Source organism: Pristiophorus japonicus, chromosome 1 (genome assembly GCF_044704955.1).
Source record: "Pristiophorus japonicus isolate sPriJap1 chromosome 1, sPriJap1.hap1, whole genome shotgun sequence".
NCBI classification, from domain to species: Eukaryota; Metazoa; Chordata; class Chondrichthyes; family Pristiophoridae; genus Pristiophorus; species Pristiophorus japonicus.
In genome coordinates, this window is record NC_091977.1 from 513,002,984 (window position 1) to 513,147,162 (window position 144,179).

Sequence of the window (144,179 nt, forward strand, 5' to 3'; positions counted from 1 at the left end):
GGGCAGGGAAGTGGAGCTGAGCCCAAGATCAGATCAGCCATGATCTTATTAAATGGCGGAGCAGACTCGAGGGGCCAAATGGCCTACTCCTGCTCCTATTTCTTATGTTTTACCCAGCAAAATATATGCAATAATTTCTCAAAAAGAACTACTTTCCACTGATGCATGTGAAATTTGATATACTAGTTATAACTAGTTATAAACATTTGCTGGTTGTAGTTGATTTCACTTGTAGTTACTGCGATTCTTCTTTTCAATAACAAGTAGCAAATTAGGGGGTAATTTAATATTCAGATAATTTATCTTGCTGTCTTATGCAAGTGGCATTCGTCTCTTTGTTCAGGCTGGGAACTGCTGTGTTTCTCAGATGAAACCAAATCATTTGTATTGTGTTTTAGAGCGAACCAATCCAACAATGCACAAATAACCAGCAGCGCGAGTCCGGGGTCGGCGAGAGGCCTATAAAGGCCAGCGGGAGCTCGGAGCAGCGCGAGTCCGGGGTCGGTGAGAGGCGTACCGGTGCAGCTACAGGGAGAAGGCAAAAAAACAAAGGTGACGTCACAGCCTAGGGGGTAAGTGATTGGCTGGTGATTGGTGAGTAGTTTTTCTTTTTCTTCTTATATTGGTCAGTAACTTTTAACATTGTTATTACCAGTTTAAGTGTATATAAGGGTTAAGTCATGGCAGGAGAGCTCGGTCGGGTGTTATGCTCCTCCTGTACCATGTGGGAACTCAGGGACGCTTCCGGTGTCCCTGACGACTACGTGTGCGGGAAGTGTATCCGCCTCCAGCTCCTGACGGTCCGCGTTACGGAATTGGAGCTGAGGGTGGATTCACTCTGGAGCATCCACGATGCTGAGAATGACGTGAGTATCACGTGTAGTGAGTTGGTCTTACCGCAGGGAAAGGGTCCACAGCCAGATAGGGAATGGAAGACCAGCAGGAAGAGTAGAGCAAGGAAGGTAGTGCAGGGGTCCCCTGCGGTCATCCCCCTGCAAAACAGATACACCGCTTTGGGTACTGTTGAGGGGAATGACTCATCAGGGGAGGGCAGCAGCAGCCAAGTTCATGGCACCGTGGCTGGCTCTGCTGCACAGGAGGGCAAGAAAAAGAGTGGGAGAGCGATAGTGATAGGGGATTCAATTGTGAGGGGAATAGATAGGCGTTTCTGCGGCCGCAACCGAGACTCCAGGATGGTATGTTGCCTCCCTGGTGCAAGGGTCAAGGATGTCTCGGAGCGGGTGCAGGACATTCTGAAATGGGAGGGAGAACAGCCAGTTGTCGTGGTGCACATTGGTACCAACGACATAGGCAAAAAAAGGGATGAGGTCCTACGAAACGAATTTAAGGAGCTAGGAGCTAAATTAAAAAGTAGGACCTCAAAAGTAGTAATCTCGGGATTGCTACCAGTGCCACGTGATAGTCAGAGTAGGAATCGCAGGATAGCGCAGATGAATACGTGGCTTGAGCAGTGGTGCAGCAGGGAGGGATTCAAATTCCTGGGGCATTGGGACCGGTTCTGGGGGAGGTGGGACCAGTACAAACCGGACGGTCTGCACCTGGGCAGGACTGGAACCAATGTCCTCGGGGGAGTGTTTGCTAGTGCTGTTGGGGAGGATTTAAACTAATATGGCAGGGGGATGGGAACCAATGCAGGGAGACAGAGGGAAACAAAAAGGAGCCAAAAGCAAAAGACAGAAAGGAGATGAGGAAAAGTGTAGGGCAGAGAAACCCAAGGCAAAGAACAAAAAGGGCCACTGTACAGCAAAATTCTAAAAGGACAAAGGGTGTTAATAAAACAAGCCTGAAGGCTTTGTGTCTTAATGCAAGGAGTATCCGCAATAAGGTGGATGAATTAATTGTGCAAATAGATGTTAACAAATATGATGTGATTGGGATTACGGAGACGTGGCTCCAGGATGATCAGGGCTGGGAACTCAACATTCAGGGGTATTCAACATTCAGGAAGGATAGAATAAAAGGAAAAGGAGGTGGGGTAGCAATGCTGGTTAAAGAGGAGATTAATGCAATAGTTAGGAAAGACATTAGCTTGGATGATGTGGAATCTATATGGGTAGAGCTGCAGAACACCAAAGGGCAAAAAACGTTAGTAGGAGTTGTGTACAGACCTCCAAACAGTAATAGGGATGTTGGGGAGGGCATCAAACAGGAAATTAGGGGTGCATGCAATAAAGGTGTAGCAGTTATAATGGGTGACTTTAATATGCACATAGATTGGGCTAGCCAAACTGGAAGCAATACGGTGGAGGAGGATTTCCTGGAGTGCATAAGGGATGGTTTTCTAGACCAATATGTTGAGGAACCAACTAGGGGGGAGGCCATCTTAGACTGGGTGTTGTGTAATGAGAGAGGATTAATTAGCAATCTCATTGTGCGAGGCCCCTTGGGGAAGAGTGACCATAATATGGTGGAATTCTGCATTAGGATGGAGAATGAAACAGTAATTTCAGAGACCATGGTCCAGAACTTAAAGAAGGGTAACTTTGAAGGTATGAGGCGAGAATTGGCTAGGATAGATTGGCGAATGATACTTAGGGGGTTGACTGTGGATGGGCAATGGCAGACATTTAGAGACCGCATGGATGAAGTACAACAATTGTACATTCCTGTCTGGCGTAAAAATAAAAAGGGGAAGGTGGCTCAACCGTGGCTATCTAGGGAAATCAGGGATAGTATTAAAGCCAAGGAAGTGGCATACAAATTGGCCAGAAATAGCAGCGAACCTGGGGACTGGGAGAAATTTAGAACTCAGCAGAGGAGGACAAAGGGTTTGATTAGGACAGGGAAAATGGAGTACGAGAAGAAGCTTGCAGGGAACATTAAGGCGGATTGCAAAAGTTTCTATAGGTATGTAAAGAGAAAAAGGTTGGTGAAGACAAACGTAGGTCCCCTGCAGTCAGAATCAGGGGAAGTCATAACGGGGAACAAAGAAATGGCGGATCAATTGAACAAGTACTTTGGTTCGGTATTCACTAAGGAGGATACAAACAACCTTCCGGATATAAAAGGGGTCAGAGGGTCTAGTAAGGAAGAGGAACTGAGGGAAATCTTTATTAGTCGGGAAATTGTGTTGGGGAAATTGATGGGATTGAAGGCAGATAAATCCCCAGGGCCTGATGGCCTGCATCCTAGAGTACTTAAGGAGGTGGCCTTGGAAATAGCGGATGCATTGACAGTCATTTTCCAACATTCCATTGACTCTGGATCAGTTCCTATGGAGTGGAGGGTAGCCAATGTAACCCCACTTTTTAAAAAAGGAGGGAGAGAGAAAACAGGGAATTATAGACCGGTCAGCCTGACCTCAGTAGTGGGTAAAATGATGGAATCAATTATTAAGGATGTCATAGCAGTGCATCTGGAAAATGGTGACATGATAGGTCCAAGTCAGCATGGATTTGTGAAAGGGAAATCATGCTTGACAAATCTTCTGGAATTTTTTGAGGATGTTTCCAGTAAAGTGGACAAAGGAGAACCAGTTGATGTGGTATATTTGGACTTTCAGAAGGCTTTCGACAAGGTCCCACACAAGAGATTAATGTGCAAAGTTAAAGCACATGGGATTGGGGGTAGTGTGCTGACGTGGATTGAGAACTGGTTGTCAGACAGGAAGCAAAGAGTAGGAGTAAACGGGTACTTTTCAGAATGGCAGGCAGTGACTAGTGGAGTGCCGCAAGGTTCTGTGCTGGGGCCCCAGCTGTTTACATTGTACATTAATGATTTAGACGAGGGGATTAAATGCAGTATCTCCAAATTTGCGGATGATACTAAGTTGGGTGGCAGTGTGAGCTGCGAGGAGGATGCTATTAGGCTGCAGAGTGACTTGGATAGGTTAGGTGAGTGGGCAAATGCATGGCAGATGAAGTATAATGTGGATAAATGTGAGGTTATCCACTTTGGTGGTAAAAACAGAGAGACAGACTATTATCTGAATGGTGACAGATTAGGAAAAGGGAAGGTGCAACGAGACCTGGGTGTCATGGTACATCAGTCATTGAAGGTTGGCATGCAGGTAAAGCAGGCGGTTAAGAAAGCAAATGGCATGTTGGCCTTCATAGCGAGGGGATTTGAATACAGGGGCAGGGAGGTGTTGCTACAGTTGTACAGGGCCTTGGTGAGGCCACACCTGGAGTATTGTGTACAGTTTTGGTCTCCTAACTTGAGGAAGGACATTCTTGCTATTGAGGGAGTGCAGCGAAGGTTCACCAGACTGATTCCCGGGATGGCGGGACTGACCTATCAAGAAAGATTGGATCAATTGGGCTTGTATTCACTGGAGTTCAGAAGAATGAGAGGGGACCTCATAGAAACGTTTAAAATTCTGACGGGTTTAGACAGGTTAGATGCAGAAAGAATGTTCCCAATGTTGGGGAAGTCCAGAACCAGGGGTCACAGTCTGAGGATAAGGGGTAAGCCATTTAGGACCGAGATGAGGAGAAACTTCTTCACCCAGAGAGTGGTGAACCTGTGGAATTCTCTACCACAGAAAGTAGTTGAGGCCAATTCACTAAATATATTCAAAAGGGAGTTAGATGAAGTCCTTACTACTCGGGGGATCAAGGGTTATGGCGAGAAAGCAGGAAGGGGGTACTGAAGTTTCATGTTCAGCCATGAACTCATTGAATGGCGGTGCAGGCTAGAAGGGCTGAATGGCCTGCTCCTGCACCTATTTTCTATGTTTCTATGTTTGTTTGGTGGAAGTTACCATGACAGATATGAGTTATTTTCCAGTTACAGACTTTGAAAAAAATTCACGCCAATCACAAGAGATGAAGAAAAGAACACGTATTGTCGCCTCCAGGCTTGATTAAAGGAGAATTAAAAGTTTAATTCGTTTAGGACTTATATATAATAACTTAATAACTTTTATTTATATAGCGCCTTTAACATAGTAAAATGTCCTATATGGTTCTACATAAACTAAAGGGGGTTGGCTGGGGGGGGAGGGATTTTAACTGTTTCAGTTAGTTTCCTGCCTGCCTGCACAGTATGAGCCAGAGTGGTTATAACGGTCAGGGCTCATTAATATGCCAGTGGTTCATCTCCCACCCAGATCAGGCGGGATTTGGGAGGGAAGCACCACAGGCCTCCGCAAAATTGGCTGGCCATTGTCTGCCCTCCGCCACTCGGAGTGTGGGCAAGCAGTTTCTGTAGCCTCCTTCAGCCTTACAAGACTCCGAGATCTTCAATTCTGGCATCTTGTGCATCCCTGATTTTAATCGCCACACCATTAGTGGCCGTGCCTTCAGCTGCCTCGGCCCTAAGTTCGCAAGCTTGGTGACATATTTGATCCTGAGATGAGCTCCGACCACATATCCGTGCCATCAATAAGACCGCCAATTTTCACCTCCCTAACTTCGCTCATCTCCACCCCTGTCGCAGCTTACCTGCGGCTGACGCCCTCATCCATGCCTTTGCTACTGCTGGTATTGACTATTCCAGTGCACTCCTGGTCAAAGAGAAACTATGGGCCCGATATTGTTGGTCTTACCGCCCAGTGCCGCCGAGTTTTGCTGCCGGTCTCCCCTCTTTGCCATTTTCCACTTGGACTGGAGCGGGCGGGAGGGGAGCACTGCCGGGAACTGCCCGCTGACATCCTCTAGCCTCCTGCCCGCCGAGCTGCCAGATTGGTGCGGGCGGGAGTCGGCGGGAGTCGGCGACAGCAGGGGGAAGGACCACTATATGGAGGCTGTTCTAACCCCGACGGTAAGTACGAAGAACGGAAAAAAAAGGTTCGTGAACATACTAAAAAACATTTTTTACAGCGACTTACCTGGATGGGGTCCCCTGAAGGTGTTGCGGTGTTTTTTTTTTGCTATGATTTTTATTTGCAGGTCTTCCACCCTCCCTGGGTCCAACTCCATCCTCGGCGGCACTTGGGCGGCAAGTGCATTTGCCGCCGAGATTGAGAGCTGCCGCCCAGATTGACGGCGTAAGCCATTGTTCGGCTGCCGGGCGGTACTGCCACCTCTTTTAGAGGAATCTACCAGTCTCTCGGCGGCTATTGGCTGCACTTGGGCGGGCCTTGGCTTTGACCGAGTCCGGGCCCATTATTACTTCCATTAATCTATCAATTCAAATAAATCATGTGAAAAGAAAAACAGTCATGTTGGACAAAAACTCTAACGCACAAAGTCCAGGCGCTGGTTATGTGTCACAAGTTTATCAATAATTTGCTACTACTCACTGCAATATCCTGGTGAACATTTGGAAGCATGAACCCAGCATGAATCATTTCTCATTGGCCCAATGGTAGAACTGACCAGCCCTGGAAGATCATCCACTGTTTCCGTAATCTATCAAGTGATCTACGGCATGTTCTTTCGAATGAAGGGATGGTCCAATAAAAAGAAATCATAGAAATTTGAGGCTGTGTTTGAATACCCTGAACAACCCCTGCCTATCCTACTGGGCTGAAGGCCCTGCCCCAGATGGTACAGCGGAGGTAATGGAGATGCAGAATAGTCCAAACAGGAGCGAGCTGCTATGTAGGGTTGGAGGAAGTTAAAGAGGTATCGGGGAGCAAGGATTTTTAATTTGACATTAGGTTGGCAAGGGCACAGAGATAAGGGGGAAGAAATTCGGGAGCGTCCCATTTTGAAAGTTGAGAATTAGCTCCAGGTACGAATGTTTTTTAACTTTTAAGAAATTCGGCATTTGCGCTCCGGGAAAGAAGTGGAGCGCTAAATCAACGCTCCACTTCCTTCCTGGAGCGCAAGAGGCAGCAGGCGGAGCGGTAGTGGTGCAGCGCTGTAAACTGGGTCATGCAGCACTGCGGCGTTGGAAGGCTCCTTCCCTCCCTTAAAGGGAAGGTCCATCGCTGCAGGCTCTGCAAAGGAAGAACTTACCTGCACACCGACGGCAGCCGCGATCCGGCCTGATCAGCCTTGATACGTCCTTACTACACAGTATAAATGCACACGAGGCCCATGCTTGAGAGAAGGTCAGTCTGTGACCTGTCCTTTATTCCTTAGCACTCAAGTGATGAAGGTGGGTGGAGCTTCCCCTTTTATACCTGAAGGTCTAGGTTAGGAGTGTCTCCCACCTAGTGGTCAGTGTTCTCACGGTGTACAACTTAGGTCAGTTTATACATGGGTTACAATGCTGGTTGAATACATGACATCACCTCCCCCCCCAAAGTCTTATTGGGATCACAGGTTGAGATTCTCTGGTGGTTTACGCTCCCTTGTAGAGCGCCTGAGTTGGGGCTCCGGTTGGTGGGCGCTGGCCAGACTGTCTGCTGTTTGCGGTGCCTCAGGCCTGTCCGGACTGCCCACAGTGACTGGGCTCTCCTCCCTTTGGTTCCGGTGTTCGGTCACCTGTGGTGGAGTGAACTCTATATCGTGTTCTTCCTCTGCTTCTTCTATGGGGTTGCTGAATCTCCTTTTTGTTTGATCCACGTGTTTGCGGCAGATTTGTCCATTGGTAAGTTTAACTACCAGAATCCTATTTCCCTCTTTGGCAACCACAGTGCCTGCGAGCCATTTGGGCCCTGCAGCATAGTTGAGGACAAAAACAGGATCATTTACATCAATACATCGCGCCCTCGCATTCCTGTCATGGTAGTGATATTGTGACTGGTGCCTGCTCTCGACAATTTCTTTCATGGTGGGCTGTATAAGGGATAATCGGGTTTTGAGCGTCCTTTTCATTAGTAGCTCTCCGGGTGGAACCCCTGTGAGCGACTGTGGTCGGGATCTATAGGAGGCGTGATAAGCGGGTTTGTAGGGAACCCCCTTGGAATCTGAGCATCCCCTGTTTGATTATCTGCACTGCTCGTTCTGCCTGGCCGTTTGAGGCCGGCTTGAACGGTGCCGTTCTAACATGGTTAATTCCATTGCCTGCCATGAAGTCCTGGAATTCAGTGCTTGTGAAGCACGGGCCATTGTCGCTGACCAAGATGTCCGGTAGACCGTGGGCGGCGAACATTGCCCGTAGACTTTCTATCGTGGCAGAGGATGTGCTTGAATTTAAAATGTCACACTCGATCCATTTGGAGTAGGCGTCTACTACAACCAAAAACATTTTCCCCATGAAAGGACCTGCGTGGTCCACATGGATGCGTGACCAAGGCTTGGCGGGCCATGGCCAGGGGCTAAAGGGGGCTTCTCTAGGCGCATGGCCCAGATGGGCACACGTGTTGCACCTGCGAACACAAAGTTCCAGATCTGCGTCTATCCCTGGCCACCAAACGTGTGACCTGGCAATTTCCTTCATCGTGACAATGCCCGGATGCCCATTGTGGAGTTCTCTGATGAATACCTCTCTGCCCATCTGGGGCATGACTACGCGGTTTCCCCACAGCAGGCAATCGGCCTGAATCGAGAGTTCATCCTTGCGCCTGTGAAATGGTTTAAATTTCTCAGGGCATACCCTGTACGTGGCTGCCCAGTCCCCATTCAGGACACATTTCTTGACTAGAGACAATAGCGGGTCTCTATTTGACCAGACTTTAATCTGACGGGCTGTCACGGGTGAGCCTTCGCTTCCGAAAGCTTCAACAGCCATGACCATCTCAGCACCATGCTCGGTAGCCCCCTCAGTGGTGGCTAGTGGGAGCCTGCTGAGTGCATCGGCGCAGTTTTCGGTGCCCGGTCTGTGCCGAATTGTGTAGTCATAGGCAGCTAACGTGAGTGCCCACCTCTATATGTGGGCCGATGCGTTTGCATTTATGGCCTTGTTGTCGGCCAAAAGGGACGTTAGGGGTTTGTGATCTGTCTCCAGCTCAAATTTCCTGCCAAACAGGTACTGGTGCATTTTCTTTACCGCATATACACATGCGAGCACCTCCTTTTCTACCATCCCGTAGCCCCTTTCTGCCTGGGACAGACTCTTGGAGGCATAAGCTACCGGCTGTAACTGACCCTTGGCATTGACATGCTGCAACACACACCCGACACCATAGGACGACGCATCGCACATTAACACAAGTTTCTTACATGGGTCATATAGCGTTAACAGATTGTTGGAACATAACAAATTGCATGCTCTATTAAAAGCCCTTTCCTGGCTGTCCCCCCAGACCCATTCGCAACCTTTGCGTAGGAGCACGTGTAGCGGCTCTAGCAGCGTGCTCAATTTGGGAAGAAAGTTACCAAAATAGTTCAGGAGCCCCAGGAACGAACGCAGCTCCGTCGTGTTACGGGGTCTGGGTGCTCTCTGGATCGCTTCCGTCTTGGATGCAGTAGGGCTGATCCCGTCTGCTGCTACCCTCATCCCCAGGAATTCTACCTCTAGAGCTAGGAAGACGCACTTCGCCTTTTTCAGTCGCAGACCTACCCGGTCCAGTCTGCGTAGCATCTCCTCCAGGTTGTGGAGGTGTTCTTCAGTATCGTAACCCGTAATGAGGATGTCGTCCTGAAAAACCACCGTCCCTGGAATCGACTTGAGGAGGCTTTCCATATTTCGTTGGAAGATCGCGGCGGCCGAGCGAATCCCGAATGGACATCTGTTGTACTCAAACAACCCCTTGTGTGTTGTGATGGTGGTCAGCTTCTTCGACTCACTCGCCAGCTCCTGAGTCGTAAGCTGAGGTCAGGTCCAATTTTGAAAAAAGTTTGCCACCGGATAGCGTCGCAAAGAGATCCTCCGCTCTCGGTAGCGGGTACTGGTCTTGGAGTGACACCCGATTGATGGTGGCCTTGTAATCGCCACATATCCTGACCGACCCATCCGCCTTGAGCACCGGCACAATCGGGCTTGCCCAGTCACTGAGTTCGACTGGCGAGATGATGCCTTCCCTCAACAGGCGGTCCAATTCGCCTTCTATCTTTTCCCGCATCACGTACGGTACCGCTCTGGCCTTGTGGTGTACTGGTCTGGCGTCCGGGTTTATGTGAATCACTACCTTGGCCCCCATGAAAGTGCCAATGCCGGGTTGAAATAATGAGTCAAATTTGTCCAGGACCTGTGAGCATGATACTCGCTCCACAGAGGAAATTGCATTGACATCGCCCCATTTCCAGTTCATGACAGCAAGCCAACTCCTCCCCAGTAGTGCGGGACCGTCCCCTGGGACAATCCAGAGTGGCAACCTGTTTTCCGAATCTTTGTGGGTCACGACTACCGTGGCGCTGCCTAGCACCGGAATGATCTGCTTTTTGTAAGTCTGTAGCTGTGCGTCAATCGGCGATAATTTTGGCCTCCTGGCCTTGGATGCCCACAACTTTTCGAACTGTTTGATACCCATCAGGGACTGGCTGGCACCCGTGTCTAACTCCATTGATACTGGGATGCCATTGAGGAGCACTTTCATCATTATCGGTGGCGTCCTGGTGTATGAACTGTATACGTGTTCCACATGAACTCGCTGAACTTCAGCTTCCAGCGATTTCCCCCAGTGTCCATTTCTGCAATTTCTGCAGGTATTTTGCTCATCTCTGCAAATTCCGGCTGAATGTATGCCTCCACGCCACCAGCATGAGTTGCGGTTTGAAACAAAAGGTCCCTTGCCAGTCGATCGTCCCTGACTGCTCCTGTTATTGTCCTTGAGTGCACCATTAACAGGTGTTGATGGCCCCATTACTGGCCGCATTGTCCCTTGCAATGGCGTGAATCGCTGCTCAGCTTGCCATTGTCTCTATCGAACTCCCCCTCTGGGTTCGACTACATGTTGCGGCATGCCTGACTGCCCTTGTCTGCCTGGAGAACTGTGTGCTGCTTTAACAATGTTGAATCTCTGTCCCAACCATTCCTTAACACAGTACCTCTCGTCTGTTTTGCTAGTGGCCATGCTCGCGTGGTTTAAATCCCAGTTTCTTGTCGCCATTGATATGTCCTTACTACACAGTATAAATGCACACGAGGCCCATGCTTGAGAGAAGGTCAGTCTGTGACCTGTCCTTTATTCCTTAGCACTCAAGTGATGAAGGTGGGTGGAGCTTCCCCTTTTATACCTGAAGGTCCAGGTTAGGAGTGTCTCCCACCTAGTGGTCAGTGTTCTCACGGTGTACAACTTAGGTCAGTTTATACATGGGTTACAATGCTGGTTGAATACATGACAAGCCTGATACACCGCAGGTTGATCGATCGGAAGCGAAGACCAGTGGAAAAAACCAGAGAGAGCATTTCAGCATTTTTTTAACTTACCTTGGCCACCTCACCTTTAAGCATCGCCCCCGCAGTGCCCAGCCTCCCGATCAACGCCTCCTGCAGCTACCGGTGATTTTGCCCGGCAATTTTGCAGGGGGCGGAACCGAAGTTCGGGTTCGGGGCGCTACAGGGGCGATGTATACGGTGATGACATCACAATCTCCGGGCGAAGGAGATCAGAGCGCAACGCCGTATCGCCACCGCAAACCTCCCGCTGAATATGGCGGGAGTCGATCTTTTCGACACGCCCAGTCAGTAAGTGTTTAGCGCCCCATTAGCGCCCCCCCCCCCCCCCCCGCCCCGTAGGCAATAACGGGAGGTGCTAAAGAGGTCAATTTCAAGGCCAACGTGTCCTGTATAGTGTTGGTGTAGGATGGCACCTAAAAGACCACTGAGGGACTGGGAGCCAATGTAGATCAGCAAGGACAGGAACAATGGGTTAACAGTAACAGTACTTGTTGTGGAATAGGATATGGATAGCAATGTTTTGGATGAGCTGAATTTTACAGTGTGTGGAGGATGGAAGATTGGCCAGAAGAGCATTGGAATAGATGAGTCAGGCTGTGTCAAAGACATGAATGAGAGTTTTAGCAGCAGAAGGGCTGAGGCAGGGGTGGTGGTGGGCGATGTTACAGAAATGGGAGTAGGTGCCATTGTGTTGGAGGAAATGGGGTCAGAGTTGACAAGGATGCTGAGGTCATGAATAATCTGATTCAACCTGAGATAATGGCCTGTGAAGGGAATGGAATCAATGGTATGGGTATGGAGTTTGTGGAAGAGGCGAAGATAATGGCTTTGTTTTTCCAATATTTAACTGGAGAAAATCCAAAGACTAAGGGCTAGAACCTCCACTTTTGTGCTTATTTCCCAAAAATGGGCATTATTTCCGGTGTGGGCGGTAAAAAAGGGTTTTCAGATCGCCGGCTTTTCGGCCATTCTCAAAGCACCAAGTTTACTTTTTTGAAAATGGGCGTTACCGCGAGCGATATCAAATGGGTGGTAGCGTTAAATTTTTTTGACCTCCTGCCGTAAAGTGTGGCCGTCCTTAACAACTGCCTGGCAACGCACGATTCCCGCGATTCTGGAGGTCAAGGGTCACCATGACATGCACAGAAGAGGAGATAGAGAGAGAGGGAGCTCAGAGGCACTGAAGGCGTGTCTGGGTGTGGTGTGTCTGCTTTGGGAGGAAGGAGGGAGATTTTAGAGCTTCACAGCAAGTAGGCAAATAAAAATTAGCTGTTACCAGCCACATATTTAACTGAATTTGCCCTATAATGGAGGGAGAAGAGGAGGCATCACAGCACGCTGTGGAGACTGACGCTGGAGAGAGCAGTGAGGTGGAAGAGGAGCACATTGGAGGCTGCAAAAGAGCCAGGAGGTTCTCGGACGAGGCAAATGCCTCCCTCCTGCAGGAGATCGAGTTACACTGGGGTGATTTGACCCAGGGAGGGTGTGGGAAGCCCACTCCAAAGGCCTACCAGAGGATATGGACCGAGATAGCAGAGGTGGTCTCGTCGGCGACCAACAAGGTGTGTGAGGGCAACCAATGCCACAAACAATGGAACGACCTTGTAGGATCCGCAAGAGTAAGTATTACATTGATTTACATGTACTTATGTAGTTATATAATTTGATTTGTAACAGTCATGAGTGACTATCAGCAGATGTGTGGTCTTGCACTTTTACCAGGAATGTTTTACTCAAAGCCTGCAGTCACGGTGTACATCTTTAGGTAAAGAATGCTAATTATCATAATAATCATGATTTCATCTGTCGGTTATGTGTTGTATCAGTCTCTGTGACAGTACCTAGAAATAATATCAGGCAATGATCTTATGCCATGTCGTCCTGTCACCTTTTACAGAAGAAACTATCGACGATGAGGTCCGTGCAGAAGCAAACGGATGGGGGGCCACCAATCCCCAGCGACATCACAGAGATGGAGGAGCGAGTGCTCACACTTGTGGAGAAGCACCTCCGGACAGCCACAGAGGCATCTGCAGATCTGGAAGTGATGCCACATGAGTAAAGCTTACACAATTGCGTGATGCAAAGTCAATAGATGCCACACCAACTCATATCCGAACAATCATATCTGATAGATGATTTCTAAAAGTGTCATAGAAATAATGCTGGCCTAATGAAAATAATTGCAATGCACAATGTGTTGATGGTCATGAAATGTGATGTCTGCGATGATTTTGAGAGCGGTGGTGCTTTGTCGTGCATATGCTGTGTGTAGAGCTGGACTCACCTTGTCACCCTAGCACCCCCTTCTCCTCTAATAACCTCATTTGTGTTTTGCAGCTCAGCCAGCAGCGCGGCCCCAGGCAAGGCCACAGAGGCCAGAAGTCGGTGGACGATCCTACATCTGGTGCTGAGGAGCTCTGATTCTCGCCCGTCAATCCGCTGGGTCTGTTCTCCACGGATGAGAGCACGGACTTCGAGGAACCTGCATCGCCACGCTCCAGACGCCATTCCACCCTAAGGCCATCTAGTGGTCCTCCGGTCATTCCTGCCTCCACTCTGGAGGTTCCGGCCCCAAGCACCTCTCCACAGGGCACCCCATTTGTACCAGGATGGTGCCGACCCCGCGGAGGCCTCGTGGACGCGGCAGGCCTGTTCCACGAGCACCACATGACAGCGGAGAGATGGTACTGTTGTCCAGGAAGACTGTAGACATTGGTGACCAGCTCATCGAAGCATTGGGGGGCATATCCTGACACCTGGCCACCATGACCGAGTACATTCCACGCATGGCGGAGTCCCTGGATGCGATAGCCAGGAACACTGCTGCCACAGGGCTCCCAGTGGTCCCTGAGCGCGGCACTCCACCCCTAGGTTCCGCACCACCACTGCAAACGACAGATGAGAGCAAGGACCAAGATCCTGCTTCTGCATCAGAGAATGTTGCCCCCTCGGCAACCCCTGCTCCCGTACCCGTGCAACCACCGCATCTGCCTTCATGCCCCCCAATGAGGCACTGCCTGAGGAGCTCCTTGGCTAGGCACCGTGGAGTGAGGAGGGGAAGGGGTAGAGGTTGGGAGAAGAAGGAGAGGGGGGAAGGAAAGTGATGTGCATGTACGCAGGTGATGGCTGTGTTATATCTCCATCTGGGTGTATGCAATTTGTTGCAATGTATGGGGGCTGGGGACCACGCTCCTGCTTTGCCTTTGTATTCTGTGTTGGTGGACATGTTGAACATGTGAGTTATGTCAATGGTGGAAAAAGTGGGGTGTGGGCGGGGGTTGGGTGTTATTGGCTCTGATACTTATGATTTCATACCAATGATGGTATTAAACTTTTGTTATTGAACATAACCTTGTTGCACATTGTCTCAGATAGCTGGACCGTACCATGAAAGGATTAAATACAACTTAACATCAATCAACGTAAACTTTAACTGGCACCAAGATGATGGGCACCATTGATGTCTGAGCTGCACACACACAGCAGTATGTCAGCGTTGTCACTCACATCAGCGCTCTTTCAGGCAAATCTTTCTGATGTCAGTTCCTCATGTAAGAGTGGGATTTAACAAATGCAAGCCATATCGCTGGCGTTCGTTCTGGTTAGTTCCACTTTTTGTGGGCAGTTTTTTGAGCGAGCGATATTGTGGGCGATATGTGTGCGAGGTGATGAAATTGACGATGGGTGATCTCCATGGCCGCTAGTTTAGATAAATATGCTCTTTATGACAAAAAAGAGTGGGCAGGCGTTCATATTGAATCTCGGCGTTAATTCCGTGTGGAAAGTAACACTGGGCGATATTATGGGCATTGATTTTGCCCATTCTGCTGATTCCGCCCCAAAAAAGTGGGCGAGCGGTAATATTTTTTCCTGCCGTTAAGCCCATTGGGAAAATAACGCTCGGTGATAAGTCTCCCGTCAGTTTCCATTTTGTGCCAAAATGGGCGCTATATGGTCATTATACGTCATTTCAGCGGTAAAATGGGTGTTAAGTGGGCATTAAGCATGCAAAAAAAATGGAGGTTCTAGCCCTAGATGTCAGATAAGATGTCTGATGACACAGAGGCAATGGCGAGGTTGAGAGAGGTGGTAAAGAAGTACAGCAGGGCATCATCAGTGCACATATGTCCTGCGCGTGCGAGCTTGGAGGCGGGCCCACCGTCAAACTGGTCCTGATTGACAGCGGGGCAGAAGTCCGCTCTGAACCCGCCTCCTTGTGAATTTCCAAATTGCTAGCTTTGACAGTGCTTTGCAGACCCGGCACTAAGCGACGTGTCAGGCAATTGTGCCAGTCAAGGAGCTGCTTAAAGCTATTTAAGGAGCATTTTACCGGGTCCAAAGGATTTTCCCCAGTTTTTGATGTGGTACACGCTCCTCTGGTATCACGTCAGGTAAGTGTGTTGGGTTTTCAACAACTCTGGATTGGTTTGATTAGTTGACAGCTGCAGAAGTGGTATAAAAGCTGCCATTTCACAGCTGTTCTATTTTCAATCAAAGAAGTTGGAGCCTTCAGAATTTGGAATACACTTTTTCAGCTTTATGGAGGTTGGAAGTGTTTGCAGTGAATTCTCTATCCGGTGTCACCTCCTTGGAGCAACCTCTCTCACCATTGACAGATTGCTTCTGTCATCTCAACTTCAGCTGCTATCTATTCCATCAGCATCGGTGCCCTTGAAAAAATTTCACCTTGGTCTTCAGAATCCCACCATGATCAGCTCCAACACCACCAGCACTAGGTATGACATACGAACACACAAACAATGACGGACAGGTAAAGACCATCTGGTCCATCGAGCCTGTCCCACACAATTGCCATACCTTGTGTATCACAACATATGCACTTCACCTCACCTGAAACCATGTGATCTCCTGGGGGTGGCAAAAAAAACAGATTAAAAACCCAGGCCAATTTACATAAGAAACATAAGAAATAGGAGCAAGAGTAGGCCATTTGGCCCCTCGAGCCTGCACCGCCATTCAATAAGATCATGGCTGATCTGATCATGGACTCAGTTCCACTTCCCTGCCCACTCCCCATTTCCCCTTATTCCCTTATCGCTCAAAAATCTGCCTATCTCCACCTTAAATATATTCAATGACCCAGCCTCCACAGCTCTCTGGGGCAGAGATTTCCATAGATTTACAACCATGTGAGAGAAGAAATTCCTCCTCATCTCAGTTTTAAATGGGCTGCCCCTTATTCTGAGACTATGCCCCCTAGTTTTAGTTTCCCCTATGAGTGGAAATATCCTCTCTGCATCCAACTTGTCGAGCCCCCTCATTATCTTATATGTTTCAATAAGATCACCTCTCATTCTTCTGAACGCCAATGTGTATAGGCCCAACCTACTCAACCTATCTTCTTCATAAGTCAACGACCCTCAACTCCAGAATCAACCTAGTGAACCTTCTCTGAACAGCCTTCAATGGGATAAAAAATCTGGGAAATGCCTCTCCGACCCATCTATGCGATCAAAATTAGTCCAGGAGATCCATCTGGCCATTAAATTCCCTGCAGTACCTATCTTCAGTAAGAGGTGATCTCCATCGCAGCAAGAAATAAATCTAGCTTTCGCTTGAAGGAATTCAGTGTGTCTGCATCCACCACATGAAACGGCAGCTTGTTCCAGAGGTCTACTATTCTCTGGGAAAAGAACCAACTCCTGACATCTTAACCTAGATCTAGCCGTATACAACTTAATTTTGTGACCCCTGGTCCTGCCTAGCCTATTTAATTGAAATAAACTGTCAGCTGGGACACCATCTATTCCCTTCATTATCTTATAAACCTCAATCATATCCCCCCTAAGTCCATGCTTCCTTCAACGACTGTCTGTCCCACCTGTGACAGAGACTGCAATTCCTGTATTGGACTGTACTATTCACCTGAGAACTCACTTTTAGAGTGGAAGCAAGTCTTCCTCGATTTCGAGGGACTGCTTATGATGATGATGAAGTCCACGCTGCTCTAAGATATAGAGTCCAAATTCATTTAGCCTATCTTGATAACTAAGATGCTTTAGACTTGGAATTAATCCATTGGCCCTCTTCTGCACCCTTTCCAGAAGCACTCTCACCCACCATGTGAGGAGACCAAAACTGGACACAGTATTCCAAGTGTGGCCTGACTAAGGTCTTGTACAAGGACAAAACAGTACGCGTCGTTTTATAATCAATTATCCTATGGGTACACCCCAACACTCTATTTGCTCTAGCTAGCGCTGCACGGCATTGCTCATGTACCTTTAAGGATGTATGCACTAGAATGCCCAAATCTTTTTCTATCTCGACCATTTTTAATGTCTTTCCCTGGAGGGTGTATGAATGTTGAGCATTTGCCCTGCCCACATGCATAGCACTGCACTTATCTAAGTCATACATCATTTTATAGTCTTGAGCCCAATCTCCCAACACATTAGGATTCATGAAGGGGAGGTCATGTTTGACAAATTTGCTGGAATTCTTTGAGGATTGTAACGAACAGGATGGATAAAGGGGATGTGGTGTATTTGGACGTCCAGAAGGCATTTGACAAGGTGCCATATAAAAGGTTACTGCACAAGATAAAAGTTCACGGGGTTGGGAGTAATATATTAGCATGGATAGAGGATTGGCTAACGAACAGAAAACAGAGTCAGGATAAATGGTTCATTCTCGGATTGGCAATCAGTAACGAGTGGGGTGCCGCAGGGATCAGTGCTGGGACCCCAACTATTTACAATCTATATTAACGACTTGGAAGAAGGGACTGAGTGTAACGTAGCCAAGTTTGCTGATGATATAGAGATGGGAGGAAAAGCAATTTGTGAGGAGGACACAAAAATCTGTAAATGGACATAGACAAGCTAAGTGAGTGGGCAAAGATTTGGCAGATGGAGTATAATGTTCGAAAGTGTGAGGTCATGCTCTTTGGCAGAAAAAACTCAAAGAGAAAGTTATTATTTAAATGGAGAAAGATTGCAAAGTGCTGCAGTACAGCGGGACCTGGGGTACTTGTGCACGAAACACAAAAGGATAGTATGCAGGTACAGCAAGTGATCAGGAAGGCCAATGGAATCTTGGCCTTTATTGCAAAGGGGATGGAGTATAAAAGCAGGGAAATCTTGCTACAGTTATACAGGGTATTGGTGAGGTCACACCTGGAATACTGCATGCAGGTTTGGTTTCCATATTTACGAAAGGATATATTTGTTTTGGAGGCAGTTCAGAGAAGGTTCACTAGGTGGATTCCGGAGATGAGGGGGTTGACTTATGAGGAAAGGTTGAGTAGGTTGGGCCTCTACTCATTGGAATTCAGAAGATTGAGAGGTGACTTTATCGACACCTATAAGATTATGAGGGGGTTTGACAAGGTGGATGATGGGGGAGACTAGAACTAGGGGGGGCATAATCTTAGAATAAGGGGCCGCCCATTTAAAACTGAGATGAGGAGAAATTTTTTTTTCAGAGGGTTGTGGATCTGTGGAATTCGCTGCCTCAGAGAGCTGTGGAAGCTGGGACATTGAATAAATTTAAGACAGAGATAGACAATTTCTAAACCGATAAGGGAATAAGGGGTTATGGGGAGCGGGCAGGAAAGTGGACCTGAGTCCATGATCGGATCAGCCAAGATCGTATTAAATGGTGGAGCAGGCTCGAGGGGCCGTATGGCCTATTCCTGCTCCTATTTCTTATGTTCTTATGTATAAATGTAGAGAAGTCCGTCGCCTATCTCTTAGGACCGACTGACCCATGTTTAACTGTTGTTCACATGGAATCCTTCGCCACTTCGGCCTTCAAAGTTCTCGTTTGAATATTTGCTGCTACCAGTAAGATCTGCACCTGCGGCGGCTCCACCCAGGCCCGCGCCCTGGGCTTCCATGCTCACCGCCGTGGCCCTCCTACTCGTCGCGGCCTAGTCCCCGCGGGCTCTCCATTGCCAGCGACGGCCGGGTACAGGGCGTTGGTAAGACCACACCTAGGGTACTGCTTTCAGTTTTGAACACCTTATTTAAGGAAGGATATACTTGCATTGGAGGCAGTTCAGAGAAGGTTCACGAGGTTGATTCCTGAGATGAAGAGGTTGTCATATGAAGAAAAGTTGAGCAGGCTGGGTCTATACTCATTGGAGTTTGGAAGACTTAGAGGTGATCTTATTGCAACGTATAAGATTCTGAGGAGGCTTGACAGTGTAGATGCAGAGAGGATGTTTCCCCTTGTGGGGGATTCTAGAACTAGGGGGGCATAGTTTCAGAATAAGGGGTCGCCCATTTAAAACGGAAATGAGGAAGAATTTCTTCTCTCAGAGGATTGTGAATCTTTGAAATTTTCTACCTCAGAGAGTTATGAAGGCTGGATCATTGAATGTAGTTAAGGTGGAGATAGACAGATTTTTGAAAGATAAGGGAGTCAAGGGTTATAGGGAGCTGGTGGGGAAGTGGAGTTGAGGCCAGATCAGCCATGATCTTATTGAATTGCGGAGCAGGCTCGAGGGGGAAAATGCCAACTCATGCTCCTATTTCTTATGTTCTTATGTAAATTCTAATATTCGATCATCATCATCAAGGGTGAAGACTGATGCAAAGTACTCATTAATATTTCTGCCATACTTAGTGAGTCCTTTGTAACGTGCCCTTCAGTGTCCCAAAAGTCTTTGATAGTTCTCTTACTCTTCACATAACTAAAAAAAGCTCTTCCCATTACTGCCACTGTTGTCTACAATCCTTTTTTTCATTAGTCTTTTTGCTAATCTAATAGCAGCCTTTGTTTTCTTTAGTTGTTCCTTGTATTCAACCCTATTTATTTGAGTGTTAAATGTTTTTAATTTATAGAAACATTTCTGTTTACATCTTATTTATCTTTGTACATAGCTGGTCAGCCACCTTGGCATTTTCTCACCATTTCCTTCTTTTACATTCAATGCAATTCACTAAGCCACTTCCAAAGGTGCACACATATCTGTCCAAGAATGCAAAGTGTTGAAAATATAGATTTTATTTTCTGACAACACATTAGCAGAAACTTTACAGCAGCATTGGCGATAACACCCAAGTGCCTACTACTTGTGTGTTGTTAGTTGGTATGATTGGACAAGGATGAGGAAGAGTGTGAGGGGTGGCTAGTGAAATGGGGATGTGATAATATAGATAGAGAGAGAGGGATGGGTGGAGGTGCAAGGTAAGATGTGCAGGAGTAGAGTAGGGAAGGCAGTGTGATGGGGATGTGATGAGTGGCACAGCAGGATGAGATTGAGAATGGGTTTGCAGTAACGTTTTGTGATCTACTGAGATCATTGAAAGGTTTGCGCCACTGCAGCCAGGTCCTCCTGATGCCATCCGTGCTTGTGCCCTCCTGTACAACGTGCACCCAGGCTGCGTTGGTGTCCTGGGGAGGTTTCTTCCGCCCCTTAGAAGGGAAGTAAACCTCCTTGTGGCTGTGATTCCCTCCAGAAGCAACCGGAGGGAGTGATGGGAGACGCTGGGTGAAAGATTGCACTTTTGTGCAGTGCTTGTCAGTGTTTGCAGCACCTCAATGCTGTAGAACACTGACAGCACAATTGTCAAAATATATGTGGGCATAGTTCTTTTAAGGAATCTGGCTGATGACATGTCATCAGATGATGTCATCAGACCCTCTTCCTTTTAATTGGCCAGGAACCTTGCAGGGTGGGCTTAACAACCCAATCAAGGTAAAATCATGTGGGAGGCAAAAATCAACACAACTGTGGGGTCGGGTCTCGCCAAGGACGTTGTCCGTCTGGACCCGCTGAGGTTGGTAAAATCCAGCCCATGGAAACTGACCCCATGTCTTCAGATTACGTAGGATTACATAGGCTGTACAGCACAGAAACAGGCCATTCGACCAACCAGTCCATGCTGGTCTCATCTCGTCTTTCCTCATCTAAATATCAGCATAACCCTCTATTCCCTTCTCCCTCATATGCTTGTCTAGTCTCCCCTTAAGAACATCTATGCTATTCGCTTCAACCACTCCCTGTGGTAGCGAGTTCCATATTCTCACCACTCTTTGAGTAAAGGATTTTCTTCTGAATTCCCTATTGGATTTCTTGGTGACTATCTTATATTGATGGCCTCTAGTTATGCTGTTCCCCACAAGTGGAAACTTTCTCCCTGTATCTACTCTATCAAAACTTTTCAAAATTTTGACGACCTCTATTAGGTCACCCCTCAGCTTTCTTTTTTTCATCCTTTCCTCATATGTATGCCCTCACACTTCTGGTATCATCCTTCCTTCTAATCAGTGCCATTAATTTTAATGCAAAAAGTTGCATTATGCACATGTGCGCAATTGCGTGCAGCTAAACTGTGTACTGTACTGCACCCCTTTCCCAATGCCTGCCACATACTCGAGGTAACAGCACCTGCTGGCAACTTCTGCAACTGGTGAGCATTGGAGGGACTGGAGTACTTCAACACCCCTCAAAAAATAATTTTGGTTTAAGTTTATTGGTTGTGCCCCTTACATGCTTAACTTCAAATAGGCAACTGCCTGATATAAGAGATAACATGCACAAGTGTGATGTGTTAGCCAAAGTGGAGGTGGTTTACATGAGTGGGTAGCACTCTTGCCACTGAGTCAGAAATTGTGGGTTCAAGACCCACTCCAGAGACTTGAGCACAAAAAATCTAGGCTGACAAACCAGTGCAATACTGAGGGAACACTGCACTGTCAGAGGTGCTGGCTTTTGGATGAGAAGTTAAACCGAGGCCCGTCTGCGCTCTCTCTCAGGTGGACATCCCATGGTACTATTATGAAGAACAGGGGAGCTATCCCTGGCGTCCTTACCAATATTTATCCCTCAATCAATATAACAAAAACTCAGGATCTGGTTGTGTTTGTGGGAGCTTGCTGAGTGCAAAATGTCAGCTGCGTTTCCTACATTGCAACAGTGCCTACACTTTAAAAATGACTTAACTGGCTCTAAAGCGTTTTGGGACGTCCGGTGGTTGTGAAAGGCGCTATATAAATGCAATTCTTTCTTTTTTTAATTATAGGTTGTGCTCCTTCAAGAAGGGAGGGGAGGTGGGGGGTAACTTGCTTCCTACTAATCGGTGATGGCAAAATAGTTGCAACATGTCTACGTGTGCAGCGAAAGCGCGCTGCACTGTGCATCCCTTTGCCAACGCCTGCCGCATACCGTAGATACAGGTGAATGGGTTAACAGCAGCTGCCGGGCGGTACAATAGAACGCCAGCCCCGAGCACGCGCGCCCTTCCCTGTTCCCCACCCCCCGCCGCCGCCTCCTCCTCCTCCTCCGCTTTGGCGCCCTGGCCTGTTTCGAATGGCGGGCGCGCGTGCCAGAGGCGCGAGGTGCTGGCGGCGCCGGGGCGGTGACGTCAGGACGCCGGGCGCGCCCGCCAGAGGCGGCAGCCGGTGACGTCAGGACGCCGCCGATGGGGTGCCCGCCCGCCCGCCTGCTTGCTCCACCTGCGCGTGCGCGCGGAGCCATCTCCCAGCGGGCGGGCGGCCGGCCAGGCGGTTGACGTTTTCTGTGTCTCTCTTTCTCTGTCTCCCTCAGTCACTCACTCTCAACGCCCCCCTCTCTCTCTCTCTCTGTGTCCTTTCCCTATAAATCTGTCGGTCCACCGGGAATTATTGATGTTTTTCTTCTTCCCTTCCCGTTTTCTTCTCATGCGCGTTGTTTTGTTCCCGTCTGTAATATAATTTTTTTAAATATATATATATATATAAATATAAACTGCTTCCCTCCCCTTTAAACCGAACATGTATTCGGCAGCCGACCCTGGTAAGTCGTTGTTTTGTTGCGTTTGTAAAATGTGGTTTTAAAAACAAAAAGAAAATCGTATTTGTTGGTTTTCTGAGGCTGTTTCGTTGTTTCCATGTTGCTTGTGCTGGGTTGCACCCAGCCTCTCTCTCTCTCTTCCCCCCTGGCTGTTTGTGCACTAGGCCTCACGCAAGCCTGGGACTCGGGCACTGCCAGCGGCGAGGGGAGGCAGGAGGATTGTGTGCAAGGGGAAAGGAAGAGAAGTCTTGAGACATCTCTGGCAAGCCAGGCCGAACTCTTGCCGCCAGCTTTCCGTGCAGTGAATGGAAGGAGGTTTAAAAGAATTTTCTCTTGGTTTACTTTGCATCTGATGAGCGTTTCCCCCCCCCAAATTAAACATGACTAAAAAGGAGAGGCTCTTGTTGTTTTCCAACATACGGCAAAAGGGAGTGCGGCGTGGGTTTACCATCAAGTGTTGTTGTTGATGGTCTAGCTCATAATGGACGCAAACTCTGGATGGTACTTTCCAAGTATTTTAACTGTAACTTGCAAGATTTGTCGAGAAGTGGACAATTGTTCACTCTTCAGGCTTAAATTACTCGAGAAAGTAAACGTGATTGGGTGGTTTCATAAGTGAAAAGAAATTACAGGTTGCATGAAGTATGTTCCTCGTGTGTGTGAGAGAGAGCAAAGCGGGTTGCAGTGTAACTGCATTTTCACCATAACACGTTTCAACTTGACACTTGGAGAAATAACTTTGTTGTCAGATTTTCTTTTAACGGAAATCTGCAGGACCTTTTATGTAACCCATAAAGATCCACACTAAGTTGAATCCTGTATATTTTATTATGCTAGAATGGTCTGCAGTTGAGTTTGCTACTGTTTTAAGTTTTTGATTTTTAGTGCCCTCATAGAATCCTACAGAACCAAAGGAGATTTAGACCATCACATCTATGCGGGCTCACTGAAAGAATGTTCTACTTATTCCCATACCTGTTAAAATTTTGATATTTAAAGTATTTATCCATTTCCCTTTTATAAATGCAATTATGGACTCTGTTCATACCACTAGTTCTGTTGGAACATTTAATGTCTTAAAACTACTGTGTAAAATTCACAGAACCTCCCTTCATTCTTTGTGATTATCTTCAATTTATGTCCATTAATGTTTGACTTACTGACCAGTGGAAAAAAAATTATCCTTATTTACCTTTTCAAAACTATGTATAATTTTGGGCACCTATTGGATCTTCTAACTTATTATTTGTGCAAATGTTTCTGTAATGCCTCCTCAAAACTTAAATGTCTGGTATCATCTTGGTTAATCTCACCTGCAAACATTTTTTTTTAAAGTGGGCTGCCCAAAACTAGATGTACAATCTTAACTAGCTTAATTAATTTCTCTAGATTTAGCATTATCTGTTTGTATTTGACTATATCACCATTTACAAAACCTAGGATTCCAAATGCTTTTTGATAAGCTTTCTGAATATGTCCTACTTTTACAGATTTCTATATCTGAATCCCTAATTATCTCTCTCCTACCTTGAAAGTATTACCATTTTAGTTTATATTTTCTTTCCTTACACTGTGGAAGAAAGAACATCACCTCGCATTTCTCTGCATTAAGTTTCATCAGATATCCATCTGCCCAATCTGTTAACCTGCCTTTTCCCCTGAAATTGCTTATAGTTAAAGTAACACATTCCCTAGTTATTTTTGTTAGCCGCAAATTTCAATATCGTGCCTCTTACACACCCGAGTCCAAGTCATATGTCTGAGAGAGAAAAAGTTTGCATTTGTATAGTACTTTTCACACACTCGGTGCCCCAAAAGCATCAAAGTCATTGATAACCTTTGAAAGTCCTGTTCACCCATCAGCCCTGTACTCACTGACCTACATTGGCTCCTAGTCCATCAACGCTACAATTTAAAAATCTCATCCTCCTGTTCAATTCTCTCTGTAGCATTGCCCTTCCCTCCCAGAACTCTAAGTTCCTACAACGTTGGCCTCTTTTTCCATCCGCCACTTCCTTCGGCCTGCCACTGTCGGCCGTCCTTTCAGCCATCTCGGCTCCAAGGCCTAGAATTCCCTCCACAAACCTCTTTCCTCTCTCTCTGCTCCTTTTAAGATGCCGCTTAAAACCTACCCCATTGACCAAATGTTTGGTCACCTGTCGTAATTTCTTCTGCTTTGGCTCGGTGTAAATGTTATTTCTGATTACACTCCTGTGTATGTTAAAGATACTATATGAATGCAAGTTATGTAGCCAAACATAGCAGCCAACCTGTGTCCTGGGAGACATCACTACTGGCATCCCTCTCACATAAAAAGCATGTTAACCACTTTTATTTTGCTTTAGCCAACTTCATACACATACTGCCAAAATTTCCTTTACTGTGATTTTATCAACAAACTTCTGATGTCGCACCTTACTGAAGGCCTTGTGTAAATTTATATGCACAATATCCATTGAATTTCCTTCTTCATTCTATTTTGATACTACAAAGAACTCAGGAATTTATCAGGCGTGACTGGCCTTTAACAAATGTGTGTTGGCTGATCTTAATTAACCAGTCTTTCTAAGTGAGTATTGATGATGGCCTCCAGAAACTTACCTCTACCAATATTAGGCTGACTGGTCTACAGTTACCTTTTTGAACAGTGGTGTTAGATCATTAGCCCTCCAGTCCTCTGGTGCAGTTTCCATATCCAAAGTTATTTGAACATTTGTTGTAAGTGTCCCTACTCTTTCTCTTCTGCCTTCCTTCAGCATTCTAGGATGTGTGCCCTCAGCCTGCTGCCTTTCCCACTTTTGAGTTCCAATTCTTTTGGTAATATTTCCTTATTTATAGTTATACTAATTGCTCTTCCTCTTGTATCTTTTAATTTCAACTGTTTCTGTACAAAATCGAGGCAAAGTATTCATTTAGTAACCATTCCTTTGTTGTTCATGAGAAGGTTTCCTTTTGTCTCTAACAAGCCTTGCCCATTAGTTATTCTTTTACTGCTTTACTCTAATTTGACTATGAACCTTAAGCACAAGTGTTGATGCATCCAGTGTACAAAGAGAAAGTTTTCATGCTGGCAGGAAGGATTGTCTACTGTTGTCGAATTCAAAGTGTGGCAGTACTGTATAATGACTTGTTTCACAGTGCAATGTTTATGGAATACTTTTGGCAAAAATCAATTACTTTGGTACATTAACCCAAGTAAAAGGGATCACAACCATCCATAGAGATACAAAGAAATTACAACACGGTAATAGACTATTTATGTTGGCATTTACCCTCAATACAAGCATGTAGTCCAAATCATATTTACTCTTATCTTTCCCACATTCCTTCATCCATCTATCCAATCTAGTCTTGAATGCTGACAGTTTCTGCCTCAGCCACTAGCTCCAGAAATGAATTCCACAGCTTCACACTTCTCTAGACGTTTCTCTTGCTCTCTGGAAAATGAGAGAGATCTGGGAATCATGATTGATAAACAAGCTATTGCGATCATGTTTGGTAGCATTGAGTAAAGCAAATCAGAAGTTGGGTGTATCAATATTGAGCTAAAATTGTGGGATAATCCTGCCACTTCATTGTGACCACACTTAGAACACTGTATACAGTTCTGGTCACTGTAGTACAAGTAAGATATTGCTGCTACCCCGTATTGAGAGGATTTAGAAGACAACAACCAAAGTGATGGAAGGATTGGATTATGATGAGCGATTACGTAAATTGGGCAGGTTCTCACTGGCAAAGAGAAGATTGTGAGGTGATATGATTGCAATTTTTAGGATTCTAAAGGGACTAGATAATGTAGACCATGACAAGCTGTTTCATTTTTGTCCGGAGCAGTCGAATCAGAGAACGCAGCCTGTGCTGAAACCGGGTAAATTCAAAACTAATCTGCGGAAGCATTTCAGTGAGGGAGTAGTAAATCTATGGAACAGGCTCTGTGGGGAACAGCGGAAGCAGAAAATGTAAATTGATTCAAATATAAATTAGTTTTCTTTCAGAAAATGATATTTTGGGATACAGTATATGAGTAACATGGGAACTGTAAAATTCTTGAACAGATGATTGTGGGCCTACGATTCCCAAAGCACTTCACCACTAGTGGGTTATCCTCGCCTCATCTCTGCTTCTTGTTTCTTGTAGACTAATTGATAGAGATTGACTACAACGAAAAGTCAACAACTTTATTGTATTATGCGATCACCAGGATGATAGGTGAACTTGATGTCTTGGTTTTTTTTACATCCAGCAATTCCTATTTCATATTAATTGTGTATCTATGGCCCTGTTCTAGATTGAAAACAGTCTACTTTCACCTTTCATGTCCCATCCTTTAATAATTTTAAACACTTGCACTGTAATTTGTTCTGATGGAGGAAGCTTCAATTTGTTGCCTTTTTTTGATATAGTTACATTTCCTGATTACATAAGAACATAAGAAATAGGAGCAGGAGTAGACCATTTGGCACCTCGAGCCTGCTCCGCCATTTAATAAGATCATGGCTGATCTGATCTTGGTCGTAACTCCACTTTCCTGCCTGTTCCCCATAACCCTTGACTCCCCCGTAGTTCAAAAATCTGTCTATCTCCGCCTTGAATGTATTCAATAACAACCTCCACAGCTCTCGGGTAGAAAATTCCAAAGATTCACAACCCTCTGAGAGTAGAAATTCCTCCTCATCTCTATCTTAAATGGGCAGCCCCTTATTCTGAAACTATGCCTCCTAGTTCTAGATTCCCCCATGAGGGGAAACATCCTATCAGTATCTACCCTGTCAAGCCCTCATAATCTTATTGTTTCAATAAGATCACATCTCATTCTTCTAAATTCCAGTAAATATAGGCCCAACATGCTCAACCTTTCCTCATAAGATCCATTCATCTGAGGAAGGAAGTGAACCTTTTCTGAACTGCCTCCAATGCAAGTATATCCTGTATGCAGTGTGGTCTCACCAACACCCTGTACAGTTGTAGCAAGATTCCCTACTTTTATATTCCATCCCAAAAGGGTAAAAAAATACTTTTAAAGGCACTTTGTCTAAATGCACGCAGCATTTGTAACAAAATAGATGAGTTGTCGGCACAAATTGAGACAAATGGGTATGATCTGATAGCCATTACAGAGACGTGGTTGCAAGCTGACCAGGACTGGGAATTAAATGTTCAGGGGTATTTGACAATCTGGAAGGACAGATAGACAGAAAGGAAAAGGAGGTGGGGTAGCTCTATTGATAAAGGATGGGATCACTGCAATAGTGAGAAACGATATTGGCTCAAATGATCAGGATGTTGAAACCGTTTGGGTGGAGATAAGGAATAATCAAGGGAAAAAGTCACTGGTGTGTGTAGTCTAACGGTAGCAACTCTGTTGGTTGGAGCATAAACCAGGAAATAGTGGGGGCTTGTAAAAAGGGAACAGCAATAATCCTGGGTGATTTTAACCTCCATATTGATTGGACAAATCAAATTGGTCGGGGTAGCTTTGAGGAAGAGTTCATAGAGTGCATAAGGGGCAAGTTCCTTGAGCAGTATGTAACGGAACCAACCAGGGGGCAGGTTATCTTAGATCTGGTCCTGTGTAATGAGACACGATTAATAAACAGTCTTCTAGTAAAGGATCCCCTTGGAATGAGTGATCATAGCATGATTACATTTCAAATTCAGATGGAGGGTGAGAAAGTTGGATCTCTAACCAGCGTACTAAGCTTAAATAAAGGAGACTATGAAGGTATGAGGGCAGAGTTGGCTAAAGTGGACTGTGAAAATAGATTGAAGTGTAGGACAGTTGATGAACAGTGGTGTTACATTTAAGGAGATATTTTACAATTCTCAAGAAAAATATATTCCAGTGAGGAGGAAAGGGTGTAAGAGAAAAGATAGCCATCCGTGGCTAACCAAAGAAATAAAGGATGGTATCCAATTTTTAAAAAAAGGGCACACAATGTAGCCAAAACAGAAGATTGGGAAGTGTTTAAAAGCCAACAAAGAATGACTAAAAAAATGATTTAAGAAAGGGAAGATAGACTATGAAAGTAAATTAGCACGAAATATAAAAACATATAGCAAGAGTTTCTATAGGTATATAAAAAGGAAAAGAATGGCTAGAGTAAATGTTGGTCCCTTAGAGGACGAGACCGGGGAATTAGTAATGGGGAGCATTGAGATGACACAAAATATTTGTTCAGAGTTTCTATCAGTCTTTGGTATCATAGAAACATAGAAAATAGGTGCAGGAGCAGGCCCTTCGAGCACGCACCGCCATTCAATAAGATCATGGCTGATCATTCAACCTCAGTGTCCCTTTCCTACTTTCTCTCCATACCCCTTAATGCCTTTGGCCGTAGGGGCCATATCTAACTCCCTTTTGAATATATCTACCGAACTGGCCTCAACAACTTTCTGCGGTAGAGAATTCCACAGGTTAACCATTCTGTGAGTGAAGAAGTTTCTCCTCATCTCGGTTCTAAATGGCTTACCCCTTATTCTTAAACTGTGACCCCTGGTTCTGGAACTCCTCAGCAGCGGGAACATTCTTCCTGCCTCTAACCTGTCCAATCACGTCAGAATTTTATATGTTTCTATGAGATCCCCTCTCATTCTTCTAAACTCCAGTGGATGCAAGCCCAGTTGATCCAGTCTCTCCTCATATGTCAGTCCTGCCATCCCGGGAATCAGCCTGGTGAACCTTCGCTGTACTCCCTCAATAGCAAGAATGTCCTTCCTCAGATTAGGAGACCAAAACTGAACACACTATTTCAGGTGTGGCCTCAACAAGGCTCTGTACAACTGCAGTAAGACCTCCCAGTTCCTATACTCAAATCCTTTAGCTATGAAGGCCAATTGCCGCCTTCACCGCCTGCTGTACCTGCATGCCAAACTTCAATGACTGATGTACTATGACACCCAGGTCTTGTTGCACCTCCCCTTTTCCTAATCTGTCACCATTCAGATAATCTGTCTTCCTGTTTTTCCACCAAAGTGGATAACCTCACATTTATCCACATTATACTTCACCTGCCATGCATTTGCCCTCTCACCTAACCTTTCCAAGTCACCCTGCAGCCTCTTAGCATCCTCCTCACAGCTCACACCGCCACCCAGCTTAGTGTCATCTGCAAACTTGGAGATATTGCATTCAATTCCTTCATCTAAATCATTGTTGTATATTGTAAATAGCTGGGGTCCCAGCACTGAACCTTGCGGCACCCAATTGGTCACTGCCTGCCATTCTGAAAATAACCCATTTATTCCCACTCTTTGCTTTCTGTCTGCCACCAGTTCTCTATCCACGTCAGTACATTACTCCCAATCATAGAAACATAGAAAATAGGTGCAGGAGTAGGCCATTCGGCCCTTCGAGCCTGCACCGCCATTCAACAAGATCATGGCTGATCACCCACCCCAGCACCTCCACACCCCCCGACCCCCCAGCCGCAAGGACCACAAATCCCATAAGCTTTGATTTTGCACACCAATCTCTTGTGTGGAACCTTGTCAAAAGCCTTTTGAAAGTCCAAATACATCACATCCACGGGTTCTCCCATGTCCTCTCTACTAGTTACATCCTCAAACAATTCTCGAAGATTTGTCAAGCATGATTTCCCTTTCATAAATCCATGCTGACTTGGACTGATCCAGTCACTGCTTTCCAAATGCTCTGCTATTTCATCTTTAATAATTGATTCCAACATTTTCCCCACCACTGATGTCAGGCTAACTGGTCTATAATTCCCTGTTTTCTCTCTTTTAAAAAAAAACGTGCTGTTACATTAGCTACCTTCCAGTCCATAGGAACTGATCCAGAGTCAATAGAATGTTGGAAAATGATCACCAATGCATCCAGTATTTCTAGGGCCACTTCCTTAAGTACTCTGGGATGCAGACTATCAGGCCCCGGGGATTTATCGGCCTTTAATCCCATCAATTTCCCTAACACAATTTCCTGACTAATAAGATTTCTTTCAGTACCTCCTTTTCGCTAGACCCTTGAACCCCTAGTATTTCCGGAAGGTTATTGGTGTCTTCCTTAGTGAAGGCAGCTCCAAAATGTTTGTTCAATTGAACTGCCATTTCTTTGTTCCCCATTATAAATTCACCTTATTCTGACTGCAAGGGACCTATGTTGGTCTTCACTAATCTTTTTCTCTTCACATATCTTTAGAAGCTTTTGTAGTCAGTTTTTATGTTCCCTGCAAGCTTCCTCTCGTACTCTATTTTCCCCCTCCTAATTAAACCCTTTGCCCTCCTCTGCTGAATTCTAAATTTCTCCCAGTCCTCAGGATTGCTGCTTTTTCTGGCCAATTTATATGCCTCTTCCTTGGATTTAACATTATCCCTAATTTCTCTTGTTAGCCACGGTTGAGCTACCTTCCCCGTTTTATTCTTACTCCAGAAGGTGGTACTCAGTAAGATAATGGGACTAAAGACTGATAAATCCCCTGAACCTGATGGCTTGCCTCCTAGGGTCTTAAGAGAAGTAGCAGCAGGGATAGTGGATGCATTGGTTGTAATTTACCAAAATTACCTGGATTCTGGGGAGGTCCCAGCAGATTAGAAAACTGCAAATGTAACGCCCCTATTTCAAAAAAAAAAGGAGGCAGACAAAAAGCAGGAAACTATAGACCAGTTAGCCTAACATCTGTGGTTGGGAAGATGTTGGAGTCCATTATTAAAGAAGCAGTAGCAGGACATTTGGAAAAGCAAAATTCGGCCAGGCAGAGTCAGCATGGCTTTATGAAGGGGAAGGCATGTTTGACAAATTTGATAGAATTCTTTGAGGATGTAACGAACAGGGTGGATAAAGGGGAACCAGTGGATGTGGTGTATTTGGACTTCCAGAAGGCATTTGACAAGGTGCCACATAAAAGGTTACTGCACAAGATAAAAGTTCACGGGGTTGGGGGGAATATATTAGCATGGATAGAAGATTGGCAAAAGAACAGAAAACAGTAGGGATAAATGGTTCATTCTCGGGTTGGCAATCAGTAACCAGTGGGATGCCGCAGGGATCAGTGCTGGGACCCCAACTATTTACACTCTATATTAACGACTTGGAAGAAGGGACTGAGTGTAACGTAGCCAAGTTTGCTGATGATACAAAGATGGGAGGAAAAGCAATGTGTGAGGAGGACACAAAAATCTGTAAATGGACATAGACAGGCTAAGTGAGTGGGCAAAGATTTGGCAGATGGAGTATAATGTTGGAAAGTGTGAGGTCATGCACTTTGGCAGAAAAAAATCAAAGAGCAAGTTATTATTTAAATGGAGAAAGATTGCAAAGTGCTGCAGTACAGCGGGACCTGGGGGTACTTGTGCATGAAACACAAAAGGATAGTATGCAGGTACAGCAAGAGATCAGGAAGGCCAATGGAATCTTGGACTTTATTGCAAAGGGGCTGGAGTATAAAAGCAGGGAAGTCTTGCCAAAGTTGGACAGGGTATTGGTGAGCCCACACCTGGAATACTGTGTGCAGTTTTGGTTTCCATATTTACAAAAGGATATACAGTAAACTCTCGTTTACCCGGGTTGCTTTGGGGATTCGGCAACTCTGGGTAAACAAATTTTCTGATCGGGCAAATTTACTAACTGCATCAATGGAACAGAAAGTTTAATTGAACTGTTTGGGCTGTGCATTCAGTTATTATTTGTCTGTAACTCTTCCTCCATCCATTGGGTATCCGTTCCACCCCTTCAGTTTCTGGGTCTGGATGGCCAATCCCGAACTGTCTGACTGGGTTCTGTCGTCTATTTTGAGGGTATCGGACTTTCTTCATTCGCCGGTAATTATTGTACATCCCAACACAATTATCCCACTCATATCTCACCCATCAGCACACTCCTGCCCTGTGTTCACAACACACCACTTCTCACGCAGATGGGACATGACAGAGAACCATGAGCTCCTCACTCACGGATCCAAACTGATGCTGTCCGCAATGATCAGTCAACTTCACCCAGCCTCCCTCCAGTGGAATTCCCCGTGTGGCCCCTTAACCAAGCGATCAGTTGGAATTCATTTATTCTGAAAATTGTTCACTTCGTCTTCCCGAGGTCAATACATTTGGTCGCAGTTTGCTGGTGCTGAACATGTGTTTATACAGAGACACACAAATGGAAACACACACAAAACACAACTCCTCCACATTCACACTAACTGATTTTGTCCCATATCTCGCCATATTTTAAATTCCATTATGGCCGGTTTTCCGTTACATTGGATGCAGTTCAGAGAAGGTTCACAAGGTTGATTCCAGAGATGAGGGGGTTGACTTATGAGGAAAGATTGAGAAGGTTGGGCCTCTACTCATTAGAATTCAGAAGAATGAGAGGTGATCTTATTGAAATGTATAAGATTATGAGGGGGCTTGACAAGTTGGATGCAGAGAGGATGTTTCCACTGATGGGGAGACTAGAACTGGAGGGCATAATCTTAAAATAAGGGGCCACCCTTTTAAAACTGAGATGAGGAGAAATTTCTTCTGAGGGTTGTGGATCTGTGGAATCCGTTGCCTGAGAGCTGTGGAAGCTAGGACAATGAATAAATTTAAGACAGAAATAGACAGTTTCTTAAACGATAAGGGAATAAGGGGTTATGGGGAGCGGGCAGGGAAGTGGACGCGAGTCCATGATTGGATCAGCCATGATCGTATGGAATGGCGGAGCAGGCTCGAGGGGCTGTATGGCTGCCTCCTGCTCCTATTTCTTATGTTCTTATCTCCCTTTCAATAAAGGACAACGTTCCATTTGCCTTCCTAATTGTTGTACCTGCGTGTACTTTTCATGTACGAGGATACCCAGATCCCTCTGCACCGCAGCATTCTGGAGTATCTCTTCTTTTGAATAATATATTTTTTTCTTCCTACTAAAGTGATAACCTCACATTTTCCCACATTATACTCCATCTGCAAAATGTTTGCCCACTCACTTAGTTTGTCTATGTCCCTTTGCAGTCTCTTTGTGTCCTCCTCACAACTTGCTTTCCCACTATCTTTGTATCGTCAGCAAATTTGGCTACAGTACACTTGGTCCCTTCATCCAAGTCATTAATATAGATTGTAAATAGTTGAGGCCCAGCACTGATCCCTGTGGTACCCCACTAGTTAGTTTGCCAACCTGAAAATGACCCATTTATCCCGACTCCTGTTTTCTGTTAGTTAGCTAATCATCTATCAATGCTAATACCATGAGCTCTTATCTTGAGCAGTAACCTTTTAAGTGGCACCTTATCGAGTGCCTTTTGGAAATCCAAATACACTACATCTACTGGTTCCCCTTTATCCACCCTGCTCGTTACATCCTGAAAGAACTCTAGTAAATTTGTCAAACATGATTTCCCTTTCATAAAACCATGTTGACTCTGATTTTATGATTTTCTAAATGTCCTGCTACTTGGCCCCTTGAGCCTGCTCCATCATTCAATAAGATCATGGCTGATTTGATCATGGACTCGGCTCCACTTCTCTGCCTGCTCCCCATAACTCTTTACTCCCTTATCGCTCAAAAATCTGTTTGTCTCCGCCTTAAATATATTCAATGACCCAGCTTCCACAGCTCTCTGGGGCTGAGAATTCCATAGATTTACAACCCTCAGAAGAAATTTCTCCTCATCTCAGTTTTATGCCTAGTACTTTTTCTTTAATGATCGTGATTGTTTTAAGGTGGATTCACTCTGGAGCATCCACGATGCTGAGAATGACGTGAGTATCACGTGTAGCGAGTTGGTCTTACCGCAGGAGAAGGGTCCACAGCCAGCGAGGGAATGGAAGACCAGCAGGAAGAGTAGTGCAAGGAAGGTAGTGCAGGGGTCCCCTGTGGTCATCCCACTGCAAAACAGATACACTGCTTTGAGTGCTGTTGAGGGGGATGACTCATCAGGAGTGGGCAGCAGCAGCCAAGTTCATGGCACCGTGGCTGGCTCTGTTGCACAGGAGGGCAGGAAAAAGAGTGGGCGAGCGATAGTGATAGGGGATTCAATTGTAAGGGGAATAGATAGGCGTTTCTGCGGCCGCAACCGAGACTCCAGGATGGTATGTTGCCTCCCTGGTGCAAGGGTCAAGGATGTCTCGGAGCGGGTGCAGGACATTCTAAAAAGGGAGGGAGAACAGCCAGTTGTCGTGGTGCACGTTGGTACCAATGACATAGGTAAAAAAAGGGATGAGTTCCTACGAAATGAATTTAAGGAGCTAGGAGCTAAATTAAAAAGTAGGACCTCAAAAGTAGTAATCTCGGGATTGCTACCAGTGCCACGTGCTAGTCAGAGTAGGAATCGCAGGATAGCTCAGATGAATACGTGGCTTGAGCAATGGTGCAGCAGGGAGGGATTCAAATTCCTGGGGCATTGGAACCGGTTCTGGGGGAGGTGGGACCAGTACAATCCGGACGGTCTGCACCTGGGCAGAATCGGAACCAATGTCCTCGGGGGAGTGTTTGCTAGTGCTGTTGGGGAGGAGTTAAACTAATATGGCAGGGGGATGGGAACCAATGCAGGGAGATAGAGGGAAACAAAAAGGAGGCAAAAACAAAAGACAGAAAGGAGATGAGGAAAAGTGGAGGGCAGAGAAACCCAAGGCAAAGAACAAAAAGGGCCATTGTACAGCAAAATTCTAAAAGGACAGAGGGTGTTAAAAAAACAAGCCTAAAGGCTTTGTGTCTTAATGCAAGGAGTATCCGCAATAAGGTGGATGAATTAACTGTGCAAATAGATGTTAACAAATATGATGTGATTGGGATTACGGAGACGTGGCTCCAGGATGAGCAGGGCTGGGAACTCAACATCCAGGGGTATTCAACATTCAGGAAGGATAGAATAAAAGGAAAAGGAGGTGGGGTAGCATTGCTGGTTAAGGAGGAGATTAAGGCAATAGTTAGGAAGGACATTAGCTTGGATGATGTGGAATCTATATGGGTAGAGCTGCAGAACACCAAAGGGCAAAAAACGTTAGTGGGAGTTGTGTACAGACCTCCAAACAGTAGTAGTGATGTTGGGGAGGGCATCAAACAGGAAATTAGGGGTGCGTGCAATAAAGGTGCAGCAGTTATAATGGGTGACTTTAATATGCACATAGATTGGGCTAACCAAACTGGAAGCAATACGGTGGAGGAGGATTTTCTGGAGTGCATAAGGGATGGTTTTTTAGACCAATATGTCGAGGAACCAACTAGGGGGGAGGCCATCTTAGACTGGGTGTTATGTAATGAGAAAGGATTAATTAGCAATCTCGTTGTGCGAGGCCCCTTGGGGAAGAGTGACCATAATATGGTGGAATTCTGCATTAGGATGGAGAATGAAACAGTTAATTCAGAGACCATGGTCCAGAACTTAAAGAAGGCTAACTTTGAAGGTATGAGGCGTGAATTGGCTGAGATGGATTGGCGAATGATACTTAAGGGGTTGACTGTGGATGGGCAATGGCAGACATTTAGAGACCGCATGGATGAAGTACAACAATTGTACATTCCTGTCTGGCATAGAAATAAAAAAGGGAAGGTGGCTCAACCGTGGCTATCAAGGGAAATCAGGGATAGTATTAAAGCCAAGGAAGTGGCATACCAATTGGCCAGAAATAGCAGCGAACCTGGGGACTGGGAGAAATTTAGAACTCAGCAGAGGAGGACAAAGGGTTTGATTAGGGCAGGGAAAATGGAGTATGAGAAGAAGCTTGCAGGGAACATTAAGACGGATTGCAAAAGTTTCTATAGATATGTAAAAAGAAAAAGGTCAGTAAAGACAAACGTAGGTCCCCTGCAGTCAGAATCAGTGGAAGTCATAACGGGGAACAAAGAAATGGCGGACCAATTGAACAAGTACTTTGGTTCGGTATTCACTAAGGAGGACACGAACAACCTTCCGGTTATAAAAGGGGTCGGGGGGTCTAGTAAGGAGGAGGAACTGAGGGAAATCCTTATTAGCCGGGAAATTGTGTTGGGGAAATTGATGGGATTGAAGGCCGATAAATCCCCAGGGCCTGATGGACTGCATCCCAGAGTACTTAAGGAGGTGGCCTTGGAAATAGTGGATGCGTTGACAGTCATTTTCCAACATTCCATTGACTCTGGATCAGTTCCTATGGAGTGGAGGGTAGCCAATGTAACCCCACTTTTTAAAAAAGGAGGGAAAGAGAAAACAGGGAATTATAGACCGGTCAGCCTGACATCGGTAGTGGGTAAAATGATGGAATCAATTATTAAGGATGTCATAGCAGTGCATTTGGAAAGAGGTGACATGATAGGTCCAAGTCAGCATGGATTTGTGAAAGGGAAATCATGCTTGACAAATCTTCTGGAATTTTTTGAGGATGTTTCCAGTAGAGTGGATAAGGGAGAACCAGTTGATGTGGTATATTTGGACTTTCAGAAGGCGTTCGACAAGGTCCCACACAATAGATTGATGTGCAAAGTTAGAGCACATGGGATTGGGGGTAGTGTACTGACATGGATTGAGAACTGGTTGTCAGACAGGAAGCAAAGAGTAGGAGTAAATGGGTACTTTTCAGAATGGCAGGCAGTGACTAGTGGGGTACCGCAAGGTTCTGTGCTGGGGCCCCAGCTGTTTACACTGTACATTAATGATTTAGATGAGGGGATTAAATGTAGTATCTCCAAATTTGCGGATGACACTAAGTTGGGTGGCAGTGTGAGCTGCGAGGAGGATGCTGTGAGGCTGCAGAGCGACTTGGATAGGTTAGGTGAGTGGGCAAATGCATGGCAGATGAAGTATAATGTGGATAAATGTGAGGTTATCCACTTTGGTGGTAAAAACAGAGAGACAGACTATTATCTGAATGGTGACAGATTAGGAAAAGGGGAGGTGCAAAGAGACCTGGGTGTCATGGTACATCAGTCATTGAAGGTTGGCATGCAGGTGCAGCAGGCGGTTAAGAAAGCAAATGGCATGTTGGCCTTCATAGCAAGGGGATTTGAGTACAGGGGCAGGGAGGTGTTGCTACAGTTGTACAGGGCATTGGTGAGGCCACACCTGGAGTATTGTGTACAGTTTTGGTCTCCTAACCTGAGGAAGGACATTCTTGCTATTGAGGGAGTGCAGCGAAGGTTCACCAGACTGATTCCCGGGATGGCGGGACTGACCTATCAAGAAAGACTGGATCAACTGGGCTTGTATTCACTGGAGTTCAGAAGAATGAGAGGGGACCTCATAGAAACATATAAAATTCTGACGGGGTTAGACAGGTTAGATGCAGTAAGAATGTTCCCAATGTTGGGGAAGTCCAGAACCAGGGGTCACAGTCTAAGGATAAGGGGTAAGCCATTTAGGACCGAGATGCGGAGGAACTTCTTCACCCAGAGAGTGGTGAACCTGTGGAATTCTCTACCACAGAAAGTTGTTGAGGCCAATTCACTAAATATATTCAAAAAGGAGTTAGATGAGGTCCTTACTGCTAGGGGGATCAAGGGGTATGGCGAGAAAGCAGGAATGGGGTACTGAAGTTGAATGTTCAGCCATGAACTCATTGAATGGCGGTGCAGGCTAGAAGGGCCGAATGGCCTACTCCTGCACCTATTTTCTATGTTTCTATGTTTCTATGTTTCTAAGTTCCTCCCTCCCTTTTTCCCCATTGATTATCTACAATTACCAGGCATTATCCTACTGAATCAGCATTGTATCCCCTGTAAAACATAGAAACATAGAAAATAGGTGCAGGAGTAGGCCATTCGGCCCTTCTAGCCTGCACCGCCATTCAATGAGTTCATGGCTGAACATTCAACTTCAGTACCCCATTCCTGCTTTCTCGCCATACCCCTTGATCCCCCTAGCAGTAAGGACCTCATCTATATCCTTCCTATAGTGTGGAATCTAATACGGCACACACTATTCTAATTGGGTTTTAATAAGGTTTTGATAGGAAGAATGAGGAGCGGCAATATAAACTGAAGGGTACAATTCTGAAGTGGGTGCATGAATAGAGACCTTGGGGGTATATGTGCACAAATAGTTGAAGGTGCCAGGGCAGGTGGAGAAAGCAGTTTAAAAAAGCATACGGGATACCGGGATTCATAAATAGAGGCATAGAGTACAAAACCAAGGAAGCTATGATGAACCTTTATAAAACACTGGTTCAGCCTCAACTGGAGTATTGTGTCCAATTCTGGGCACTGCATTTTAGGAAGGATGTGAAGGCCTTCGAGATGGTGCAGAAAAGATTTACAAGAATGATTCCAGGGATGAGGGACATCATCTACATGGATAGACTAGAGAAGCTGGGGTTGTTCTCCTTGGACCAGAGAAGGCTGAGAGGAGATTTGATAGAGGTATTCAAAATCATGAGGGGTTTTGAATGAGGAATCATGGAGTTTTCCCAGATTCCCATTGACTTCAGTTTTACTTGGGCTCCTTGATGCCACACTCGGTCAAGTGCTGCCTTGATGTCAAAGGCAGCCACTCTCGCCTCACCTCTGGAATTCAGCTCTCTTGTCCATGTTTGGACCAAGGCTGTAATGAGGTCTTGGCTAGAAGCGTGGCTAGTTCTGGAGCACAAGTCTTCAGAACGGCAGCTGGGATGTTGTTGGGGCCCATAGCTTTTGCTGTATCCAGTGTGCTCAGCCGTTTCCTGATATCAAGTGGAGTGAATCGAATTGGCTGAAGACTGGCTTCTGTGATGGTGGGGACCTCAGGAGGACATTTTGATGTTCCTGGCGTAAGACTTGAGCCCACAACTTTCTGACTCGGGCGAGTGTGCTACCCACTGAGTCACAGCGACACCGCAATAAACAGGATAAGGATAGCTACAAGGGAACTATAAAGTATTTTTACAAACCGATCAGTTAAAAAGAGATTTGTTAAAAGCAAGGTTGTCAGTTTGTAGATGATCAAAAAACGGCACAAGTATTTAATAAGTACTTCACATCGGTCTTTACTAAAGAGAAGGATATCTAAGAGAACTTCAATGTCCATCACCAAGAGTGGCTCGGTAGCACCACTACTGACCAGGCTGGCCGAGTCCTGAAGGACATAGTTGCCAGACTGCAGCAGGTGATGAAAGAACCAACACGAGAGAAAAACCTACTTGACCTCGTTCTCACCAATCTACCTGTTGTAGATGCATCTTTCCATGACAATATTGGTGGCAGTGACCACCGCACAGTCATTGTGGAGACGAAGTCCCATCTTCACACTGAGTACACCCTCCATCGTGTTGTGTGACACTACCGCCGTGGTAAATGGGATAGATTCAGAACAGATCTAGCAGTGCAAAACTGGGTATCCATGAGACGCTGTGGGCCATCAGCAGCAGAAGAATTGTATTCCACCACAATCTGTAACCTTATTCTACCATTACCATAAAGCCAGGGGACCAACCCTGATTCAATGAGTAGTGTAGAAGAGCATTCCAGGAGCGGCACCAGGCATTCCTAAAAATGTGGTACCAACCTGGGAAGCTGCAACACAGGACTACATGCATGCTAAAAAGTGGAAGCAACTTGCCATAGGCAGGGCAAAGCGATCCCACAATCGACGGATCAGATCAAAGCTCTGCAGTCCTGCCGCATAGTCATGAATGGTGATGGACCATTAAACAACTAACGGGAGAAGGAGGCTCCATGAATATTTCCATCCTCAACGATGGCGGAGCCCAGCATGTAAGTGCAAAAGATAAGGCTGAAGCGTTTGCTACCATCTTCAGCCAGAAGTGCCGAGTGTGTGATCCATATCGGCGACCTCCTGAGGTCCCCACCATCACAGAAGCCAGTCTTCAGCCAAATTGATTCACATGATAATCAAGAAACGGCTGAGCGCACTGCATACAGCAAAGGCTATGGGCCCCGACAACATCCTGGCTGTCGTGCTGAAGACTTGCACTTCAGAACTAGCCCCATCTCTAGCCAAGCTGATCCAGTACAGCTACAACACTGGCATCTACCCGACAATGTGGAAAACTGCCCAAATATGTTCTGGCCACAAAAAGCAGGACAAATCCAATCCGGTCAATTACTGCCCCATCAGTCTACGCTCCATCATCAGCAAAGTGATGGTATGGCATCAAGGAGCCCGAGTGAAACTGAAGTCATTGGGAATCAGGGTGAAACTCTCCACTGGTTGGAGTCATGCCAAGCACAAAGGAAGATGGTTTGTGGGGGGAGGGCGGCGGCAATCATCCCAGCCCCAGGATATCTCTGCAGGAGTTCCTCAGGGCAGGTCCCAGGCTAAACCATCTTCAGCTGCTTCATCAATGATCTTCCCTCCCATCATAAGGTCAGAAGTGGGGATGTTCGCTCATGACTGCACAGTGTTCAGTGCCATTTGCAACTCAGATAATGAGCAGTCCATGCCCGCATGCAGTAAGACCTGAAAGACATTCAGGCTTGGACTGATGAGTAGCAAGTAACATTCGCGCAACACATGCCAATGACTTTCTCCAACAAGCGAGAGTCTAACCACCGCCTCGTGACATTCAATGGCATTACCATCGCCGAATCCCCCACCACCAACATTCTGGGGGTCACCGTTGACCAGAAACGTAATTGGACCAGTCACACAAATACTGTGGCAACAAAAGCAGGTCACAGGCTGGGTATTCTGCAGCGAGTGTCTCGCCTCCTGACTCCCCAAAGCCTTTCCACCATCTACAAGGCACAAGTCAGGAGTGTGATGGAATCCTCACCACTTGCCTGGATAAGTGCAGCGCCAACAACACTCAAGTAGCTCGACACCATCCAGAACAAAGCAACCTGCTTGATTGGCACCCCATCCACCACCTTAAAACCATTGGCCCTCAAAGGAAATTTGTTTGTAAATATCTTTAGGGCACAGACTTTGTCCACCACGTTTCCTGTCCCCCACCAGTCCTTGACTAATGCAATAAACCCCTCGCATACTGATCTAAATCTAGATTGACTACATCCGCTTAAGCTACTGTTCCCTTACTTTAGCGTTGTCCATAAATTTAACAAACCTGCACTTGCTTCTGAATCCAAATAACTGATGTAGTCCCTTGCACTAAGTTCAGCGCCATCTTTAAAAAAAAATCTAGCTTATCAAATGCTATTTTCTTAAACATCTCTTTCTTGGATAAACTGGTCGTTTGTTTTCGTAAGCAGACTGCATCTACTATGCATTGAAACCTGTTTTTAAAAAAAAAAATAAAAACAAATTCTGCCTCTGAGTTAGTGTAGTCTAGTTTGAATAATTAACTCCGATCTCAATAAATTACTGGAGAACAAGCAGGAATGCCCAGTGTCCACTGTGTCTCGGCATTTTGAAAGCTAGACCATATCAATGCTAGACTCCTGTGTACAGGCTAAACTAATCATGTTTTTTATAATTAAAAGTAATTCAAAAGTTTAAAAAAAAAAGACAAACTACAAAACAGTGCATTACTTGTATAAGAGAACTGGAAACAGTTCACAAAGGATTAGGCTGCCCTTTTCAGATTGTTTTCCCCCCACTTTCTTGGAATGGAACAATTTCTTTGAATCAGCTGAATCTTCACTTGTTTCTTGGTAAAATGTATACAGTCTTGAAATGTATATTTGTTTTACATGAAGTACGTGAAGCTCAAATGCCCATGAAACTCGGTGAACTTAAAAACTAGTAGCTAGACCTGGGATGCTTATTTCCTTAGAAGTCTTTTGGATAAGACGTTAAACCGTTAAACTATTTCGATGGTAGTGACCGGGGCCCAGGAGAGGCATGAGTTTGGGGCTCAAAAGAGGCGAGGGTCCAGGGGCAGCATGGGTCAGCCCACACTGTGATACGTGTGTGTGCTCGGTCCGTGCAGCAGAGCTGGTCTCCAGTCGTCTTGGTTAATCTTTGCCACTGGACCAAGACCTAGCTCTGTCAAGCCCGTGTGGTGGCTGGTTGTCAATGACCACCACACGTTTATAAAAAAAAAAATCCACGCACAGGCATCTTCCACCCTTCAATATGTCATTCGGGATCTGGAACATTGAAACACCTGTGAACTCATAGAAACATAGAAAATAGGTGCAGGAGTAGGCCATTTGGCCCTTCGAGCTTGCACCACCATTCAATAAGATCATGGCTGATCATTCAACCTCAGTACCACTTTTCTGCTTTTTTTCCATACCTTTGATCCCTTTAGCCGTAAAGGCCATATCTAGCTCCCTTTTGAATATATCTAACGAACTGGCCTCAACAACTTTCTGCGGTAGAGAATTCCACAGGTTCACAACTCTCTGAGTGAAGAAGTTTCTCTTCATCTCGGTCCTAAATGGCCTACCCCTTATCCAACATCGGGAACAATCTACCCGCATCTAACCTGTCCTGCCCCGTCAGAATCTTGTATGTTTCTATGCAATCCCCTCTCATCCTTCTAAACACCCCAGGTATAAAGGCCCAGTTGATCCAGTGTCTCCTCATATTCAGTCCAGCCATCCTGGGAATCAGTCTGGTGAACCTTCGCTGCACTCCCTCAATAGCAAGAACATCCTTCCTCAGATTAGAAGACCAAAACTGAACACAATATTCCAGGAGGCCTCACCAAGGCCCTGTAAGACCTCCCTGCTCCTATACTCAAATCCCCTAGCTATGAAGGCCAACATACTATTTGCCTTCTTTACCACCTGCTGTACCTGTATGCCAACTTTCAATGACTGATGAACCATGACACCCAGGTCTCGTTGCACCTCCCCTTTTCATAATCTGCCGCTATTCAGATAATCTATCTTTGCGTTTTTGCCCCCAAAGTGGATAACCTCACATTTATCCACATTATACTTCATCTGCCATGCATTTGCCCACTCACCTAACCTGTCCAAGTCATCCTGCAACCTCTTAGCATCCCCCTCATAGCTCACACCGTCACCCAGTTTAGTATCATCTGCAAACTTGGAGATATTACACTCAATTCATCATCCAAATCATTGATGTATATTGTAAAGAGCTGGGGTCCCAGCACTGAGCCCCGCGGCACTCCACTAGTCACTGCCTGCCATTCTGAAAAGGACCCGTTTATCCCGACTCTCTGCCAACCAGTTCTCTATCCATGTCAATGTGCTTTGTACCATGTGCTTTGATTTTGCACACCAATCTCTTGTGCGGGACTTTGTCAAAAGCCTTTTGAAAGTCCAAATACACCACATCCACTGGTTCTCCCTTGTCCACTCTACTGGTTACATCCTCAAAAAAAATTCCAGAAGATTTGTCAAGCATGATTTCCCTTTCATAAATCCATGCTGACTTGGACCAATCCTGTCACTGCTTTCCAAATGCGCTGCTATTTCATCCTTAATAATTGATTCCAACATTTTCCCCACCACTGATGTCAGGCTAACCGGTCTATAATTACCCGCTTTCTCCCTCCCTTTTTAAAAAGTGGTGTTTCATTAGCTACCCTCCAGTCCATAGGAACTGATCCCGAGTCGATAGACTGTTGGAAAATAATCACTAATGCATCCACTATTTCTAGGGCCACTTCCTTAAGTACTCTGGGATGCAGACTATCAGGCCCCGGGGATTTATCATCCTTCAATCCCATCAATTTCTATAACACAATTTCCTGCCTAATTAGGATATCCTTCAGTTCCTCCTTCTCACGAGACCCTCGGTCCCCTAGTACTTCCGGAAGGTTATTTGTGTCTTCCTTCATGAAGACAGAACCAAAGTATTTGTTCAATTGGTCTGCCATTTCTTTGTTCCCCATTATAAATTCACCTGAATCCGACTGCAAGAGACCTACGTTTGTCTTCACTAATCTTTTTCTCTTCACATATCTATAGAAGCTTTTGCAGTCAGTTTTTATGTTCCTGGCAAGCTTCTTCTCGTACTCTATTTTCCCCCTCTTAATTAAACCCTTTGTCTTCCTCTGCTGAATTCTAAATTTCTCCCAGTCCTCAGGTTTGCTGCTTTTTCTGGCCAATTTATATGCCTCTTCCTTGGATTTAACACTATCCTTAATTTCCCTTGTTAGCCACGGTTGAGCCACCTTCCCTGCTTTATTTTTACTCCAGACAGGGATGTACAATATTCCAGGTGTGGCCTCACCAAGGCCCTGTACAACTGCAGTAAGACCTCCCTGCTCCTATACTCAAATCCTTTAGCTATGAAGGCCAACATTCCATTTGCTGCCTTCACCGCCTGCTGTGTCTGCTTGCCAACTTTCAATGACTGATGTACCATGACACCCAGGTCTCGCTGCACCTCCCCTTTTCCTAATCTGTCACCATTCAGATAATAATCTGCCTTCCTGTTTTTGACAACCAAGTGGATAACCTCACATTTAACCACATTATACTCCATCTGCCATGCATTTGCCCCCTCACCTAACCTGTCCAAGTCACCCTGCAGCCTCTTAGCATCCTCCTCACAGCTCTCACCGCCACCCAGCTTAGTGTCATCCCTCTTTGCCGTGGAAGCAAGTCATCCTCGCTTTGAGGTACCGCCTATGAGAAATTATTTTGAAGAAGAGCAGGGGAGTTATCCCCAATGTCCTGGCCAATACTTATCCCTCCATCAACATAACAAAAACAAAATATCTGGTCATTATCACATTGCCGTTTGTGGGAGCTTGCTTGTCCGCAGATTTGCTGCTGTGTTTCCTACATTACAACAGTGACTACACTTCAAAAAGTACTTCATTGGCTGTAAAGCGCTTTAAGACGTCCGGTGGTTGTGAAAGGTGCTATATGTTACTTATATAAATCGAAGTCTTAAAGAAATCGAGTCAGCAAAATGTTAAGTTTTCACACATTGGCAGACAATAGGATAATGGCCTGTAACTGTTCTAAATCTATTTTTTTTAATTCAGTCTTTGTTTATATAGGTACTGCTCCAGCCTTTTACCCACTTTGATAGGCTAATAAATATGTAATTGCCATCGTCAGATTTGGCTTGTTTTTTAAAATCTAGGCAATACCTTTTCTTTCTTCAATCCTGAAGGATATTTCCCTACAACTACTTCAACTTCCTCCAGTTTGTCCTATGCTAAGCTGTATCTCTACTTTGGGCTGATAACCAATCCCTTATCTGAATTTATCTACATCTATAACTCTTGCCATTCTGTGTGGAAATGTTAATTCCAGTCTCTCTGCTGTCTTCTTTAACTAGTAAGCAATATTCACAGAGTTTTGTCTGAAGACCTGTTGCAATGGAGTATGCTATTGTAAGCCAAACCATTGGGTCCTTTTCACTGTAGGTTTATAGTAAAACTTAGTACCTTCCACTAGACTTCAGTAATAAGGGCCTAGAATTTGCTGGAGCTGGACAGCTCGCTGCGTTCCCCATTAGACTTTCTCTCTCATCCTTCTGCTTGAAAATCTTTTGCACTGCAAATTGCTAGAAGTGCGAGTTGATAACAGGAACAGGGCATCTGGGATCTTGGTGAATGACTGGATCAATGGTCTATCTACTTTAACAAATGAGATTTAGAATTGAGAAAGAAACAGGAACACTGGAGAAGGAAATATGATGAATTAGTCAAATCGGCTACAGAAAGAGAAATGAAGTGTGGGAAAGAAAGATAGGATTAAGAGAGAGAGAAAAGAAAGGGACAGAAAGGAAAAGCAAGAAGTTTAAATAAGGGATAAAGAGTAGCTATTCAGACTGGTGGGAAGCTGGGTCCCACAAGGATCAGTGCTGGTATTAATGATTTAGACCTTGGAATCAAAAGCACAAATTCTCAATTTATGGTTGATGACCATTCTCATCATCATCATAGGCAGTGCCTCGAAATTGAGGAAGACTTGCTTCCATTCTAAAAATGAGTTCTCAGGTGACTGTACAGTCCAATACAGGAATTACAATCCCTGTCACAGGTGGAACAGACAGTCGTTGAAGGAAAGGGTGGGGAGTCTGGTTTGCCGCACGCTCCTTCCGCTGTCTGCGCTTGGTTTTTGCATGCTCTTGGCGACGAGACTCGGTGCTCACAGTTCTGACGAAAGGTCGTCGACCTGAAACGTTAACTTTGTTTCTCTCTCCACAGATGCTGCCTGACCTGAGTATTTCCAGCATTTTCTGTTTTTCGTTCAGATTTCCAGAATCCACAGTATTTTGCTTTTGTATGCCATGTGTAGAGTCTGGCTCCATCTCTGTCAGCAAGCAACCAATACAGTAGGGATAATGGGCATGTACTCTAATTGGCAGCATGTGACTGATGGTGTCCCTCGAGAATCAGTGTTGGGGCCTCAACTATTCATTGAATTCATTAACGACTTATAATGGGATAGAAAGTCACATATCCAAATTTGCCGATGACACAAAAATAGACGGCATTGTAGGCAGTGTAGATGAAAGCTTAAAATTACAAAAAGATATTGATAGATTAAGTGAATGGGCAAAACTGTGGTAAATGGATTTCAATATAGGCGTATGTGAGGTCATCTATTTTGGACCTAAAAAGGATAGAACAGAGTACTTTCTAATGATTAAAAGATAAAAACTGGAAGTCCAAAGAGACTTGGAAGTCCAGATACATAGATTGTTAAAATGTCATGAACAGGTACAGAAAATAATCAAAAAGGCTAATGAAATGCTGGTCTTTATATCTAGAGGACTAAAATACAAGGGGATAGAAGTTAGGTGGCAGCGATACAAAGCCCTGGTTACACCATAACTGGAGTATTGAGAAGTTCTGGACATCACAGGAAGGATAAATTTGCTTTGGAAAGAGTGCAGCATAGGCTAACCAGAATGATATCTGGACTCCGGGGGCGATTACACAATTAGGGTTGTATTCTGTGGAATTTAGACGGTCAAGGGGTGATTTGATTGAAGTTTTCAAGAAATTAAGGGGAACAGATAGGGTAGATAGAGAGAAACTATTTCCGCTGGTTGTGAAGCCTAGGTATAGTGGGTATAGTCTTAAAAATTAGAGCCAGACCCTTCAGGAGTGAAATTAGGAAACACTTCTACCCATAAAGTGTGGTAGAAGTTTGGAATTCTTTCACAGACGGCAATTGATGCTCGATCAATTGTTAATTTTGAGTCTGAGATTGAGAGATTCTCTGAGATTGAGATTTTTGTTAACCAAAGGTATTAAGGGATATGGGCCAAAGGTGGGTATATGGAGTTAGGTTGCAGATCAGCCATGATCTCATTGAATAGTGGAACAGACTCGAGGGGCTAAATGGCCTACTCCTGTTCCTATGTTATAAAAACAGAAAATGCTGGAATGCTCCACAGATGCTACCTGACCTGGATATTTTCTGTTTTTGTTTTAGAATTCTAGCATCCACAGTATTCTGTTTTTGCAGTAGATCTGCTGGTAAACTCTCTTGAATCTAAACAAAGCAAGCTATGTAGGTATGAAGGGCGAGTTAGCTACAATAGATTGGGAAACTACATTAAAAGGTATGACATAGATGAGCAATGACTCGCATTTAAAGAATGAATATATAATTTACAACAAATATACATTATTTTAAAGTACATAAACACCACAGGATAAGTGGTCCAACTGTGGCTGACGAGAAGTTAAAGATAGTATTAGATCGAAGAAAGAAGCTTAAATGTTGCTAAAAAGAGCAGTAAGCCTGAGGATTGGGAGGATCTTAGAATTCAGCAAAGGAGGACTAAGAAATTGATAAAGAAAGGGAAGTTAGAATATGAGAGTAAACTAGCGAGAGACTTAAAAACAAACTTGAAGCTTCTATAGGTATGTAAAAAAGAAAAGATAAGCAAAAGTAAATGTGGGTCCCTTACAGGCTGAGACAGGAGAAATTATAATGGCGAATAAGGAAATGGCAAAGAAATTAAATAAATACTTTGTCGGTCTTCACGGAAGACGACGTAAAAAACCTCCTGGAAATAGTGGAGAACCAAGGGTCCAGTGTGGATGAGGAACTGAAAGAAATTAGTATTAGTTAAAAAAAAATAATACCGGAGAAATTAATGGGACTGAAAGCCCCTGGAACTGATGGCCTACATCCTAGGGTTTTGAAAGAGGTGGCTTTAAAGATAGTGGATGCATTGGTTGTCATCTTGCAAACTTCCATAGATTCTAGAAAGGTTCCCGCAGATTGGAAGGTAACAAATGTAACACCACTATTTAAGAAAGGAGGGAGAGAGAGTGAGAGACCAGTTAGCCTGACATCAATAGTAGGGAAAATGCTAGAATTTATTATTAAGAATGTGGTAACAGGGCACTTAAAGAAGAAAAAAATATGATTGGGTAGAGTCAACATGGATTTATGAAAGGGAAATCATGTTTGATAAGTGTGTTTGAATGTTTTGAGGTTGTAACTAGTAGAATAGATAAGGGGGAAGCAGTGGATGTGGTGTATTTGATTTTCACAAGGCATTCAATATGGTGCCACACAAGAGGTTATTAAACAAAATTAGGGCTCATGGGATTGGGGGTAATATACTAGCATGGATTGAGGATTCGTTAACGGACAGAAAACAGAGAGCAGGAATAAACGGGTAATTTTTGGGTAGGCAGACCGTAACTCGTGGGGTACCGCAAGGATCAGTGATTGGGCCTCAGCTATTCACAATCAATATCAATGATTTGGATGAGGGGACCAAATGCAATATATCCAAGTTTGCTTATGATACAAAGCTAGGTGGGAATGTAAGTTGTGAGGAGGATGTGAAGAGACTTCAAGGGTATGTAGACAGGGTAAGTGATTGGGCAAGAACATGGCAAATGGAATAAAAAGTGGAAAAATGTGAAGTTATCCACTTTGGTAGGGAAATTAGAATAACAGTATGGTTTAAACGGTGAGAGATTGGGAAATGTTGGTGTTCAGAGGGACCTGGGTGTCCTTGTACATGCATCACTGAAACTTAACATGTAGGTACAGCAAGCAATTAACAAAGCAAATGGTATTTTCGCCTTTGTTACAAAAGGATTTGAGAACAAGAATAAAGATATCTTACTGCAATTATATAGGGCTCTGCTGAGACCACACCTGGAGAATTGTGTACAGTTTTGGACTCTTTACCTAAGGAAGGATGTACTTACACTCCCTCTGGCAACCAAGGTTCACCAGACTGATTCCTGGGATGGGGGGAATTGTCCTATGAGGAGAGATTGAGTAGACTAGGCCTATGTTCTCTAGAGTTTAGAAGGAACCTCATAGAAACGTTTAAAATTCTGACGGGGTTAGACATGTTAGATGCAGGAAGAATGTTCCCAATGTTGGGGAAGTCCAGAACCAGGGGTCACAGTCTAAGGATAAGTGGTAAGCCATTTAGGACCGAGATGAGGAGAAACTTCTTCACCCAGAGAGTGGTGAACCTGTGGAATTCTCTACCACAGAAAGTAGTTGAGGCCAATTCACTAAATATATTCAAAAGGAGTTAGATGAAGTCCTTACTACTAGGGGGATCAAGGGGTATGGCGAGAAAGCAGGAAGGGGGTACTGAAGTGCATGTTCAGCCATGAACTCATTGAATGGCGGTGTAGGCTAGAAGGGCTGAATGGCCGACTCCTGCACCTATTTTCTATGTTTCTATATTCAAGACAGAGATCGATTTAGATTTTTGAATGTTAAGGGATATGGGGATAGTGCAGGGAAGTTGAGTTGAGGTAGATCCACCATGATCTTATTGAATGGTGGAGCAGACGCAAGGGGCCGAATGGCCTACTCCTAATTCTTATGTTTTTATGTAAGGCTTTTTCTATATTGGCACTGTTTTAATGCTAATTGCAATGCATAAAATTACCAAGATAAGAATAGGCATGTTTTTTGGAGTGATAACTGAGCTCATGTCTACTACAAAAACTTTATTAGTCATGTATGTGGTATACATGATTAACATTTTTAGCTATGCCAGATGGACAAAATGGTTTTTAATCTGTACACTTAACCGTTGTCTTTTATGACCCCAATTGACAACAGTAAAGAATTTCCTCACTGAGTCGATCAAAGATGTTTGTTTGTGGCATCGTTTGGCCATTTTAGAGCTTTATTTTTAATTTTTATTTTCTAACCAGCCTTTTACAGCCATTTATTTTTAGAGTAACAATGATAAAATTTAGTTTGAAATTTCAGAATGTTATCTTTAAAAAATAATCCTGAGTTTGAAAATATTTTGAAAAAACTTTCAATGATTAGCTGCAACATTATCACAGCTTGCAATGTTTCGAACCACTATGTCTGATATGCTAACAAAGCAAAAACTGTAGAGGCGAGAAATATCTAAAGAGTAAAGATAGATTATTGTTCGAACTTTAAATACCTCTACCTAAAATGTTAAATAATTTTTATCTTTGACGTTAATGGATCTGCAGCGTGTTTCCTGCATTCCTAGTTTTACTTTTAATGTACTGTTTTAAAATTTATTAGTAAAGCACATTTGGAATGAATGTTTCATTGCCCTATCTAAGTGTTTTTATTGGCTTCATTTTGCTGCTATGCTTAATCACTTTTATCACAATTATAATTAGAACTTGAATACAAAAACAGAATCTTGTGGTATGGAAGAACTGTTTCTTGTATGTTGGAATAGCATGTCGTGGACTGTTAATTTGGATAGTCTATTTTACCAGTCACACTCTTGCTTTCACTGCCAATTAGATGAACGATTACATTTTGTATCTCACTATTCTTGAGGATCCAAGTAGTGAAAGTGTTTTTATCAATATGGAATAACTTTAATAAACTGAAAATGGTAGGAGCTTTAAAGTCATGGTGCATTCTCAGGATTATGAAGACGTTCCTCCTCATGCATTTTATTGTGCACAGTGGGCGATTGTGATCTTTAGTCCTATGTGTAAGTACTGACTAGGTGTTTCTGCTCACAACTGTGAATTTCCCTGTGCTGCATATTTGATTCGTCTTGTGCCTGCTTTGCATTGTAGCACTTCTGGTAGCACTGTGTTGTAAAGATGGCAGCACTGGCATTGAAGGAGTGAAGTACATGAAGTGGTGATGTTTCACCTTCTGGTGGCAGAAGTGGCAAACCACTGCCAGTTGTTCTGGCTACTGGAAGGCTTAACTGCTCAGCCCGTTCTTGCAGTCCAGGGATACTGTGTTTGCATTTTCAGCCGATATGGACTTCTTCCAGCCATCACCGAAGCTTTGGGGTCAAACATAAAAGTTACAGATCACAATTTTTCAATTGTGTGTACAAAAGATTGAACTTGTACAGTTGTTTTTCTATTGCTATCTGCCCTGCAAGGTAAATGGGGCGGATATTAGTGATAGTTTATACTGATCATTTACTATAGTTTTTTTCCATGTCATCATGGGGTGGTAGTGAATAGAGGCGAAACACTTCCTTAAAAGGATGGGTAGGGAGTGAATATTGTAGATTTCTTTGTGACTATCCGAAGTGGAAGCATGGGGATAAGCTGCCCATTGATGTACCAATTGACGGACGGATGGATGAATGAATAGAGTGGATGGTATATGGCTTGGTGAGATGGAGGAAAGTAACATGAAAATAAGTTGATGGCCTGGTTAATGTAAGCAATGATGTAAACAACCATGTGATAAAACATTTATACCAACAGAAGTCCACGGTTCCTTCGGTTCCTTGATCAGACTTGATAGTTTCTTTATCATTGTGTATAAGGCATGGCACTGCTGGAGGAGCATGTCTTTTAAATTAGATAAGGACCAGTGAAGAGTGCTGTTGTAGGAGATAACTATTTATGCGTGTGGCACTCTCATTGCCTGATGCACATTTTTATACTGGTTCGTCTTTGTTTATTATCCAGCGCTGTTTCCATATATGTACATTTTTAGTAGTTGGTAGGTCTCATTATTTTTCTACAGACAGAACAATATACACTCATTTATAATGGTTTTAGCAAAGAGTAATGGAAAGTTTGAAATTTTGTTCACAAATTCTAGATTTAAAAAAAATTAGGATTTAGGTAACGTGCAATGGTTGGTTTTAAATTTTCATACTAGATTCACATGAAGTGCAGAAAATACGCAGCAACATAATCAGATTACCGATTTTATTCTCCCAACTCCTTATGTCTGAGGCGATCATTTGAAACTGGCATGAGGAAAATATTGCTTATAGATTTGATGCTGTTACTGGTGGTGGTAGCAATTTAAGGTAAATGAGTTAGAAGGATTACCCAAGTAGTGTATGAAGCCTAGTGACAGTCCTGTTGGTTGGGTTGCGAATAGTTCAAAGCTAAAATGTGATCATAATTTAGTTCATTAGAATTTTGTATTCTCAAAGATTCTGGGGGTTTATGTACACAAATCTTTGAAGGTAGCAGGACAAGTTGATAAAGCTGTTGAAGCATATGGAATCCTTGGTTTTATAAATAGAGGCATAGAATATGAAGCAAGGAGGTTATGCTAAACCTTTATAAAACAATGGTTAGGCCCCAGCTGGAATATTGTATCCAGTTCTAGGCACCATGCTTTAGGGAGGATGTCAAGGCCTTGGAGAGTGTACAGATAAGATTTACCAGAATTATACCAGGAGTGAGGGACTTCAGTTATATGGGGAGACGAGAGAAACTAGTATTGTTCTCCTTGAGCAGAGAACATTAAATGAAGAAGGGAATTGGATATATACTTGAAATGGGAAAAGTTTATGAGGCTATGGGAAAAGGGGGAGCTTGGGGGATGACTAATTGAATAATTCTGGGAAAGAGCTGGCACAGGCATAGTGGACTGAATGGCCTCATTCTGTGGTGTATTCTATGAAAACACACTGATTATTAACAGGAGTAACCTAGCTTGGTCAGAATTATTGATTCATTAAGAATTATCTTAGTCTTGTGTTTCTTTATAAATGCTAGAAATTTGTGGCTAACTGTAGATGTGATTTATATGTACAATCTCTCTTTAATTCTCTAGTTTCTCTTCCGGATCCATCTTCCCCAACGCCGCCAGTGCAGACACTGTCAACTTTCAAACCACCTGTGAGACCTGATTTTGGCACTATGGGTCGACCAATCAAGCTGCAGGCCAACTTCTTTGAGGTGGACATTCCAAAAATTGAAATCTACCATTATGATATCGACATAAAACCAGACAAATGCCCAAGAAGAGTAAACAGGTAATGTGAAATAATCAGTGTTCATTTTTTAAGTGTCAATTCTGTTTTAATGTAAGTTTCCTGAATGGGAAATTTCTGCTGCTTGAGTACTGGTTAACCATAACTATAACCGCTCTATTCAGGGTCTTGGTGCTAAATGTTTGATTAGAGGATTCTCCATAAATTCAATTGTGCAAACCAGTTGAAGTGAAACATTATTCCATCCCTCGGCATGTGTGGGACCAGAAGGAATAAAAGTGAACAGTGCAGTCTGTCTGGTGCAGGACCTGAAGCAGCGATGGCACTGAGTCCTGGATTGGATTGTAGGAGGGGGCTAACATTGAGAGAGATAGTGGCAGGAGGGAGGCTAACGGAGAGAGATAGTGGCAGGAGGGGGACTAATATCGAGCGAGATAGTAGCAGGCTTATGTGACGAATAACATGAGTTTGGATGGGAGACTTGTAAATCAGGAGAGTGGGACTTATGTGAGTGAGAAGTAGCCACATTGTGGTTAAGCCAGGAAAAAAGGAGGAAACTTGGGGCTGTTTAGGGTAGAGGTAGGGAAATCTGGTGCTATACAGTGACGCCTGGGAAATGTGGTTTGGTTGCTTGAACATAATCATAATCATCAGTCTTTAAGTGCAATAGATAAACACTTGAAAGAGCGGAAGATAAATGCCAGTGAAATTAGATATAGAGTGCTCTAGAAAAGATGAGCTGAGTAGATATCTTATGTGCAGTAACCTTCTACGTTAACTTTTTCCCAGTCATAACTTCATCCATCCACATTTAGTATGGGATTTGCCTGTGTAAACTTGTTATAATTGCACATTCTGGCTGCTCAGCAGCTTTTCTGCTCAGTCTGTGAACATCCTTATTGTCCCTCTCCGAAACAATGCGGATGTTCAGAGTGGGTACAAAATCATCTTATTTTTCTTTTGCATAATTCAGTTTTATCCTTTTCCTCATACTATTTTTTTCAGTTTAATTTTAACTAGATATTTGATTCTTTTTAGAGTCTCCGAGGCTTCTGTTTCTTCTTCACTGTTTAAAAATTAGAATAGAAACATAGAAAATAGGTGCAGGAGTAGGCTTTTCGGCCCTTCGAGCCTACACTGCCATTAAATAAGATCATGGCTGATCATTCCCTCAGTACCCCTTTCCTGCTTTCTCTCCATACCCCTTGGTCCCTTTAGCCGTAAGGGCCACATCTAACTCCCTCTTGAATATATCCAACAAACTGGCATCAACAACTCTCGGCAGTAGGGAATTCCACAGGTTAACAACTCTCTCAGTGAAGCAGTTTCTCCTCATCTCAGTCCGACATGGCTCACCCCTTATCCTTAGACTGTGTCCCCTGGTTTTGGACTTCCCCCAACATCGGGAACATTCTTCCTGCATCTAACCTGTCCAGTCGAGTCAGAATTTTATATGTTTCTGAGAGATCCCCTCTCATCCTTCTAAACTCCAGTGAATCAAGGCCCAGTCGATCCAGTCTTTCCTCATATGTCAGTCCAGCCATCCTGGGAATCAGTCTGGTGAACCTTCGCTGCACTCCCTCAATAGCAAGAACGTCCTTCCTCAGATTAGGAGACAAAAACTGAACACACTATTCCAGGTGAGGCCTCACCAAGGCCCTGTACAACTGCAGTAAGACCTCCCTGCTCCTATACTCAAAACCCCTAGCTATGAAGGCCAACATACCATTTGCCGCCTTCACCGCCTGCTGTACCTGTATGCCAACTTTCAATGACTGATGTACCATGACACCCTGGTCTCGTTGCACCTCCTTTTCCTAATCTGCCGCCATTCAAATAATATTCTGCCTTCATGTTTTTGCCCCCAAAGTGGATAACCTCACATTTATCCACATTATACTGCATCTGTCACTCGTTTGCCCACTTAGCTAACCTGTCCAAGTCACCCTACAGCCTCTTAGCGTCCTCCTCACAGCTCACACCGCCACCCAGTTTAGTGTCATCTGCAAACTTGGAGATATTACACTCAATTCCTTCATCTAAATCGTTAATGTATATTGTAAATAGCTGGGATCCCAGCACTGAGCCCTGCGGCAACCCACTAGTCACTGCCTGCCATTCTGAAAAGGACCCATTTATCCCGACTCTCTGCTTCCTGTCTGCCAACCAGTTCTCTATCCACGTCAGTACATCACCCCCAATACCATGTGCTTAAATTTTGCACGCACACCAATCTCTTGTGTGGGATCTTGTCAAAAACCTTTTGAAAGTCTAAATACACCACATCCACTGGTTCTCCCTTGTCCACTCTACTAGTTACATCCTCAAAAAACTCCAGAAGATTTGTCAAGCATGATTTCCCTTTCATAAATCCATGCTGACTTTGACCGATCCTGTCACTGCTTTCCAAATGTGCTGCTATTTCATCTTTTATAATTGATTCCAACAATTTCCCCACCACTGATGTCAGGCTAACTGGTCTATAATTACCCGTTTTCTCTCTCACTATTTTAAAAAGTGGTGTTACATTAGCTACCCTTCAGTTTATAGGAACTGATCCAGAGTCGATAGACTGTTGGAAAATGATCACCAATGCATCCACTATTTCTCGGGCCACTTCCTTAAGTTCTCTGGGATGCAGACTATCAGGCCCCAGGGATTTATTGGCCTTCAATCCCATCAATTTCCCTAACACAATTTCCTGCCTAATAAGGATTTTCTTCAGTTCCTCCTTCTCACTAGACCCTTGATCCCCTCGTACTTCCGGAAGGTTATTTGTGTCTTCCTTTGTGAAGACAGAACCAAAATATTTGTTCAACTGGTCTGCCATTTCTTTGTTCCCCATTATTGGTTCTTCCCTGCCTGTCCCTCTCCCCCATCCTAGCTCTGTCCTTTTGTTACCATACCAAATTCTTTAGACATAATTCCATGCCACATTAAATTTGAATGAAAAGTGTTAAGTGGTTTCAATCCCTAAAATTACCAGCTTCACCCTCGTCTAACCGGAAAATCTGGATTTCACAGGACACTGATTCCTAATGCATCTGCCACGTTTATATCACGTTAACTGTGGCAATCCAGAACCGCCCAAAGGGAGAAGTACTAAATATTGAATAATAAATTGATTAAAACATTGTTTTCTCAAGTTGTCAAGCTGTTAATGAATGGAACCTGCATTAAAATTCCCTGCTACTGAGGTGTATAATCTTTCATATCCGCAGATAAATAACTTGCAACACCCAGCGTAGCAAGCGTTCCTTTTCTCCCAGAATGTATGACTTTAAGATGGGGGATTGCATTAAGTCTGCGTAACCTGGTTCCTTCATCCCTACCCCCTCACTCTGAAGACTACTTGATCTTGACTTCCGAAGTGCAATGCCATGGCAGATTGACCTGTTGTAATGAAATTAGAAAATAATCAACAAAAAAGGAGAAAAATACAGACGCTGAACCATTTATAATAAAAAAATAAATTGAAATTGACGATGATTAAGCTGACAAATTCGACATACATGACAGACCAGAAATATTCCAAATATATATATTGTGACACAGCATTTATACCACAAGCTTTTAACTCTTCCGTTCAAATGCTTTTGTTAGAAGCTGTACTAGTGCTATCAGTGGAGGGAGGTGCAATATCTTGTGCAGTACAACTTAGCTGTATAGAATTGAGGATTAGAGGCTGTAGTTCAATGTAGCAACAAATCATAGCTTGAGCATCCGAATATATTGCAAAATAGTACGGTACTGCCACAATCCAAATGTTGGTAACAATTTTAAATTTCGCTATCAAGTTGGACTCACTCCTTTAAATGGAGCTGATCAGCTGTGGCTCAGTGGAAGCACATTTGCCTCTGAGTCAGAAGGTTGTGGGTTCAAGTCCCACTCCAGAGACTTGAGCACAAAAATCGAGGCTGGCACCACAGTGCAGTTGCAGAGGGAGTGCTGCACTGTCGGAGGTGCTGTCTTTTGGATGAGATACTCAACATTTTATACTTGGATTAATAATTTGTGCAATAGGAGTAAATTAAGCCAGTTTGGGACATTTTTTTTGTATGCTTGGATAATAGAAACTTATCCAGTCAGCTGCAGAAGTGAAATAATTATTTTACTTTTCAGGGAAATTGTTGAACATATGGTTCAACATTTTAAAAATCAGATTTTTGGTGACCGGAAACCGGTGTTTGATGGAAGGAAGAACCTCTACACTGCAATGCCTCTTCCGATAGGGCGAGACAGGGTGAGTAAAATTAAGTTATGAACTTCAAGTGATAAAGCACTGAGTGCTTACTCTTGCATTAGGTCAGCCCAAATGAAGAGGTTTGAAAAATAGTGCTATTTTGTCACCACAGGCTTGGAAATAATGTAATTTATATATTTTCAAAATGGGAGACAGATAGCTCATAGGCAAATTGTGAACCTTTGTGAATAAAATGTTGTAAATTGCGTCAAAGAATATAAGAACATAAGAAATAGGAGCAGGAGGAGGCCATAAGGCCCCTCAAGCCTGCTCCGCCATTCAATAAGATCATGGCTGATCTAATCATGGACTCAGCTCCACTTCCCTGCCCGCTCCCCATAACCCCTTATCCCCTTATCGTTTAAGAAACTGCCTATTTCTGTCTCAAATTTATTCAATGGCCCAGCTTCCATAGCTCTCTGAGGCAGCGAATTCCACAGATTCACAACCCTCAGAAGAAATTTCTCCTCATCTCAGTTCTAAATGGGTGGCCCCTTATTCTAAGATCATGCCCTCTAGTATTAGTCTCCCCCATCAGTGGAAACATCCTCTCTGCATCCACCTCATCAAGCCCCCTCATAATCTTACACGTTTCTATAAGATCCCCCCTCATTCTTCTGAATTCCAATGAGTAGAGGCCCAACCTACTAAACCCTTCCTCATAAGTCAACCCACTCATCCCCGGGATCAACCTAGTGAACCTTCGCTGAGCTGCCTCCACAGCAAGTAATATCCCTTTGTAAATATGGAAACCAAAACTGCACGCAGTATTCCAGGTGTGGCCCTGCCAATACCCTGTACAGCTGTAACAAGACTTCCCTGCTTTTATACTCCATCCCCTTTGCAATAAAAGCCAAGATTCCATTGGCCTTTCTGATCACTTGCTGTACCTGCATACTATCCTTTTGTGTTTCATGCACAAGTGCCCCCAGGTCCCGCTGTACTGCGGCACTTTGCAATCTTTCTCCATTTAAATAATAACTTGCTCTTTGATTTTTTTTCTGCCAAAGTGCATGACCTCACACTTTCCAACATTATACTCCATCTGCCAAGTTCTTGCCCACTCACTTAGCCTGTCTTATGTCCTCCTGCAGCCTCTTTATTTCCTCCTCATACATTGCCGTTCCTCCCATCTTTGTATCATCAGCAAACTTGGCTACGTTACACTCAGTCCCCTCTTCCAAGTCGTTAATATAGATTATAAATAGTTGGGGTCCCAGCACTGATCCCTGCGGCACCCGACTCGTTACTGATTGCAAACCAGAGAATGAACCATTTATCCTGACTCTGTTTTCTGTTTTTCAGCCAATCTTCTAAAGGAAATGCTCCTTCCCTCTTACGAGAGAAATACTTATATTTTGTACACAATTGTTGAAAAACTAAATGGTGTATGGTTTCTCTAAAAACCTATAGACCCCATATTGTACATGTAGCACGTCAGAGTTTGAATATTTATGGTACAGGTACAGCTCTTAAAATCCGGAATCTAAGGCCGTTCTGGATTTTGGACTATCTATTTGCTTTCTGACGTCACACATCCAGAGACTCCCGAGCAAAGGTTCGGGTATTTCCGGATTTCGGAATGTCAAAGGGCGTGCCCAAACCGCCCCGGGGCGGTTTGGGCGGAACTCTGGATTCTTGACGCTGCACCTCATCTCAGTCCTAAATGGCTTACCCCTTATCCTTAGGCTGTGTCCCCTGGTTCTGGACTTCCCCAACATCGGAAACATTCCTCCTGCATCTAACCTGTCCAGTCCCGTCAGAATTTAATATGTTTCTATGAGATCCCCTCTCATCCTTCTAAACTCCACTGAATAAAGGCCCAGTCGATCCAGTTTCTCCTCATATGTCAGTCCTGCCATCCCAGGAATCAATCTGGTAAACCTTCGCTGCACCCCGTCAATAGCAAGAACGTCCTTCCTCAGATTAGGAGACCAAAATTGAACACAATATTCCAGGTGAGGCCTCACTAAGACCCTGTACAACTGCAGTAAGACCTCCCAGCTCATATACTCAAAACCTCTAGCCATGAAGGCCAACATACCATTTGTCGCCTTCACCGCCTGCTGTATCTGCATGGCAACTTTCAATGACAGATGTACCATGACACCCAGGTCTCGTTGCACCTCCCGTTTTCCTAATCTGCCGCCATTCAGATCATAATCTGCCTCGTGTTTTTGTTTCCAAAGAGGATAACCTCACATTTAACCACATTGTACTGCATCTGCCACTCGTTTGCCCACTCACCTAACCTGTCCAAGTCACCCTACAGCCTTTTAGCGTCCTCCTCACAGCCCACACCGCCACCCAGCTTAGTGTCATTGCAAACATGGAAATATTACTCAATTCCCTCATCCAAATCATTAATGTATATTGTAAATAGCCGGGGTCCCAGCACTGAGTCCTGCGGCACCCCACTAGTCACTGCCTGCCATTTTGAAAAGGACCCGTTTATCCCGACTCTCTGCTTCCTGTCTGCCAACCAGTTCTCTATCCACATCAGTACATTACCTCCAATACCATGTGCCTTAATTTTGCACACGAGTGTCTTGTGTGGGATCTTGTCAAATGACTTTTGAAAGTCCAAATAGACCACATCCACCGGTTCTCCCTTGTCCACTTTACCAGTTACATCCTCAAAAAATTCTAGAAGATTTGTCGAGCAGGATTTCCCTTTCATAAATCCATGCTGACTTGGACAGATCTCCTCACTGCTTTCCAAATGTGCTGCTATTTCATCTTTAATAATTGATTGCAACATTTTCCCCACCACTGATGTCAGGCTAACCGGTCTATAATTACCCGCCTTCTCTCTCCCTCCCTTCTTAAAAAGTGGTGTTACATTAGCTCCCCTCCAGTCCATAGGAACTGATCCAGAGTCGATAGACTGTTGGAAAATGATCACTAATGCATCCACTATTTCGAGGATCACTTCCTTAAGTACTCTGGGATGCAGACTATCAGGCCCCGGGGGTTTATCGGCCTTCAATCCCATCAATTTACCAAACACAATTTCCCACCTAATAAGGATTTCTTTCAGTTCCTCCTTCTCACTAGACCCTTGGTCCCTTAGTATTTCTGGAAGGTTCTTTGTCTTCCTTCGTGAAGACAGAACCAAAGTATTTATTTAACTGGTCCGCCATTTCTTTGTTCCCCATTATAAATTCACCTGAATCTGACTACAAGGGACCTACGTTTGTCTTCACTAATCTTTTTCTCTTCACATATCTATAGAAGCTTTTGCAGTCAGTTTTTATGTTCCCAGCAAGCTTTCTCTCATAATCTATTTTTCCCCTCCTGATTAAACCCTTTGTCGTCCTCTGCTGTATTATAAAATTCTCCGTCCTCAGGTTTGCTGCTTTTTCTGGCCAATTTATATGCCTCTTCCTTGGATTTAACACTATCCTTAATTTCCCATGTTAGCCACGGCTGAGCCACCTTCCCCATTTTATTTTTACTCCAGACAGAGATGTAGAATTGTTGAAGTTCATCCATGTGATCTTTAAATGTTTGCCATTGCCTATCCACTGTCAACCCTTTAAGTATCACTCTCCAGTCTATTCTAGCCAATTCACATCTCATACCATCGAAGTTACCTTTCCTTAAGTTCAGGACCCTAGTCTTTGAATTAACTGTCACTCTCCATAATAAAGAATTCTACCATATTGTGGTCATTCTTCCCCAAGCGGCCTCACACAACAAGATTGCTAATTAGTCCTTTCTCATTACACATCACCTAGTCTAGGATGGGCAGCCCTTTAGTTGGCTCCTCGACATATTGTTCTCGAAAACCATCCCTAATACACTCCAGGAAATCCTCCTCCACTGCATTGCTACCAGTTTGGTTAACCCAATCAATATGCAGATTAAACTCGCCCATGATAACTGCTGTACTTATTGCATGCATCCCTAATTTCTTGTTTGATGCTGTCCCCAACCTCACTGCTACTGTTTGGTGGTCTGTACACAACTCCCACTAGTGTTTTCTGCCCTTTGGTATTCCGTAGCTCCACCCATACCGATTCCACATCATCCAAGCTAATGTCCTCCCTTACTATTGCATTAATTTCCTCTTTAACCAGCAACGTCACCCCACCTCCTTTTCTTTTCTCTCTATCCTTCCTAAATGTTGAATACCCCTGGATGTTGAGTTCGCAGCCCTGGTCACCCTGGAGCCATGTCTCCGTGATGCCAATTACATCATATCCGTTAACTGCTATCTGTACAGTTAATTCGTCCACATTATTGCGAATACTCCTCGCATTGAGGCACAGAGCCTTCAGGCTTGTCTTTTTAACATCCTTTGCCCTTTTAGGATTTTGCGCTAATGTGGCCCTTTTTGCTTTTTGCCTTGGGTTTCTCTGCTCTCCACTTTTATTTTTCTTCTTTCTATCTTTTGCTTCTGCCCCCATTCTACTTTCCTCTGTCTCCCTGCATAGGTTCCCATCCCTCTGCCATATTAGTTTAACCCCTCCCCAACAGCATTAGCAAACACTCCCCCTAGGACATTGGTTCCGGTCCTGCCCAGGTGCAGACCATCTGGTTTGTACTGGTCCCACCTCCCCCAGAACCGGTTCCAATGTCCCAGGAATTTGAATCCTTTCCTTCTGCACCACTCCTCAAGCCACGTATTCTTCTGAGCTATCCTGCGATATCTACTCTGACTAGCACGTGGCACTGGTAGCAATCCTGAGATTACTACTTTTGAGGTCCTACTTTTTAATTTAGCTTCTAGCTCCCTAAATTCGTCTTGTAGGATCTCATCCCATTTTTTATCTATCGTTGGTACCTATATGCATCACGACAACTGGCTGTTTACCCTCTTCCTTCAAAATGTCCTGCACCCGTTCAGAGACATCCTTGACCCTGGCACCAGGGAGGCAACGTACCATCCTGGAGTCTCGGTTGCGGCCGCAGAAACGTCTATCTATTCCCCTTACAATCGAATCCCCTATCACTAGCTCTCCCACTCTTTTTCCTGCCCTCCTGTGCAGCAGAGCCACCCACAGTGCCATGAACTTGGCTGCTGCTGCTCTCCCCTGATGAGTCATCACCCTCAACAGTACCCAAAGCGTTGTATCTGTTTTGCAAGGGGATGACCGCAGGGGACCCCTGCACTACCTTCCTTCCACTGCTCCCTGGTCCATCCCCTATCTGGCTGTGTAACCTTTACCTGCAATAAGACCAACTCACTAAACGTGCTATTCATGTCATTCACAGCATCGTGCATACTCCAGAGTGAATCCACCCGCAGCTCCAGTGCCGCAATGCGGTCTGTCAGGAGCTGCAGCCGGATACACTTCCCGCGTATGTCGTCGTCAAGGACACGAAGCGTCCCTGACTTCACACATAGTACAGGAGGAGCATAACACGTGTCCGAGCTCTCCTACCATGACTTAACCCCTAGATTAACTTAATTTGGCAACAATAATGCTAAAGATTACTTGCTGATAAAGAAAAGAAAAACTACTCACCAATCACTCTGTTACACTCTCAAAAAAAAACTTCATAGATTTGTCAAACAGGATTTCCCTTTCATAAAACTATGGTGACTCTGCCTAATATTGATTTTCTAAGTGCCCTGTTACCACGTCCCCAATAATAGCTTCTCTAGTCTCCGCATAACTCATCTCCACCAGTGGATAGCCAAGGGGCTTATTGGGGGGGAGGAGGAACTTAATCACAATCACTAAGGAGGTGGTATTCAGTAAGATAATGGGACTAAAGGCAGATAAATCCCCTGGACCTGATGGCTTGCATCCTAGGGTCTTAAGAGAAGTAGCGGCAGGGATTGTGGATGCGTTAGTTGTAATTTACCAAAATTCCCTGGATTCTGGGGAGGTCCCAGCAGATTGGAAAACTGCAAATATAATGGCCCTATTTAAAAAAAAGGGAGGCAGACAAAAAGCAGGAAACTATAGACCAGTTAGCCTAACATCTATGGTTGGGAAAATGTTGGAGTCCATTATTAAAGAAGCAGTAGCAGGACATTTGGAAAAGCAAAATTCGGTCAGGCAGAGTCAGCATGGACTTATGAAGGGGAAGTCATGTTTGACAAATTTGCTGCAGTCCTTTGCGGATGTAACGAACAGGGTGGATAAGGGGGAACCAGTGGATGTGGTATATTTGGACTTCCAGAAGGCATTTGATAAGGCCCTGCACAAGATCAAAGTTCACGGGGTTGGGGGTAATATATTAGCATGGATAGAGGATTGGCTAACTAACAGAAAAGAGTTGGGATAAATGGTTCATTCTCTGGTTGGCAATCAGTAACTAGTGGGGTGTCGCAGGGATCAGTGCTGGGACCCCAACTATTTACAATCTATATAAACGACTTGGAAGAAGGGACTGAGTGAAACGTGGCCAAGTTTGCTCACGCTACAAAGATGGGAAGAAAAGCAATGTGTGAGGACACAAAAAATCTTCAAAAGGACAAAGGCTAAGTGAGTGGGCAAAAATTTGGCAGATGGAGTATAATGTTGGAAAGTGTGACTTTGGCAGAAAAAATTAAAGAGCAAATTATTATTTAAATGGAGAAAGATTGCAAAGTGTCGCAGTACAGCGGGACCTGGGGATACTTGTGTACGAAGCGCAAAAGGATAGTATGCAGGTACAGCAAGTGATCAGGAAGGCCAATGGTATCTTGGCCTTTATTGCAAAGGGGATGGAGTATAAAAGCAGGGAAGTCTTGCTACAGCTATATAAGGTATTGGTGAGGCCACACCTGGAATACTGTGTGCAGTTTTGGTTTCCATATTTACGAAAGGATATACTTACTTTGGAAACAGTTCAGAGAAGGTTCACGTGGTTGATTCCGGGGATGAGGAGGTTGACTTATGAGGAAAGATTGTGTAGGTTGGGCCTCTACTCATTGGAATTCAGACGAATGAGGTGATATCGAAACGTATAAGATTATGAGGGGGCTTGACAAGGTGGATGCAGAGAGGATGTTTCCACTGATGGGGGAGACTAGAACTAGAGGCACGATCTTCGAATAAGGGCCGCCCATTTAAAACAGAGATGAGGAGAAATTTCTTCTCAGAGGGTTGTAAATCTGTAATTCGCTGCCTCAGAGCTGTTGAGACATTAAATAAATTTAAGATAGAAATAGACAGTTTCTTAAATAATAAGGGAATAAGGGGTTATGGGGAGCAGGCAGGGAAGTGGAGCTGAATCCATGATCAGATCAGCCATGATATTGAATAGCTGAGCAGGTTCGAGGGGCCGTTTGGCCGACTCCTGTTCCTCTTTCTTATGTTATGTTCATAACTGAATTCCTTGATCCCTGGTACCATTCTGGTAAATCTCCTCTGCATGCTGTCCAATGCCTTGACATCCGTTCTAAAGTGTGGTATGTGAATTGGACAATACTCTAGCTGAGCTCTTGCCAGTGACTTATGAAGGTGTTTGCTTTTGTACCCTATATTTCTATTTATAAAAGCCAAGGATCCTATGCTTTTTGAACAGATTTATCAATTTGTCCTGCAACCTTCAAAGGTATGTGTATGTGAATCCCCAGGTCTCTCTCTTCCTGTACCGCCTTTAAAATTGTGCCATTTAGTATATCCGACTTCTAATTTTCCTTCCAAAATGCATCACTTCACACTTTTGAGCATTAAATTTCAACTGCCATGTGTTGTGTATTTCACTAGTCTGTCTGTCATCCTGATGTCTGCTGCTATCCTTCTCAGGTTTACTACATTTCTAAGCTTCGTGTCTATCCCCCAGTGGGGTCACCACACTATACTTCCCTCCAGCCTGAAAAATAAACTGTTCCAACACTATTCTCTGATATCTGTGTCTCAACCAATTTCACATGCACGGTGCCACTGCTCCTTCAATCCCATGGGATACATTTAAAAATACAGCAGGCTGTTGTTATTGTGATCGACGTATTGAACTCTTTTATATAAATGATTAGATCATTACAGGATCCACTTTACATTTCATTAGACCGCAGAAGGATTGCAGTCGTAATCATTTCCCTGAATGAGTAAAGTGGATCCTGTAATGATATAATCATTTATGAGTTCAATACGTCTGTCACACTAACAACAGCCTGCTGTATTTTTAAATGTATCCCATGGGATTGAAGGGGCAGTGGCACCGTGCATGTGAAATTGGTTGAGACACAGATATCAGAGAATAGTGTTGGAACAACTGGGAGAGATATATATAATGACTTGGACTTTGGTATAAAGGGCATAATTTCAAAGTTTGCTAATGACACGGAGCTTAGAAATGTAATAAACCCGAGAAGGATAGCAGCAGATTCAGGGAAATGTGCTCATTCAGTGAAATGATTACTAATGCAATCCTTCTGTGGTCTAATGAAATGTAAAGTGGATCCAGGTTTGTTAATTTATTTGCATCACATGATAGAAAATTAGATTCAGTTGGAAAGCTGGACCTCCCAATCAATTCCCATTGTGACTATTGCTGAAGTTTATTAACCAGATAAATTATTGTGTATGCATTATACCCTTTCTTTGCACAAGTGCTTGTCACTTTTTGTGTTGATGGGGGGGTTGTTAACATTTATTATGTGTCGATGTTCTCTCAATATGGCTTTTAGTTGATGTGACTTATGAATAGGTATTTGTATTTCTTTATATGTGTAGTTAACGTTTGTTGTCCTGCTTTTCCCTGTTCATAATTTGCTTTTTCTTTTAAATAGGTGGAGCTAGAGGTGACTTTACCAGGGGAAGGAAAGGACAGAATCTTTAAGGTGGTGATAAAGTGGGTGGCATGTGTCAGCCTTCAAGCCTTGCATGATGCACTTTCAGGTCGACTCCCAGCAATTCCTTTTGAATCTATTCAAGCACTAGATGTAGTGATGAGACATCTACCCTCCATGAGGTGAGAAAAGCCAACTTGTGACTAAATGTGATATTTAGTAGACATCTTCCATGTAAGTTTTAGGTTGCATCATATGTTTGCAATTACTCAAAATTGACAACCTCAACAAATGGAAAGCAGATACTGGATCTGCTATAAAGGTTTGGATGAGCAAGGCCTTGCAGTCAATTTGATTTCATCCTTTCAGAATTCTCAATCCAGCTGTTTTTAAGTGAATCTATTGTCCTGACCTCTTATCTTTCCTGAGAGCCTGTTCCAGCAATTGACGCATCATCATCATCATAGGCAGTCCCTTGGAATCGAGGAAGACTTGCTTCCACTCTAAAAATGAGTCCAATACGAGAATTGCAGTCTCTGTCCCATTTGTGACAGTCGTTGAAGGAAAGGGTGTGTGGGACTGGTTTGCAGCACGCTCCTCCCGCTACCTGCGCTTGGTTTCTGCATGCCCTCAGCGCCTTCCCGGACGCACTTCCTTCACTTAGGACTGTCTTTGGCCAGGGACTCCCAGGTGTCGGTGGGAATGTTGCATTTTATCAAGGAGGCTTTGAGGGTGTCCTTGAAACGTTTCCTCTGCCCACCTTGGGCTCGTTTGCTGTGAAGGAGTTCTGAGTAGAGCGCTTGCTTTGGGAGTCTTGTGTCAGGCATGCGAACAATGTGGCCTGCCCAACAGAGCTGGTCGAGTGTGGTCAGTGCTTCAATGCTGGAGATGTTTACCTGGTCGAGGACGCTAATGTTGGTGCATCTGTCCTCCCAGGGGATTTGCAGGATCTTGCGGAGACATCGTTGGTGGTATTTCTCCAGCGATTTGAGGTGTCTATTGTACATGGTCCATGTTTCTGAGCCATACAGGTGGGTGGGTATCACACTTTGCATAAAGACATACTTCCCAACATCTGTCCTGGATTTTCTTTACACGACCCTTAATGTCTTCCTGACATTTTTGAGAGTATTATTTTGGGATTATCGCATTAAATATGTTGTATACCCCTAAAGTTCCCCTCTGATGCATGTCTCTGAGGTTGAAGGGCCCGAGTTTATCAAGCCATTCTTTGTTCTTGCACCAGGGATCAATCTCTTTACTCTCCTCTACATTGTTTGTAGGGCGTGGATGCCCTCTCTTTACCCCCCCCCCCCGTGTTTCAGTGAACAGAATAGTACTTCAGAAGTGGCTTAACCAGGGCACTATATAGCTTTAGTATTACCTTGGGGATTTGAAATCAATGGATATGGCAGTATAAATCAATGGATATGGCAGTATAAACCTATTTGCTTTGTTTATAGCCACCCCACACTGGTGAGTGACTAGTCATTTTAACGCCCTCAGCTTTTCTTCAACTTGGGGCAGCAATTCCAGGTCATTGATATGTACACCTGAAACAGGTGAATTTCGGCACAGTCCGAGAGTACACTACATGTAATATCTTTCACTGCCGCCACTGAGAGAAACCTGGGAAGTCTCTCTTTATATTCTCTTATTAACTAACCTGAACTAAATCAGTTGATTCTATTATTAATAAGAACATAAGAAATAGGAGTAGACCATTTGGCCCCTCGAGCCTGCTCCCCCATTCAATAAGATCATGGCTGATCTGATCTTGGCCTCAATTCCACTTTCCTGCCCGCTCTCCATAACCCTTGACTCCTCTATCGTTCAAAAATCTGTATCTCCACCATAAATATATTCAATGACTCAACCGCCATAACTCTGAGGTAGAGAATTCCAAAGATTCACAACCCTCAGAAGAAATTCCTCCTCTGGGATGGAGTATAAAAGTAGGGCAGTCCTGCTGCAACTGTACAAGGCATTGGTGAGACCACACCTAGTGTATTGCATACAGTTTTGGTCTCCATTTTAAGGAGGGATATACTTGCATTGGAGGCAGTTCAGAAAAGGTTAACTAGGTTGATTCTGGAGATGAAGGGGTGTCTTATGAAGAAAGGTTGGGCCTATACTCATTGGAGTTTAGAAGAACGAGAGGTGATCTTATTGAAACTTACTGAAAGATTCTGAGGGGGCTAGACAGGGTAGATGCAGAGAGTATGTTTTCCCTCGTGGTGGAGTCAAGAACTAGAGGGCATAGTTTCAGAATAAGGAGGTGCATATTTCTGTTGGAATGTTATCTGCAGGCAATTATAAATATAGGCCAACAGCGAGGATCCATATCTCTGCAATGGAGACATGTTCCTTTTGTGTTGCCAGCACTACCCTAGGTCGGTGTCTTGAAGGTCAAAAACAGATGATGTCAGGGTGTCATGATTTGACATGGACAGGCCAGGATCATTCGGTACGTGGCATCTCTAATTGGACAGGGGGGTGGTTTCAGGTGTAAGTCAGTGATTGGGTTAACTGGTCCCCATAGGTTTGCTGGTTTAAAAAGTAGTACAAGAAGGGGGTTCCTCAGACACTTGGGTTGTAGAGGTATTTAGCAAAGTGCTTGGGAACAGTCACCCGATGAGCCGAGGAGGGATTTGTGTTGGCGGAGGAATTTGTGTTGGCGGAGGATCGACACGCGTCACACCAAGAGGCCAGGGCTGACCTGTGGAGATCGTGTCTTCCCAGGGCATAACGGGTAATATAAATCTTGATTGCGCCTTGTTTAACTACCACTCCGATACTGTAATGTATCAAGTCACACTTGCACTGAGTAAAACATAATTACTGTCACCAATACGGGTCAAGTCAAATCTTTTGGAACTGGGGAAGGGTTAATTGGCAAAGACCCAGAAACTCTACAACTGTCACACATAAAAATATCCTCAGTGCCCCTTCCTGTAGCAAATTCTGTGCCCCTGATTCCCCACTGACTAGCTAATAAAGGAGATTCCCGGGATACTTACCAAAGGTCTTCTGAAAGTTTGTCACTTTAGAAAATCATCTTTTTTAAAAAAAAGTCTGGTTGGTCATGCGTGATCCTACAAATCCCTTGGGAGGACAGACGCACCAACGTTGGGGTCCTCGATGAGGCCAACATTCCCAGCATTGAAGCACTGACCACACTTGATCAGCTCTGCTGGGCAGGCCACATTGTTCGCATGCCAGATATGAGACTCCCAAAGCAAGCGTTATACTGCTTCGTGGCAAACGAGCCAAAGGTGGGCAGAGGAAATGTTACAAGGATGCCCTCAAAGCCTCCCTGATAAAGTGCAACATCCCCACTGATACCCTGGGAGTCCTTGGCCAAAGACTGCCCTAAGTGGAGGAAGTGCATCCGGGAGGGCGCTGAGCACTTAGAGTCTCATCGCCGAGAGCACGCAAAAATCAAGCGCAGGCAGCGGAAAGAGCGTGCGGCAAACCTGTCCCACCCATCCCTTCCCTCAACGACTATCTGTCCCACCTGTGATAGGGACGGTGGTTCTTGGATTGGACTGTTCAACCACCTAAGGACTCCTTTTTAGAGTGGAAGCAAGTCTTCCTCGATTCCGAGGGACTGCCTATGGTGATGACTTCTAAAGCTCTACCTGAATATTTAGATCGGTGAGTGATGAGTAAACTGGTACCCCTAGGTGTCTCTTAACTTTCTCCTGGACATGTTCTGTCCCATTCATACAGTAAAAGTGTTGATTATTTTTACTTTCAACATGCAGTATCTTGCATTTGTCCTTATCAGCCCGAGTGCAATCTACATTGACCTCTCTAAGAGTTGGCTGCGTTCTCAGAATCCGCAGTCCTCTGCCAATTAAATTGCCTTGCGTTGATAATGTGATTCTGGGTCATTTATATATCTCTGGTGAACCTCATTCAATACTTCTCTCTTCCTTATTTTTAATCTAAAGAGCTGATTATCTACTTGGTTCAATGTTCCAGTTTATTAAAGGCTTGCATTTGGGTAATTCAAATAATTAAAAACTTCTTGGGTATAATTATTAAAGTTCATATGTCTTTGCATCTACAATGCATGTGTATAATACAAGAAATGTAGGTTATGTGAATCAATTTGTGGGTGGGGGGAGGCATTGCTGCCCAGGAATCATTGTGTATGGTAATATAGCTTACTCTGGAGAGTGCAATCGGTCCTGCTGTCCTGTCCTTTTGTCTCTCCATCACTACTCTCTTGCTCTGCTCACCCTGAATTTGTTCGCCTACACTCATTGATTAGTTCCTGCTTGTTCCTCTTCAGCTTCCAGTCTCCAATAATGCTGATGTGCAGAAGCAGTAGCACTTGAACAGATTTATAGTGTGCATTAAAACTGAATCTGGGGGGCGAGGGGTGGGGGTGGAAAGAGATCTAGAAGGCGACTTCACAGAACAGGAAGTTTGACTTTAATGCGTGTGCAGTAATTTCCATCCCCAGCACACCAACACACTTGGGGAACGGAAACAGAGCTGTAGAGAGATGAATGGGAAATCAGGAGTCAGCGAGGCAATGTGCTGTGAGCTTCTGCGGAATTGTAATTAAAATTTAAATCTGATACTGAAAAGTTTTTTTCTGGAAAGTAGGAGACTTCCTATTAGGCATGTTTATATATGAAAAATCCTCTACCTGACTAAGTTTCATATGGTTAGCATAAAAAAACGGGGTCAGAAAAATTATTCATGTTACCAAACTCATTCCTTATACAGCATGGGTAAAACCTGCTCCCTCAGGAATTTTACCCCATTTAATGAAATTTAAATTAAAATGTTAATATAAGAACATAAGAAATAGGAGCAGAAGTAGGCCATTTGGCCCCTCGATCATGCTCCTCCCTTCAATAAGATAATGGCTGATCTGATCATGGACTCAGCTCCACTTCCCTGCCCATTCCCCATGTTCTTTTTTTACATCCCTTTATTAGTAAAATTAATTGATCAAAATATAGAACAGCTGCTCGGTTTGACTGGGCATCCATTTTTTGGCAATGTTGGTAAACCTTGGGTTCAGACCCAAATGGATCTTTATTTTTCCAACTGCAGTGATTTGTTAACGAAAGGTTGGTACAGTATCACTGGATATAGCTGTCATCACATCCCAAACGTGCCCACTTCTGTGCAGACTTGGTAAAATAATATACACGTTGCTTTAATAGTACAGTGATATCCCTTCAGTCCAGAACCACTGAACGGAGGGGATTTCTGTGCTGGTGAAACATGTAACACGTGGACCATCAGCTATTTGAGCAGGTGGGTACAGAACATCTATCTCCACCATGCAGACATAAAGCAGCGTACAAAAAAATGAAACTCTTCTGGCTATACCTACAGTGGATCTGAACTGGAAGCTACAATAGGCATACTCGCGTTTTTTCAATGCTGTGAGGATTTTTTTTGAAGAGTTCATGATTGGCAGTGAATGTCACAATATGATTCATTCTTAATTACCATTTTAATGCCTTTTGTTTTTTGGTCTGCCTTGTCCCACAGGCAGCTGACAAGGGATGGGCAATAGTGGTGTGAATGATTCTCGATGTTTTTTTTTTTCCCTCTTTTTCCCTTCCACAGTATTGTAGCTTTAACATTCTCCGAGTATTGTACAGCACTACGATTTTATAGCCTTGTTTGAAGCCAGACGGAGATGTAGTTCCTACATCCACTTTTCAGTCAATATTGTATTTTTAAGAGTGAATATACTTTACACTGCTTAATTTGCAAGAGGTGCTGTAAAAATTGTTTCAATAAAGTATCACAGTTACATAGATAGTAGTTACATTCTCTCCCCAGTTAAAATATATTTTTTTCCCTTTCAGGTACACTCCAGTAGGCCGTTCATTCTTCACACCATCTGAGGGGTGCTCTAATCCCTTGGGAGGGGGTAGGGAAGTCTGGTTTGGATTTCACCAGTCAGTCAGGCCTTCATTGTGGAAAATGATGCTTAATATTGATGGTAGGTTTCAGAGTATAGCATATTGTACTAATTTCTTGTTTTTTTAGAAATGAGATAATATTCACCTCACTCTCAACTGATCTAATTTTGAGGTGTATTTTGAGTTTTTTTAAATTACATTGATTAATAAGCTTAATTGGTATGGGTGATAACTCTGGGGGGGAAAAAAACTAAAATAGGGACCTAAGATAGAGCCACATTAACTAGTTTTTTTTTTAAACGGGAAGAAATAAGAAACTTGCATTTGTATAGTGCCTTTCGCAGCCTTAGTGCTTCCGAAAGCACTTCACAGCCAATGAAGTACTTTTGAAGTGTAGTCACTGTTATGTAGTATAGGGAAGCATGACAGCCAATTTGCACAGAGGAAATTACCACAAACAGGAATGGCATAGATGACTAATCTATTTTTCAATAGCAATTTTGATTGCGAATTATTGGCCAAGATATTGAGAACTGAATACAAAAGCAAAATATTGCAGAGATGCTGGAAATCTGAAAAAAAAACAGAAAATGCTGGAAATACTCAGCAGGTCGGCCAGCATCTGTGGAGACAATTCTGACGAAAGGTCATCAACCTGAAAAGTTAACTCTGTTTTTCTCTGTCCACAGATGCTGCCTGACCTGCTGAGTATTTCCAGCATTTTCTGCTTTTATACCATTGAGAGAGCTTCCTTGTTCTTGAAAGTCTGTGAAATCTTTTAAATCTACCTGATAGGGCAGACTGGGCTCAAAATAACATTGGAAACTAGAGTTCATAATCTATTCAAATTTATTGAATCTTAGGGCTGGATTTTCGGCTTTCGAAAACTGAGGCGAGGCGGGAAAATTACCACCCAATTAAAGTTACTGATTCATTGCTTAATTTTTGGCCGAGGGCGCAGTGCAAAGGGAGGCGTTGCACTATTTTCGCGGCGCAAAAGCTGGATCCTCGACAGCTTTAGTGCTGGGCCGGGAGTGCTTCGAAGGAGGCCTTGGGAGGGAAAAAAAACAAATTGCCCAACACCCTTACCTGACAAATCGTTGCAAAAGTATAAAAAAATATAAAATCTTTAGCTTGCGTTTTTTTCAGTTTTTTCAACTTACCGTTGCCGGCAAGGCGTGAAGTACAGGTTGGGTGAGTCTCGAAACTCGGACATTGTCTCAATCCGAGTCGTTACACCCCAGCGCAGCTGTAGAAGCGCCGCCACAAAAACTGGGCTGAGGATCGCGACTGGGCGAAAAACAGCTGAGCGTCCGATTTTTTTTTTTTGCCGCGGATTGTCAAAGTGCATGAAAACCCGATTGCAAACCACCCGAAAATCCAGTTGTTAAAGTCTAAACAGTTTTGCACTGTGATTTCTACATTTGATAGATGTTGACCTTCAATGTGACGCACTAGAAATAACCACTCACAGTTTCACACTTCATTCTGAGTGTGTAATTGTGTGTGTAATATATATATGCATGTGGACCGTTTAGCTTTTATGGAGTTAATAATTTTGCATTTTAACTTTCACTAACAAATAGGTGATAATCATGGTCCTAGAAACCAACGTACAAGTGCATTATGTATTGGCATGCATGTGCAATATAAACATTGCAGTGGTGTACATGCAGTTTTTATAATACATTAATAGTATCCAAACAAGGTTGAAACTTTCTTGCAGTTCTAGTTAAACCATCAAAATTATTGACAACGAAATTGGTTTTAATCTTATCATAACCCAACCTTATGAGTTGCTTGAATCGGTGTATAGCTGCTGCATTCACTTGTTTTGGATACAGAATTCTGTAGTTTTAACCCCCTTTATGGCAAAGAATGCTTAATTGTATAAAACATTTGCAAGGCTTGGATGGTATCGTCTTTCAATCTTTTTGTTTCTCCATTGAGCTCGTTCCACTGAATCAGCATCCTTTCAAAATTACATGCCATTCTAAATGCATCCTCATCAATGATCGTTGCAAGATTAGAATAACCTTGTTTCAACTTCTGATCAAATGTCAACAAAACACATTTGAGTACTTTATTTACCTCTGATTACAACTTCCAAATGACTAGATACTTTGGGCTAGAATTTCGGTTGTGGGCGAATACTGTATTTTTAGGCCAAAATTACCATTTTCAGGCCCGCTTTTCGGCCTTTAATTCTGCGCCATGGTGCCATCGGTAAAAATTGGCGAGGATTCTCAGTGCAAACCGTGAATTTCGGCAACTTTAGTCCGAGGCTGCTAGCACTGCGAAAGGCCTTGGGAGGGAGGAAAAAACAAAAAAGAATATTCACAAAACCCTTGCCTACTAAATCGCTAAAAAAGAATTAAAAAATAAAAACTTTAACTTGCCTATTTTGCAGGTTTTCATACTTACCGCTGCTGGCAGGGCTGCACCGACACATTTGAAATGTCGGTAATCTTGGTGCAGAATACGATCCCCAGAGAGCCAAAAATCGATTGCAAACGCAATTTGCGATCTTACACGGCAGCGCTCCTCTCCTCGGCGGTATGTGGAAGTGCCGCCGCAAAAAGGTACCCCGAAGATCCCGCCGACCGGGTTTTCGCCACGGAGGGTGACACAGCGGCAAAAACCCGGTCGCAAAGTCGCCGAAATTCTAGCCCCTTTAGTGGTTCAGGATCACCTCCAAATCATTTCAACTTCAGCTAATGGGCACCTTATCACTTCATTATATTGTACGCACTTCACATTTCCCATTCCACTATGCATTACCCTTTATTTTTCACACAAAAATCCATCTGTCATTCTTTCTGCTTAATTCACCCTCTATTTCCTTCATTGTATGAATAACAGGAGACCCAGAACACAATCATGTGGAACATCACTCGTTACATTCATTCACCAACTTAGTTCCTTAAAATTAAGTCATAGACCCGAAGCGCTGAATATTACTTGACTGAAGCTTAGTTATAAAGACATGGAAACAGTTTCAGCCAGGTTCAGGTGACCAGCTGTCGTTTGAGGCATAATGCAGCCTGTTTACTACATAAGGAACATGTCAGTGTAATTTGTGTAAAACTAACATACTCCATTTATAATGGCTGCGGTTTTGACAATCCAGTAAATTGACAAACTGCTTCTGCCCAAACCGAGATGGCAACATATATTGTCCAGACATGATTGATGATTTGCCCAGAAGGCTTCTTGAGCTTGTGCAGGTTAACCTTTTTTTATACTTCAAATTTACCATGTGTTCCAGCTCTAGGTCTTGGTTTGCTGCCCAAGCTCCCCGCTCCATATCTCCCAGTTCCTCGTCTATTCTTTCTGCCTCTAGATCATAGTTTCCTATGCTGTTCAAATCCATGTTTAAAACCCTTTCTACATAATCACAATATAAATCAGATAATGCTACTTCCAGGCTAGCAAACATTCTACAGGTACAACCTCCGAAATCCAGAGTTCCGGACACCGGTATTTTGATCAGTATTTTGTAAATAATCCTCCCCCCGCCCTCACCACGCACAGACACCCCAAAAAAATTGCAAAAAAAAAATTACAAAAATTTCACAACACATAACTATCGAATCGCTGGAAGAGAATTTAAAAATAAAAACTTTAACTTGCCTTTTTTGCATGTCTTCATACCTACCGCTGTTCCAAGGGCTGCAGGTTTTTCCCCTGGCAGTTTTTTTCTTCCTAACTACGGGCGTGCTGCGAGCTAAATTTTGGGACGTCTGATTTCGTCTCCGAAATCAGGAAAAACCCGAAACTCAGCCCAGCGGTTTTTGGATTCGGGACATCTGATTACTGTTCTGAAATCCGGAAACCCCCAAAAACCGCTCTTTCTGCCTTTTGGAAGTTGACCTGTAGTTATTTTTAACATCTATTTTTTTTAGTGAGAAAAAGCTGCTCCTGGCTCCTTTTCCAGGTTTTTCAGAGGTTAGAATTATAGCATATTTTGAGGCAGGGAAGAGAGAGCTTTACTGCATCTGACTACTACAGTTGACTTGCGATTGTGAAATGCTAATCCTGGATGTTACAAATGGGAAAACTGTCACTCCCTACCACTAGTAGCCATTATTTTGAGCTCAAATGTTTGCTACAAAAAAGGGAGTGAGGGAATGTTACAAATCTTTAGAAATCTCTTTCTGTTTTCAGTATCCGCTACAGCGTTTTATAAAGCCCAGCCAGTGATTGAATTCATGTGTGAAGTTTTGGATTTTAAAAATATTGAAGAACAGCAGAAACCATTAACTGACTCCCAGAGAGTAAAATTCACCAAGGAGATCAAAGGTAAGTGTAGAAACGGAATACAATTACAGTTCGATGCATTTTACAGTATTAAATATGCTAGTATTTAACGTACTGTTGCAGTTTTCCTTCCTTTTGCAATTTTATAGTATTGCACAATATTAGTTGAGAACTAATGGTCTGTAGAGTCAATTTAGGGATCATGGTAATGTAATGGTTCTGGTTCTGGAACTGCAACCAGAGGTTGAGAGTACAAATAGTAATATGGAAAGTTGTGCAATTGAATTCAGTATATTTGGTCATTTGTGAACTGACATCAGAAAAAATGAAGATGAAAGCTGTCAGATTGTCATATAAACCCACCCAGTTCACTCTCCTCCTTCAGTGAAGGGAACTTGCCACCCGTAACTAGTCAGACCTACATAGGACTCGTCTCACACTACGTGGTTGACTCTTAAACCACTCCGTTGTCAAGGTAAATGGGGATCTACAATAAATGCTACCGTGCCAGCATCATCCAAATTCCAAGATTAAATGTATAAAAAAAGGGACAGAATATTTGCATTTCATTTCTGCTCCACTGGAAATTGAATACTGCAGTGTTAAAGATTGATATTGTAACTAGGAGCAAATTGTACAGTGGAAAATAGATTCTTCTAACTGAGTTTAGAAGCTGACTGTTGCTTTAAGATTTTCAGATTTTATTTAAGAATACTTTCTGAACTAGTATCATAGAATGATAAAGAAAGAATTGCTTTTATGACCACCGGATATCCCAAAGCGCTTTACAGCACTACACTTTCTGAAGTGTAGTCACTGTTGTAATGTAGGAAACGTGGCAGCCAATTTTCACGCAGCAAGCTGATGATGACCACAATATAATCTGTTTGTGATAATTGAGGGATAAATATTGACCAGGACACTGGGAATATCACCCTCCTCCCCTCTGAAATAGTGCCGTGGGATCTTTTATGTCCATCTGAGAGCAGGTGGGACCTCGGTTTGACGTCTCAGCTGAAAGAAGGCACCTCCGTCAGTGCAGCACTCCCTCAGCACTGCACTGGAGTGTCGGGCTAGATTTTTGTGCTCAAACCTTCGGAGTGGGACTAGAACCCACAACCATCTGACTCAGAGGCAAGGGTTCTACCGATTGAGCCACTGGCTGACACTAATCTATGCACACAAATCTTTAAAGGTGGCAGGACAAGTTGAGAAGGCTGTTTAAAAATAAAAAAGCATCTATTAGCTCTATTAATAGATGCAAATGACTACAAAAGCAAGGAAGTTATGCTAAACCTTCATAAAACACTGGTTAGGCATCAGCTAGAGTATTGTGTTCAATTCTGGGCACCAAACTTTGGAAGGGTGTTAAGGCCTTAAAAGAGAATGCAACAGATATTTACTCATTCAGTTATGTGGAGAAGCTGGGGTTGTTCACATTAGAGAAGAGCAGGTTAAGTGGATATTTGATAGAGGTATTCAAAAATCATGGTTGTGATAAAATAAATAGAGATGGTTTGGTAACCAGAGGACACAGGTTTAAGGTGATTTGTAAAAGAACCAGAGGTGACATGAGGAAACTTATTTTTCCCCAGTGAGTTGTTGTGATCTGCAGTGCGCTGTCTGAAAGTGTGGTGGAAGCAGATTCAATGATAACTTTAACAAGGAAAATGGATAAATGATTGAAGAGAATAATTTGCAGGGCTATGGGGAAAGAATGGGCGAGTGGGACTAGTTGGATAGCTCTACCACAGAGCTGCCACAGGCACGATGGGCCAAATAGACTCCTGTGCTGTATGATTCTATGCTACATTTATATATTATGAGTGCTGTAGAAATATTAGCATTTGGTCTGTTTGAAAGACTGGATTTAATTCTCTGTAGGACTCAAGGTGGAAATAACTCATTGTGGACAAATGAAGAGAAAGTATAGAGTGTGCAATGTTACCAGAAGACCAGCAAGCCATCAAACGTAAGACATTTATGCATGAAAAATAACTGCAGAATAATATGTTTTTGACAATTGAGTTTAAAAAAAAAAAAAAATCTTCAGTGGTAAATCATTTTAGGGACTGTATTGGATGCGGAAATGTAAGTAAAATGAATTAATTCAATGCATTCAATGGAATAGTTTAGGTAGGCAGTTGTATGGATGTATGTAACAGTATATTAACCTCAGATATTGTAGAATGGTACAGTTATACTTCCGTAGGGAAGTCTGTTGAACTCAAAAGTGCCCATCTCGTGTAAAAGCAAAATTGAGCGTCTTAAGTAGTTGCTGTTATAAGTTTTCCCACCTATGCTGTGATAGGTTTTGACATTTAAGAGAAATAAATCTTTGGTGTATTCATTCCGAAAACCATTTTAAATTTTACGAAAAGCATTGTTGATAAAATATTTTCTCACTGGTGCCTCCCTAATAACGGTCTTTTTAAAATAAAAATATTAAAATGTATTTATTTTTGGTTTAATTTGTATTGTCTGAGTGAGACTCCTAATTTTATTTTTCCCTGTTGGATTTACTTAGATTCCCACTTCAGCAGGAGAATGGGCAGACTGTTGAATGCACAGTAGCACAATATTTCAAGGACAAGCACAAACTAAATCTTCGCTATCCCCATTTACCATGTCTACAAGTTGGACAGGAGCAAAAACACACCTATCTTCCTCTTGAGGTAAGTCAGTTGAATTGTGACATACTTGGCTTTTAATAAAGGTTTAAAATAAAATATGTTGTAATCCTTTTGCACCGAATCTGTTGGTGTATGGATAATCTAAGATCTACAGTTGCTCTTCAGATAATTTTTCACTTATATTTTTCCCCTTTTCTCTTTTGCATTCTTATTTTTATCTTTGTCCACCTGTTTCGACATCTCTTTAGCCAACATTGTGAGAGCACAATGTAGCTGGCTAAGAGTTGCCAGAGACCTTGTAGGCGTGACTCACCTATTTTCCCTCTAGTTACTGCGGTTGCCCCAGTCTCCTGTCCAATTTGAGAGTTCCTTCTTGCTCAACACTGCTTGGATTGGGAACTGAATGGAAAGGGAATTGAGCCTCCATCCGTCTCCGCTCTGAATATACAAATGCTCCAATTTCCTTTAAATTCAACACCACAGGCCCTGGTGAAGTTAGGGACGCAGTGACATCGAGTTACCATGCTGGGTTTACCTTTTTTGGCGTCGGAGATCTTGAATAGATCAAAGGCTGGCCATGTTCACACTATTAATACCAGTATTCTACTGGTGATTGAGATCATGATTATTTCTATTAATGTGATACCAGTTAAATTTAGTGCAGTTTAAAAATATATATATATATATATTGGTGCACTTTTGTGTAAAAGGAAAGAAAATAGTTTGATGTAACTGGAATTTCAATCAAGCTGCTTTCTACTCTAATTGCACCATGCAGTATTTCTGGCCAATACCAAGTGCTACTCGGCTTTATTTTGCTTAGAATTACATAGAAATTAGAACACAAAAGCATGCTGTTGGGCCAACTAGTCAGTGTTATTTATACTCCACAGGAGTAGTAGTCCTAATCTCGTGCCCACATTCTTCCCATATCCCTTTGTTCCTCAAGCCTATTTGGAAATATTTACATGATCTCTGTTTTAATCAGTAACTCGGGTGGTGCATTCCAAAGCCTCATAACCATTTGTGTAAATAAAAAAGTGTTATGTATGCATGTTAATGTATGTACTGTAACACCTGACAACTGAATGTATCTTCACCCTGTATACACTATACCTGTACCACCAGAGGGTGCTGCTGCTGGAGACCTAAGGGTCACCTGTACACTGCAAGTAGAAAAGGGAGCTCACCTCTTGGTGTCCTCACTCTAGGAGCTGTAATAAAGGACTAAGGCCACAACTGTTCAAGTATTATATCCTTACCTCATGGAGTTGTTATTAGAGTGCTTGCATACACAACAACTGGCGACGAGGTAACAAATTTCCACGCACAATATATCTAACCTAAGCAACTTCCAACAATTCCCTGATGGGGAAGATTGGGATGCCTTTGTGGAAAGGCTAGATCACTTTTTCATCACGAACGACCTGGCTGGGGACTCACCGGCCTCGCTGGCGAACAAGCGCAGAGCCATCCTACTCAGCAGTTGTGGGCCCAATGTCCACGGCCTCGTCAGGGACCTGCTAGCCCCAGCGAAGATGACAACCAAGACCTATGCGGAGCTCGTAACTTTGAACAACTTAAACCCAAAGAGAGCATCCTCACAGCCAGACACCGGCTCTACACCCACCGGCGGCCCGAAGGCCAAGAAATTGCTAAATATGCTGCAGATCTGAGAAGATTAACTGCACTGTGTGGTTTTGGCGACCACCTCACCAAAGTACTCAGGGACATCTTCGTTATTGGAATTGGCCACGAGGGCCTCCTCCATAAACTGCTCTCTGCGGACACTACTATGACCCTGCAGAAGGCAATCAAAGTGAGCCAGGCATTCACGATTTCGGTCTGTGACTGCAAAAGGATGATGACTCACACCCAGGACTCTAACCTGACGAGTACAGTGAACCGAATGGCGACTTTCAGAGACACGACTGCTGCCCTGAGTCAGCCACATGGGGCCAACCGACTTGCCGCGTGCTGGTGCTGTGGAGGAAACCACAGGGCCCACCAGTGCCGTTACAAAGACTATACCTGCAAAGGCTGCAACACTAAAGGTCACCTTCAGCGAATGTGTAGAAGAAGTTGTACTCACCGAGTCGCTGAAGAATTGGCCGATCACCCGGGCTCCAGCGCTGATGAGGACGAAGCTGCTCAGCCCCTGGAAGAGGAGTATGGAATATATACCTGCTCCACCGAGAGTTTCCCGTGAAAAATGGAAGTGGAAATCAACGGGGTTCCAGTCTCGATGGAGATCGACACAGGTGTGAGCTAGTTGTTAATGAATCAAACGGCCTTTGGGAAACTCTGGGACAACCCTGCCAAGCAACCCAAAATGTCCCCAATCCAGGCAAAGCTGCTCACCTACACAAAAGGCACCACCCCATTCGTTGGCAGTGTGGAGGTCCAGGTATCCCATGGTGGCGCGATGCTCAAGCTTCCCTTGTGGATCGTTGCCGGTAATGGTCCAGTGCTGCTGGGAAGATGATGATGGATGAAGCATGTCCAAATCTGTCGGAGCGACGAAGGCCTCCGGGCCCTGGCGATCGACATCCTACACGGCCCCAAACTTGGATCCATTGCAGCAACTGAAAATCCTACCGTCCGACTCGATTGCGCGGTGACAACACAGACTGCACAACTCAACGGCAAGATGATCCAACCTGAACGACCAGACCTCACCTTCCTGGCTCCAGTGGCAGGACTCCGAGGGAAGAAGATCGGCACGGCAGATGGATTCCAGGTGACCGTGGCAAAACCTGGGGAGAGAAGGATCACGCAGCCTGCACCACGAGACGAAGCACCTGGAATCAAGATGGCCACGACCAGACCACAAGGGGCAGCGTTGAGGGAGCAATAAGTGTTACTGAGCGGCGAACCGGATTGGGGTAAAGAGTGCAAGGCCCTCTTAAAGGAGACCAGCAGCCCAAAACAATTAAAGGGACAGTTCCACTCTTGGCACCGCGATACTGGTGATATTAAAGATAAAAGTGTAATTAATGAATGCAGGTATATAAATGGACTGTTGTACAGTGATGCCAGCAATGCTAACGTGACAAATGTAACTAACAAAAGCAGGTATCCAAATGTAACCTCATACAGAGATACTGATAGTACACAAGAAAGCGTTGTAAGTGACAAATGTGAAAGTGTAAAGAGATATAACAATGTCGAGTCGGCAAGTTGCAATCGGAGCCAATGTATCATGTATGCTAATGATAGAATGAGAAATTATACTGGGTTCTACATGTATACTGACAATGCCAAAGGTAACCCCCCCCCCCCCCCCCCCCGTGGGAAACACCCAGGTCCAGCGGGCTACCAGATCATGTAGCCTGCACTTCCGGGACCAATGTGATGCGCCAGGAAGAGTTCACACACACCCAGTGGGAGCATACCCACTGTAGGGACAGCGGTCAATGGACAGCACAGCCACCACCACTGGCAACCTGCCTCAGATAGGCCCCCCCTCCCCGGCCACCAGGGCCAGCACAGGGAGCAAGAGGCCAGTACCCTCCAGCTTTCCCGGCGGAACCTGGGATGACCAGACTTCCACCACAAATGGAGGACAAGGAGGCCACACCACCCTGTGGCCCTGCCCACCACTAAATGCCACCACCTACCTATTCAACAATGTATGTACCTTACCCATAACAACATGTACTTGCTCCACCACTGCGGAATCCTCCAACAGTGACACCCACATGGTCTTATGTATGGGGTGGTGGGGGGGAAATGGCTGTGTACAGCCACGAACACATGGATCACACCCGGCATCCACACAACCCTCACCACAATCCCCCACCATCCACTACTGATAACCTCCCCATGTCATGGCAATAAGGACTTGGAAAATGCTTGGGGGGAGGGAGAGAGTGTTATGTATGCATGTTAATGCATGTGTTGTAACACCTGACCACTGAATATACCATCACCCTATATACACTACCTGTACCATCAGAGGGTGCTGCTGCTGGACCTGTACACTGTACACTGCAGGTAACCAAGCATAAAAGGGAGTTCACTTCTTGGTGTCCTCGCTCTAGGAACTGCAATAAAGGACTACAGTCACTACTAAATTGGCTAGGATAGACTGGCGAATGATATTTAAAGGGTTGACGGTGGATAGGCAATGGCAGACATTTAAAGATCAAATGGATGAACTTCAACAATTGTACATCCCTGTCTGGTGTAAAAATAAAACTGAGAAGGTGGCTCAACCATGGCTTACAAGGGAAATTAGGGATAGTGTTAAATCCAAGGAAGAGGCATATAAATTGGCAAAAAAAAGCAGCAAATCTGAAGACTGGGAGAAATTTAGAATTTAGCAGAGTAGGACAAAGGGTTTAATTAGGAGGGGGGAAATAGAATATGAGAGTAAGCTTGCAGGGAACATAAAAACTGACTGCAAAAGCTTCTACAGATAGGTGAAGAGAAAAAGATTAGTGAAGACAAATGTAGATCCCTTCCAGTCAGATTCAGGTGAAGTGATAATGGGGAACAAAGAAATGGCAGACCAATAAAACAAATACTTTGGTTCTGTCTTCACGAAGGAAGACACAAATAACCTGGAAATACTAGGGGAACGAGGGCCTGGCGAGAAGGAGGAACTGAAGGAAATCCTTATTGGTCAGCAAATTGTGTTAGGGAAATTGATGGGATTGAAAGCCGATAAATCCCCAGGGCCTGATAGTCTGCATCCCAGACTAAGGAAATGGCCCTAGAAATAGTGGATGCATTGGTGGTCATTTTCCAACATTCTATAGACTCTGGATCAGTTCCTATGGACTGGAGGGTAGCTAATGTAACCCCACTTTTTAAAAAAGGAGGGAGAGAGAAAACAGGGAATTATAGACCAGTCAGCCTAACATCGGTGGTGGGGAAAATGTTGGACTCAATTATTAAAGATGTAATAGCAGCGCATTTGGAAAGCAGTGACCGGATCGGTCCAAGTCAGCATGGATTTATGAAAGGGAAATCATCCTTGACAAATCTTCTAGAATTTTTTGAGGATCTAACCAGTAGAGTGGACAAGGGGGAGCCTATGGATGTGGTGTATTTAGACTTTCAAAAAGCTTTTGACAAGGTCCCACATTAGAGATTAGTGTACAAAATTAAAGCACATAGTTTTGGGGGTAATGTACTAACTTGGATAGAGAACTGGTTGGCAGACAGGAAACAGAGTAGGAATAAACGAGTCCTTTTCAGAATGGCAGGCAGTGACTAGTGGGGTACCGCAAGGTTCAGTGCTGGGACCACAGCTATTTACAATATACATTAATGATTTAGATGAAGGAAGTGAATGTAATATCTCCAGGTTTGTAGATGACATGAAGCTGGGTGGCAGTGTGAGCTGTGAGGAGGATGCTAAGAGGATGTAGGGTGACTTGGACAGGTTAGGTGAGTGGGCAAATACATGGCAGATGTGGTATAATGTGGGTAAATGTGAGGTTATCCACTTTGGTAGTAAAAACAGGAGGGCTGATTATTATTTGAATGGTGATAGATTGGTGAAGGGGAAGGTGCAACGGGACCTGGGTGTCATGGTACATCAGTCATTGAAGGTTGGCATACAGGTGCAGCAGGTGGTGAAGAAGGCAAATGGCATGTTGGCCTTCATAGCGAGAGGATTCGAGTATTGGAGCAGGGAGGTCTTACTGCAGTTGTACAGGGCCTTGGTAAGGCTACACCTTGAATATTGTGTACAGTTTCTATCTCCTAATCTGAGGAAGGACATTCTTGCTATTGAGGGAGTGCAGCGAAGGTTCACCAGACTGATTCCTGGGATGACAGGACTGACATATGAAGAAAGACTGGATCGACTCGGCTTGTATTCACTGGAATTTAGAAGAACTCATTCATAATTCATAAAAACATGTAAAATTCTTGCGGGATTGGACAGGTTGGATGCAGAAAGAATGTTCCCAATGTTGGGGAAGTCCAGAACCAGGGGTCACAGTCTAAGGATAAGGGCTAAGCCATTTTAGGACTGAGATGAGGAGAAACTTCTTCATTCAGAGTTGTGGGCATGTGGAATTCTCTACCACAGAAAGTTGTTGATGCCAGTTCGTTAGATATATTCAAAAGGGAGTTGGATGTGGCCCTCACGTCTAAGGGGATCAAAGGGTTGGAGAGAAAGCAGGAATGTGGGTCCTGAAATGCATGATCAGCCATGATCATATTGAATGGTGGTGCAGGCTCGAATGGCCTACTGCTGCACCTATTTTCTATGTTTCTACTGTTCAAGTACTATACCCTTACCTCGAGTCATTATTAGAGTGCTTGCATACACAACAAAAAGCATATTTTTTCAATATTTATTTATAGTTGGTAGAAATGTGATTCTAAAATATTCATTGACCATTTGTGAAAGCGGCCGTTTTGTTTTTTTGGTTGGCATGAATTAGTGGCGTTACAGGTTCTGTTGAGGAATTCCGAGAAAGCAAGTCTGTTGCATAGAAGCTATTGGTTGGTCAGGATAAACTTGTGGTCTCAAGTTGGATTTTGATGTAATGTTTGGACATAACTGGCATGTACAAGCCTAAAAACAAGGGATAGGAATGCACATTTGTAACTTATTATCTAACCATTCATTATTTTGTATTTGATGCACAAGGTATTTACTCCTTAGTTGAGCTGGGGAGTCCATGGACAATGAAGACCAATGGCCTTGGATGTCACAGATCTAATAGTGCATACATCTAATGTTGGAGGTGTAAATGGAAATAGAGCAATGGAAAACAGTTATTGGAAGTTGTAGTTTGATTTTTTTTTAAGAAGAATTTTTTTTTTAACTTTCAGGAATTATATTTTCCAACATAGGTGTGATTCTGAAAGTTGCAACAGGTTCTTGTGCTGTCACATTAGTTTATTGATGTATTAATTTTAATTGGTCTCATTCCAGGTGTGTAACATTGTAGCTGGCCAGAGATGTATAAAAAAGCTGACAGACAATCAAACCTCAACTATGATTAGAGCCACTGCTAGGTCTGCACCAGATAGACAAGATGAGATCAGCAAACTGGTGAGTAGACCTGCTGTGGGAAGTTTCTTCTTGATGTCTAGGTATACAGTATACTCCTGATAAATCAAAGTTGTTTTTCAAACATTCAGTTCTATTGTTTTAACTTCAGAACCACTGTAGTGGGAGTTATAATCATTACTAGCAGAGTGGTGAATAATTAGATAAATATGTTCTGATGAAATCACAACATTTTTCTCTGGCTTCTGACCTGTCAAAGTTTCTTTGTGGTCTAATAGATGCAAGATGTATATTTTTTTTGATCTAAATACTTGTAGTTCCAAAAAAGCTATGTTATGTCTATATATTTTTAATAGCGTGAAATAAGTTATTTTCAGGTATACAGACATCTGCTTCAGTCAATTCAAATGAGCCCTTTTCCTTTCAGATGAAAAGTGCTAGTTTTAACGCTGACCCATATGTTCGAGAATTTGGAATAGGAGTGAGAGATGACATGACTGATGTACCAGGTCGTGTTCTTCAGGCACCTTCCTTGTTGTATGGCGGTCGGGTAAGACTTTTATTTTGTAAAACGAACAGACAAACCGTTTATTGGAACTTTGAAACCTCCTTAATTTTACTTCAAGAAAATCCTGCGCGGTGTTAATTTTGATGCAATCTATCTAGGACTGAAAAGTATTACGTGAAGGTAACAGCTTTAGTTGTAAAACTGACTCTGCCTTCAGTGACCTTGCTAACTCTTTTCCTGGTGTCCCTTTCCTCCACTCTATCTCCTCTTCTCTCAAATGTTTGTGAAGCACCTTGGAATGCTTTGCTGGGTTAAAGGTGTTATATATTTGGAAGTTGTATGATTAGTTAAACAGAACATATTAAATAAAAACAGAACATAGAAAGCAAATGCTGGAGATGTGATTGAATGTCTTGCTAACTATTGGGTTCTTGTGAAACCGATCACAGCCATGTGGAAAATCCATGATATTTTTTAGCTTCTCCTATAAAGTATCTGTAAAATGAAATAATCATTATTAATTTAGTCAGTTTTGCCAGAGAATAATTTATACAAAGGCTGCAATTAAGTGAGTTCATAAACCCTAAACTTAATTGGTTTATAACATTAGCGAAGATTAGATTTGAAATCACTCAGATTGAAAAATTAGCAGCTGTGGCAATTATTATATGGTTGTGATAATCAGTTAATTATGGAGAATATGCTCTGTATATTGTGTAATACAAGTGAAGACATGTAACACTCTTGTATAGACTAGCTAATTTTTTTAATTGAAATTAACTACCCGTATTGCATTTGGATCGTTTAGTTCAAAGGTTTTAGATGGCACTCATCAGTAGTTTTCTTTGAAATTAAGGCACACCATTCTAGCTAGCGGATAATTCTGTTGCATTGTGTGACATTGAAATACTCCTGCTCTCATGCTACTTTTTAATTTTTTGTTGCAGAACAAGACCATTGCTACTCCTATTCAGGGTGTGTGGGATATGCGGGGTAAACAGTTTCATACAGGCATTGAAGTCAAAGTGTGGGCAATTGCCTGTTTTGCTCCACAGAGGCAGTGCAGAGAAGATACACTCAAGTAAGAAATATATTTAATCCACTGTACCCATAACTTATACTCAGCAAATTTGATAAGTATGCAATTCAAGCACTTCAACTTTGTTGCAAACATTTTTCCCCTAGAATACTGAACACTGGTTAAGTGTGGAGATCCAAAATGGTGAAACTTTCACTAAATATTGTGTACCTAGTTATTGAAACTGTCTTAATTTGAGAGGAGTACTTTATCTAGTGATTAGCCAAGTCATACAGACAAGGAGGGCCCAGGTTTGATTCCTGATTTGTGCTGAGTTATCTAATCTCAGCTAGCATGCAGCTAGGGGAGCTACAATTAACCTCAGCACCCTGATTTAGGCAGGAAAAATGAGCCAGGATTTTTGCTCCTAATTATACACCAGTGACAGTGTGCATAGATGTGTGACAAGAGCACAGGTGCACTCACTTGGTGAGATACCAGAGAATCCATAGCATGGAGTCTGTGCCTTAAGGAGAGGATAGGAGGAGAAAATTTGCTAAGACAAAGATTTTTTTCCCATCCAAGTACTGCCTCTCATTTCCCCCTGTTCTCTTCTCCTCTCCCCACTCCACCGTAACATCTAGAAAAATATATGTATTTTTTTTTACCAGTGTCATTATTCTAAGTATGAATTCCAAACATTAGTTCAGAGTACTAAAAAGAAACAGAATAATTGTTAACTCTTTCCTACCCCTCGCCGCCAGATGGTTTACTACTAACTTTAAAAAAAATTGTTGCAACAAGCTTTTACCAAGCCAACTATTGTTTCTATTCAGAGCATTCACAGACCAGTTACGGAAGATATCCAGGGATGCTGGGATGCCAATACAAGGTCAGCCTTGTTTTTGTAAATATGCGCAAGGTGCTGACAGCGTGGAACCAATGTTCAGGCATCTGAAGAATACCTATGCAGGACTTCAGCTGGTGGTGGTGGTGCTTCCTGGAAAAACTCCAGTTTATGGTCAGTATATTTAGAGTTTCAGGGCTTGAGATTTTTTTTTAAACTGAACTGTTAAATATTGCTAGTTAAAGGCACTAAAAATATTTCCTGATGTATCTATCAGGATATCAGAAGCAGAAATGCACTATGTGCACTTCTTAAATAAGATCGCTATTGCAAAAGTAGATGTGACATTTTCCAGACACTTCAGTAGATCATTTATTCCCAATTCCCAAGTGATTCCTGTCAGTTAGGGTTTTCTTCTCCATCTCTCACTGGTGACCAAAAGCCAGTATATTTTGCCAGAGATGTTCACACCCCAGTTGCAAGGCTGCCAAAGACCTTGCTGCAGTCTTCACTAGTCAAGCAGAAGGCAAGGTTAGCCATCTATTCCCTGTATTTGGTTTAATGGCTGTATGAAACCTGGTTCAACTTATTCCCAGCTGTATCTGGCCAATTCTAAGAATGGATTGCTTTGTGACTTAAAGCCAGTGATTCCTCTAGCTAGCATTACACTGCTGTTGCAGATAACTGCTTGGATGTCTGGTGTAATGCTATCCATGTCCTGTTCTCCTTCTCCTGATAGCCAACTGTAGATTGTCCTATGTTTGTAAGAGAGGGTAAAATGTAATAATTAAATCAACAAAACGTACATTTTTGTTCTGAGATGGGTTAAAGTGTAACTAGGGAACTGGGTGACACAGTGGATTGGCAGTTGATTAGGAGTCACATTAAATTGTGTAGTTGAGAATTGGAAGTTACAAAAGGACATAAGGCAGATTGTGAGTGGGCAAAACTGTTGAGGATGGGAGTTCAGTGTGCGGAAGTGTGAGTTCATGCACTTTGGATCCAAAAAAGATAAATTGGAATTTTTCTTAATGGCAAAAGACTGGAGGCTGTGAAAGAGCAACTGTATTTAGGTATTCATATATACAAATTACTTAAAAACTAGTGCACCAATATAAAAAGTTATCTAAAAAGCTAATGGAATGTCAGCCTTACTTAAAGGAGGCTGGAACACAAAGGGAAGGAAATTATGCTTCATTTGTAGAGACCCTTGGTCAAATCCCATCTGGAGTATTATGTTCAGTTTTAAACCACACCTCACGAATATATTGACCTTGGAGGGAGTACAGTGCAGATTCACCAGACTGTAAACAGGGATTTAAAGGGTTACATTATGAGGACAGATTACATAAACTTGTATTCCATTTGGCTTAGAAGGTTGAAGGATGATCTAATTGAGGTGGTTAAAATGATAAAGGAATTTGATGGGGTAGATAAAGAAATGATTTCCTGGTGGGGGAATTTAGAACAAGGTGGCACAATCTTAAAATCTATGTTATTCAGGACTTCAATCAGGAAGCACTTTTTCCCAAAGGATAGTGGAAAACTATCCCCATAAAAGGCTGTGTTTGCTGGATCCAATGAAATTTTCAAGTCTCAGATCAATATTTTTTAAAGTAAGGATATCCAGAAATATGAATCAAATGCAGATAAGTGGAGTTGAGGTACAGATCAGCCATGATCTAATTGAATGATGGAACAGGCTCGAGTGACTGGATAGCCTACTCCTGTTCCCATGTTGCCTCACCATCTGCACTAACTGTATTAATGCATTTAAATATTGAATAATAATGAACTAAAACTGAATTCATAAGTATGTCAATAAGCAGTGTTTTCCATTGACAGCGGAGGTGAAGCGTGTGGGCGACACATTACTTGGCATGGCAACGCAGTGTGTGCAGGTGAAAAATGTGCTGAAAACCTCTCCACAAACACTTTCCAACCTCTGCCTGAAGATCAATGTAAAGTTAGGAGGTGTCAATAACATCTTGGTGCCACAGGGAAGGTCAGTGGAGTTTTTTTTGCATCTGCTAAGTGACTATTTCCATAAATTCACCTTTTTTGGATAATTTCATAAAATGGACATTTATCTTCATTCATTGGTCTTAACAGAATGGGCCCAAGTTTCCACACGCGCCTAGAACGGCGCAGTCCCGACCTGGACGCCCGTTTTTCGCGCCACAAAGTGCGCCTAAAAAAATCCTCGGTATTCTCCACCTCCCTGCAGGTCCTCTGGCCCTCGGCGCAGCGCAGCACGAGCTGTGGTGGGGCGGAGCCAGGTCCCTGCGCTGAAAACAGTGCCGGGACCTCTGCACATGCGCGCTACAGTGGGCGCGCAAGTGCAGTAGCTCCAGGCGCCCGAAACTGTGTGGGAGGGGCCCGAAGCAAGTAGCCCCTAGCCCTGGCCGAATGGCCTCACTGGGGCTGCGTGAATAAGGCTCCTCCCACGGCCAGCTCCCCCCCCCCCCCTCCTCCCGGACTGGACCCAACCCGATTCCTGCTCTATCACCCCCCACGACTGGACCCGACCCGACCCGCGCTCCTCCCCTCCCCCACACTGGACCCGACCCGACTCCCGCCCCCGGACTGGATCCGACCTGACCTCCCCCTCCCCAACCTGACCTCCCTCTCTTCTCCCCCCCCCCCTCTCTCCCTCCCTCCCTCTCCCCCACCCTCTCTCTCCCTCCCCTCGACCTGAACTGAACCTCCCCTCCCCGACCCGACCCGACTCAACGCCACCTACCTGTAAATCTGGGGATGGGGCCGGCCCGAGACTTCGGTCCCGAAAGGCCTGCCTGAAGCACTTTCACACAGGTAGGAAGATGGTTTATTTAATCTTTTCTTTGCTTATAAATGTTTATTCAGGTTGGATTTATTTGTATAATATTTGTATAAGTATAAATAAGGATTTATTATAGAATTTAATGACTTCCCTTCCTCTCCCCCCCCCCCCACCTCGTTCTGGACGCCTAATTTGTAACCTGCGCCTGATTTTTTAATGTGTAGAACAGGTTTTTTCAGTTCTACAAAAATCTTCACTTGCTCCATTCTAAGTTAGTTTGGAGTATGTTTTCACTGTGGAAACTTTGAAATCAGGCGTCAGTGGCCGGACACGCCCCCTTTTGAAGAAAAAATTCTGTTCCAAAGTGGAACTGTTCTACCTGACTAGAACTGCAGAAAAAAAATGTGGAGAATTGCGATTTCTAAGATAGTCCGTTCTCCACCAGTTGCTCCTAAAAATCAGGTGCAAATCATGTGGAAACTTGGGCCCATAATATCTACCATAATTGTGGAGAAAATCCCATGGGGAGTTTGTGCCTTTTGTCAGCTGACCCCTTGCACTTGGGTCACATCCTCTGTTTCTCCCATTCACTCATTGTAATCATCATGCTTTGTTTGATGCTGCACTAAACATTCCAATGTTGTTTTTTTCCCACTTCTTCCTTTCACTATTTTAGTCGTTTTGTTTACAATTTTTCTTTGAAATGGAAAAAAAATGTTTGTTTTAAATTTTAACATTGTTTTGGTCAGAACATTTGCGGTTTCAGCTTACTGGTGCCTGCTTTGTATGATTTTGCATTGAATATATGACATTCCTGATACCTGCCTATGTTGTCTTCTGATATTACATGACTTCTAGATATGGAAAGGCTGCTCCAGACTTAGTTAGCAGGCATGATTGACACCTTCACTGTGTCTAAAGGGAAGGGCTTTCATTTATATAGCACCTTTCATGACCTCAGGATGTCCCAAAGTGCTTTACAGCGAATGAAATATTTTTGAAGTGTAGTTATGGCTGTAATGTAGGAAAATGTGATCACTGATTTGCACACAGCAAGGCCCCACAAACGGTGATGAGATACATGACGAGATTTTTTTTGTTTAGTTGAATGATGAATATTGGCCAGAACACTGGGGAGAACTCCCCTGTTCTTCTTTGAAATAGTGTCGTGGGATCTTTTACATCCAACTCAGGGCAGGCGTCATGGTTATCGTCTCATCTGAAAGATGGTAGCTCCGCCAGTGTAACATTTCCTCAGTACTGCACTGAAGTGTCCAGTCCCGATTAGGGCTTAAACCCACAATCTTCTGAATCGGGCAATACTGCTACAGCTGAGCCAAAGCTGAACAATTTAGACTAGGAAGGTCCTAGGCTCAATTCCTGCACTTGTTTTTATGTAGGGATAATAAATGTTAAGAAAAAACACATGTTTTCAATGGCTTTTCATTTACATGTAAAGTACACCAAAACTAAATGAATTTTTCCCACAAGTGTTAACCCAACCACAATCGGTTCTTTATAGTGCTGATTTAACTATGCATCAATGCCTGTTGAAAAACTATCTTCAATATCTTGTGTTGTGACCAGTATACTAAAATTTCCAATGTTTGTAGCTATTTAAAATAATAGATAAGATGTAGAAAGTCTAGAGAACTGTCGTAGCGGAAATGCAAGGAAACTATCAATTTTACGGTACATTTACACTCTGTTGAATTGGTCTTCTAAGTCCCCATGATGCTTGAATGGTGTTTCAAGAAATGCGAATCTCTCCGAACCATGTGTTTAACATTCAATTTTCAGATTGAGGTAACTAACTTATTGAGGAAACCTATTGGAATGTCCTTCCAGCTGTAAATATAACCTTTTAATATTGATGTAATTTATTGTGGTCATAAAATAGAACAGTTTGTAATGGTTCCAAAATATGTATTTACTTTTCTAGGCCGGCAGTGTTTCAGCAGCCAGTAATATTCTTGGGTGCAGATGTAACACATCCACCAGCTGGAGATGGGAAAAAACCTTCTATTGCTGCAGTAAGTCCCTGTATTTTTAGTTGTCTTCAGTTTATTGATTGTGAATGTTTAAAAAACAATTTCCAAAAAAAAATTTGAAATGGTATGTAGAATATACGAATATGGTGGTCTGGGTGTCCATCTGAGGCGAGGTTCCAAATCGAGAGATTTACAAATTGTGTAATTTTTTTTTTGTCCGTTTCAATCAGTTCTGCAATCAAAGGCTAATATTTCAACCACCACGTTCCTCTCACCTGGATCTCTCTTCTAAAGCCATTTCATCTTTCTACCTTTCTCTTTGTCTTCAAAGCCATCTTACAAACCTATCTCTTCAACTATGTCTTTAATCACGAGCCCTTAGGATTAACACGTCAGATTGCTTCAATACAAAAGCAAAATACCGCAAATTCTGGAATCTGAAATATAAACAGAAAATGCTGAAAATCTCAAGTCGATGACCCTTTGTTGAAGGGCCTGTTTCTCCACAGATGCTGCCTGACCCACTGAGATTGCTACAATATTCTTAAGTCAAATACTTGAGGTTCTTGTCATGGGCAAATACAAGATCAAAACAGCACCTGTTGTAGTATAGTGTATGTTTGTTCCTGCTTCACTTCGAAGAAGATAAATTATACTGGTTATGCCTGATGTAGCTATTGTTTATATTCAAGTTATAAACATTATCCACCTTAGTGGAACATCAAATTGTGTTTCTTTATGCAACAGTATTTAAGTTATGTTTTTGCAAATGATGAATATGTTTTCAACTAAATTTTTAAATAAAAAATGCTTTATTTTAATTTCAGAAAATGTCATGCTAAGATAAAAAACAGTCTCTGCCTATGCTAGTTTGAATTCCTGTTAAAAAAGATTCTTAGATTACCACCAGAGTTCTATTGGTGGTCAGAAAATGTAATATTTCTGATGAGAGGAGCCAGAAGAGAATGAATAGCACTGACTAGAGATAGAAAGATCAAGAACCAATTCCCAAGTGCTAAATTCAATTTGCCGAGATCTCCTGGAAACTTGTGCAGCCGAGTTGGAGCCCGTGCCCTCCCTTCCCTCTCTGCTGCTGACCCAAAGAATCCATCAGTGAGCCAAACACCAGATTCCATGCCCAAATTCTGCCAAACCTTGTGTTCTCTCTTACAGTGCTGTCAAGCCCAGGACCATCCCTCCCAGTGCAACCAACATCAAGTGCTGCTTCAGTGCAGCTAAACTGTACCTTCCACTCTAATCCTGCAAAATACCGGACCCCTACCTCCATTTGATACATCTTGCATACCCTCCTGTATCCTCAGCTTTAAAATTAGTAAGGGATAAAAATTGAATACCTAGGTGAAGAAATATCAAAGATATATTAAAAATCTTAAGTCTGCATGCATTTCAATTATAAATTCCGAGATCTGCATTTATTTGGAAATGTAATTATACCTTTGCTCGTGGAGTTGTTGCAGCACCACTATTGGTGGGATTGCGTAATTACAGTGACATTTACATGGATCCTGGATTACAACCTCTGATTACAACCTCATCTGGTTATACTGAGAATCCTAAAAGTTATTTCTTTTTTTTAAAAAAAAACATAATTATGCCGTCATAAAATCTTTATCGACCTGCAGTGGGTAAGGAAAAATAATGATTTACTTTTCAGGAACAAACCAAAAAACACAATGCAGCATCTCTGGGAAGAACTGTTGGAAACTACTTTCTGTGAGATGTACACCCCTTGCCCATTTTCACACCCCAGAAATACTCCCCATTCTCAAACAACCTAACCCAGCTTGTACCTTGGGACCTTCTGCTTCCAACACCGCCATGTTGTCGACCTCAAGTGCTTCCAGGAGATCCCTACTACCAGATCCTAGCAATCCACATTCCCCTCGACAGTACTGTGAACCCCAGAGTCATCCCCATGCAATGAGTGAGAAATCCACCCCTGCCTTCCAACCTACTTGCATGTTGCCTACCATTTTCCTGGACCTTTGAAAACAAGTGAAATATTGAAAAAGTACACAAACAAAGGAACATATAACCAAGGCCATTCATTTATAATTAAGGAGAAATAAGCAAGTGTGAAAATAGATGCCTAGGATACCATGTAATAAAAATGGAATTTGACTGTCACTAAATGAGTGACTGTAATAATACACTATTACATGGTTTATCACCTCGGTTGTAAAATCGAATACCTTTCAACTCATAAGCAATACCACAGGAGATTCACTAGTAGTTGTGAAATCTAGGAATATAGGGCCCAAATTTGCCGAGGAGTTGCTGCGTTTTTTTTTGGAGCAGCTTAATTTTTCTGGAGTATCTTAAAAATCCCCATTCTGCACATTTAATTTGCGCCAGTGTAAGTGAGTTAGTTGGAATTTTTTTTAGTTTTGTTTTTTTTTCAAAAGGGGGCGTTAGCAACCACCTATGCCCGTTTTGGCTATTTAAGCCAGTTTGGACAGCTAATAGTTGCTCCAAACTAACTTAGGCCAGCGTTTGTGGCTGCACAGAAAACCCTTGCGGAGAGTTAAGAAATCAGCGCAGGTAGGTACTTAATGACTTGACTAAAGAAAGTGACTAGGATCCCACATCTATACAGGACATATGACAAACTTTGCAAAGTTAATTTACTATACAAAAGCATTCATGAAAGCTTAAACTACAAAAATAAAAGAAGTAAAGAGACACAACATATTTGCAAAATATTTTCAAAATATCCAAATAAAAAAATAGAAGTACCTCCTTCTCGTAGGAAAGTATTTTCATCACCAGAAGTAAGGAAAGTCTTTGAGTAAGCTCATTAAAATTACTGGCTACACGGTTATTTCCCCCCCCCCCCCCCCCCCCAATCAAAACTTTCCCCTCTCTTCCTCCTCCCACACCCCCTCTCCCCCCCCCACCAAAATCTCGCTCGTTCTCTCGCTCGCGCTCTCCCTCTCTTCCCCCCCCTCCCCCACACCAACCTATTTCTTGTAGCCCTCAGTGCGGGAAGGCAGCGGCAGGCCACTCGGCCCGGGATAGGGGCGGGACATGTTGGTTCTCACTGCAGGCACACATCATCGTAATCATAGGAGGAGCTACGGCACATTCGCGAACGCTCTACTGCGCATGCGGACAGCTGCCGGCACTCTTTTAGGTGAGGGCCCTAGCTCCGCCTCTCCAATGGACTCGCCATTCCGCGCCAAGCACCGGGAGAGTCGGCAGAGGGGCCAGAATCCCGGGACATCTTTTTGGCGCCATTTGGATTGTAGGAAGAGGCGCCGAAAAAACAAGAGGGGCAAATTGGGGCCCATAATGTGACTTGACTAGCCATTGATCATTTCCTCTAAGAGTTGGTGAATATTTTTTGGTTGCAATGTCTAAAATATAGCAGGTTAGTTGCATGGTAAAAATTACTGTTTTGGACCAATCATTAGTGCAGTGATGACTTGAATTGTCAATTGTAAAGCACATTTTTTAAATGTTGCTTTATAAGGAGCAACAGCTGTTAGATCTGCCTAGTGTTGCTCAATGAAGTGAAAACACACTTCGGTTTAAAAACAATCTTTCTGTATTTCACGCTTCGTGCGAACACCACTTATTTAAAGTAAGTTTTATCAGTAATGACAATGTTGCTGCTTGAAAATATTACTTTTACGGTTTCCTCAAAGTTGATAGCTGTGTGCTATGTTCCTTGGTTGAAGCTTACTTTAGGTTTATTTTCTCCTGTGTGCCACCCCATTTTCCTTAGGTGGTGGGTAGTATGGATGCTCACCCAAGTCGTTATTGTGCCACAGTACGTGTACAGCAGCACCGGCAGGAGATCATCCAGGACCTTGCTTTCATGGTCAGAGAACTCCTCATCCAGTTTTACAAATCGACTCGCTTCAAACCAACGCGCATTATATTCTACAGAGATGGAGTTTCAGAAGGACAGTTTCAACAGGTAAGTAAAGAGGCAGATCTGTTGGGTCACAGTAGCATTGTTGGCTAGACAGACTGTCAAGTCTATAAACGTGCTTACCTAATGGAAGTGATGACCTGTTTGTATAACAGCTGCAAATTTACAAGCTAATTGTAGCCAATGGTACTACATAAATTGTTTGATAATTTACTCTGGTAGTAATATTGAGTTTAAAAAATAACTTATCAGGTTTACTTTGGACTTGGCCTGGCCGATGAACCAAGAAATGGAAATGGAGATGGAAAACCAAAAATTCATACTTGTGTGCTGTTATCATCATAGGCAGTCCCTCGGGATCGAGGAAGACTTGCATCCACTCTTAGCTTGAGTTCTTAGAACATAAGAACATAAGAATTAGGACCAGGAGTAGGCCATCTAGCCCCTCGAGCCTGCTCCGCCATTCAACAAGATCATGGCTGATCTGGCCGTGGACTCAGCTCCACTTACCCGCCTGCTCCCCATAACCCTTAATTCCCTTATTGGTTAAAAATCTATCTATCTGACTTGAATACATTCAATGAGCTAGCCTCAACTGCTTCCTTAGGCAGAGATTCACAACCCTCTGGGAGAAGAAATTCCTTCTCAACTCTGTTTTAAATTGGCTCCCCCGTATTTTGAGGCTGTGCCCCCTAGTTCTAGTCTCCCCTACCGGTGGAAACAACCTCTCTGCCTCTATCTTGTCTATCCCTTTCATTATTTTAAATGTTTCTATAAGATCATCCCTCATCCTTCTGAACTCCAACGAGTAAAGACCCAGTCTACTCAATCTATCATCATAAGGTAACCCCCTCATCTCCAGAATCAGCCTCTTGAATCGTCTCTGTACCCACTCCAAAGCTAGTATATCCTTCCTTAAATAAGGTGACAAAAACTGTATGCAGTTCTCCAGGTGCGGCCTCACCAATACCCTATACAATTGCAGCAGGACCTCCCTGCTTTTGTATTCCATCCCTCTCGCAATGAAGGCCAACATTCCATTTGCCTTCCTGATTACCTGCTGCACCTGCAAACTAACTTTTGGGATTCATGCACAAGGACCCCCAGGTCCCTCTGCACCTCAGCATGTTGTAATTTCTCCCCATTCAAATAATATTCCCTTTTACTGTTTTTTTTTTTTCCCCCCAAGGTGGATGACCTCACACTTTCCGACATTGTATTCCATCTGCCAAACCTTCGCCCATTCGCTTAACCTATCCAAATCTCTTTGCAGCCTCTCTGTGCCCTCTACACAACCCGCTTTCCCACTAATCTTTGTGTCATCTGCAAATTTTGTTACACTACACTCTGTCCCCTCTTCCAGGTCATCTATTATGAACAGTTGTGGTCCCAGCACCGATCCCTGTGGCACACCACTAACCACTGATTTCCAACCCGAAAAGGACCCATTTATCCCGACTCTCTGCTTTCTGTTAGCCAGCCAATTCTCTATCCATGCTAATATATTTCCTCTGACTCCGCGTGCCTTTATCTTCTGCAGTAACCTTTTGTGTGGCACCTTATCGAATGCCTTTTGGAAATCTAAATACACCACATCCATCGGTACACCTCTATCCACCATGCTCATTGTATCCTCAAAGAATTCCAGTAAATTAGTTAAACATGATTTCCCCTTCATGAATCCATGCTGCGCCTGCTTGATTGCACTATTCCTATCTAGATGTCCCGCTATTTCTTTCTTAATGATAGTTTCAAGCATTTTCCCCACTACAGATGTTAAACTAACCGGCCTATAGTTACCTGCCTTTTGTCTGCCCCCTTTTTTCAACAGAGGCGTTACATTAGCTGCTTTCCAATCCGCTGGTACCTCCCCAGAGTCCAGAGAATTTTGGTAGATTATAACAAATGCATCTGCTACAACTTCCGCCATCTCTTTTGGGATGCATTTCATCAGGACCAGGGGACTTGTCTACCTTGAGTCCCATTAGCCTGTCCAGCACTACCCCCCAAGTGATAGTGATTGTCTCAAGGTCCTCCCTTCCCACATTCCTGTGACCAGCAATTTTTGGCATGATTTTTGTGTCTTCCACTGTGAAGACCGAAGCAAAATAATTGTTTAAGGTCTCAGCCATTTCCACATTTCCCATTATTAAATCCCCCTTCTCATCTTCTAAGGGACCAACATTTACTTTAGTCACTCTTTTCCGTTTTATATATCTGTAAAAGCTTTTACTATCCGTTTTTATGTTTTGCGCAAGTTTACCTTCGTAATCTATCTTTCCTTTCTTTATTACTTTTTTAGTCATTCTTTGCTGCTGTTTAAAATTTTCCCAATCTTCTGGTTTCTCGCTAACCTTGGCCACCTTATACGCATTGGTCTTTGATTTGATACTCTCCTTTATTTCCTTGGTTATCCATGGCTGGTTATCCCTTCTCTTACCGCCCTTCCTTTTCACTGGAATATATTTTTGTTGAGCGCTATGAAAGAGCTCCTTAAAAGTGCTCCACTGTTCCTCAATTGTGCCACCGTTTAGTCTACTTTAGCCAACTCTGCCCTCATCCCACTGTAGTCCCCTTTGTTTAAGCATAGTACGCTCGTTTGAGACACTACTTCCTCACCCTCAATCTGTATTACAAATTCAACCATACTGTGATCACTCATTCCGAGAGGATCTTTTACTAGGGGATCGTTTATTTTTTCTGTCTCATTACACAGGATTAGATCTAAGATAGCTTGCTCCTTTGTAGGTTCTGTAACACTGTTCTAAGAAACAATCTCGTATGCATTCTATGAATTCCTCCTCCAGGCTACTCCGTACGATTTGATTTGATCAGTCGATACTGCCGTTCCTTTTTCACATGCCTCCATTATTCCCTTGATTATTGCCCGCCCCACCGTAAAGTTATTATTTGGGGGCCTATAAACTACGCCCACCAGTGACTTTTTCCCCTTACTATCTCTAATCTCCACCCACAATGATTCAACATTTTGTTCATTAGAGCTAATATCGTCTCTCACAACTGCCCTGATATCATCCTTTATTAACAGAGCTACCCCACCTCCTTTCCCTTAGGTGGCTGTACAGTCCAATACGAGAGCCACAGTCTCTGTCACAGGTGTGTGTTGTAACTTAATGACTGCTGACAAGCTAACTGAATTGTGGACAGATGCTAGTTAACACCTCCACTCATGAACTGAATGGGGGCAGCTCTGCCTACAAAGAGGGAAAAATACTTTTCAGTTTGGATCATTATAACAAAGATGTGTTTTTGAAAAATGAATATACTGTTTGTTTGTGTTGCATGCAAATTTTGATATTGTGCTGCCAATATCCAAGTCCAAATTAGTTATGTATATTGAGAAATGCAACAGTCCGAACATGGATCTCGGCAAACTACTGTTTACATCCCTCAAGTCTGAAAATATACTCCTACTACTATTTCATGGAACATCGGAACAGGAGTAGGCCATTTCACTCATCGAGACTATTCCACCATTCAATTAGATCATGACTGATCTGTTACCTAACGCCATATACCTACTGTAATGGGTTCTTTGCTTAAGAATTCACAGCAACACATTGCTATTGAGAACTAGTCGGTTTATTAACAAAGGTTTAACAGTCGCACTACACATTACCAGTTCATCCACTAGGCTCACAACTGCATACCTCATCGTGGATGACCTAGACTCAACTGACTGGGGTTTTATTGAGTCGAGTAAATATCACGTGACTGGCTAAACCACTCTCAGTGCAACAGCTGTACAAACCTGTAAGCATACTCACATGTGCATACAGTACACTTGCAGTTGCTCCATATCCCGTAATACCTTCGGTTTAAAAAAAATCTATCCAATCTCAGATTTAAAATTAACAACTGGCCTAGCATCAACTGTCATTTGCAGAAGAGTGTTCCAAAGTTCTACCACCTTTTGTGTAATTTCCTTCCTGAAAGGTCTAACACTAATATTTAGACTTTGCCCCCTTGTCCTAGACCCCCCCCAACCAGCAGAAATAGTTTTTCTCTATCTACCCTATAAGTTCCCCTTAATATCTTGAAAAGTTCAATCAAATCAACCCTTAAACTTCTAAATTCCAGGGAATACAACCTTAATTTGTGTACTGCTCATGAGTTAGCACTTGGAGTCCAGATATCAATCTGGTGAATCTACGCTACACTCCCTCCAAGGCCAATATATCCTTCCCGAGGTGTGGTGCCCAGAACTGCTCACAGGACTCCTAACCAGGGTTTTGTATAACTTCTATTCCCTTTTATTCTAGTCCTCTAGATATAAAGGCCAGCATTCCATTAGCCGTTTAATTATTTTCTGTGCCTGTGCGTGAAGGAACTTTGATGGCCATAGACTGCTAAATATACCTGATGAACAGGGGCAGCTTAAAAATGCTACTTGAAAAGCTTGTTGGAAAATTTGTTGCCTAATTTTCGAAGTTTTTTTTTGCAGTCTTATAATTAATTTTATTAAAGACAAATTTGAATTTACAAATTGAAATGAATTAAATATTTAGCATCCTTTTTGGCATATGTGTGAAACATTTTCACTTAAAATAAAAATAGATGAATGGCTTTAAAAATGGTTGAATCTGAAATGAGTAACTATATGTGGAATCATCCACATCCCAGAGATGCTTGAGATTGCAACTGTTTATATAAATTGTGTACTTGGATTTGTGCTCTTCTGAACATTGCATCTAATTGTATTCTCTGCTGTCTTCCAAATAAAACTAACATTGCCGTAAATTACTTTCATAGGTGCTCCATCATGAGTTGCTGGCCATTCGAGAGGCATGCATTAAGCTAGAAAAGGACTACCAGCCTGGCATCACTTTCATTGTGGTTCAAAAGCGACATCACACCAGGCTCTTCTGTACTGACAAGAATGAACGGGTAGGAGGCTTTGTAGACTTCATACTTAGGAAATGTGATACAGTATTTTAATAACTAGATTCATAGTACAGGTAGTTGTTTACAGTAACAGATGAGAGAATGCCAAGCAACTTTAGGCTGGTTTGACTCTGCTTCACTGTATACTATTTTATATGTTTTTAAAAAAACTTGGCATAGGCTGCACAGATTACCTCCTAACTGTCTGTAATCATGTGCTGTAATTCTTAAAATAGTTTGAGATTCCTACGTTACAACAGTCACTACACTCCAAAAGTATTCCATTGGCTGTAAAAGCGATTTGAGAAGTCTGGTGGTCGTGAAAGGCGCTATATAAATCCGATTCTTTAACATTTTAGGGTGTAAAAGTATATGTGAACTCTCAAATGTAGCAAGAAATGAAAAATCCAAATTTCAAAAATCCTTTTCTGGTGGTCAATATAGAATGCTTGTTCTGGGGACCATTGAAGAGCAGATTATGAAGGAATGTCCATTGGAGTTTAATGCAGAAAAGCAGGAAATGTATATTTCAGCACGAGCAACAAATGTGTACTAAATGAAATGGTTCTATTTTGTGATGGATTGTGAAATTTAGTGAGGCCAAACCCCAAAGGGATGCATTAGCACCTCTCTGTACGGGACTGACACTGCTCAAAATTCAGCAAGGGCTGGCAGTAGTCTTGGAGACCTGTGGCCTTTTTTGCTCCAAGCATTTCTATGCAGAATCTATTGCAGTATCTTTCAATTAGAGAGATAACATAACCCTTGGATGGCCTCCGGAAAGAAGAAGCAGTACCTCTGTCACCTGAGCATATGTCAACAATCCACAAATTTCTCTGGAAAAGATACAAATTGTGAAAAATTCTGGAAACGCAATTTATTTTGAGCCTGTAAACTGTAATTGAGCGTGGCTTCTTGCACCTTGTGCTATCTTCTGTTAATTTCAAACTTTTTTTATTTACAGGTTGGCAAAAGTGGCAATATTCCAGCAGGCACAACAGTGGATACAAAAATAACTCATCCGTCAGAGTTTGACTTTTACCTGTGCAGCCATGCTGGTATTCAGGTTGGTTTAAAAAAAATATATATATCAACATAACGTAAGCAATAGGAGCAGGAGTAGGCCTTTTGGCCCCTTGAGCCTGCTCTGCCATTCAATATCATGGCTGAGCTGATCTTGGCCTCAATTCCACTTCCCTGCCCGCTCCCCATAACCCTCGACTCCCATATTGTTCGAAAATCTGTCTATCTCCACCTTAAATATATTCAATGACTCAGCTTCCACAGCTCTCTGGGGTAGAGAATTCCAAAGATTCACGACCCTCTGAGCAAAGGAATTCCTCCTCATCTCTGTTTTAAATGGGTGCCCCTTTTCTGAAACTATGCCTCCTATTGAACATAGAATAATAAACAGGTAATTTCCCTGTAATCCACACCTTTGTTCTCTCCAAACTCGACTATTCTCCTGGCTGGCCTCCTACCTTGCACCCTTTGTAAACTTTAGCTCATCCAAAACTCTGCTGCCTTTTCCCTAACTCGTTCCAAGTCCCGTTCACCCATCACACCTGTGCTTACTTTCCTACATTGGTTCCCGGTCCGGCAATGCCTCAATTTGGTTATCTGTCCTTGTATCTCCTAATGTGGCTCCTGTCAAATTTTGTTTGCTCGATACTCGTATGAAGCGCCTCGGGATATTTTACTATGTTAAATGCAAATTGTTGTCATCAAATATGGATTATTACTTGATTAATATATAACAAAAACATCTTGCATTGATACATCATCTTTAACGTAAAGGAAAATGTGCCACGTGCTTCAGACAAAACAATGCCAAGGCAAAGGAGATTTTAAGAGCGACTAAAAACTAGGTCACAGAGGTGGGTTTTAAGGTGGTTTAGGGAGGGAATTCTAGAGCGTAAGGTCTAGCCAGCTGCCAATTGTAGGGTAAAGGGCGTGATGCATAAGAGGCCAAAATTGAAAGAACTTGGTGGGTTTTAGGGCTGGAGAAGGTTAAAATGTGAAGGCAAGACCATGAAGCAGAAATGTTAATTTTGGGGTTCAGGGAGCTAATTTAGGTTAGCGAGGACAGGTTTGATGGGTGTGCAGGACTTGGTACACAATAGCATGCGGGCAGCAGAGTTTTGGATAAGTTGATGTTTAGAGGGTGGAGATGGGAGGCTGGTCAAGAGAGCCTTGGAGTATGATCTTGAGGTGGCAAAGGCATAGATGAGGGTTTTAGCAGCAAATGGGCTAAAGCAGGAGTGGTGCTGGGCGATGGTGTGCAGGTGGAAGTTGGCAGTCTTCGTGATGGAGAAGATTATATAGTCAGAAGCTGCGCATGGAGTTGAATAAGACGCTGTGAATGTAAACAGTGTTTCACAACCTTAGACAGTGGGCGGGAGGGAAATGGAATCAGTGACATAAGAATATAAGAAATAGGAGCAGGAGTTTGGCCCCTTGAGCCTGCTCCACCATTCAATAAGATCGTGGCTGATCTGATCATGGACTCAGCTCCACTTCCCTGCCCGCTCCCCATAACCCTTTACTCCCTTATCGCTCAAAAATCTGTCTGTCTCCATCTTAAATATATTCAATGACCCAGCCTCTGGGGCAGAGAATTCCATAGATTTACAACCCTCTGCGAAGAAATTTCTCCTCATCTGAGTTTTAAATGGGCGGCCTCTTATTCTGAGACTTATGTCCCCTATGAATGTCACAGAGGATATTTCCAATGGTATGGAGTTTGTGGAATAGACCAGGGTTACCTCAATAAAGAGTCATGAAGTGGAGTTTAAGTTCAAGTGTTGCCTGTCACAGTTAATTGTCTTTTTGGGTAAATGCATCATTCCAGTGCTGAAATATTATATGCAAATTATTAAAGAAAGAAATGCTTTAAGTTAATATCACCACCATAAAACAATGCTGAACCAAAGAAAGAGACAATGCCAGTGGCTCAGTTGGTAGCACACTCGCCTCTGAGTCCGAAGGTTGTGGGTTCAAGTCCCACTCCAGAAAAATGAGCACAAAAATCTAGGCTGACACTCCACTGCAGTGTTGAGGGAGTGCTGCACTGTTGGGGTGCTGCCTTTCGGATGAGATGTTAAAACCAGGTCCCGTCTGCGCTCTCAGATGGATGTAAAAGTTCCCATGGCACTATTTTGAAGAGCAGGGGAGTTATCCTCAGTGTCCTGGCCGATATTTATCCCTCAATCAACATGACTAAAACAGATTATCTGGACATTATCACATTGCTGTTTTTGGGAGCTTGCTATGCGCAAAATGGCTGCCATGTTTCTTGCCTTACAACAGTGACCACGCTTCAAAAAGTACTTCATTGGCTGTAAAATGCTTTGGGACGTCCAGTGGTTGTGAAAGGCGCTGTCAATTCAAGTTTTTTAATGCCTTATCACATCAATGTGACTCAACGGGATTCACGTAGTGACTTAATTTGAGTGCAGTGACTAGTTGACAGCAGCATTGTTTCAGGAACATCAATGACCAACTAATTTTTTTTACTGCTATTTGTTGAGCAGAAATATTGGCCAGGACACCAGGAGAACTCTGTTCTTCAAGTAATGCTATTAGATCTTTAACATCAACCTGAACAGGCAAATAGGATCTTGATTTAACATCATCATCTAAAGGATGATGTGTCCAGCATGTAGTGCTCCCTCAGTATCACATTGAATGTCGGAAGAGGTGCTCACGATCCTGTTGAAGGATTTTGTGGAATTTGATGAGGTAACAAGGAAAAACTAGCCATTTGCTCAAACTGAACAATTTTACATCTGTATAGTTAGCCCATCCACTGATAACGTTCAGTGGTCTTGATCCAATCTATTCTGACTTTGCAGCTGGGGAAAGCACTGTGGTGGTTGTGTGATGTGGAATGGGAGAGAAAAAAAGTGTGCGGGACTTTCTTTAACCCTGTCCTTTCTCCACTTGAAAATAAGCTGACCTCTGTACAAAAGCTGTCAATGCTGTAATTTGAGCCACATGACAGTAAGCTTTCCGCGCACAACTCCTATCAGGCCAATTTTCCATCTTTTAAAGACATTGATAAACCAGCATCTTTGTCAGAATCCCAAACGTGAATGACATTTCAGGATGCAGACTAATTTGAACTTTCTAGTTGGAAGTCCAGCAGAATGGAGAAACGAATACGTAAGCAGATTGTATGTTCCACCTGCTGTACTTCTATATATTAAGTAAGAAGTGATTTGAAAAAATGATTTAAATTAAAACAAGAGGTTAATAATCAAACATATTTTCTAGGGAACAAGCCGACCATCTCACTACCATGTGCTATGGGATGATAACCGCTTCAATGCAGATGAACTTCAGATTCTCACATATCAACTTTGCCACACATATGTCCGATGTACGCGGTCAGTATCCATCCCAGCCCCAGCCTATTACGCTCATTTGGTGGCTTTTCGTGCCAGATACCATTTGGTGGACAAGGAACATGACAGGTATGTAAAACCGTTTGAGACTTTGACTATTTGTTCGGTTCTTCTGTGAATTTTGTGCGCATCAAGGTGAGGAATGACCCATTATCAGCATCGAGCACTCCCATTGCAACGACAGCACAGTTGGATGGAGAGTAAGCATTACTCTGCATTATCAGTATGTTGCTGCACTAATGCACCAGTGCATTCCCGCATCTGTGGCCCCTGCCTCTGCCAAATTAGAGGCAGTTTTGTTCTGTGCCCACTAAAACTGGATTGAGACTGCCCAAATACATTTTGCATAGGACCCTGCAGCCAGGAAACTCAGAAGCCAATAGTAAACTGACGGACCCCCAGATCTTGTTCCAAAAGTTGGCCTAACCCATGAAGCAGATTGACTAAAATTGTGAGTGACAATTTGCTGTTGTTAAAAGGCAAACTTATCAGTGGAATGTTTGGGCTTGTTAGTTTGGAGTACAAGCTAGGTTTCATTTCTTTTACTGTGAAATTAAGTTAAATTATGTTAAAAATTGTATAAACAGCTTGTAGGAAAGTGGGGTTTAAATCTACTTTAGACACTTGGGTGTTAAGCCGGAAAGATGTCTATGCCCATATCCCAGCATTATTGGTTCCATAAGGCGCAAAAAAAAATTGGTTAGAAGGAAAGTGGGCAGAGTGGGTAGTGATGGCTCAGAGGCAGGAAATAAAGGGTAATAGTTGATGGGTGATTTTGTGTTTGGAAGGCAGTATCCAGCGGGGTTCTGCATGGCTCAGTGCTGGGTCCCTTGCTTTTTCTGATATATATCAATGACCTGGACTTGAATGTATGATTAAGAATTTTCAGATTACACTAAATTAGGCTGTGTGGTTGAAGAAGAAAGCTGCGGACGACAGGAAGATATCAGTGTACTGGTCAGGAGGGCAGATCAGTGGCAAATGGAATTCAATCGGATAAGTGTGAGGTAATGCATTTAGGGGGGGTTCTAACAAGGCAAGGGAATATACATTAAATGGTACAACACTGAAAAGTGTAGTGGAACAAAGGGACCTTGGAGTGCAGGTTTACAGATCCCTGAAGGTAGCAGGCCAGGTAGATAAGGTGGTTAAGAAGGCATATGGAATACTTGCCTTTTAATCGAGGCATGGAATATAAGAGCAAGGAGGTTATGCTTGAACGGTATAAAACACTGGTTAGGTTGCAGCTGGAGTATTGCATGCATTTCTGGTCACCACATTACAGGAAAGATGTGATTGCACTGGAAAGGCTGCAGAGGAGATTTACAAGAATATTGTCTGGACTGGAGAATTTTGGCTGAGGAAAGCTTGGAGATGCTGGGTGTGTTTTCTTTGGAACAGAGAAGGCTGAGGGGAGACCTGATTAAGGTGTATCAAATTATGAGGGACCTGGATAGAGTGGATAGGACAGGCCTGTTTCCCTTGGCGGGGGAGGGGCGGGGTGGGTGGGGGGGTGTCAACAACCAGGGGGCATAGATTTAAAGTAATTGGGGGGAGGTTTATAGGTGATATGAGGGGAAATTTCTTCACCCAGAGGATGGTGGGGGTCTAGAACTCACTGCCCGAAAGGGTGGCAGAGACAGAAACGCTCACCACATTTAAAACAATACTTGGATGTGCACTTAAAGGCCCCAAGTTTTGACATGATTTGCTCCTGATTTTTAGGAGCAACTGGTGGAGAACGGAGTATCTTAGAAATCGGAATTCTCCACATTTAAGTTTTCTGCAGTTCTAGTCAGGTAGAACAGTTTCACTTTTGAACAGAATTTTTTTTTTCAAAAGGGGGCGTGTCCGGCCACTGACACCTGATTTGAAAGTTTCCACAGTGAAAACGTACTCCAAACTAACTTAGAATGGAGCAAGTGAAGATTTTTGTAGGCTTGAAAAAACCTTGTCTACACATTAAAAAATCAGGCGCCGGTTACAAATTAGGCGTCCGGAACGTGGGGGGGGGGGAGGGAAGTCATTACATTCTACAATAAATCCTTAGTTATACTTATACAAATATTATACAAATAAATTCAACCTGAATAAACATTTATAGGCAAAGAAAAGATTAAATAAACCATGTTCCTACCTGTGTGAAAGTGCTTCAGGCAGGCCTTTCAGGCAGCGGTTTCCCGATGGCAGGAGGAGGGAGGGAGAAGGCTGCAGGAAGCCTCATTGCTTCAGGCAGCCGTTTGCCGTCGGGCCCGACGGACGGCAGGGGGAGAAAGCTGCAAGAAGCCTCAGTGCTGATCATGGAAGGGCGATGTGGTTTTATTAAAAAATGTTAAAAATTGAACAGCTACAAAGAATTTGAATAGTCTCAAACAAGTGCATGTGTCCCGTTTATCACAGTCTATCTTTAATTACAGAATGCACTCCCTCACACACAGAAATATCAAGAAAATTAAAATACAAGTCTTTGCAAGGGTTCAATAAACAAATTTTCACTTTTTCTGCAGCACTTTTTAAAATGGCCGAGTGCCAATGTTTTCTTCACACTGCGTGCGCAAACGCTCCAACGTGCACGCGCAGGGTTGCCGGCACGAAAAAAACTCATTTAAATTGTACCCGCCCCCTCCTACTTACAAAATCGGCGTGAGTGGTAGGCTCCGCCCCCTGGGCGCCGCGCCAAGCAGACATCGAGCTGCAAAGCGCTCGAGAATAGCGCGTTTTTTTTCAGGCGCCGTTTTCGGCGCGAAAAACGGGCGCCCAGCTCGGAGGGGCGCCTGTTTTGCCGCGTGTGGAAACTTGGGGCCAAAGTGCTGTAACCTGCAGGGCTATGGACCAAGAACTGGAAAGTGGGATTAGGCTGAATAACTCTTGGCACAGACACGATGGGTCAAAATGGCCACCTTCGGTGCTATAAATTTCTGTTATTCTCAGGAAGAAGAATCCATTAAAAAAAGTTACGGTTGCAGTGATTGCCCACATCCCAGATATATTTTTGCACATTTGTGTTCTAGGGATTTCAGTTGGTCATAGTTGAGAGTAAGTCATCTACGCTGGCTCACAGTTGCATTTAATCCAACAAAGTGTCTCATCTTGGGTGTGGTTGAAAGGGGAAGGGAACCTGTCATGGTTCAGTCTTCCCAACTTCAAACATGTTCGCTAACCTCCTCTTCGAAAAGAAACTGTATATAAATGGTTTTTGACTTTTTTTGCATGCTTTGATTATATCTTAAGATAAACTTTTAGAAGTTACAATTATTATTCATATCCTGCAAATGATTGCTTGACTTAAATCAGAACTCTGATGTAAATGCCGCCAATTTTACTAATTTTGCCATACAAATAATGGAAGAGCAGTGGGGTAGAGGAATGCATTTCAGTTAATGACCTGGGGAGGCCTAATCTACTTAAAGATTAAGTTGAGTAAATTTTGTTAATCTGGTATGAATTGAATTTGTTCACACATTCAACTGTTTTAAAGTAGTTCTTTAGAAGTTTTATTTTAATAAAAAAATGCTTTTGTTAGCCAGCAAGGTGAAGAACAAGTGGTATATATTTTCATATTTGGCATTCTGGGTCAGTGTCAAGCATTTCTAAAACTACGCACATTTCCCTCACAAATAGAGGAAGGGGTACCTATTCAAATCACCCTGGGATACATTTAAGAACGTGGAAACATGCCACGGGTCATCAGAGGGGCAGAGAGACTTGTAACAAAAAAAAACCAAAAGATGATGATCCTGCCTGATGAACTTCCTTGATTTCTTTGAGGAAGTATCAACCCAAGTGGACTGTGGTAAACCCAATGACTTTGTGTACTTGGACGTCCAGAAGGCACTAAATAAAATTCCTTATGATAGACTACTAGCTATTGGTATTCAGGTTAAGACTTGGGAAAATGCAAGAAATTGGTTGAAGGGTAGAAAACAATGGGTACTTAACGCAGGAGTCCTGTTGGTTTGGGGAGTGGAAGTCGTGAGTAGGGTGACTGATAGAAACATAGGAAATAGGTGCAGGAGTAGGCCATTCAGCCCTTCGAGCCTGCACCACCATTCAGTAAGATCATGGCTGATCATTCCCTCAGTACCCCTTTCCTGCTTTCTCTCCATACCCCTTGATCCCTTTAGCCGCAAGGGCCATATCTAACTCCCTCTTGCATATATCCAATGAACTGGCATCAACAACTCCCTGAGTGAAGAAGTTTCTCCTCATCTCAGTCCTAAATGGCTTACCCCTTATCCTAAGACTGTGTCCCCTTGTTCTGGACTTCCCCAACATTGGGAACATTCTTCCCGCATCTAACCTGTCCAATCCCGTCAGAATCTTATGTTTCTAAGATCTCCTCGCATCCTTCTAAACTCCAGTGTATAAAGGCCCAGTTGATCCAGTCTCTCCTCATATGTCAGTCCAGCCATCCCGGGAATCAGTCTGGTGAACCTTTGCTGCACTCCCTCAATAGCAAGATCGTCCTTCCTCAGATTAGGGGACCAAAACTGTACACAATTTTCAAGGTGTGGACTCACCAAGGCCCTGTACAACTGTAGTAAGACCTCTCTGCTCCTATATTCAATTACCCTCGCTGTGAAGGTCAACATGCCATTTGCTGCCTTCACCGCTTGCTGTACCTGTATGCCAACTTTCAATGACTGATGTACCATGACACCCAGGTCTCATTGCACCTCCCCTTTTACTAATCTTGTCATCATTCAGATAATAATCTGCCTTCCTGTTTTTACCACCAAAGTGGATAACCTCACATTTATCTACATTATACCGCATCTGCCATGTATTTGCCCACTCACCTAGCCTGTCCAAGTCACCCTGCAGCCTCTTAGCAGCCTCCTCACAGCTCACATTGCCACCCAGCTTAGTGTCATCTGCAAACTTGGAGATATTACATTCAATTCCTTTGTCTAAATCATTAATGTATATTGTAAATATCTGGGGTCCCAGCACTGAACCTCGTGGTACCCCACTAGTCACTGCCTGCCATTCATCCCCGGAATCAACCTAGTGAACCTTCTCTGAACTGCCTCCAAAGCAAGTATATCCTTTCGTAACTGCACACAGTAGTCTAGGTCTGGCTTCACCAATATCTTGTATAGCTGTAATAAGACTTCCCTGCTTTTATACTCCATCCCCTTTGCAATAAAGGCCAAGATACCATTGGCCTTCCTGATCACTTGCTGCACCTGCATACTATCCTTTTTGTGTTTCATGCACAAGTACCCCCAGGTCCCGCTGTACTGCGGCATTTGCAATCTTTCTCCATTTAAATAATAACTTGCTCTTTGATTTTTTTCTGCCAAAGTGCATGACCTCACACTTTCCAACATTATACTCCCTTCTGCCAAATTTTTGCCCACTCACTTAGCCTGTCTATGTCCTTTTGTAGATTTTTTGTGTCCTCCTCACATTGCTTTCCTCCCATCTTTGTATGTTAACAAACTTGGCTACGTTACACTCAGTCCCTTCTTCCAAGTCATTAATATAGATTGTAAATAGTTGGGACCCCAGCACTGATCCCTGTGGCACCCCACTAGTTACTGGTTGCCAACCAGAGAATGAACCATTTATCCCAACTTTCTGTTAGTTAGCCAATCCTCTCTCCATGCTAATATATTACCCCCAACCCCGTGAACTTTTATCTTCTGCAGTAACCTTTTATGTGGCACCTTGTCAAATGCCTTCTGGAAGTCCAAATACACCACATCTACTGGTTCCTCTTTACCTGAAGAAAAGGGGTGTTACCAGTCACCTATGCCAGTTCTGCCCATTTAGGCAACTTTGGCCAGCTAATACTTACTCCATTTCTACTGAGGCCAGCGTATGTGGCCACTTGAGAAAACCCTTGCGGAGATGTAAAGAAATCGGCGCAGGTAGGTACATCGGAGGCCATTCAGCCTGGTATCGGGGCGGGAAGCGGAGAGGACCTGTACCTAAACCAACCAAGCCTTACCCGTAGCAATGTTTGCAAACAAAGAGTACTAACAATTCAGTAAGAAATAAAAAATTGAAGTCCTACCGTCATCTTCAAACTTGGCCCGGGAAGGCAGCGGGCTGGTTTGGGAGGCCACTCGGCCTGGGCTAGGGCGGGACAACGCACCGGGAGGACACTCGGCCTGGGCTAGGGGCGGGCAGGAGAACTGATGGTTTCTATCAGTTCTCCTGCCCGCCCCTAGCCCAGGCCGAGTGGCCTCTCAGTGCGTTGTCCCGCCCCTAGCCCAGGCCAAATGGCCTCCCACACCAGCCCCGCTGCCTTCCCGGGCCAAGATTGATGATGAAGGTAGGGCTTCAATTTTTTATTTCTTACTGAATTGTTAGTACTCTTTGTTTGCAAACATTGCTAAGGGTAAGGCTTGGTTGGTTTAGATGCCGGTACTCTCTGCTTTCTGCCCCTATCCCAGGCTGAATGGCCTACGATGTACCTACCTGCGCCGATTTCTTTAACTCCGCAAGGGTTTTCTCAAGTGGCCACATACGCTGGCCAAAGTCACCTAAATGGGCAGAACTGATGTAGATGGTAGGTAACGCCCCCTTTTGAGAAAAAAAAACTAACCTAAAAAAAACATAATTGAGTGAGTTACGCTGGTGCAAATTGATTGGGGAAACTGGGGATTTTTAAGCTGCGCCAGAAAAAGCAGGTTACTCCAAAAAAAAACGGAACAATTCCTGGCCAAAATTGAGCCCAGTAAAACTACCAACGCAGGTTAACAAAGCCATAAAAATCCAAACTGAGGTTCATTTTTAGAATTCAAAAGCAGAGGTTATGATAAACTTAGTTAACCACATGTGGAGCAATGTGTACAGTTCTGGTCTCCATATTATAAAAAGGATAGTGAGGCACTGGAGAAGGTAAAAACAGGATTTAAAAGTATAATAGAACTGAGATTATAACATCTGGAAAGACTGAACAGGCTGGGACCCTTTTCTCCAGAAAAGATGAGGCTGAGGGATAATCAAATAGAGATCATTAAAATTCTGAGCAGGTTTGATAGGATAGCCGTTAGTCACTAATAAATCCAATCAGGAATTTAGGAGAAACATCTTTACCCAGAGAGTGGTGAGAATGTAGGACATAATCCCACATGGAGTAGTTGAGGCGAATAGCATAAATGCATTTAAGGGGAAGCTAGATAAGTACATGTGGGAGAAAGGAATAGTGGGATATGAAGTACAGTGTGGAGCATAAACACTGGCATCGACCAGTTGTGTCAAATGGCCTGTTTCTGTGTTGTAAAATCTAGCCATTTTAACTATGTATTTTTCTATTTCAACTAATCTCGCTCTTTCTTTTCCTTTTCAGTGCTGAAGGGAGTCACACATCTGGCCAGAGTAATGGCCGGGATCAGCAGGCTCTGGCTAAAGCTGTACAGGTTCACCAGGACACACTGCGCACTATGTATTTTGCTTGACCGGTGTCCTCAGTTGGGATTTCTGAACAGAGCTGGGCTAAGACCAGACCGACTGCATTTCCCAGGCAGTGTAGTGACTAACGAGCAGTTAGATGTGTTTCTGTTGCTGTGTACATTGCAATACCCTATAGGCCCCTTTCAGTTATGAGGTGGAATGTTACATGGTTGTTAATGTGTGAATCAAGTCACCTGTAATATTTTTCTTGAAGAGCAAAAACATGGAATATTTGGGGGCCTGTGGTAGTCGTCTCAGTACATATAGTCACTAATGGAAATTAAATAAATGCAACCTAATTCTGCATTCGATAAAACTAGAATAAACCTGTAGAAAGCTTTTCGAAAGAGATGGTAGCATATTCTGTGGAAGCATCATAGTATGCATTAGTAACTGCATATGTGATGAAGGTTTGTTCAGGATGGTAATTTGGACGAATTTGGAGGATGGTGAGAGTCTTTAAAGATAATAGTATCCCGTTTGTTGGCTTCAAATGGCAGAATTTTGAAACTGAAAATAGAACGTAAACAGCATTCCTTTTTATTATATCTGGAGTTTTATCCAGTGAATTCAAAGACTACTGTAATACAGTACTGTGAAACATGGCCATCTTATGAGTCAGTAAGGGGGGGGGGAAAAGTCTTTTAACACTGAAAGTAAGTTTATGAAGAGCTAATGTTTTTCATTTTTGGGCAGACAATATATTGTATAAGTTTGACTTTCTCAGCAGTTTTGAGATATAATCTAAGATTGCCAACAGAAGGAATGCAGTCTCTTTTTAAGGTGTGTTTAGTAGAAAATATTGGTGTGTATTTGAAGCAATTAATCTTTGGAGACAATCTATAAAACATAACTAGAACAGATGGGCACTACTATTTTATATATTGAGCTAAAGTCTCTTGATATTTTTGTAAGATGCTGCAATTGTTTCGTTCTCAGATCTTGATACAATAACGCCAATGATGAAAGTGAAATATTTTTCTGCTATGGTTAGTCTCCCACTACTGTGGCCTGCCGCCATGTTGGATATAGGGATTGCCATGACAACCGCTTCACCTATTTGAATTCAATTATTACAGGGCAGTCAGATGAGAACTATCAAAATCAAAACTTTGAGAATGAAGTAAATTTTTAAACTACCTCGTGGTTATCCTCGTGCCAGCAAAACCAGAATGAGCACACACCACTTGTCATGTTGGCAATGCAGTTCAAAGATGGTGCTAGGTTTTTGCCACGAGGCAAGCATTTTTGTAATGGTAGTCATCTAATTGATGTAAACTGATGATTCGTGGATTAAAATCCATCCCCAGATTGAAGCCAAATCTTTCTGTATGGTATATACAATTATCTTTTCAATGGCCTATATGCACTTATGAAGTGACTCAAAACATTGTATAAAACATCCAGTTTTACATACCTCAACCCTTCAACAAATTTTTAAATCTCAAAAGAAGGTGCAACCAGCATAAATTTCAGTGTTAGCAACTTATTTATGTGGCCATGAATAAAAACTATATTGTACATAGATCTTCTGGATAAAACTTTTGCTTTTGAAGTTATGTAACAAACATGATGTAGATACAGGCAATTGTACTGTAGAAGAGTTTTAAACTGTTCATCTACTTCTGTATCTGGCTGCATGGTACTCTGTACAGGTGTGGTGACAAAATGCTGCAAATCACATTACAAAAATGGGCATATTTTGCCAAACAAGTTCAGACTATTTTTAAAATCTTTTATTTATGAAATATGTACTTGGAAGGACTGATGAAATGTGCTTCTAAAAATGCAGTGAGTTACAACATATTGTCCTAATGCCTCTAATTGAATCCAGCAATGTTTTTTTACTTACAATTGTGGAATAGAGGTTGAGGAAGAATATAGTGACGGACACACTAAATGCAACAGTCTCTAGTTCTGAAATAATCCTAATGAGGCTGCTGAGTAATTATGAAAAATCTGTATAAGTGCAGGAATGTCTGTGACATTCATTAGTTACAACACTAAAGCATTCAGCTATTAACTCGGGAGACCCAAGTTCAAGCCTGAGTCTTGACTGACATTTGCACTTAGGTTTCCTGTGTAGTGCAGATTTTAACAGTTACATGTGGATTACCTGAAGGAAGGAGAGGGGAAGTTTGCTGGGAGGGAGAGGAAACTCAAAGATCAAACGCATCCAGCTGGTGTGTTGTCCATGCAAATCTCTATGATTGGACTGTAGCACAGTTTCAAATGTGCAGGGCTATTAATATAGAAATTAAATAAGTGACCATATAGCAAGTAGTAACAGCATAATGAATACTCAGGGCTTTAAAGACTACACTTAGTGTTTTTCCATTGTAAAAAAAAAAGTGATTTCAAAATTAGGGCAGATATGTATTATCAAAGCTAAATTATGGAGATGAGGCATTATTTCACTCGAATTCAGGTAGGGGGTGAACCAATGTTAGAACTTAACCCCTTTTTAAGCATACTAATACCAGCATGATGATCTGATGAAGCAGTAGTTTATATTCATTTTTTTGTTTTAAAGTGTATAGTTGAATTTCAAACTTGTAGGGCTGGACAGAAGTTCTTAACCAAAGGTTTATCTTGTTGTTTGAGCTGCTCTGTTAATTGATGATTGAGCTGCCATGTTGAAGGAAAGGTTTTATTGAGAAATTTGCAATAACAAAGTTCCATTGTATTTGCAATTGCTTCATCCCATTCTGTTCTGTTTTCCTTTAAAACATTGACTATTGCACTTATTTTATTTGGTGACATCCTGGATCAAACTCAGCTGTTCTTTTAATATAAATTTTAAAAAGTAAATTGGCAAGCAAATTTGTGCGGCTTTAGAGATGATGGGGAATACATTGCCATAGTTACTTTTAGTTAGTATTCTTCAGTTAGTCATTGCCTACAGCTGGATGACTGTGTTGGGTTATTGTTTTAGAACTGGACAATCCCTAGATGCATATCTCTGTTCCGGTTTCTGGGGCGGCTTTGGTTATTAAAGTGTCCTTAGCTATTAAGCAATCTCTAACCAGCACTATAAAAAGTTTACATCTTGCTTCAAAGTTATGGGTGCTACTGCGAACTGGCCCCTGTATTCTCTGTTGTTGCGCTGTATATTGGCAGTGGTATTGACATTAAATCAGAGAAAATGAATCCATATTCAAATACAAATGCTGCGATCATTGTATGGTCTGTGGTAGCAGCACCTCTTTATGAGAATTTATTGCAGTCACTGCCATTTGAGAAACAATTGGTGCTGCAATTGGGTGATTAAATCTGCCTTATTATAAATTACTGCCATTGGTGGCCAACATTCAATTGGGATAGTTACTCTAATAATTACAAAAATGTAGATAAGGGACTAGATTGTAAAACAGTTTAGTAATTTAAGCATGTAGCATAATTCATCATGGGAATTAAATGGCAATTAGCATTTTCTATTGTAAATGTCAGTTGTGCATAATTGAGAAATATTTGTGCTTGTAAATAATTTTGTAGACATCAGTGTAAACAACTCCAGTAAACTAAAGGCTAATAACAAAGTAACAAATGGTATGAATTGGTTACAAATTTCTTTTTTAGTTGTGACTTCTTAAAATGTGTGCCATCTTTTGGCAGTGGCATTTTAAAATCATATCGACCTCTGAGGTATATAAAATGGGTGTCTGAAAGTCAGTTAAGTTGCAATCTTTGTAAGCATTACATACTGTCTCTCTTTTGAGAGTCTTTATATTAAGGACAATATTCAGCTTGTGTGGCCTTTAATCATTTCAGTTCTCAAAATTCATGAACCTAGCAGGATGCCCATGTTTGTATTGTAAAAAAATAAATCATTGTAAATTGCAATTATAACTTAGTGGCTCCACTGCATGGCATAATTATAACTTAAAAAACAGATCAAACAATGTGTAAAACACACTTATAGTGCACTTTCCACAAGCCTTTACATTTGTCACAGTGGTGCTAAAAATAAGCTGGATCTTGTATGTGTGAGAATTCTTTTGTGCTCTCTTTCCCCTCCCCCCCCCCCCCCCCCCCAGTCATATCTACCAAAAGAACATGTACTAGCATCTTAGAAGAAGTACTTAATAATAATGGAAGCCAAGTAGATGTAGCCTTCCTTTTTTCATAACATTTAAGTTACCTATAGCAAAAAAACCCGGTGTTGACACTGAATATATCCAAGGACATTAGCAATCTGAGCCTATTCTTTAAAACTACAAACTACTTTTTTGGAATTGGAGTTTAAAATCTTTAGGTTAACATTAGTTAACCTAAAGGTTTTAACCTTTTGAAATTACAAAAAATAACTTGTAGTTTCCATTTTAATTGAATAAATTCACAGCAGCTACATTATAATCCTTGCAAGTTGACTTGGTTTGCCTTGTTTTCATTAATCTGATCGATCCTGTTTTTGTATTATTTGATGCTTCAGTGAAGAACTATTTAACCCAAGTTACTTTCCAATAATTAAAATCCTTCTGAACATTATGGAAATCAGCTTCTGATAATTTGTGCTCAGCTTATTTGCGTACTTTGCTTTGGAGAGGGAATGGTAAGGAGTCATTCGTTAAATGCAGAGAAATACAGGAAACCTACTGATATTATCCAGGGACAAATCCAGTTAAGATTCACAAGGCGTTGCTCTGTAAAATGTATACAACCTTGTATTGTTAAACTAATAATGTTAATGCACCGCACTATGACATATTATTTGACCGTGCTGTGATTTCTACTCTTCAGTTGGATGATTTACATTGGATTTTTTTCTGGTTGCCATTTATGAGAAACTGGTGGTCTTGCAGACAGGTCCAGATCTTGTGCTTTCTGCTCTGTTCAGAACCGTAGTGCTGCCAATCGTTTTGGTTTGTGAACTTTAACATTGAGTTATTGATCCATCGTTTCCACCTTAAAGCTTTAATGTTCATATGTTGATGCAAGACAAATCAGATTGTAATAGCAGGGTTGTCAGCTAAAACCTCCAATCTGCTGTTTAGAAAATATCTCGTCTTTTTTTCCAAAAAAAGATTGAGCAGCCGAACTATATTAAGCAGCTTATACGTAATGAGTCACTGGGCACTTAAAAGAAAAAAAAACTAATGCAAAAAGCATATCTTCCATCAAGCTGTCATGCAAAAAAAAAAGGTGCTTTGGAAATAACTGAAGTTCAGAAATAATCTGAAGTGTGTCAACTGTCTTCTGTTTGCCTCTGATCGGAATAAACCTCCCAAAATACTGTTTAAATATTGGAAAATAAACTATGTAAGGCCACATAAGGAAGTAATGATGTTTCACAGACTGTTCCATTTGTTTAAATGATTACTTCAATCCTTGAAGGTAAAATGATCATTTTTGACATTTTATAGATTTATTTCTTCTGGGAGGGAATGGAAAGTGAATTTGGTGCCAAGATGGCTGTGCAACATTATGTATGCTTTGACTGGCCTCCCTTTTATTTATTTGGCCTGAAATTTCATAAATGTGAATCAGAATTCTGTATTGAACGCTTGGAAAATGGCTTTAATGTAAGTTATTCCACACTGCACAAGAAGGGAACAAAAGAATACTTGCATTTTTCATCTACATTTTAAGGTCACCTCGACCTATTCCTTCTGCCCCAAGACCAGGTAAGCCATTTCCAGCCAAGTGTTTTTGCACCAGGTGGATGAAAGATCCATATTTTTAAGTTTGGGGAAGAGGCACTGGCAGAAACTGGCTTTTGCTTTTGATTTTCTTTTGTTCCTCCCCCCCCCCCCATTCAACCCTAATCTGGACCTACCTCAATAGTTGGTTGCTGCAACTATAATTATGAAACGGTGTATTTCCCTTGTTCAAAACATAACAAAAAGACCAAAATGAGCAGCTTTTAGTTTTTGAAATTAATTTTGAATTGGTGCAAAGTTAGGCAAACAATTCTATTTTCCTCAAGTTTATTATAGTGCTTTATTTTGTTCTTTGTGCCTTGTGTAATCATCCCATTGCATGTCAAAATCTGCTGACGGGGTTAAATAGCAGTGTATGACTATATTGTACATAAACTGCTTAAATGAACAAAATAGGTTGAAAACTTAATATATTTTGAAAAATTGTAAAGCATCGTTATTTATGCTGCATAGAATGATCAGTATTGTTGCACTTTCTCAGCAGTCACTTATGCCATATGACGGCTGTTAACAGAAAAAACTGCGGACAAACGAGGTGATCCTGGACAATGGTTTTGAAGAGAAAATAAAATGCTACTTGTAAATCCTTTAAGGCAAAAGAGGATTTAAAATAGTTTCAAGTACCTCAAAAGCCTGACATATGCTGCATTGAAAAAGTTTTGAGTATTTGTTTTGCTGTTTTTTTTGAATTGCACAAACTCATCTACCTTCTGTAACTACTGCATTTTAAGGTGTTGGCTTATTTCCTTTTTAGGGCACTGGTAGAATTGGGCACAAAGTGGACTTCCAGTAAATTTTTCTTCATGCTTTTATGTTTTAAGATAGGGTAGTTTTGAATGCAAATTGTTTTTTAAAATCTTTTTAACCAGCACAAATAAGGTTTGTTACTTAACCTAGTGTTTGTGGTCCATTTGCGCTTGAATGAGCAGTTTACACTCCTGTGGCAATGAGGATTTGCATTGCTTGCAGTCTGTTTTACTAATGTTGTGTAAATACTTACTGTAGGTTAAATTTGTCCATTCCTTTTTCAGTCAATATTTTTTAATGAGCTGAATGACTATGCTGTAAACTCTTGACAGGATATGATGTACAAGTATCATTATATATGAATTTGTGAATCCAAGATATCAATTTTTTGACTAGCCGTATGGTATGAACATTTTCTTAACAAATAAACTTCTGTATCTTTAACTGGTTGCCTACAAGTGGTGATTGAACGCAATTTGTTTGTGTATGCTCTTCTTGTTACCAGCCACTAGTATTAGAGCTATACATTCCCACTAAGGAAAAATTGATGTTTTACAAACAAAGTTTTGTGTGGAAAGGAAATTCCCCAGCTGCCGTGGTGGGATTTGAACTTGTGACTCTGGATCATTAGTCCAGGCCCCTCTATTACTAGTCCAGTAAAATAACCACTATGCTACTGTACCCCTATTGCTTTGTAACTATCCTGCAATCCATCTTGTGGTGCTCGACTTCAGTCTCTATTTTGAATATAAAATTGCTGATATGCTTGCCCCAGCAAGTAAATCTCCCCCCTCGTGTCTTTGCCTTTTAACAGGCTTTTTAATTTGGTAAGGGAAACCCCATTCAATGTAAATATTACTCTTTTGGTGGCTATAGTGTCCCATAACAGTTGACTTTTGCATTTAATCCAATTCATAGAATCAGAGAAATTTACAGCACAGAAGGCAGCCATTTCGGCCCATCGTGTCTGCACCGGAGCTATCCAGCCTAATCCCACTTTCCAGCTCTTGATCTGTAGCCCTGTAAGTTAAGGCATTTTAAGTGCACATCCAAGTATTTTTTTTAATGAGGGTTTCTGCCTCTACCATCCTTTCAGGCAGTGAGTTCCAGAGCCCCACCACACTCTGGGTGAAAAAATTTCCCCTCGTATCTCCTCTAAACCTCGCCCCAATTACTTTAAATCTATGCCCCCTGGTTGTTGACCCCTCTGCCAAGGGAAACAGGTCCTTCGTATCCACTCCATCCAGGGCCCTCATAATTTTATACACCTCAATCAGGTCTCCCCTCAGCCTCCTCTGTTCCAAAGAAAACAGACCCAGCATCTCCAATCTTTCCTCATCGCCAAAATTCTCCAGTCCAGGCAACATTCTTGTAAATCTCCTCTGCATCCTTTCTAGTGCAATCACATCTTTCCTGTAATGTGACCAGAAATGCGCACAGTGCTGCGGCCTAACCAGTGTTTTATACAGTTCAAGCGTAACCTTGCTCTTGTATTCCATGCCTCGATAAATAAAGGCAAGTATTCCATATGCCTTCTTAATCACCTTATCTATCTGGCTTGCTACATTCAGGAATCTGTAGACCTGCACTCCAAGGTCCCTTTATTCCTCTACACATCTCAGTGTCGTACCATTTAACGTGTATTCCCTTGCCTTGTTAGACCTCCTGAAATGCACCAGGTGGATTGAGAATTCTGAAGGCGGGAGACAGAGTTCACTGTGAGGGGATGAGTCCTGACCAAAGAAGTGGGCGCACAGGCGAAGGAAGAGCTTGGCGTCCTGCCAAGCTTGAAATTTATTGAGGTGTGTGGGGGAGGGGGAGAGAGAGAAAGTGAAATAAGGGGATGAAGCTGAGGTCTTTGCTGAGGATTGATCACTCGTGATCAGAAAGGGGAAGGTCAGGGAATAGTGAAAACATGGCAAGGGGTGAGATTGGAAGAACGGATGGGGTCAGAGGAAAGTGATGGGGAAGAAGGTTCCAGAGAGGTGTTGGGATCCAAGTGTTGTTGAAGCTTGCGATCCTTGACACCTGAAAGGAAGAAAAAAATGTTTTTGTTAAATTGTAGGATTTGGTGAAGGATGGAATGGAACTGCAGGCCAGGACAGCTTTGAGATAGTGAGTCGGTACTGCTGAAGAGATCGGTTGAGCGTGGATCTCGGGATGCGGCGAGAGCAGTGGTTCGAGGAAAGCTGACTATCTTGGAGATATCTGTAATCATCGATGGATCTTAAACATGAAGGATGGAATTTCAATTGGAATCCACCTGAGCTGGAGACAGTTGCTGAGGAAAGAGATGTGGTTGTGAAAGCGAGTTTTGGCAGATACCGGATCAAACGCGAGAAGCGAAACTGAAAGCAATGATGATGAATCTGGTAAAAGCCGAACAGAAATCCTGCCGGAAAGAGCAGCAGAATTTATTTTCCTGGAAGAGAAGTGTCAGTGAATAAAATGCATACAAAAGCAAAATACTGCAGATGCTGGAAATCCAAAACAAAAACAGAAAATGCTGGAAATACTTAGCAAGTCATGTAGCATCTGTGGAGAGAGAAACAGAGTTAATGTTTCACGTCGATGACCTTTCGTCATAACTGAAAAAAGTTAGTTATAATGGGTTTTAAGCAAGTGCAGAGGCAGGGAAAGTAGGGGAAGGGAGGATGGAACAAAAGGGAAGATCCGTGACATGGTGAAAGGCAGGAGAGATTAAATGACAGAAGGGATGACGGTGCAAGGCAAAAGGAGATGGTAATGGGACAAGTAAACAAACAAAAGATGGATCTAGAAGCGGTGTAAATGGGAACAGCACAATCACCAACAACTGTCATCTGGAAAAATGTGGACATTATTAAATAAGCAGTAACAGGACATCTGAAAAAGCAAAATTCGGTAAGGCAGAGTCAGCATGGATTTATGAAGGGGAAGTCATGTTCGATAAATTTTCTGGAGTTCTTTGAGGATGTAACTAACAGGGTGGATAAAGGGGAACCAGTGGATGTGGTGTATTTGGACTTCCAGAAGGCATTTGACAAGGTGCCACATAAAAGGTTACTGCACGAGATAAAAGTTCACGGGGTTGGGGGTAACAAATTAGCATGGAAAGAGGATTGGCTAACTAACAGAGAATAGAGTCGGGATAATTGGTTCATTCTCTGGTTGGCAACCAATAACTAGTCGGGTGCCGTAGGGATCAGTGCTGGGACCCCCACTATTTACAATCTATTTGAATGACTTGGAAGAAGGGACCGAGTGTAATGTAGCCACGTTTGCTGATGATGCAAAGATGGGAGGAAAAGCAATGTGTGAGGACACACAAAATCTGCAAAAAGACAGGCTAAGTGAGTGGGCAAAAATTTGGCAGAAGAGTATAATGTTGGAAAGTGTGAGGTCATGCATTTTGGCAGGAAAAAAATCAAAGAGCAAGTTATTATTTAAATGAAAGATTGCAAAGTGCCGCAGTACAGCGGGACCTGGGAGTACTTGTGCATGAAACACAAAAGGATAGTATGCAGGTACAGCAAGTGATCAGGAAGGCCAAATGGTATCTTGGCCTTTATTGCAAAGGTGATGGAGTATAAAAGCAGGGAAGTCTTGATATAGCTATGTAAGGTATTGGTGAGGCCACATCTGGAATACTGCGTGCAGTTTTGGTTTCCATATTTACGAAAGGATATACTTGCATTGGAGGCAGTTCAGAGAAGGCTCACTAGGTTAATTCCGGCGATGAGCGGGTTGATTTATGAGGAAAGGATGAGTAGGTTGGGCCTCTACTCAGTGGAATTCAGAAGAATGAGAGGTGATCTTATTGAAATGTATAAGATTATGAGGGGGCTTGACGAGATGGATGTAGAGAGGATGTTTCCACTGATAGGGGAGACTAGAACTAGAGGGCATGATCTTGGAGTAAGGGGCTGCCCATTTAAAAGAGATGAGAAAAAATTTTCTCTGAGGGTTGTAAATCTGTGGAATTCGCTGCCTCAGCGAGCTGTGGAAGTTGGGACATTGAATAAATTTAAGACAGAAATAGACAGTTTCTTAAACGATAAGGGGTTATGGGGAGTGGGCGGGGAAGTGGAGCTGAGTCCATGATCAGATCAGCCATGATCTTATCGAATGGCGGAGCAGGCTTGTGGGGCCGTATGGCCTACTCCTGTTCCTATTTTTTAATGTTATGTTATGATCTGAAATTGTTGAACTCAATGTTGAGTCCAGAAGACTGTTAAGTACTGAATCAAAATATGAGGTGCTGTTCCTCAAGCTTACATTGAGCTTTATTGGAACAGTGTAGGAGACTGAGGTCAGAGTGGGAGTGGAGTGGAGAATTCAAGTGACAGGCGACAGGAAGTTCGGGGTCACGCTTGAGGACTGAACGGAGGTGAATGATGATGAGCCATAATGGGCGAAAAAGCAGAAATGGTGGAAATACAGGTCAGTTGGCATTGGGAGTCCGAGAGAGGGGCATGAAAACGTTTTCCCAAAATTGGTAAGGCCACACATTGCAATAACTGGTTAGAAATGCATGTAATTGTCTGACCTTCCAAAAAATGTTTCTTTTTCAGACTCGCTATACCCCTGAGACTACAACAAAAGTTACACAAATTCAAAACTGACTGAGAAACTTTTGACTAGAAACTGAAAATAACTTCCCTACGATTGTATCAATGAATTCAAAAGTAAATTGTAATTTATTGTGAAATTTTTAATGTGATTGATAAATGAAGATGACTTGGCAGCAACAATTTATTGTTGTCATGGAAACATAGAAAATAGGTGCAGGAGTAGGCCATTCAGCCCTTCGAGCCTGCACCACCATTCAATAAGTTCATGGCTGATCATTCACCTCAGTACCCCTTTCCTGCTTTCTCTCCATACCCCTTGATCCCTTTAACTGTAGGGGCCATATCTAACTCCCTCTTGAATAATGCAATTATTTAATTTGATATGATCATCTTACCAGAAACTGCTCCGGCTTCTTATTAAAAACAAACTTCATCCTACAACTTGCTTCCTTTAAAGAAATAACTTGCATGTATATAATTACACATTCTGACTTATCCCATCATGGAGTTGTTTCAGAACTGTCAAGATTTTCTCCAGAAAACCAAATTTCATTTAAGTTTCAAGTTTGGGTGACACGATTGGTCAAGTCAATAAATGCTGTACGTGAGTCTTGGATTTACTTCCTGCACTTTTGAAATAGTCCCTCAGCTTGCTGTGAAGTTGCATTGAGATTCCAAAAGCCTCTTTATCCACTATATTGTGAAGGCAATTAAGATTGACTCAATCTTGACAGCTATGGAAAGAAGTGAGATGTCCTGATAGTTACCATGGTCAGACTTTTCTCCTTTGTTGTATATCGATGACTGTTCTTGCATTCTTTAGGTCCCATAGGACCTTCTCTCTCCAGCTTAGTTAGAACAGCTTGTGCAGGTGCTCAGCAAGAGTGTAACATAAACTCTCCAGGACTGCCATCAGTTACTGGTGCTTTGCTATGCTTCATCGACCTTGTGTTGACCTATGTCCCCAATGGTCGGTGAAACGTTAAGATGTCAAGATTGGCGTCTTGCGGAGTGGACACCAATGTTTCCTCAGCAATAAATGATTCTTCAGCCACCCCTCAAAGAAACAGATTGGGAGAGCTATAAAAAGCAACAAGGGATACAAAGTAGTAGGGACAAAATGGAATTGTACAAAACTGTGACCATTTGGAGTACTGCATACAGTTTAGGAAAAATATATCTGCCTTAGAGTGTACAGATTCATCAGAATGATACCGGGGGTTCAAGGGTTATGAGGATAGGTTGCATAAACTTAGTTTGTATTACGTAGAAGATTGAGGGGTGATCTAATTGAAAAAGGTAAGCAATAGGGTAGATACAGGAAAACTTATTTCCTCCGGTGGGGGAATCTGAAACGAGGCATAATCTTAACCTTGGAGCTAGGCCATTTAGCCCTATTCACAGGGTAGTCTAAATCTGAAACTTCCCTGCTTTTCACCCCCTAAAGTGGTGGATGTTGAGTCAATTGAAATTTTCATAATTGAGGTTTCTAGATTTTTTTTTTGTTAGGCAAGGGTACGAGGGATATAGAGAAAAGGTGGCTAAATGTAGTTGATTTACAGATAGATCTGCTGGAATGACCAGGGGGGCTGAATGGCCTCCTGTTCAGTCCATTGGTGGCATACTGCCTCTCAATCCATTATCAGTGATCCACCATCTCTCTATCGGTACATCGTTGTGATGTGGATTATAGACAGCCTTTAGTCCTGTCTTGTGCAACTTTTCTGGTGGATGCAGAGAGGATGTTTCTACTGATACGGGAGACTAGAACTAGGGGGCATAATCTTAGAATAAGGGGCTGCCCATTTAAAACTGAGATGAGGAGGAATTTCTTCTGGGGGTTGTAAATTTGTTGAATTCGCTGCCTCAGAGAGCTGTGGAAACCGGGACATTGAATAAATTTAAGACAGACGGTTTCTTAACCAATAAGGATTAAGGGGTTATGGGGAGCGGGCAGGGAATTGGACCTGAGTCCATGATTGTATTAACTGGCGGAGCAGGCTTGAGTAAGCCTATTCCTGCTCCTATTTCTTATGTTATGTTCATTGATCTTTCATTTGGTGTAGTTTGATCTGCACTTCATGGCAAAGTAACTGTCTTGGTCATTGGACCAGAGCCAAGCAAAAGTGAGACAGATTTATGGTTCTCATTAAACTAATCTTAGTGCTATGGGATCTTTTTACATCTTCCTGAAAGCAGAGACGATGCCCCAATTTAACATCTCGTCTAAAATGCAGCACGTCCTCAGTACGGCAGTGGCATTTTGTGCTCAACTGGGAGTTGAACCCACAACCCTTCTGTCGGAAGCAAGAGTAGTACCACTGAGCCATGGCTGATGCCTACCTACTTATGGCTCCAGATAATTAAAATTACTGAGTATATCTCATTAAGAATTTACTTCTAATTTAATTAAGTATTTTCAGTCCATTGTTAAAATCCAGCAACTCTTCAATGCAAGGGAATGTTTCTATTGCCTGAACACCCAGAACCTCAAGAGTTAGAAGTTAAGAGCGAAATTTAAAATATTCCTCCGACAGAGATTTCTAATAGTTACAGAGATCATTTGAGAATTCAGTACATCACCATTAATGAACAGAAAGACTCACCTTTGAGGGAGAAGAAGCATCCTGCTGATACTACTCAACTTCAACTCTTGCATCCCTTTGTTTTATTTTCCCCTTCCTTCTGTGGGAAGAATAGACTAAGATCTTTTTGCCTTCGTCTTCAGGAATTAGATCAAGAATTGCATTCATGTAACTATCAGAACTCAAAAAACTGCTCTGATGAAAGGTCATTTCCCTGAAACGTGAACTCTGTTTCTCTCTCCCCAGATGCTGTCTGGCCTGCTGAGTGTTTCCAGCATTTTGTGTTGGTTTTAGATTTCCATTTGAAATTTTTTTTTGTTGCTTATTTTGAGCAGTTATCAAAAAATCCAGATTAACTTTTTCTAGAATATTGTTTTGAGCTTTGCCCTTCAATGGATAAATTGAAATACAATGCTAATCATCTGCTGAACCAAGGTTTCTGAAGCATTTATTAAGACAACAGATTATTAAGAGAACAGCTATTGGTACAATTCTTCCCAAGTCTATCTGTGATGGAATAACCATTGGCTGCACCCTCAACATCACCCACAAAGAACATATCATAGAAACATAGAAAATAGGTGCAGGAGCAGGGGATTCAGCCCTTTGAGCCTGCATCGCCATTCAATATGATCATGGCTGATCATGCAATCTCAGTACTCCACACTTGCCTTCTCTCCATACCGCTTGATCCCTTTAGCCCTAAGGCCCACATCTAACTCCTTTTTGAATATATCCAACGAACTGGACTCAACAACTTTCGGTGGCAGAGAATTCCGTAAGTTCACAACTCTGGGTGAAAAAGTTTCTCCCTATATCTCGGTCCTATATGGCTTACCCTTTATCTTTAGACTGTGACCCCTGGTTCTGGACTACCCCAACATCAACATTCTTCCTGCATCTAACCTGTCCATCAGAATTTTAAGTTTCTATGAGATCCCCTCTCATTCTTCTAAATTCCAGTGAGTATAAGCCTAGCCAATCCAGTTTTTCCTCATATGTCAGTCCTGTCATCCCGGGAATCAGTCTGGAGAACATTCGCTGCACTCCCTCCGCTGCACTCCCTCAATAGCAAGCTCGTCCTTCCTCAGATTAGGAGACCAAAACTACATATAATACTCCAAGTGTGGTCTCCAAGGCCTGTACAACTGCAGTAAGACCTCCCTGCCCCTGTACTCAAATCTCCTCGCTATGAAGCCCAGCGTGCCATTTGCTGACTTTACTGCCTGCTATACCTACATGCCAACCTTCAATGACTGATGTACCTTGACACCCAGGTCTCGTTGCACCTCCCCTTTTATTAATCTGTTACCATTCAGATAATAATCTGCCTTCCTGTTTTTGCCACCAAAGTGGATAACCTTACATCTATCCACATTATACTACATCTGCCATGCATTTGCCCACTCACCTAGCCTGTCCAAGTCACCCTGCAGCCTCCTAGCATCCTCCTCGCAGCTCACACTGCCACCTAGCTTAGTGTCATCTGCAAACTTGGGAGATATTACATTCAATTCCTTTGTCTAAATCATTAATGTATATTGTAAATAGCTGGGGTCCCAACACTGAACCCTGCAGCACCCCACTAGTCACTGCCTGCCATTCTGAAAAGGATCCGTTTATTCCCACTCTTTGCTTCCTGTCTGCCAACCAGTTCTCTATCCACGTCAATACATTATCCCCAATACCATGTGCCTTAATTTTGCACACTAATCTCTTATGTGGGACCTTATCAAAAGCCTTTTGAAAGTCCAAATACACCACATCCACTGGTTCTCCCTTATTCTAGATAGATGAGCCTGACCTCAATGCCACTTCCCTGCCCGCTCCTCATAACCCTTGATTCCCTTTTGTTCAAAAATCTGTCTATCTCCATCTTAAATATAGTCAATGACCCAGCCTCCACTGCTCTTGGGTAGAGAATTGCAAAGATTCATGAACCCCAGAGCAGAAATTCTTCCTCATTTTCATTTTAAATGGAATTTGAAACTATGCCCCCTAGTTCTAGATTCCTCCACAAGGAGAAACGTCCTCTCGGCATCTACTGTCAAGTCCCCTCAGCATCTTATACGTTTCAATAAGATCACACCTCATTCTTCTAAATTCTGTTGAGTATAGGCCCAGCCTTTCTTCATATGACAACCCCTTCATCTCAGGAATCAACCTAGTGAAACTTCTCTGAACTGCCTCCAATGCACGTACTATCCTTCCTTAACTAAGGAAACCAAAACTGTACGCCTCACTCCAGGTGTGGTCTCACCAACAAGTACAATAGCAGGACTTCCCTATTTTTATACTCCATCCCTCTTGCAATAAAGACCAACATTCTACTTATCTTCCTAATTAATTGCTGTACCTGCATGCTAACTTTGTGTTTCATGTACAAGGACCTCCAGCTCCCTCGGTACCTCAGCATTTTGTAATCTCTCCCCATTTAAATAATTTGCTTTGTTATTTTTCCTACCAAAGTGGATAACCTCACATTTTCCCACATTATATTCCACCTGCCAAATTTTTGCCCACTCACTTAGCCTGTTTATATCCCTTTGCAGATTCTTTGCATCCTCCTCACAACTTGCTTTCCCACCTATCTTTGTGAAGTGAATTTTTTAAAAATTAGGAAATTTTAGATCTCTTAACACTGTAGTTATGCAAGCCAATAGCACTTCTTATACGACTGGCTTCACATCACTCCCAAATCAGCGGAATGCATAAATACTGAGCAGTTCTGCCAGCATCCAAATGGTAAAATTTTAATGTTAAGAGCGAGCCAGCAGGGCACCAGAAACAGGCCAGCTAAAAGCCATTTAAAGCTTACATTTGAAAAATCTGCCTTGGACCAGTTGCACTTGTAGCCAATGTAAAAGCAAATTGCTACACGACTACCTTCTTGCCACTTACATTTTAGAGACTAGTGGAAGGCTTAGTACAACTTTTGAACATGTTCCCTGGAGCTTGCATTCAAATGAGGAAAGGAAAAAGACTTTATGACCACTAGACGTCTCAAAGCGCTTTACAGCCAATGAAGTACTTTTTGAAGTACAGTCTCTGTTGCAGCCATTTGCAAACAGCAAGCTCCCACAAACAGCAATGTGATAACGACCAGATAATTAATTTTTTGTTATGGTGATTGAGGGATAAATATTGGCCAGGACACCGGGGATAACTCCCCTGCTGTTCTTTGAGTTGTGCCATGGGATCTTTATCGTCCACTTGAGAGAGCAGACGAGACTTTGGTTTAATGTCTCATCCGAAAGATGGCACCTCCAACAGTGCAGCACTCCCTCAGCACTGCACTGGAGTGTCAGCCTAGATTTTTGTGCTCCAGTCTCTGGAGTGGGACTTGAACCCAAAACCGGGGGGGGTGATGATATCAACTGAGCCACAGATGCCACTTACAAATAGGGAGAGATGTTGAATAGATCAGTGCTCTCGCTCTCCAAAGGCAGCTCTCCACCGGGAGTGCAAGAACGCTGCATTCACCCTACTGAAAATTCAGAACTATAAAATTGAGCATGTTTCTTCTAACAGAGATACTGCACTTCCTAGTACAGGTTGAAATTCCCTTATCTGGAACCCTCAGGACCTGGCCTGTTCTGCGCATGCGCCACCCGGTGGCCGGGAATGGTTTTGGATAAGGGATGATTCTGGTGGTGGCCGGGAATGGTTCTGGACAAGGGGTGATTCTGGATAAGGTTCAAACCTGTATACATTTTGATGGTAATTAAATGAAATCCATCAGTCCAGTAATGCATTTGTCTCTTTATTTTTCCAAACATACAAAAGTATATTCCCTATATATACACACAATATTATAACAAGTTTGTCATGTTATTTACCAACAGGAACGAAAAAAATCTGATCTCTTTCTTGAAAGAAATAGTAGTTTCCTCTCATTGAACTGAAGGAACTGTCAAAACACTAAGCCCAGACTTACCATCTGATTATTATTCAGTTCTTTGTGGCTCATATTATGGAATTTAGAAGTTGTGCATAGTTAGATTTGTGCTGATTCATCCCAAATACACAATAGTCTTGGGTATTGAGTTTCTCTCGTGCTGTGTATTGCAGCCTTCGTACAATCTGCAGCCAGACGCTGGTAGTGAAAAAGGCACTTTCTATCTTTATTTAGGACTCGTTTTCTTCTTCCTCCTCATCATCATCCTCCTCCTCCTCGTCATCTTCGTCGTCATTACCATCTTCATCACCTCCTCCTCCTCCTCCTCCTTTCTCCTCCTCGAGCATCTTCAGGTATTCACTTGCAAAGATCTTCTTTGGCAAAATATCTGTAACAATATTATTGCATTGTCAAAACTTTGATTGACTCCTTCAATTTCTAAATAGTGATACTTTGTTACGTTGGGGGTGAAATTTGCCTTGGCCAGTAGTGCAATACAGGTGATCAGCAACCCCTTTCACACTCGGCCATTTTTTTTCTTCATTGGAAAAATTTGGGCAATGAAGGCTGCCAGAGTGTGAATGATGTTCAGGGAAAAGAACCCGTCATCCTAGTGTTTAATCCCTCCATGGCCTCACCCCTCCCTAACTCCGTAATCTCCATACGGGCCTACACGTGACCAGTGCCATGCTAGGTGGGCTGACTCTTAATGCCCATTGAAGTGTCAATCCACTCAGTTATAAAAACAATCACTGCGGCTAGGAGGGATGGGCAATAAATGCAGCTTTGTCAGCATCGCCCACATCCTGAGAATTATTTTGTTTTTAATTTAACAAAGCATAGCCTTAAACCAGAGTTCTTACTTTGTCTTGAGTCAAGAAGACCTGGCAACTATCTCTGTCTGCATATAGCCGGATCAACCAAGCTGGGGACATGGACTTTGTGCTGTCAGCTAGCCACTTCTGGCATAAATTGGGTAGTTGGTAACCAAGAAACCATTCTTCAAACGAGACATTAAAGTAAAGCCTTGTTTGCCTGTCTGAACTTTAGAGCAACATTAAAGATCCCACCGGCACTATCAACAGCAAGGAGTCCACCTTGTGCCTTGGCCAATATTCCTCCATCAACAACCACCACTGACAGATTTTCTGGTCATTAACTCATTGCTGATTGTCGAGTCTTGTGCCCAAAACGGCTTTGTTATATGTGAAGCACTTAAGACACGAGATATGACCAGAAACTTTTTTTCTTTTTCCACTCAAAATTCATCTCAACTGCTTCACTGTCTTGTTACATAATACATCAAAAATCTGTAAAGTCTTTGATTTTAAACAAAAGTGGCCGGACTGGGTTTGAACTGGCCGCAAATCTACATGAATTAAATTAGTGGGTTGAAATCTCAAAGAAATAAAAATACAGAGAGAGCTCAGCTATTGTACGTGATTGGGAAACACTGCAAACATTTCTGAAAAGACTGGCTAGCAAAGAGTCATTTTTTTCAGGGAGGCAAGGCTAACCATATTAACATTAATCATAGAATCCTAGAAGATGGCGGCCATTTCAGCCCATCGTGTCCGCGCCGGCCAACAATCCAATCCCACTTTCCAGCTCTTGGTCCGTAGCCCTGTAGGTCACGGCACATCCAAGTATCTTTTAAATTAGGTGAGGGTTTCTGCCTTTACCAATCTTTCAGGTAGTGAGTTCCAGACCCCCACCATCCTCTGGGTGAAGACATTTCCCCTCAAATCCCCTCTAAACTTCCTACCAATTACTTTAAATCTATGCCCCCTGGTTGTTGACCCCTCTGCTAAGGGAAAAAGATTCTTCCTATTCATTCTATCTAGGCCCCTCATAATTTTATACACCTCAATAAGGTCTCCCCTCAACCTCTGTTGTTCCAAAGAAAACAAACCCAGTTTATCCAATCTTTCCTCATAGCTAAAATTCTCCAGTCCAGGCAACATCCTCGTAAATCTCTGTACCCTCTCTAATGCAATCACATCTTTCCTATAATGTGGTGACCAGAACTGCACGCAGTACTCTAGCTGTGGCCTAACTAGTATTTTATACAGTTGAAACATAACCTCCATGCTTTTGTATTCTATGCCTCGGCTAATAAAGGCAAGTATTCCGTATGCCTTCTTAACCACCTTAACCTGGCCTGCTACCTTCAGGGATCTGTGGACATGCACTCCAAGGTCCCTTTGTTCCTCTACACTTCTCAGTGTCGTACCATTTAATGTGTATTCCCTTGCCTCGTTAGACCTCCCCAAATACATTACCTCACACTTCTCCGGATTGAATTCCATTTGCCACTGTTCTGCCCACCTGACCAGTTCATTCATATCTTCCTGCAGTCTACAGCTTTCTTCTTCATTATCAACTACACAGCCAATTTTAGTATTATCTGCAAACTTCTTAATCATACCCCTACATTCAAGTCTAAATCATTGATATAGAACACACAAAGCAAGGGACCCAGCACTGAGCCGTGCAGAACCCCACTGGAAACAGCCTTCCAGTCACAAAAACACCACCCTTTGCTTCCTGTCTCTGAGCCAATTTTGGATCCAACTTGCCACTTTGCCCTGGATCCCATGGGCTTTTACTTTCGTGACCAGTCTGCTATATGGGGACCTTATCAAAAGCCTTGCTAAATCCATAAACACAACATCAATTATTTACCACTTTGAGCATCAGCTATAAGTTATCTGGATAATCAACAGGTAGAATTTTATTTTACAAACTTGGTAAAAGTAGATTCAAATATTTATTGGACATGCAAGTGTTTGTGGGCAGAAATGGCACAATGACTTTAGAATCAGAAATCCCTCCATGCATTGCTCTGTCTATTGACTCCATCCTAATTAACTGCAACAAAGGTAATCTATCCCTTCTCGTCCTTCGACACGGTTGACCACAAAATTCTGCTCCAAAACCTCTCCACCGTCGCCCAGTTGGATGGGACTGCACTCGCTTAGTTTCATTCCTATCTTTCCAGCCATAACCAAAGAATCACATTTGATCATGAATTGAGCTTCCTACCTCATATCCGTTCTATCTGAGACAGCCCAGTTCACCCGTTTCCACTCTTACCCCAACTTATCTGCTGCTGAAACCCTCATCAATGCCTTTATCACCTCTAGATTGGATTATTCCAATGCCCCTCCCTATGTCTGTAATCTCCTCCGGCCCCATAATCTTCCTTGACCTCTGCACTGCCTTATCTGGCCTTTTGAACATCACAGATTTTAAATGCTCCACCACTGGCGGTTGTGCCTTCAGCTGCCTTGGTTCTAAGCTCTGGAATTCCCTCCCTAAATCTCTCCGCCTCTCCACTTTTCTTTCTTCCTTTAAGACGCTTCTTAAAACCAACCTCTTCAACCAAGCTTTTGGTCAACTGCCCTATTATGTCCTTATATGGCTGAGTGTCAAATTTCTTTTGGATAACACTCCTGTGAAGTGCCTTGGGTCATTTTATTACATTGAAGGCATTTTATAAATATAAGTTGTTCTGTCCAGAACTTGTTTCTAATATAGTGGAAATAGTCTGGACTTAAAGCCAATACCGTGAATTGGCCTTAGTCAGAAATGTCGAGACTACAGCCAGAAAGCCATTTGCAGTTCTCAAGCAATGGCAACCCACCCCAGGAAGCTCTGACAACTCCGTTATATTTGTGCTTCAATTTCTTACTGTCCATTTGTCCTTTTAGAATATCATGACTTGAAGGTTTGGAAAGGGCTGTCCTTAGTGTTGTTGTTTCATCGGTTAGCATCAACAGCTTCAAATTGATAGGAACATTGATTCATACTTCATACATGGCCCTCGAAGCTCCATGGTATGCACTGTGTTGTCCGTTGAAGACGACAAACTTGGACCTTTGTGGTTTAAACTGTTAATCTGTACAGCCTCAAGCAGGCGTTGAAGCGATTTCCCTGTTCCTGCTAATGCATCAACTGGGAGCTTTTGAGAAATCATCGTTTATTTTTGATTTGTTCTCAGGATGCGGACGGCGCTATCAAAGCCACGTTTCATCTGCCATCATTCACCCAGTGATATAACTTGTCTAACTCAATCTCTAGGTCCCCGGCTGCCTCCTCACATTGGCATCGTCTGCAGATCTGAGCAGTTTACATTGAGCTTCTGAATCCAAGTCATTCATAGAAAATAAAGTAATGCAAAGTAGGGGTGCCAACGATCCCTGGGACACACCATGCATTTTTCCCCTCTGCCCCCTACTCTACCCCCCATACAAAAAAACCCTCTTTAACAAGTACCTACTGCTTCCTGTCCTTCAGCCAATTTCTTATCCACTCCCAAATTTTAATCGGAATCCCTAACGCTTTAAGTCTTTTGTGCAGAACTTTGTCAAATTCTTTGGAAGACAAAGTACAGAGTGTTATAAAGTTTTCTACATTGATGGTGTTATGGACTGTGAGCAACTAGAGGGCTGGCCATCCTAGACTGGGTGATGTGTAATGAGAAAGGACTAATTAGCAATCTTGTTGTGTGAGGCCCCTTGGGGAAGAGTGACCATAATATGGTAGAATTCTTTATTAAGATGGAGAGTGACACAGTTAATTCAGAGGCTAGGGTCCTGAACTTAAGGAAAGGTATGAGACGTGAATTGGCTAAAATAGACTGGCAAATGATACTTAAAGGGCTGACGGTGGATAGGCATGGCAAACATTTAAAGATCACATGGATGAACTTCAACAATTATACATCCCTGTCTGGAGTACAAATAAAATGGGGAAGGTGGCTCAACCGTGGCTAACAAGGGAAATTAAGGATAGTGTTAAATCCAAGGAAGAGGCATATAAATTGGCCAGAAAAAGCAGCAAACCTGAGGATGGGAGAAATTTAGAATTCAGCAGAGGAGGACAAAGGGTTTAATTAGGAGGGGGAAACTAGAGTATGAGAGGAAACTTGCCGGGAACATAAAAAATGACTGCAAAAACTTCTATAGATATGTGAAGAGAAAAAGATTAGTGAAGACAAAAGTAGGTCCCTTGCAGTCAGATTCAGGTGAATTTATAATGGGGAACAAAGAAATGGCAGACCAGTTGAACAAATATTTTGGTTCTGTCTTCACGAACGAAGACACAAATAACAACCTGGAAATACTAGGGGACCGAGGGTCTAGTGAGAAGGAGGAACTGAAGGATATCCTTATTGGGCAGGAAATTGTGTTACATAAGAACATAAGAATTAGGAACAGGAGTAGGCCATCTAGCCCCTGCTCCGCCATTCAATAAGATCATGGCTGATCTGGCCGTGGACTCAGCTCCACTTACCCGCTCGCTCCCTGTAACCCTTAATTCCCTTATTGGTTAAAAATCTATCTATCTGTAACTTGAATACATTCAATGAGCTAGCCTCAACTGCTTCCTTGGGCAGAGAATTCCACAGATTCACAACCCTCTGGGAGAAGAAATTCCTTCTCAACTCGGTTTTAAATTGGCTCCCCCGTATTTTGAGGCTGTGCCCCCTAGTTCTAGTCTCCCCGACCAGTGGAAACAACCTCTCCGCTTCTATCTTGTCTATCCCTTTCATTATTTTAAATGTTTCTATAAGATCACCCCTCATCCTTCTGAACTCCAATGAGTAAAGACCCAGTCTACGCAATCTATCATCATAAGGTAACCCCCTCATCTCCGGAATCAGCCTACTGAATCGTCTCTGTACCTCTCCAAAGCTAGTATATCCTTCCTTAAGTAAGGTGACCAAAACTGCACGCAGTACTCCAGGTGCGGCCTTATCAATACCCTATACAGTTGCAGAATTTTGGTAGATTATAACGAATGCATCTGCTATAACTTCCACCATCTCTTTTAATACCCTGGGATGCATTTCATCAGGACCAGGGAACTTGTCTACCTTGAGTCCCATTAGCCTGTCCAGCACAACCCCACTAGTGATAGTGACTGTCTCAAGGTCCTCCCTTCCCACATTCCTGTGACCAGCAATTTTTGGCATGGTTTTTGTGTCTTCCACTGTGAAGACCGAAGCAAAATAATTGTTTAAGGTCTCAGCCATTTCCACATCAAATCCCCCTTCTCATCTTCTAAGGGACCAACATTTACTTTAGTCACTCTTTTCCGTTTTATATATCTGTAAAAGCTTTTACTATCTTTTTATGTTTTGTGCAAGTTTACCTTCATAATCTATCTTTCCTTTCTTTATTGCTTTTTTAAGTCATTCCTTGCTGTTTTTTAAAATTTTCCCAATCTTCTAGTTTCCCACTAACCTTGGCCACCTTATACGCATTGGTGTTAGGGAAAATTGATGGGATTGAAGGCCGATAAATCCCCGGGGCCTGATAGTCTGCATCCCAGAGTACTTAAGGAACTGGTCCTAGAAATAGTGGATGCATTGGTGATCATTTTCCAACAGTCTATCGACTCTGGATCAGCTCCTATGGACTGGAGGGTAGCTAATGTAACAACACTTTTTAAAAAAAGGAGGGAGAGAGAGAGAAAACGGGGAATTATAGACCGGTTAGCCTGACATCAGTGGTAGGGAAAATGTTGGAATCAATTATTAAAGATGAAATAGCAACGCATTTGGAAAGCAGTGATAGGATTGGTCCAAGTCAGCATGGATTTATGAAAGGGAAATCATGCTTGACAAATCTTGAGTTTTTTGAGGATGTAACTAGCAGAGTGGACAAGGGAGAACCAGTGGATGTGGTGTATTTGGACTTTCAAAAGGCTTTTGACAAGGTCCCACACAAGAGATTGGTGTGCAAAATCAAAGCACATGGTATTGGGGGTAATGTACTGACGTGGGTAGAGAACTGGTTGGCAGACAGGAAGCAGAGAGTCGGGATAAACGGATCCTTTTCAGAATGGCAGGCAGTGACTAGTGGGGTGCCGCAGGGCTCAGTGCTGGGACCCCAGCTATTTACAATATATATTAATGATTTAGATGAAGGAATTAAGTGTAATATCTCCAAGTTTGCAGATGGCACTAAGCTAGGTGGCGGTGTGAGCTGTGAGTAGAATGCTAAGAGGCTGCAGAGTGACTTGGACAGGTTAGGTGAGTGGGCAAATGCATGGCAGATGCAGTATAATGTGGATAAATGTGAGGTTTTCCATTTTGGGGGCAAAAACACAAAGGCAGAATATTATCTGTATGGCGGCAGATTAGGAAAAGAGGAAACGAGACCTGGATGTCATGGAACATCAGTCATTGAAAGTTGGCATGCAGGTACAGCAGGTGGTGAAGAAGGCAAATGGTATGTTGGCCTTCATAGCTAGGGGATTTGAGTATAAGAGCAGGGAAGTCTTACTGCAGTTGTACAGGGCCTTGGTGAGGCCTCACCTGGAATATTGTATTCAGTTTTGGTCTCCTAATCTGAGGAAGGACGTTCTTGCTATTGAGGGAGTGCAGTGAAGGTTCACCAGACTGATTCCCGGGATGGCAGGACTGACATATGAGGAGAGACTGGATCGACTGGGCCTGTATTTACTGGAGTCTAGAAGGATGAGAGGGGATCTCATAGAAACATAGAACATTCTGATGGGACTGGGCAGGTTAGATGCAGGAAGAATGTTCCCGATGTTGGGAGAGTCCAGAACCAGAGGACTCAGTCTAAGGATAAGGGGTAAACCATTTAGGACTGAGATGAGGAGAAACTTCTTCACTCAGAGTTGTTAAACCTGTGGAATTCCCTACCACAGAGAGTTGTTGATGCCAGTTCATTGGATATATTCAAGGGGGAGTTAGATATGGCCCTCACGGCTAAAGGGATCAAGGGGTATGGAGAGAAAGCAGGAAAGGGATACTGAGGTGAATGATCAGCCATGATCTTATTGAATGGTGGTGCAGACTCGAAGGGCCGAATGGCCTACTCCTGCACCTCTTTTCTATGTTTCATCCAAGCTTCTCAATAAAAAGGGATACTTTTATTTTCACACGTGAAAATAATTACGGATATACACACCAGCCAGAAACTGGAATGTTTCAGAGTTCTCCACACAATCAGCTAGGTCATTGTAGGTTAGCTCCTTTTTTTCTGAACTGCTGCTTTTGTATGCGTATGTGGCAAGATGCTGAACAAATAATTCCTGAAATGCAATCACAAAAAAAAAAGAGGTTCATACGCAATTTATGTCCCAACTGGGGTACTACACAACACTCATTAGATTCCTGCATTACAACAGTGACTACACTTCAAAAGCACGTCATTGGCTGATTTTGTGAAAGGCGCTATATAAATGCAATTATTTATTTTTCTCATTAGAGCACAGTTTCTTTTCAGCACATACAAGTGATGGGAAAATGCAAAGGGCCCATCCTGAACTAGCCTGATAAAAGAAAACTTGCATTTATATAGCACCTTTCATGACCAAAAGCGTTTTACAGCCAATGAAGTACTTTTTGAAGTGTAGTCACTGTTGTAATGTGTGAATTGCAACAGCCAATTTGTGCATAGCAAGCTTCCACAAACAGCAATGTGATAATGAGCAGATAATCTGTTTTTAGTGATGTGGATTGAGAGATAAATATTGGTCAGAACACCTGGGATAAGTCCCCTGCTCTTCACTCAGCTGAGAGAGCAGACCGGGCCTCGGTTTAACATCACCCCCAAAAGCACCTCCGACAGTGCATCATTCCCTCAGTACTGCACTGGAGTGTCAGCCTAGATTTTATTTTTTAACGTTATCAGGGTTGATTTTCCGTGTTTCTACTGCAAGCGGGACACCCCAACCCTCTGCATCACATATCGGGACATTGCAGGCATGCAGCTTAGAATTTTGTGATTTCTTTAAACGTTTGTAAAAGGGAAGGCAGCACAATGCAATTCTCCAACGTGTGACTGAGGGTTCCCAATAATAGCGCAAAATTGCCAACAATGGGGCCAATTTCCAACTTTACAGAAAGCAGAGGTTCAAATCAGCAAACATAAGAATTAGGAACAGGAGTAGGCCATCTAGCCCCTCGAGCCTGCTCCGCCATTCAATAAGATCATGGCTGATCTCAAAAATAGAAACACTAAACGCAGACAATTTTTGAAATACAAATTTTAAGCAGCTATACACTAAGTATTTGGATTAGAGCTTTAAAAAATCTAATCCAAATAAAAAGCTGACAATGTTTTAATTTAAATAAGCGTCAACATTACAGCCTGTACAATTTAAAGTGAAACTGCTGTTATATTAGTGCTAATTTAATTGCAACTTTAGGAGACCAGCATCCAGTTTTCCAGATCCACTGGCAGGATAAGTTAGCTGGATTTTGCAGGGTAAATATGAGGAGCCAAATCAAGGTTACTGATCTCCTAGAATTAAAACTAAATCAGCAGGACTATAAAAGGGTTGAAGAGAGTGAAACTGGAAATGCTTGTTTCTGTGTAGTACATATATACACACACACACACACACACACACACACACACAAAATCAAAAAAAAAAGTCCAACTTCGTGGGACACTCAGAGGAGCAGTTTGGAGTGAGAGGCTGGAGCTGTGGGCAAATCAAAAAAAGCTAGCTACCGCAGCAGCAGAATCAACAAAGGTCTCGACAGGGCGACAAAACCAAAATGGGCAACAAAATCAGACCTCATCAGAATGCAGGTAAATGATTGGTGGCAACTCTTGGAGCGTGGTGGAGTCTAGTGCAGGGGTCGGGACCCAGGAGCAGGAGAAGCGGAGGTCAGAAGCGGCGAGGAGCGGAAGCAGCGAGGTCCGGAAGCAGCGAGGTCCAGACGGGCGAGGTCTGGAGATCGGAAGCGGGGAGGACAGACAAGGCACGGAAGATTAGAGAAGTCAGAGCAGCGTAGACAAGACCAAGGGATGGCGCAGCACAGGCCAATAGCAATGCTGTGAGATCGTGAGGCTCACACTACGTACTATAATTTCCATATGGAGGTCCTGTGGGAAGGATGACAGTAGGAGTACATGTGTATGTATTGGCACATGCGACAGAGCCCGGTCTCCAGTCGTCTTGGATCCCCTTGCCACTGGACCAAGACCTTGCTCCATCAAGCCCATGTGGTGGTTGGTGTGCAACGGCCACCCCACGTTAAAATAATTCACGCACTGGCATCTTCCACCTTTTAAAATGGGTTCATCGGTCACGAGTACTCACTTCTGTATGGAAGCAAGTCATCCTCGACCCCGAGGGACTGCCTATGATGATGATGTATATACACAAAATATATATTTTATCCTGGAATATTGATCATGTTAGTCTTGGCTCAGTGGTAGCACTCATGCCAGAGTCAAAAGTTCGTGGGTTCAAAATCTACTTGAGACTGGAGCACATGATCTAGGCTGTCACTTCGATGCAGTGCTGAGGGAGTACTGGACTTTAGAACTGTAATAGTTTGGATGAATCGTTCGACAGTGGGTTCTTAGCTGGTCGTGAAAGATCCCATGGCATTAAATCAAATAGCAAGGGTGTTCTCTCCAGTGTTCTGGTCAATATTTATTCTTCAACCAACATCACCAAGATTATCTGGTCATTTATCTCATTGCTGCTTGTGGGACCTTGCATTGCACACGTTAGCTACCACATTTTCCGACATTACATCAAGACAACCCCCACTTCCTTCACCATCCTCACATTGTCCACCCCATCAGGCCAATCCACCCCTCTCCCTCCGCATCCAGACCAACAAACCACCCCCCCCTCCAAACCAACCACCCCCCTCCTCCTCCAACCAACCACCCCCCTTCTCCTCCTCCTCCTCCTCCAAACCAACCACACCCCTCCTCCAAACCAACCCCTCCTCCTCCTCCTCCAAACCAACCTCCTCCTCCTCACCAACCACCCCCCCCTCCTCCTCCTCCTCCAAACCAACCACCCCCCCCTCCTCCTCCTCCTCCAAACCAACCACCCCCCCCCCCCTCCTCCTCCAAACCAACCACCCCCCCCTCCTCCTCCTCCTCCAAACCAACCACCCCCCCCCCCTCCTCCTCCAAACCAACCACCCCCCCCCCTCCTCCTCCAAACCAACCACCCCCCCCCTACTCCAAACCAACCACCCCCCCTCCTCCTCCTCCTCCAAACCAACCACCCCCCCCTCCTCCTCCAAACCAACCACCCCCCCCTCCCCCCCTCCAAACCAACCACCCCCTCCTCCTCCTCCAAACCAACCACCCCCCCTCCTCCTCCTCAAACCAACCACCCCTTCCTCCTCCTCCAAACCAACCACCCCCTCCTCCTCCAAACCAACCACCCCCCTCCTCCTCCAAACCAACCACCCCTCCTCCTCCAAACCAACCACCACCTCCTCCTCCAAACCAACCACACCAACCCCTCCTCCAAACCAACCACCCCTCCCTCCTCCAAACCAACCACCCCCCCTCCTCCAAACCAACCCCCCCCCTCCTCCAAACCAACCACACCCCCTCCTCCAAACCAACCCCCCCCCTCCTCCAAACCAACCCCCCCCTCCTCCTCCAAACCAACCCCCCCCCTCCTCCTCCAAACCAACCACCCCCCCCTCCTCCTCCAAACCAACCACCCCCCCCTCCTCCTCCTCCTCCAAACCAACCACCCCCCCCTCCTCCTCCAAACCAACCACCCCCCCTCCTCCTCCTCCAAACCAACCACCCCCCCTCCTCCTCCTCCAAACCAACCACCCCCCCCCCTCCTCCTCCAAACCAACCACCCCCCCTCCTCCTCCTCCAAACCAACCACCCCCCCTCCTCCTCCTCCAAACCAACCACCCCCCCTCCTCCTCCTCCAAACCAACCAACCCCCTCCTCCTCCTCCTCCAAACCAACCAACCCCCTCCTCCTCCAAACCAACCAACCCCCTCCTCCTCCTCCAAACCAACCAACCCCCTCCTCCTCCTCCTCCAAACCAACCAACCCCCTCCTCCTCCTCCAAACCAACCAACCCCCTCCTCCTCCTCCAAACCAACCAACCCCCTCCTCCTCCTCCTCCAAACCAACCACCCCCCCTCCTCCAAACCAACCCCCCCCCTCCTCCAAACCAACCACACCCCCCCTCCTCCAAACCAACCCCCCCCCATCTCCAAACCAACCACCCCCCCCTCCTCCAAACCAACCACCCCCCCCTCCTCCAAACCAACCCCCCCCCCCCTCCTCCAAACCAACCACACCCCTCCTCCTCCGAACCAACCACACCCCTCCTCCTCCTCCTCCTCCTCCTCCTCCTCCTCCGACTCACCAACCACCCCCTCCTCCTCCTCCTCACCAACCATCCCCTCCTCCTCCTCCTCCTCCGAACCAACCACCCCCCTCCTCCTCCTCCGAACCAACCACCCCCCTCCTCCTCCAAACCAACCACCCCCCTCCTCCTCCAAACCAACCACCCCCGCCCTCCTCCTCCTCCAAACCAACCACCCCCCCCTCCTCCTCCAAACCAACCACCCCCCACCTCCTCCTGCTCCTCCTCCAAACCAACCAACCCCCCCTCCTCCTCCTCCAAACCAACCATCTCCTCCTCCTCCAAACCAACCATCTCCTCCTCCTCCTCCAAACCAACCATCTCCTCCTCCTCCTCCAAACCAACCATCTCCTCCTCCTCCTCCAAACCAACCATCTCCTCCTCCTCCTCCAAACCAACCATCTCCTCCTCCTCCTCCAAACCAACCATCTCCTCCTCCTCCTCCAAACCAACCATCTCCTCCTC

At 43.2% G+C, this 144,179-nt stretch overlaps 2 protein-coding genes across 2 annotated transcripts in view; one reads left to right on the forward strand and one right to left on the reverse strand.

Annotated features, from left to right (window-relative positions):
- The first annotated feature begins 22,542 nt into the window (after positions 1-22,542).
- Positions 22,543-120,975, forward strand: LOC139277417 (protein argonaute-2). The gene is made up of 19 exons (XM_070895857.1): positions 22,543-22,825; positions 53,508-53,709; positions 57,790-57,910; positions 66,588-66,769; positions 72,434-72,570; positions 76,658-76,792; positions 78,635-78,722; positions 79,278-79,425; positions 86,285-86,404; positions 86,790-86,912; positions 87,818-87,951; positions 88,725-88,909; positions 90,581-90,740; positions 93,460-93,550; positions 97,257-97,451; positions 102,180-102,314; positions 103,276-103,377; positions 106,587-106,786; positions 114,021-120,975. Exons 1-19 carry the CDS (start codon positions 22,804-22,806, stop codon positions 114,127-114,129), a joined length of 2,589 nt encoding a protein of 862 aa, XP_070751958.1. The 5' UTR covers positions 22,543-22,803; the 3' UTR covers positions 114,130-120,975.
- A 10,436-nt stretch (positions 120,976-131,411) lies between these two features.
- chrac1 (chromatin accessibility complex subunit 1) overlaps positions 131,412-144,179 on the reverse strand; it is a 15,574-nt gene continuing 2,806 nt past the window's right edge. Inside the window, exons 2-3 of the mRNA XM_070876978.1 lie at positions 139,517-139,640; positions 131,412-131,955 (exon numbers count right to left, since the gene is read on the reverse strand). Of these exons, the coding sequence (XP_070733079.1) occupies positions 131,798-131,955; positions 139,517-139,640 (282 nt within the window). The 3' untranslated portion in view covers positions 131,412-131,797. The remainder of the gene's footprint in view (positions 131,956-139,516; positions 139,641-144,179) is intronic.

Excerpts from the sequence above, each read along its gene's own strand:
- LOC139277417 (XM_070895857.1), top strand. The coding sequence starts at position 22,804 with ATGTATTCGGCAGCCGACCCTG. Across the intron at positions 53,710-57,789 it reads TGCCCAAGAAGAGTAAACAG|GGAAATTGTTGAACATATGG; the intron begins GTAATGTGAAAT and ends TTTACTTTTCAG. Across the intron at positions 86,405-86,789 it reads AAGATGAGATCAGCAAACTG|ATGAAAAGTGCTAGTTTTAA; the intron begins GTGAGTAGACCT and ends TTTTCCTTTCAG.